The sequence below is a fragment of the Vulpes vulpes genome, chromosome X, assembly GCF_048418805.1.
Source record: "Vulpes vulpes isolate BD-2025 chromosome X, VulVul3, whole genome shotgun sequence".
In the NCBI taxonomy this organism is placed as follows: domain Eukaryota; kingdom Metazoa; phylum Chordata; class Mammalia; order Carnivora; family Canidae; genus Vulpes; species Vulpes vulpes.
Window position 1 is genome coordinate 79,424,525 of NC_132796.1, and position 144,179 is coordinate 79,568,703.

The 144,179-nt window shown below is 40.3% G+C and overlaps 1 protein-coding gene across 1 annotated transcript; it reads right to left on the reverse strand.

The window, feature by feature from the left end:
* Positions 1–18,261: 18,261 nt before the first annotated feature.
* On the reverse strand, positions 18,262–120,099 carry GUCY2F (guanylate cyclase 2F, retinal). Its single transcript, XM_026014924.2, has 18 exons — positions 119,370–120,099; positions 109,751–110,052; positions 95,634–95,988; positions 94,170–94,254; positions 90,221–90,317; positions 84,829–84,960; positions 79,057–79,146; positions 59,792–59,968; positions 57,406–57,562; positions 52,011–52,160; positions 48,272–48,420; positions 45,836–45,999; positions 44,867–45,059; positions 34,759–34,933; positions 28,256–28,354; positions 25,237–25,331; positions 18,439–18,527; positions 18,262–18,349 (listed from the first exon to the last, which is right to left on the reverse strand). Exons 1-18 carry the CDS (start codon positions 120,097–120,099, stop codon positions 18,262–18,264), a joined length of 3,327 nt encoding a protein of 1,108 aa, XP_025870709.1.
* Between the last annotated feature and the right edge of the window lie 24,080 nt (positions 120,100–144,179).

Genomic DNA, 144,179 nt, shown 5'->3' on the forward strand with positions numbered 1-144,179 from the left:
TATATTTTGGATATTAACCCCTTTTGGATATATCATTTGTAAATATCTTCACCCATTTAGGAGATTGCCTTCCTCTTCTATTTTTTTAATAGTTTGAGAAGAATAGGTATTAGCTCTTTCTTAAATGTTTCATAGAATTTACCCACAAACCCTTCTAGTCCTGGACTTTTTGTTTGTTGGGAGTTTTTATGACCAATTCAATTTTGTTATTAGTAACCAGTCTGTTCAGATTTTCCACTTCTTGATTAGGTTTTAGAAGATTCTGTTTCTATAAGTTTATCCATTTCTTCTAGATTGTCCAATTTTTTGGCATGTAATTTATCATTGTAATTTCATAATCCTTTGTATTTTTGTAGTGTCGGTTGTTATTTCGCCTCTTTTTTATGATTGTATTTATTTGGATCCTAACTAAGAACTTTTAACTAAGTTAACTTGACTAAGGTTTTTTGTTTTGAGAAGAAGGACTAGAGCAGAGTAAGCAGGAGCATGACAACTCACCCACAAAAAAAGTCATATTTACCAAAGATGTTGGCCTTTTACCTACACCAAGACATCTTACCTCTCAGGCTGGCCTTGATGTTTGTCTTCAGCCACAACCCATGTATGCTAAAAATGTTCAGCCTATGTTCTAGGCTGCTTAAGTAAAAACGTGCTGAAGTATAGGGGTCCCACATATGTCTCACCAAGCATCTTATTAATGGACAGCCCACCAGTTATCCAGCACATGCATTGCCACCAAACAACAGGGGTCTCAAAGAGCCATGCCATGCCAGCCAAGGCTATGATGGATGAAAGATGGAAGATGAATAAGAATCTTTTTTTTTTTTTTTTTTTTTTTTTTTAGTTTTCCTAACTGTCCTGTGGTCCGCAGCACCTGGCATTACCAGAATTAAAAATTGAATTTCTTTTGTTCAACTGCCTGCATTTATGGTACATAGAAAATTTTCTAGAGCTATACATACCAAACTGCATACAACATTAACTCATGGGGTAGAGATTGGGGTATTAAAAGGAATATTTGACAATATGCATGTCTTTTGGAATTTATTTTTTTAAAAAATTAATTTTTATTGGTGTTCAATTTACCAACATACAGAATAACACCCAGTGCTCATCCCGTCAAGTGTCCCACTCAGTGCCCATCACCCATTCACCCCCATCCCCCCGCCCTCCTCCACTTCCACCACCCCTAGTTCATTTCCCAGAGTTAGGAGTCTTTATGTTCTGTCTCCCTTTCTGATATTTCCCACACATTTCTTCTCCCTTCCCTTATATTCCCTTTCACTATTATTTATATACCCCAAATGAATGAGAACATACACTGTTTGTCCTTCTCCGATTGACTTACTTTACTCAGCATAATACCCTCCAGTTCCATCCACGTTGAAGCAAATGGTGGGCATTTGTCATTTCTAATGGCTGAGTAATATTCCATTGTATACATAAACCACATCTTCTTTATCCATTCATCTTTCGATGGACACTGAGGCTCCTTCCACAGTTTGGCTATTGTGGACATTGCTGCTATAAACATTGGGCTGCAAGTGTCCCGGCGTTTCATTGCATCTGCATCTTTGGGGTAAATCCCCAACAGTGCAATTGCTGGGTCGTAGGGCAGGTCTATTTTTAACTCTTTGAGGAACCTCCACACAGTTTTCCAGAGTGGTTGCACCAGTTCACATTCCCACCAACAGTGTAAGAGGGTTCCCTTTTTTCCACATCCTCTCCAACATTTGTGGTTTCCTGCCTTGTTAATTTTCCCCATTCTCACTGGTGTGAGGTGGTATCTCATTGTGGTTTTGATTTGTATTTCCCTGATGGCAAGTGATGCAGAGCATTTTCTCATGTGCATGTTGGCCATGTCCATGTCTTCCTCTGTGAGATTTCTGTTCGTGTCTTTTGCCCATTTCATGATTGGATTGTTTGTTTCTTTGGTGTTGAGTTGAATAAGTTCTTTATAGAATCAGAAAAGACCCCGAATAGCCAGGGGAATTTTTAAAAAGAAAACCATAGCTGGGGGCATCACAATGCCAGATTTCAGGTTGTACTACAAAGCTGTGGTCATCAAGACAGTGTGGTACTGGCACAAAAACAGACACATAGATCAATGGAACAGAATCCAGAATCCAGAAGTGGACCCTCAACTTTATGGTCAACTAATATTCGATAAAGGAGGAAAGACTATCCTCTAGAAGAAAGACAGTCTCTTCAATAAATGGTGCTGGAAAAATTGGACATCCACATGCGGAAGAATGAAACTAGATCACTCTCTTGCACCATACACAAAGATAAACTCAAAATGGATGAAAGATCTAAATGTGAGACAAGATTCCATCAAAATCCTAGAGGATAACACAGGCCACACCCTTTTTGAACTCGGCCACAGTAACTTCTTGCAAGATACATCCACGAAGGCAAAAGAAACAAAAGCAAAAATGAACTATTGGGACATCATCAAGATAAGAAGCTTTTGCACAGCAAAGGATACAGTCAATAAAACTAAAAGACAACCTACAGAATGGGAGGAGATATTTGCAAATGACATATCAGATAAGGGCTAGTTTCCAAGATCTATAAAGAACTTATTAAACTCAACACCAAAGAAACAAACAATCCAATCATGAAATGGGCAAAAGACATGAACAGAAATATCATTGTATTTTTTATTTGTATTCCCTGATGATCAGTGATGTTGAGCATCTTTTCATGTGTCTGTTGGCCATCTGTACATCTTCTTTGGAAAAATATCTATTGATACCTTCTGCCCATTTGGCATTGGACTATTTGTTTGAGTGTTCAGTTGTATAAATTCTTTGTATGTTTTGGATACTAGTCCTTTATTAGATACGGCATTTGCAAATATCTTCTCTAATTCTGTAGGTTGCTGTTTAGTTTTGTTGTTTCCCTTGCTGTGCAGAAGCTTTTTGTTTTGATGAAGTTCCGGTAGTTTATTTTTGCTTTTGTTTCCCTTGCCTCAAGAGACATATCTAGTAAGAATTTGCTATGGCTGATGTCTCTAGATTTTGACGGTTTCAGGTCTCATATTAGGTCTTTATTCCATTTTGTTATTTTGCTTTTGGTTTAAGAAAGTGGCCCAGTTTCATTCTTTCACATGAACAACACACTTTGTTTCAGATTACAGTTCAGTGAGACTATTTGGCTTCAGTTCGTAAAGTGTGACTTAGCAAATGGATGTGGCTAGTCCTAGCATTTGGTTTTTTTGGTTCCATTCAAATTCCAGTATTCAATATCCATCAGAGACCCCTTCTGTAAGCATAAGTAGAGCTTTTTGAAGCATTGATGGTGTTGGTGATTTGAAAGTGGGGTTTTTTATGTTTTTTTAAGATTTTATTTTTAAGTAATCTCTACATCCAACATGGGGCTCAAACTCACAACCCCAAGATCAAGAGTTGCATGCTCCACTAACTGAGCCAACCAGGAGCCCCTGTATAAAATGTTTTTATTTTTCTAATGGTTCAGTAGTTTTTCTTATGTCAAATGTTTTGAAACAATACCTTTAAGAAGCTGGAACTTCAGTTAACAGCAATGTGGCTTAATGGTTTGTGTTTGTTTATTTCATTTCACATTTTGAGGAAACTTATTTTCACTTATGTGAACAGACAAAACCCAGGGAGCACACGCTCTGACTCTAGTTGCTGAATATGCTTGACCCCCTCCACCCTTCTGTGTTCTCCAGTACCTGCTTCATCCATCAAATTTCTATTGAACAAAGCCTCAAAACTAGGAAATTGTTCCCTCAAGTGGGAGAAAAAAATTCTCAGAATTCAGAATTCCAAATAGTCCAGTGCCTTGCAAAGTCTGTAGTGAAAATGTTATTTTGGTCTCATTGAATAATTTCACATCTTATGAGTATAGTAGAATGTGAATAGGCTTTGGAATCAAGATGAACTGGTTTTGATTCTGCTTGCCACTTACCATGTTTGTGGCCTTGGGTAATATCCTTAACTTCTCTGAGCCTCAGATTGTTTATTGGTAAACAGTGGTTAATAATGGTACCTGCCTCCAGGACTGTTGTAATGAACAGAAGAGATCATGTATGTATAGTCTCTAGCACATAGTAGGTACACAGTCATAGTGCTAATGACAATAATGAGATTTTCTGCTAAAAGGAATAGATTAGCAATTTCTGGATTTGAAAATGTTATGCTGTTAACTGGCACTTTAGAAAACTAATGATGCCTGGAATTAATAGCCACAGTTGATGTTTACTCCACGAATGATCAGCTAAAAAAGAAGTAAGTCTTGAAAATTCCACAGTGATTTGATTTCTCATAAATAGACAGCCGAGATCATTTCAGCACCCCTACCACAAACAAAAAGATACTGTGCAGATCATTTATCTGGTTTGGCTGCTTCTGTGGATCCGATTAAAAGGGTATCTGCCAGATACATTTGTCAACCTTACCTTGATTCTTTGGCTCAGAAATGGATTAGAAGAGAAGCAGAAAAGAAACTCCAACTATTACCTATCTGGCACTACCTCTTTGACACTGTAATAAAAAAATGACTGGTGAAACTTCCAAGCACATGCCAGGATTGCCAGGTTGTTTGAATACCCAGCTGATGACACAGGATATAGATTAACCAATGAGCTACTTTAATGAGGAAGACTTTGGACAGACTCTACAAGACAGCATATTCCAAATTGTTCTATTGTAGTCAGGTAGGTGGATGGTGTATTAGACCTCTGGATAATAGTCTGTTTCACTGGTTAACATTCAGTATATTAAAGTGTCTCTTGGAAGCTAAGCTTATCTCTATGTCACTGACCAGAGAAAGGGACAGGAAGGACAGGTCAGAATTGCAGTTCACTGAACTGAATGCCACCACTGCCTCTAACTGACTTTGAATAAATTCAATTCTCTTTTCCCAAAATGGAGAATACCACTCTAGTGAGTGTCATAAATAGGCAAACTGGCATTCATTGGCATAGGTACAAGATAGAATTTTGAAATCAGTTAACTTAATATCACCAAAGCATTATTTTAAGCAGTTAGCCTGAAAACCTGTTACCTATGATATGGCAGCTCTTAGCAGATTCTCAATCTACTTTTAACTTTTCATAGAAGATTTGGCTCAGAAGATTTAGAAATGAACCAGTTGATATGTGATCCTAAACTGATCCATTGATTGGTAATTTCAAATCTTTCTCCCATGGGGGAGAAGAAAGCTGAATAAATATATTATTCACATAAGCATGATTTACTTGCTTATAAAGTTTAAAGACTAAGTCCATTTAGAAAGCATAAGTCAGGAAATTCTTAAGAGTGTAGACTAAATAATCAAAAGTTGAGGGCTTTCCTTTCTACTGATGTGATATAACTAACCAACTGAGCTCGTCCAAAAAAATAGTTTGTGTAACTTTTTCAGTCAGTGCCAAAGAGGAAGAGGGAAAATGCAAGATCATGGAGCAGGCTATAAAGTACATTGCCACATGAAGACCTAATTAATTGCTAATGATTCATTGGCTTTATAATGGAAAGGGGTCAAAATATACTGAACTGAAGCACAGAAGTTATTATGGATACTCGGTGCCTTTTTAGTAGCAGATACTCTGCCAATAGCCAATATTTGAATTTAATATTAACTATGCACCTGAAACAGAAAAGAAGTTCTTGGCCCATCTCTGCCACTAACCAGCTGTGCAAACTTGGAGAGAGTCATTTCTTCTCTGGGAGTAGTTTCCCAACCTGTGAAATAAGAAAGTTAAACTAAATATTTGAGGTCTCTTCCAGCTTTCAAATTCTATAAATCTATTTATTGGGAACAGAAAAAGGAATAAGAAGGTGCAAAAACTGTATATTTGGTGTCCTGTAAGGTGGAATATTTAGGTAGATGATAAAGAATGTAGATCATAGGGCAGCCTGAGTGGCTCAGTGGTTTAGTGCCACCTTCAGCCCAGGGTGTGATCCTGGAGACCGGGGATGGAGTCCCATGTCGGGCTCCTTGTGGGGAACCTGCTTCTCCCTCTACCTGTGTCTCTGCCTCTCTCTCTCTCTCCCTGTGTCTTTCATGAATAAATAAATAAAATCTTTTTAAAAAAGAATGTATATCATAGTCATCAACTATTAAGATTGACCTGCATTTTAATTAATTAATGCAAGGACCTTTGCTTAGTTCTTGAGACATTATGTCAACATTGCTATGAATCACTGAGTTATTCTGATAGTTATGTTTATGCCAACTACTACTCGCCATATCTATCATCAGAGTGCAAATCCCATCTGGCATCAAAATTCCATGACTTACATGAGATAGTAAGGTTAGAATGAATACTGAAGTGATTTACTTTGTTAATTTGGGAGTAATCTTGAAGAGATCTAGAAACTTAGATATACTAAACTTAGACTTCACCTTTTCTATAAACATAGAAGCTGGTATGTCTTTACTTCTACAACTAGTGTTAAGGCCATAAATGAGAATATAAAGATGTTTCCTTCATGCCTTTAAAGTGCTTTCAATTTACTTTTCTATCTCTTAGCCAAGATTTTTGTCAATAGAAAAGGATGGTATGATTGGTCTGAAATGCTTACGTTTGGCTTTAGAATTTGGGATTGGGAGGTATGCCTAATGCTTAGAAACTTCATACCACAAGCCAAATATTGAAGCTGCATTGCAAACGGCAGGTATAGAAAGCACTGGGAAGTTTAGCCAGCCCTTCTTTGCTCTCTCTGCATGTTGAAGATGACATCTTTCAGAATGATGTATAAAACTAGTTCAAGAGGGGCTTCAGCCCTTCTACCAGGCTTGCTGCCTTTTCTGACCATATCCACCAGCAGATTTTGCTATACCTAACTACTGTTTCCAAATATTTTTGTTTCTAACTCTGTGGGAAATCCTATTCTATAAATTGGAGTAGAAAAGAAGAGAAATTGGGTTAATAACGAAAGGGAGTGAAATTCAATGATTCTGGAAATCCATCTGTCCATAATGAAGAATTGACTAAAGCTCCATATCATGATGTGATGGGATGAAACTTACTAATGTTTATATGTTAACCAACTTTCTCTTTTTCCCAGTGTATCCAAGAGAGGTTGGTTTTTGTTTTCTCAGATTTTTACCACTCTAACCTCTTCCTCCTCTGTTTAGCAAATTGATTTCAAGAAGAGAGACAGCAGGAATGCATGAGAGTCAGGGAGAAAGGATTTAGGCTGAATTATAAGTCAATATACATAATAAAGTGCTTGGAGCAAAGGCAATATTGAGAAAAGAGAATTGTTCTGCCTGGAGGTCCAGGAAAAGTTGGAGGGGGTGATGAGTTGAAGAGAGAGACACTAGAAACCTGTGGAATATGATGGGGAAAAAAGCAGGAGAGAAAGGAGGATTTCAATGAGATTTCCTAAATCCCCTTCATGGTTTTTTATTACTACGGGATATAATTTATTTTGAAATTACTTTTGGTGGCTAAACTATGTCTTTGACCAAGACACTACTCTAACACTGGTCAACAAGGGTCCTCACACCATAAAAGTTTCATTAATTTCATAAAATCATCTTTCTCTGAAGTTGAATGCCTTGCCCCTGTAGATATGCAATGACACTTCATAGAAGATCTGACAAATTGGTTTTTCCCAGTAGCTAACCATCAAAACCCTCCCTGAGGCTTAGGCCCTGGTGAGATGCAGTCTGGTATCAATAGCACTATCCCTCATCCCTGACATTTGGCTAGAAATTGTAACTTTCTCCAGTGCTTTGACATCAATTACCTCTTCTTCCATCTTCACAGCATCCCTAAAGAGGTAGGTAGGACAGGAATGCATACTTCTACTGTCCTTGGCTGGCAAGTAACTGGCAGACTACAAATCCTTAGGCTCCTAATCTCTATTTTTTGGTATATGTTCCTCAGTGAATTCAACTATAAATTGTCTGCAATCCAAAGGATAACTTGATATAGGAGATACTTGAGAGCAGATAAGGATCATGATAACTGTCTATTCTTCTGGGTTTTCTGTGCCAGGTCTCTATATTAAGCCAGAAAGCAATTTACCTTAACCACAATATCTTCGCTTTCTAAAGGAAAAAGACTCCTGGTTTAAGATGTGAAATTTTACAGCCTTTTTTTTGAAGGGGATGCAAAGACATTTCCATTTGAAGATTATATCTCTATCTTTTGCAAGACCACATTGTCCATTATAATAAATACTACCCATTATATAAAGAATTACACGATAAATTCCTCCCAGAATTCAGTGTCAGGGAAAAAAATCTGTCTAGGCAGATGAACTCATAGCCATTTTTCTTTTTCACTCGACAGAGAACTATGTGACTCAATTTGGTTGTTTTCCTCCCTTTTTACCTCAACTGCCAAGAAACTCAAGAATAAAATTTAGTGTTCAAATACAGTGATTTATCATGGTGCTATCTGAAGATTCTAATTCTGCTTCTTATAACTTCTTGTCTGCTTTTAATTTGAACTGATCTGTGTTCATGTGTTCTGAACATTTGGAAACTGCTTAAATCCTTTTAAGGAGGCATGTTAGGAAATCATGAAACCAAAGACTCAAGTGGGAAGGAATATCAAAAGATCATTTATCCCAATTGTCTATACAATGGTAGAAGTATTGTCTACTTTCCCTCACAACATGACCATTCAGCCTCTGTCTGAATACCTCCCAATTACAGAGAACCCACTATCTCTAAGACCCAAACACTCATTTTTGGACATTTCTGATTACTAGAAATTTCTTCCTTATGTTGACCTTATGCCTCCAGCTTCTATCACTTGATTCTGATTCTATTTCTTGAGGCTCCAAGAAACAAAATGAACCCCAGCTCTCCGTGGTATCCTTTCACATATATCAAGAGAACTATTTATGGCCCCTCTTAGTCCTTTAGTCTCTACTTCTCTTGGCTAAATATTAATTCTGAAAATTGATTTCCCTCAATACTTCAAGGGGAAACCATAGTAAACAATAATTGGATTCTTTTCAATGTGTGAATCATCAAAAACACAAGAAATAACAAGTGTTGGGGAAGATGTAAGGAAAAGGAACCCTCATGCACTGCTGGTGAGGATGCAAATTGATACAGTCACTGTGGAAAATAGTAGGACATTCCTCAAAATAATTAAAAAATAGAATTCAATGCATGAATGGGGAACATTTTTGCTATCAAAGATTAGTAACTGTTAAGAAAAAAATAGCTAACTAGGGTGCTTGGGTGGCTCCGTCAGTTAAAGTGTCTGCCTTCAGCTCAGGTCATGATCTCACGGTCCTGGGATAGAGCCCAGAGTCCAGCTCCCTGCTGAGCAGGGAGTCTGCTTCTCCCTCTCCCTCTGCTCCTCCTTTCTGCTCATGCTCATGCTCTGTCTCTCTCTCTCTCTCTCAAATAAATAAATAAAATCTTTAAAAAAAGAAAAAGAAAAAATAGCTAACCAACAATGGTATAATAAATACATGACTTAATTTATCCCTTTGGAATTTAATGAGGGGAATATAAAAACAGTACTGCTTTTCAGATTAGAAGCAAAGTATTTAACCTCAATTTAATAAACATGACAAATACAAAATATACTTTTTAAACAATAATTAAATTATATAAATATATCATCATACATATCTAGAAATAGAGATAAAAAGGGTGATGGAGGATAGACAGATGTATGGAAAGAAAAACATTAAAGTAAAAAAGGAAAAGAGATGAAAATGCACAGAGAAAAGTACACAGAGAGGCACAGAAACATTTATTCAACACATATTTATTGAGTGCCTTTTATATGTGTCAGGTACTGTGTAGAGTACAAACATGACTCAAAAATGATTCCTGCCCTCAGGTAGCTGTAACATTTATTATTTTCTCTATATCAAAATATAAGAGATAAGTACACAAACAGCTATACAAAACATGTAAATATTATATAAACATTAAAGAAGTGTAGATAAAATTATTATAGAAATTCAGAAATAGGGACATATCACTAGAGAGAACAAGGACACCTGCATGGAGGAAGGAATATTTGACTAGACTTTCAAGGATGGGTTGAATTTGGGCCTGTAGTGTAGGAGGCAAGGAGAGATTTTCAGTAGAGGAAAAGCACAAATAAAGGCATGCTAATCAGAAAAGGTCAGGGGAAAGAGCAAGAAATTGGTTTGTGCTAGAGCATAAACTATAAGAAGAAGGACAGAGAACATTAGGTTGGAACTTAACTAAGGAATTTATAAAAATGTACAAACATTAAAATTTTTGGAACAAAGACCTGAAATTTAATACCAGAAAAGTACACTGAAATAGAGACAGAAATACACACAGAGGGAAAAAATTACTTCTCTGGAGTAACATAATCACCTTATAGCACTCTTTTGGAATACTCTCACTATAAACTATTAAAGCAATGTTGTATTTTCAAATTATAGGCATAAATGAGGATATTCCATGTTAATGTTTGTCCTGTGAGGTCAGTAACTAAGTAAATCCAAATGCGACCAATGGGGCAGGTTATACAGACTCACAACCATCCCAACAAATTTATTCTGACTCTTGGTTGCTCCTGGATCAAGGAATACCCCAAAGAACAAGCATGTCTTGCTTCTTATCCACACTGCCACTTGTAAAGAACCTAGCTCCATCAGCTAGCCCCCTAGAGGGCTCCCAGCAATTGCTTTTCCTTTAATCTCTCATTCCAGGAAGGCATGATGAGGAGAGCTTCACCTGGGACTCTTCTACATGATGGGCTTAATCACACCTGAAGCAGTTGAAGTCCGTGAGCACAGGAGCAAAGACCCTCTCTGGCTAGTCTATACTCACTGGGTACATAAGTAGGCCCACAACTCAGATTTTATGGCTCTGGAGGATAAAGGTAGTATCAACAATAGTATCTGAATTAGTTCTTAACTTGCTTTGAAGTTTGTGGGCTTAGTTCTCTATGTCCCTCACTTTGTACTGGAGCTATTATTTGGTTGATGGGCATAGTGAGAATATTCCTAAGATGTTCTCTGAAATCTGGCCTCTTCTCAGGTATTTTCAAGACTAATTCTATAAATGGAACTAAGACCATATGCTATAAACTACAAATGAATCCATAGGACTGGGAAGAACTGAAGGTTTGTTTTCCATACATTAGGGCCAAATTAGGAATATTCATATCTATGCATAAAATCCTGTCTCCATGGTAGAGGTGATTGAGAAATCTGCAATCAATCAATCTCTCTCTCTCTCTCTCCTATTAATGTCAATACAGTTACCTAGCTCAAAACACTCTAAAGTATTCCTGCCAAGCCTGTGCCCATATACATGGCAAGAGATCTTATGCCAGGTTCTCTAAGAGTAAGTATTCCTAAGGGTCAAGGGTTGTACTTGATAACTCAAATCTCTTTTTAATCTTGGTAAGAGCAGTTCCTCTTCTACTAACTAGAGGGTGACCATAAGAAGATGACTTCTCTTCTCTGGAGCCCAATATCCTTTTTTCACATTTCAACAGGGTTGATGATCTCCAAGATCTTTCCAACTCTATGATTCTATTTGCTTATTTATTTGCATGGAATTATATCACCCTTAAAAATTTCTTTTTTTATTAAAAGATTTTATTTATCTATGAGAGACACACAGAGAGACAGGCAGACACAGATGCAGAGGAAGAGGCAGCCTCCATGCAGGGAGCCCGATGTGGGACTCAGTCCCAGGACCGTGGGATCACACCCTGAACCAAAGGCAGACACTCAACCTCTGAGCCACCCAGGTGTCCCACCTTTCAAAAATTCTTTTTATTTATTTATTTATTTATTTATTTATTTATTTATTTATTGAAAATTTCTTAATGGCATCTGGAGCCACTCTAATTTTCTGTGAGCCAAAGTGAGAATATAGATTAATGGTCACCTCTATTCTCAGTGTCTCTTTGAAAAAGATCCACTGTTGCTTGCCTGCAGCAAATCCAAACTGGAAAAGAGGTGAGATAGTTGGGTTTTTACAAATACCTCCAGAGAAACCCAAGCAACACACAAACAACAGATATATCATGTATTTTTTTAAAGATAACTTTCATCTGCAGTTTGTGTCTGTGGTCTACCTATCAATTATCTTGACCTAAAAAGATGTCATGGATCAGAAAAGGGGTAAGAGAGAATTCTATTACAAAGTTTCCACTATTTTAATGGGCTAGAAGCAACCAACCAGATGGGAAATGTGCTTGATTAGGTCAACCAGCTTTAACTGGAGGACGGGTTAAAATAAAGTGGTCAATCCATTGTGACCTTTTGTCTAATTAATGCTTACTTGATTCAACTAAGTTTTTAAGTTACACCCAATTGTTTGATATCACATAGATGTGACCACCCAGTGCACAGAGTATTATGATTTGGCTGTTTGCCACCTCCCACTCCTTGCAAATTGATTCCACTTGGATTAAGGACAGGAATGTGATGAGATGAGTAGCTTGGTAATAAATTTGTTTATACTAAGCCTAAAACAAGGTAGACAGAATGGGAGTCCTTGGAACAACACTTTTTGGTAGAGTAGCTTTATGTAGTAAACTGAATTAGAGCTCTCTGATGAGGTATAGCCATCTGCTATCTCCTCCTGCTTAGCTATGCCAAGAGAAATAAGAAATGAGTGGATCACTGAAAGCTGCCCACATTCTAAGCTGATTCAGCCTCTACCACCAAAAATTGAGTAACATAGCCAGCAATAAAATAAAAGTAAAATGGGTTAATTTAAGAATCAGCTGACTTAAGGTATTATTTGGCTGAGTGGCTGTTATAATAACATGCAATTATGTATGAAGTGGGCCCAAATAAGGATAAAATAAAGAACATTAAAAAATAAAGAACATAAAGGGAATGTGAGCAATTTAAATTTCCTATAAACCTTTCTGTGTTTTCTAAATTTTTGACAATCAACCTGCATTGCCATTGAGATCAGTAAGAAAACAAATCTAAAGGGACTTAAATAATGCTCCATGGGTTGACCATTTTGTTAAGTTACATTGTATAGTAAAACCTCAAATAAGCAGAACCTAACTTGTAATCCATCAGCATTTGGCTTTCTTTTTCTAATAATCTATTTTGAGAAGAGACAAATCACAGGAAAGCAAGCATATTCAAGAGAGGAGATGAAAATAGATTTGAATCTGTTTGAAAGCATTGTTCAAATTGTTTTCTAAATATTTTGTTTTGTACAGGTAATATAAGCTAGAAAAGAGCTGTGACAAAATATCATTTTGGTCCTTCATAACCACCAACTGAAGCCACTGTGCTAGTAGCAACAGGTGAAGAGAAAAATAATCAGTTGTATATGAGAAGTAGGCTTTATTCCACTAGGTAAGTCAAATGGTTCATGGGAGTAGAGTGTTTTTCTTCTCTGCAGATAATGAAAATGCTAAGGCAAATTAAAGAGAGCTTAGTTTTGGTCAAAGCAGAAGGCCTTAATGAAAAAGAATCCAAGAAAGGATAGAGTGGTCTTAGATAGGAGTTTATGACAGAATCAAGCAAAGGAAGACATGATCATGCACAAGACAGGATTAGTAGGCTATAAAAAGTGAGTTTGGTTGATATGCTGGACTTGAGAAATACCAAAGAGGGAAATAGGAGATAGGATCAGACACAGAGCTAATGGATCACCTCAGTGGGTCTTGTTACTCAATATTTTGCAGGTCTAGCCCAGAGCTATAGTTCCTAGGCTAAAGAACTGGATTAGGTTTGAGAGAATTCTGATCCATGCAGCCTATAGCTGCAGCCCCATTCATTCCCTACCCTTGCCCTCAATGATCCTTGCAATTCATACTAGAGGGCAGTGCTACCTCCTCTAGGAGAAGTAGTCTTTGGTTTTGAGTTGATATCTTTCTTAGAAACTTCCCTTAGGCCTTGCCTCTGTAGAATTCTTTTTTTCTTTTCCTTCCTAGAATTCTTAAAAGCTCAGCTTTTGACTGAGACTAGCTACAAGTAGAGGATGATATTTCATGTCTACTCCTCTGCCATGCCTAGAAAAAGGAATTAGAAACTCTGATCAAGGAAGCTGAAAGGTAACTTCAGCCTTTTCTGAATCCTCTCAAACAGCTCTAGCATAGTAAAGAGACTATCTGAGGCTGAGAGAGGTTAAGTTTCTGTGAAGAGTCCAGGGATGCTTTGAGTGAAAGTAGTGGGGAAACTGCTGGGAAGAGCTTTTGACTTTAAGCTTAGATTCAGAGTCAGTTGATAATGGAAAAATTAAATATGAGTGAGAAAGGTATCAAGTTATACTCTAGGCATTTCTTTTTTAAAAAAAGGCTTGTTCTAAAAGAATTAACTGCTTTACTGGCTGATATGTTTGGGTTCAGCTGTTTTAATAAAGAGATTATTTTTTATAATAAAAAGGAGGAAAGCTTGCTTAACTATTTTAAACATGCCTATGACTTAAGTCTTATTGCTTTGGTCCATGTGACAGTGGCAAGCCACTGCCAATAACCCCTTGAAAGTAGAATCTGGAAAACTAAGAGCACAAAGTAAAAACAAATGTTCAAAGGGATTTATTTTAGGGAGCAGGGTAGGGGCTTAAAAGGCAGGGTCGGCAGGAGAAGGGAGAAAAAGAATAAAACTTAAAGGAAATTGCTCAGTTCAACCCACTACTTCTGTATCTTTTACCCTGACAATATCTCTTACATCTCTTCCATCATGTTCAGAATATAACCCTGAGGCCCAGTGAGCTCCTCACCTATCTAGCAAAAACTATTCAATTATGTTGCTTCGATTCTCTTTACTTACACAGGAAAAGAGACCATGACAGTTGTGGAAAGATTTTGAATAAAAAGCAATAAGAAAACAAAGGAACTTCTTCTTAGCCCTCAATTATCCAAACAACACAATTAAGCAGACTCTTCTCCTTCCCTCTACTTCCTATGCATTCCAGTCAACTGAGGTCACAGAGGACTGAGATTCAGATGTATGTTTGCTGGAAGTTTTTTTTTTTTTCCTGGCACTAATCTCATAGTATCTGAGTTATAAATTATGCTCATTAAATACTTTCTAGAGATTCAAACAAAATGAAAAAGAAAACAAAGTGCCTCCTACTTTTTTCTGTGAAAATAGAGACCTTCTTATCTTAGTCCAAATTGGGCCTGCTATTTTGCAATGACTAATCTTGGAGGTGGTTCTCTACTCCTCCTTAAGTTTCATATCCATTGCAGTTTACATTCAAATGGCCTTTTTGGTGATAGCTGTGTAATGAACAAAACTTATTAAAGTTACTTTCCGAGGGCCCCCTTTCACTGGAATTAGGCTTGAATAACCCCATAGACTGGTCATCCTCAGAGGGTTGTATAGTAATTCATTAATTTCTTGCCCAGGCAGAACAATTTGTTGAACTGGAGTGAGCTTTTCCATTGCCTCACCAAGAGAAGATTCCAATCTCACAACTTTTCACTCCTGGGTAGGAGAAAGAGAACACAGTAAGTATACCTTCTCCATCCTAGGCCTTTCACAGGATTTCAATATGAATGATTCCAAGCCACACAACGCCACTCTACGCAAAGAGCTTGCAAATTGCTAAACTTTCCTGGATTGCTGAACAAATAAACATGATACGTGTCAGGTCTACATAGCTAGATGTTGCTATTTATAAGGGTTTTTACAAATTTAACAAAAAAGAGGGCATGTTAATATATAACTAATCCTCAACTTACTAATGAGATGTGTCCTAAACATTTATAAGTCAATGATTTGGAAGTTGGAATGCGTTGCTCCATAGAAACTGTGTTATATATGTGGTGGTCAGGTTTCTAGGCCAGTCTGCAAAGGCTGATTTAACCCACATGGAGCAGTTATATTAGAGCTCTGGCAGAGGTCCTAGGTCCTGAGAGCAGATGGAAAAGCATGCTTTCTTCCCATTCTTTGTGTCCAAAGAAAACCAGAGCAAAGACTTAAAAATTGGGAAATCTAAACTGACTTTTCCACTCCTATACTTGTTTTCACCCTTCTCCCATCTCCCAGGGATCCACTGCTCTTATGTTGTCCAAAGACATCTACTATGACCTTCTAGTCTTCATAGCTGCCAAACTTCCTCATTGCTCCTGGTCCTAACCAAAATGAAACTTCCAAGTGCTCCTGAACATCTAGCTCAGTTCACCTTCACTCTGGTATGAGTGATTAATCATCTCAACCTCCAAAAGGTACATCTATGATTAAAAGTTTCATCAATACCAAATGAAGCCCAATTGGTGAAATTCTAGGGAAAATAACTAGATGACATGATAACCTTTAGGAAGGTTTGGAATGTAGTAGATATTTGGGGACGTGAAAAAGGAGCTACTAGGTAGACAGCATGGCCCTGCCTGAGAGGCAGCCATAGCAGTCAGTTCACCAAAGCTGTGCCCCTTTCACAGCATCTTTCTTTCCTCCACGTCTGACCACAGAGGGCTCCCTAAAGGTTTCAGATTTTCCCCTAACAACTCCCATGACAACAACGGGTGAAAGGCATTCATTGATATTGTGAGTCTTCGGTGAATTGGGTCTATCTCACTAGGAGTCAGCCGAAAATTCATAGAAAGTTGGTAACATTGTAGAATAGGTGGTGTTATTGGATGACATCAACTAGGACATTTAATGAGAGAAGCAAGATGTCTGAGAGCTCTTAGATCTGGATCAAGCCTTCTGATATTTGTCAAGGGTGCTTTTCTTGAGGATTTTTGTGATTTGCACAGTCTGCCAAGGCCACTGTGGTCAATTAACATGTTAATTAAAGCATAAGTGCTAATGAGGCCAAGATCAAAGGTCAAATCCACAATCGGGCCAGTTGGCGTCAATCCATCCCATATATTCACAGCCCATAGAAGCCTGCCGTCTATCAAGGGGGTCCAGATGAGTGAGTATAAATGGCCTAAGGCACATCCATTTGCAGTGCTGGGAAAACACTACAAAGCACACAGCCAGTGATGGTGAGTCAACTGCAGTGTCTTCTACAAACTCCAACACATTTTTAGGAACAGATAGATTCTTGCACAGTGCCTAAAATGCCTATGCCACCCCATCAAAGGGAAAACCCTTCAAGAGCTTCCAAGATCTTTCTTGCTGTGAGAGAAAGATAGAAAGATAGAGAAAGAGATTGTGTGCCTATGTGTGTCTGTGTGTTTCCTTCCCCAGGGGAAAGAATGATACTGGAAATTAGATGAATGTGTGTCCCAGCTGCTTAATCTGCTTGTACTGACCAATAGGAAGAAACAGAGCTAGATCCCAGGTGGCAGGACGGCAGAGGGTATTATAGGGGGCTGCAGGGCAGCCGCATGCTCAGTACTGAAGCTTTTCTGAAGCATAAATATTATGATTTACAGAGGGTACCTGTGATAATTGGAGAAATGAAGACACACTGGGTTTCTTTAGGAGAGAATCAGTCATAGAGAGCTGACAAAGTCAACAGAGGCTAATAGGAAAACAAAATATATGTGGATGTATTTAGCAGTTGCTGCTAGAATTGTGATTATTCTGAAAATATGCTAAGAACATATGCTAAGAAACAAGGGAGCAGGAGTTTATAGAGTGTATGAAGATGCCCTTATGTTTAATTCAGAATCTTGTTATTTCCAAGGATATGTGGACAGAGCAATGGGTCTTAGGGTCAAAGTCTCCATAAAAGAGAAAATAAGAAGGTAAAATAGAGAAGAGATACTGACAGGAGCCCCAGAAAGCAATGGATTCCTCAGAGATAAATATATGGGGATAATTCTTGATAATTAGGCTGTTGTTGCTGCTTCATAATCATACCATTCTTGTAGGAGAAGGAGCAATGGGGGAAATTGTCCTGAATTCAAGCCAGGCAGTCAAGGAGTAACCAATCTTATTTTGGTTGGCAATGCCAACCTCAGAAGGGACCAAGCAGTGCCTCCAGTGGAAATGACATAACATCCCCTAAAAGATGGTCTTGCCAATGGATCCTGGGAAAAGGGGATCATCATAATATTGCTGTATTGCTTAGATATATGTGAATCTCCAAAGACGTGAGGTGGCTCATCATGTGGTCCAGGTACTTGACAATGAAACAGACAGGTGCACCTGTCTGATAACTGAATGACAAGGCCAGCCTTGTTAACATTCAAATGTGTTATCCGTGCAGGAAGCAAGGACCTCTCAGGCCGGGCAGCTGACCTCCCTCAAATTCAGCTTGCTCTGCAACAGGCCTCTCCACAAGGTTTTTGCTCAACTCAGTGGAGCTTGGAAATTCACCAACTCCATCACACTCTGCCAACAGAGTGTAGGCTTAGACGGGCACCCATCCCAAAGGGAGCCCCAGCTTTGAAAATTTGGCAAACTCCTATGCGCTGTTTTCCTGCTGGCCATTACCTTATGGCTTGTTTCTCACCAGCTGCCTTTCTGCTTTTCTTTTCTGGAAGGCTGCAATCTCTACTGGTTGTAAGCCATGGCCCACTTGCCTATGGGGCAGAAGAGACACAAAAATAGTGAAGACAGTGGAGCAGAGTGGGACATAGGAAGACTCTAATTAAATGTGAACCCTACTTACCCATCTTTGCCCATTGGTGGGGGCACAGGAAGGGGTTTTGTGAATCCTTTTTTTCCAACCAGCCAGAAAGTCTCTTCTGTGCCTTTGCCCTTATTATAGAAAATACAGAAAATTTTAAACATGCTATAACCAATTTTCCCAATTTTCCTTATTTTCTCATCAATGGGGTATAAGCATTCAGTTGGGCTCAGAAATTGGCTCTGTTTCACCCTCATCACCATTCCCTGGAGTCTTCCTTCTTACACAGCTTCCTTACTATATATACCCGAGCCTCAGGCAAGTTCCATAAGCTGACACAGCAAGCAGATGAAAAGTTAACACCATTTGGTGGCACCAGGGTGGCTTAGTTGGCTCAGCTTCCAACTCTTTATTTCCGCACAGGTCATGATCTCAGGGTTGTGAGATCGAGCCCTGCATCGGGCTCCATGCTGGGCATGGAGTCTGCTTAAGATTCTCCCTCTCTCCTTCTCCTTCTGCCCCTTCCCCTCTCTAAAAAAAAGAAAGAAAAAGAAAAATGAACACCATTTGAAGCTGTCATCCAGATGCTTTGTCTACCCACTGTCACATAGCTCCATCGTTGGGAATGTGTGGTTGTTTGGCTTCATAGAAACCAAATATCTGGATGGTGAATTCAAGATTTTGTTTGTCATTTTTGCCCTGATCTTTTAGCCTTAGGTGTTCCATTGTCTTTTGTATCTAGAGTACAAATATTCAGAGTCTATCTCCCCCAAACACTCGCCAAAGGCTCTCACGAAATTCAAAAATTGGAATAGATATGGAAAGCAGGCTGTTCAACTTTAAAGGCCAGGGCACCCTGGCTGCTTAGAGCAGTCCACATTTCTTTAAAAAAAAAACATTTTATTTATTTATTCATGAGACACACACACACACACACACAGAGAGAGAGAGACAGAGAGACAGAGAGAGACAGAGAGAGAGAAACACAGGCAGAGGGAGAAGCAGGCTCCATGCAGGGAGCCCAATGCGGGACTCAGTCAGGGGAATCCAGGATCATGCCCTGATCGAAGGCAGGCACCAAACCACTGAGCTACCCAGGTGTCCCAAGCAGTCTACATTTCTGCAGTGTTCTTTTTTTCCTTCCAAGGGATTTTCACAGGTAGAGAGAGACCCCAGGGAAGCCTCCATCTACAGCCCAGTTTCTTGGTTGTCGAGAACCATGGATTCTGAGAAGAAAAAAGGAGTGTAAACTCCAGCTGGTCACCCCAGAGCCTAAGTGATGACCTCAGAGCTGGTCACCCCAGAGCCTAAGTGATGACCTCAGAAGAGCCAAGTTTTCTGCCTCTGCTTCACCCTCCCCTCTTTCCAACAAGCACTCTTCTCAATGTGTTTCACTCTCCTCCTTTCAATTGTCTTTCAACTGTTCTTTCATTTCTTCCAACTCATAAGGGAAAAAAATGTGTTTACTAAGACTGAGAAAAGTAATGGGATGTGTTTCCAACTCATTAACCTGAAATATGGTCTCACTCTTGGCTGATCTCATTTGGAACAGTTCTAAATTGTTTAACTTAGCAATTCACTTAGATTTGACCCCCTTTAAATATCAAATTCATTTTTCTCTATTATACATCACATATATTCATCCCTTAACAATAATGTAATAATAATAATAATAATAATAATAATAAGCACATTTAATGGAAGACTCTAAAAGCATTTTGCAGATATTTGGCTCAAGGCTCTGAATAAGCCCACTATAGGCAAGTAGGAAGAGAATACCACAACAGCCCAATCTTCACTAGCTGACAACCAACTCACCCTAAACCTCAAATAATTGGACTGTTTGGAGCCACTCTGTTTTCAGAAGTGAACAACTTTAAAATACACTCATAACACCTATTATACTTATTCTACCCTCACTATACCAGGTGTAGAAATACAGAAATGGCTCTGTGCTTTAGAAGCTCACAGTGTTGTTAAATAAAAACACTATCAGGCCATGTTTTGGGCTCTAAATACAAGCCCAAATCTTCTGCCCTCCTAAGCTCTTTTCCTCACAGTACCTAGTGCAGTGTCTCATACAGAACAGTTGTTTAGTACATAGACTATTCCATTAACTGGAAAACTCAATCCTTGAGTACTTGGAATACTCAAGGTGTCATTGGACCTCACTTTGCTAAAACATACTCTTAAAGCTCAAACTTGAGGATCCCAACTCCCAAGCATATTTGGCTATTTGTCTTGAGATCTAGAGACTATAGGCACAGCATGCCAATCCCCAAAGGAGCTTTGTAGATTCCAGGATTGTCCAGATATTTGGGTGAGTCCTGGGACACACACTGGGATGCCAAAACCAATGATTGCAAAAGAAAATGGGAGTGTTATGGACCCAGGCAAGCTTCCAAATCAAAGAGTATGCAGGGGAGCCCCAGGGGCTCTCTGAGGTTATGGAGCCCATCCAGGAGAATTCTTAGAATCCTAGCTCTCTGTTTACCCACCCTATTTCCAAAATTCTGCTAAAGAGAGAAAAGGGGGAAAACAAGTATTCAACCACTAAAACCTAAAGCAAGCCCTTTGACTTAGTATCAATCCCTAGGCAGTCCTGGACACCCCCCCGCCAAATAATAGCATCTTACTTTGGCCTAACACTTTTAAGACACTTTGGCATATCCTGTATTTTTTTAATTCTCACAAAACCTCTAGAAGGTGGGCTTATTATTAACTTCATTCTGAAAAGAGGGACACTGAGTTTCATGGAAATTAAATGATTTGTCAATAAGCACACATAGCTGGAACTTGAACCCAATTTTACTAGAGTCCAAGTTTTACTTATTTTCTTTTTACTATGAGTTAGCTATTTTTATTGAGATATAACTGACATACAACATTATATTAGTTTCAGGTGTACAATATAATGATTTGATATATATTGCATGTATACTGTAAAATGTTCATCACAGTAAGTCTATTTAACAACTTAGACTCCAAATTTTAAATGCTCTTCTTTCTATACCATGCAACTTTTCCAACACCCTGGAGTCAACGGACAGGTCTAGAGGCCAAAAAGCAACTGTTGAGAATTTTAAAGATTGTGATTAATGAGCTTCCTGATAATCACAGGTCAGAAGAGGCTTCTATGTGAAGAAATGGAAGCATAGAGAGGATAAAATTACTTGTCCAGTGTCACACATTGAGTCATTGATGGGACAAGAATTAGAGACCAGACATTTTGACCTTCATGACTCTGCCAACACAACCTCATTACTTCCTTTTTTTAAGAGATGGGAGTTGGGGAAGGACAGAAGGAGAATGAGAGAGAGAAAAAATCTTAAGTGGCTCCATGCCTAGCACAGACCCTGACACGGGGCTCAGTCTCACAACCCCAAGTTCATAACCTGAGCTGAAATCAAGAGTCGGATGCTTAAGTGACTGAGCCACTCAGGTGGCCCCAACCTCCTCAGCTCAATTGCTGGTATATGTGTGCATGTGCACATGTGTGTGTGCCACATGCTTATACATGTGCAAACTTATATATATGAGTGTTAGGTGTTGAGAATAGGGGTGGAAGAGGTTGGGGAAAAAGAGAAATCACAAATCAAACAGGATTTTGAGCTACAAAATCCTACAGCTTAGGGGCCTGACAATCAAATCCTATTTGGCCCCAGAATTCAGAGACAAGGTCACAAGTGTCCACCTCTGGCAATGACATAAACTGGCTTAGAACAGCCATTCAGGAAAGTCTTCTCAGAATGTAAATGTACCTAAGAGGCCCTAGTAAATACAGCTGATAAACCTAGATATATACAAAGGCTCAGCAAGAAGCTTCAGACGTCAGAAAAACAATAACTGAAATAGGACTCGTGTAAGAGAAGAGGTAATAAGACGACTTATCACTAGGCAATTAGGAAAGAAATATTTTAAAAAGTAGAATTGGCCAGTTACACACTGATGATTTGTTGCCAGTACAGAGGGGATTGGAGCAGGCAGTAGGACAACTTCTCAGAGGCTGAGCTTATCACCTCTAAATGAGTCCTCCCGCAATCTACCTCAGCTTTCTCAGTTTGATGTCTTTCTTTGTAACCCCCACCCACCTAATTATTCAACTGCACTATGTTCTCTTCTCTCACCCAATCCAATCTACACCTTTGATTCCACTAGGGGAAACAACTAAGTGTTACCACTCCAGTGAAGGAGATAGAGTAGGAAAAGAGTGTTGTTATTGGATCCAATCCTTGAGTCCAAGAGAAGAAGCTCTGATAGAGGAATTTCAAGCATCAGTCAGCTGGAAGGGAAGATGATTTCAACTATCGTCTTTGCCATCACAAAGGCTATCAAATGTGGCCCTTCTGACCTATGTACTAAAGTGATTCTTGCTCTCTAGCAACACAAAGTGAACAAGGGATGGAAATGTTGAATTAGAATTTCTGAAGTGTGCTGGTGAGATGGTCTTATTGGGATATATTGTATGTCTCCAAAGGGCAAGGAGTCTTCTGTCCCCCGGTCCCTAGTATGTAATGTCCAATACCTGCCTCTGGTTGGGGGCAGAGGTACAGAGGCAGAAAGGACCTCCTATTTTCTCCTTTCTTTGGGACTTCCTATTCTCTTCTTTCTTCACATTGCTCCTTCCTTTCCCCTGCCCCCCCCCATTCTCTCTCAGTATCTCCCTCTCAATCAGGAAGCCTCTACCACCTCACTAAGCAAAGTCTGACATGGCCTCTCCCTGCCTCTTCCTCCAGCTTGTTATAGCGTGTTCCCAAATTCCTTGGGGTAAGGAAAACTGTGAAGCTGCAAAGGGCCCTTTTGAAGTAGTCCTGCTTTTGTACTCCAAACACCCAAAGGTATGATTTGTTTTGTTTTGTTTTTGAGATTTTATTTGGGCTCGATGGGCTCTCAATCCCATGACCCTGAGATCAGGACCAGAGCCAAAACCAAGAGCTGGGCACTTAACCAACTGTCCACCCAGATGCCCCATACCACAATAAATTAACTGTTTTGATTCTTTCCCTTTTGCCTTCCTACAATCTTATCACTAAACCAAAGGGTGATTTTTCCTATTGTTTCTCATCACACTAGAATATAATCTAAAGTCCTTCCAATCGGAGGACAATCATCATATGGTTTCACTCATGGGCAGAATATAAGAAATAGTGAAAGGGATTATAAGGGAAAGGAGAGGAACTGAGTGGGAAAAATTAGGGAGACAAACCATGAGAGACTCCTAACACTGGGAAACAAGCAAAGGGTTTCGGAAGGGGAGGTGGGCACGGGAGGGGGGAGGGGGCAATGGGTAACTGGGTGATGGGCACTGAGGAGGGCACTTGATGGGATAAGCGCTGGGTGTTATACTACGTGTTGGCAAATCGAACTTAAATAAAAACAAATGTAAAAAAAATGAAGAAGTTGTCTATTCCAAAGATATGATTGTTCCCGACTGGAATTTGGGGGGCAATAAAAACCATGGGGGTGTGGGCATATTTCTCCTTTTCAGTTGCAAAATTGTCACCTCTTCAGCTCTTCAGCTTTTAAATGATGGAATCTGTGCCCAGCAATACTGAGAGGAAAGTGCCTCAGGAAATAAAGCCACCTTTATCCTCCTCTGCTAAGAAATGTCAATATAGAGAGGGATCACAAAAGCCTTGAGTGATGTGATTCACTGTTCAAATAATATTGCCCATCATCTCACTGAATTCTCTGCAGAGGTGGGAAAAGAACCTCTGTCCCCTCATAAATGACTCATCCCATCTGCTAGAAGATATTAGGATCCATTGTAAGTGAAAAACTAGAACTAGCAAGGAAAGGAAGTGATCAACTAGAATCAAACCTTCCAAACTTTAACTTCTGAAATTCTTTTACATGTAAATTGCCACCATTTGAGGAAGGCTTGCCAATGACAGGAGCAAAGTGTGCATCACTCAGTACCTGGGTTTTGCTTTGCCCAAGTATAATCGCTGAGAAAATGACTCTCATGCACCATGGTACCATAGAAAGAGCACTGAGTGAGGAGTCAGACCTCCTGGGTTTTGGCCTGATTCTGCCATCAATTGACTGTGTGACCCTGATCAAGTTACTTCACCTCTCTGGGCCTTGGTTCTTTGTCTAAAAATGAAAAAGTTAGATGATCAGATGTCTAGAGTCTCTTACAAATGGAGAAGCCAGGGGGCTCAGGGGTTACCAGAAGAAGATGAAAAGTATCCAGTGGAGATGGCAAAAAAGAAAGAAAGAAAAGGGAAAATTATTCTAATCCTGAATCCCAGATCAAGCGATAGACATAACAGAGAAAAGGTGCTACAAAATGTTTGTCTTTCACAGGAACTGACTTTATTCCTCCTGGTCCTTGGGAAAAGACATAAAGCCACTCTGTAAATGGGGGGGGGGGGTGTCAATGGTATGGATGAAAAATTAGAAAGGTGACCACTGAGCAGGCAAATAGAAAACCCAAATTCACTAATACTTTGGCTTATTGAATCATGTCTTGAATTGCCAAAGATGAAATAAAATGGAAGTTAGAAGATGTAAATAATAGTGCAACTCACTGAAAAGCCAAATTCTGGGCAATCCTTTAAGGAAGAAAGATGCAGCTCATAGTCTGAAAAATTCAGAAGGAGTTCTAACAATCCTCACTGTAGCCATATTTTAAAGAGAAGAAAACTGAGGCAAAAAGGAACACTCTCTTGGGACCATAAATTGGCTTGGAAATTCTGCCCAAATTATAGCTCTAAGTCTCAGACATCCAGGTAAACCCTTTCGGCAGATGTGTCCAAGTGGTTTGATTAAAACACACACAAACACACACACACAAACACACACACACACACACACACACACAAAAGGACATTATACCCTGAGCTCTGTCCTTCCTCGAAGCTCCACTTCATAGCCCTCACTCAGAGCTTGAAGAATTGTCACCGTGCTATGACTGACATGAATGCGGTAGGCTGTAAAAGAAAGACAGGTGTGATTTTGGATTCTTCCAGGTAAAATCAGTGAGAAAATATTAATGTAATAAATACCCCCCCTCCTAAATGAAGGAGACCCTAAGGAAAGTCCCAGAGAGAGAGAGAGAGCTTCAGGTAGGCTTTCACAGGAGGAGGAAAAGAGAGTGGTGGCCTTCTTCTCCAGGCCCAAATAAGGTGTTAGCTATAGCACCTATCAGCCTCCTACACACTATCTCAGATGAAAGGCCATGCAATAGAAAGGTGTTAATTTAACTCCAGGGTTGTGTTTGAGAAACCAGCTACCACTACTGTGCTCTCAGCTGAAATGTGACCTCCTCAGGGAAGTTAGGCTCTAGCAGCTTCATCCACAGGCTACTGCTAAAGCAGAGCTCCCGAGGTCTATATATCCTACTTAAGAGACAAAAGGGTGTCTTTTAACATGCACATTCGTACAACTATCTTCCAATACTGCTGCACTTAAAATAACATCAATAAAAAATGTCTCAAGATCTCTGTCAACATTCTATGGCAATTATAGATTTATAAATTTCCTTTGGGTGGATGCATCTAGCTGTGTACACACACGAATGTATCTTTTCCAACTAATGAGCCCAACTTGGGATAAGAGTGTTAACATTGAGGACTATGACTAAAAATTTTATGTAGCAACTAAGTGGAATTCTTTGGTGAAGAACAATCATTTATTATTAACTCAGATAGTATCCTTGACTTTCTTGAAAAGTATTATCCTATGAAGTAAGATCTTGTTCAAGTTGAGTCTTAAATACAAGTCCAAGAGTTATTCCCATACATACTTGAGAAAATAATTCTTTCAGAGGCTGAGAACAATCTAAGCAGGAAGGCATGGCTGGAAAGAATTTCAAGAAATTTCTATGTGTTCTCATAATAACTTGCAGATAATAACATAACATAATAACATAACTTTCCTTCGAGCTCAGTACTGTTATTTGTGTCTTACTCACTAATTCATGGTCACCCAAAACCTCTGCTCAGAAAGGGTTCCTAAAAGCCACATGCTCATCTAGGTGCCCCTAGCCAGCTCCCTGTGCACCATTCCACTAGCATCTGGTGGTCAGTCATAATCCTACTAGCGAGGAATACACAGGTCAAAAGAGAGAGACAGCTCATTCCAACTAGCACTCAGGAGTGTGGCAAGGAGAATCACTCCAGAACTGGGTCACCAGCTACTTCTATTCCAGAGTCAGTGAATTCAACTGGGCATAAAGTAGATATTGATGAAATTAATTTTTAATAGACCTATGACATATCCTGGTCTCATATTCAACATGAGGCTACCTCTACAAATCTTCAGTCAGGTGTGGAGCTTAATGCCCTATTTTGGTCCCAGTCATTAATTTCCAGAAAAGCACACTAACCAGCTCTTTTAGTGCTGAGACCACATATGTCTGCTTCTTTGTTTCCCTCACAATGCCTTCCTTGCATAGTCAGTATTTAACAAACAACTGCTGTGCATGATTCACTCTTTTCTTCTTCCTAGCTGATCACTGGACAAGGTGCTACCTAAATCTGAAAATTCAGTTTCTGCTCTCAGCTCTCTTTCCAATATGAAGTGAGTGGAGTTTCCCTGGTGCAGACCAGAATATGACTTCAGTCTTCTACAAGCTTACATCAGTCCAGTGTGCTGTGCCAAATCTGCATTGTGATTCCATGATCAATTTCTCTTCATCTTGGGTTGCACTTTAAGAGCAGTCATATGCATGCAGTGGTTCCTGGATGACTACTTCCATGGCTTCTGCCATGTCTGTGGAGTTCGAAGACTTTCCCAGATGTGAGAAAATTTATTCTGACAACAGCTTCTAAGTTCCGTGCTGCCTCCTTAATCATGGCCGCACATGCTAGATTGACTAAGACTGGACCCATTGTGCAAGCCCATTTCTGCACATGAGTGATGAGGAGTGGGGTCAGACAGAGCACCACCCACTGTGATATAGGCCACCATATCATCAGGGACTAGTCTGCATATACTGCTGGAGTTTGGGAAGAGTTTATCTTGTCTAGCAGCTGCCAAAGCCAGGGCTTCTACAAGCTTAAGTGATTTTAAATAGAATACCCATGAAACCTGTGTATAGAACCTATTATTGTTTTCTGTGCTTTTCCTATATTAGTATAAACAAATTTTTGCTCAACCATGATAAAGGTAAAGGTATGTTGTGATTATGACATTGCCTTAGTACCAGCAGTAAATAACCAATAAAGAGGTGCCAGTAACAGACAGATGGCGTAAATGTTTACAGTTTTATTCTCAAAGAAGGGGGAAAGAAATGCTATTTTGACACCATGCCTGTTTTGATAGAAACTAAAGGTTTTATATACAGGCAAATTGGAATTAATTATTTCAAAATTCCAAGCTCCTTAGACTGAGGGATTATTGCTAGCTAAATTCAATGGGGCTATTTGATAAAACCAGAACTCTTGGGATCCTAACTAGTTCAGAAAGAGGACTAGAGCAGCAAACAGCATTTGGGTGGGAGGCAGCTGATTCTGTGTGTGTCTCCACAAACTATTTGAAAAACTAAAAATGCCAGTCCCCTACTTTCTCTTTTCTAAACATGTCTTCCCCGAACCCACTAGGCTAGCCATTTTTTTTTTCTTTACCCAAAGGACATCTTTAGTTGTTTCAATCAAATTGACTCAGTGTCACTTAGCTACAGCTTCATTTCTGTAACAAGAAAGGTACATGTTTAATCCAACATCACCCCCTACTGGCTTGCCATTAGAAACCAGGAAAAAATGTGTGTAAAATCTAAATCTTCTCAAATTATCTTACTTTTTCAAAAAAACATTAAAACATCAGGTATTCTGCTCTCCTTCCCTCTCTTGAAGAATAACCACTTTTTCAACGGTAGGAGATTACCATCCCATCCCATCACTTAGGGACTCACGTAACCCTGTTGATTCCATCCGAGAAGCTGTGTTCACAGTGTCTCCAAATAGGCAGTATCTGGGCATGGTAAGGCCCACCACTCCAGCAACAACTGGCCCTGTAGAGTAGCAGTCAGTTGGCATTATAGTCAACAGGTATACAGACAGATGCTTAGATCTGTCAATGGGGACAAATAAGCATAAAAGCCAAACCAGAAAGGCCTCAGCAGAGACTCAGGATCCAAGCATGTTTGTTGCAATTAAAAAAAAAAACTGAGCCTTTGTTATGTCTTAGGGTTGGAAAGAGGGATCTCATGGGGCTATTCATTTCCCAAGAGAATTATTGCTAAGACAATTGGAAAATCTGAAAAGAAGTAGAATTGATTTTCAATCATTTGTGTTAGGGACATGGACAAGCAATATGCATAGATAATTGAAGAATTTTTTAAAATATTTTATTTATTTATTCATGACAGAAACACACAGACAGAGAGAGAGGCAGAGGCACAGGCAGAGGGAGAAGCAGGATCCATGCAAGGAGCCCAACGTGGGACTCGATCCCACGTCTCCAGGATCACACCCCTGGCCAAAGGCAGCGCTAAACCGCCACCCGGGCTGCCCTTAAGAACATTTTCTATTTGCCATTAGAATGTATTTTGTTCTTACATTTCAATATGGCCATGTTAGGTGTTCAGACAGTGAACATTACTTGAAAAAAATTTCAGAAACCATTTTGAAAACCTAATTCAGGAGTATCTAGAAAGTTCTCCACCCTTACATTTCTGGACTCTGCTTTGTTTCTATTTAAAATGGTTCAACATTATCTTTTTGCTATTTCCTGAGTTTAAAATAGTAATTAAGTGTTTTTTGCTTCAAAAAGTTATTTCTTAAAAAAAAAGTTATTTCTTTAATTTATAAGGATAAAAATAAATAAGAACTACAAAACTCGGGCAGCCCGGGTGGCTCAGCAGTTTAGCGCCGCCTTCAGCCCAGGGCCTAATCCTGCAGACCCGGGATACAGTCCCACAGCAGGCTCCCTGCATGAAGCCCGCTTCTCCCTCTCCCTCTGCCTGTGTCCCTGAGTCTGTTTCTCTCTCCCTCTCTCTCTATGTGTCTCTCATGAATAAATGAATTAAATCTTAAAAAAAGAACTACAAAAATTACGTTTTTCATACTAATTCATTTCTTACCCATTCATATGCATTCATTGAGCACTGAGCTAAGGCACCATGAGGAATAAAAAAGAAATGTAACACATGGTCTCAGTTCTTTACGAGTTTATAGTCAAAGAGAAGAGACTACTAAACAAGAAGCAACTAAGCAACAACCCAAGACAATGTATAGTTGAAGTAACATAAATGGTAAAAGCAAAAGTGCTGTAATAATTTAGAAAATGGGATGGGTTTGCTTATTAGGACATGATTCAGTCAAGAAGAATGAAGAAGGCGGATTTTATTTGAATCTTGATGGGTGGGTAAGATTTGAGTAGGAGAAAAGGGACATGAATCATAGATTTGTGGTTTAGATTGAGCATGGAATTTTGGGAAGCTCTTAGAGAAAGCAGTCAGCCTAGTTCAGGGGCTAGGGAGAAACTGGAGTCAAGATTGAATATTGGGCTGAACAAGATTGAGGACCTTGAACCACAAGAGAATTTTGAGCAGGGAATTATGTGACAATGATTTTTTCCTTTTTTCTTCTCAGATCAGTGTATAGAATGCATTGAAAGGGGAGAAAGTAAAATCAGGGAAACCTGTTAGGTGGCTGTTGCTATAATGCAAGCATAAGGTTGTGAGTACTGGGAAGGAGATGAAGGGGAGGTGAAAGAGAGACATTGTGAAAGGAGAATCAACAGATTTATTGGCTAAAAACCATGAAGAAATTGGCGTGGGCTTATGGTTTGTGGAAAAAAGTGACTTGAACTTTTAGACATGTTGAATTCGAAATAATGGTGAACCATCTAAGAAGACATATACTGAAGAGCATTGGAGATGTGGAACTGAAGAACAAATGAGAGATGAGCACTTTTCTTTAAAAGAAAAATACTGAACACTTGCTGTGTGCCAAGCATTCAGGATGCAAACATGAGTAAGAAAAGTTTCCTGTCCACAACAGGGATGTCCACTCTCACCACTGCTATTCAACATAGTACTAGAAGTCCTAGCCTCAGCAATCATGCAACAAAAAGAAATAAAAGGCATTCAAATTGGCAAAGGAGTCAAACTCTCCCTCTTCACAGATGACATGATACTGTACATAGAAAACTCAAAAGATTCCACCCCAAGATTGCTAGAACTCATACAGCAATTCGGCAGTGTGGCAGGATACAAAATCAATGCCCAGAAATCAGTGGCATTTCTATACACTCACAATGAGACTGAAGAAAGAGAAATTAAGGAGTCAATCCCATTTACAACTGTGCCCAAAAGCATAAGATACCTAGGAATAAACCTAACCAAAGAGGTAAAAGATCTATACCCTAAAAACTATAGAACACTTCTGAAAGAAATTGAGGAAGACACAAAGAGATGGAAAAATATTCCATGCTCATAGATTGGAAGAATTAATATTGTAAAATGTCAATGTTACCCAGGGCAATTTACACATTTAATGCAATCCCTATCAAAATACCATGGACTTTCTTCAGAGAGTTGGAACAAATCATCTTAAGATTTGTGTGGAATCAGAAAAGATCCCGAAAAGCCAGGGGAATATTAAAAAAGAAAACCATAGCTGGGGGCATCACAATGCCAGATTTCAGGTTGTACTACAAAGCTGTGGTCATCAAGACAGTGTGGTACTGGCACAAAAACAGACACATAGATCAATGGAACAGAATAGAGAATCCAGAAGTGGACCCTCAACTTTATGGTCAACTAATATTCGACAAAGCAGGAAAGACTACCCACTGGCAAAAAGACAGTCTCTTCAATAAATGGTGCTGGGATAATTGGACATCCACATGCAGAAGAATGAAACTCGACCATTCTCTTACACCATACACAAGATAAACTCAAAATGGATGAAAGATCTAAATGTGAGACAGAATCCATCAAAATCCTAGAAGAGAACACAGGCAACACCCTTTTTGAACTTGGCCATGGCAACTTCTTGCAAGACACATCCATGAAGGCAAGAGAAACAGAAGCAAAAATGAACTATTGGGACTTCATAAAGATAAAAAAGCTTCTGCACAGCAAAAGAAACAGTCTACAAAACTAAAAGACAACCTACAGAATGGGAGAAGATGTTTGCAAATGACCTACCAGATAAAGGGCTAGTATCCAAGATCTATAAAGAACTTAGTAAACTCAACACCCAAGAAACAAACAATCCAATCATGAAATGGGCAACAGACATGAACAGAAATTTCACCAAAGAAGACATAGACATGGCCAACAAGCACATGAGAAAATGCTCCGCATCAATGGCCATCAGGGAAATACAAATCTAAACCACAATGAAATACCACCTCACACCAGTGAGAATGGGGATAATTAAGAAGACAGGAAACAACAAATGTTGGAGAGGATGTGGAAAAAGGGGAACCCTCTTGCACTGTTGGTGGGAATGTGAACTGGTGCAGCCACTCTGGAAAACTGTATGGAGGTTCCTCAAAGAGTTAAAAATAGACCTGCCCTACGACCCAGCAATTGCACTGCTGGGGATTTACCCCAAAGATGCAGATCCAATGTAACGCCGGGACACCTGCACCCCGATGTTTCTAGCAGCAATGTCCACAATAGCCAAACTGTGGAAGGAGCCTTGGTGTCCATCGAAAGATGAATGGATAAAGAACATGTGATCTATGTATACAATGGAATATTACTCAGCCATTAGAAATGACAAATACCCACCATTTGCTTCAATGTGGATGGACCTGGAGGGTATTATGCTGAGTGAAATAAGTCAATCGGACAAGGACAAACAGTGTATGTTCTCATTCATTTGGGGAATATAAATAATAGTGAAAGGGAATAGAAGGGAAGGGAGAAGAAATGGGTAGGAAATATCAGAAAGGGAGACAGAACATGAAGACTCCTAACTCTGGGAAATGAACTAGGGGTGGTGGAAGGGGAGGAGGGCGGGGGGTGGGGGTGAATGGGTGATGGGCACTGAGGGGGGCACTTGACGGGATGAGCACTGGGTGTAATTCTGTATGTTGGCAAATTGAACACCAATAAAAAATAAATTTATTATTAAAAAAAAGACACAGATGCAATAAAACGCTGTAACACCTGCACCCCAATGTTTATAGCAGCAATGTCCACAATAGCCAAACTGTGGAAGAAGCCTCGGTGTCCATCGAAAGATGAATGGATAAAGAAGATGTGGTCTATGTATACAATGGAATATTACTCAGCCATTAGAAATGACAAATATCCACCATTTACTTCAACGTGGATGGAACTGGAGGGTATTATGCTGAGTGAAATAAGTCAATTGAAAAAGGACAAACATTATATGGCTCCTTTTCATTTGGGGAATATAAAAATTAGTGAAAGGGAATAAAGGGAAAGGAGAGAAAATGAGTGAAAATATCAGTGAGGGTGACAAAACATGAAAGACACCTAACTCTGGGAAACGAACAAGGGGTAGTGGAAAGGGAGGTGGGCGGGGGTTTGGGGTGACTGGGTGATGGGACTGAGGGGGGCACTTGGCGGGATGAGCATTGGGTGTTATGCTATATGTTGGCAAATTGAACTCCAATACAAATTAAAAAAAAAAAAAGATAAGGTTCCTGTCATCAAGAAGCTTATAGTCTAAGGGTGTCTGGCTGGCTTGTTTGGTAAAGCAAGTGACTCCTGATCTTGGGGTTGTGAGTTCAAGTCCCATGTTAGATGTAGAGATTACTTTTAAATTTTTTATTTGTTTTTTTTTTAAAGATTTTATTTATTCATTCGTGAAAGACACAGAGAGAGCAAGACAGTGACACAGGTAGAGGGAGAAGGAGGCTCCCCACAGGAAACCCAATGTGGGACTCGATCCCAGGACCATGAAATCATGCCCTGAGCCTAAGGCAGATGCTCAGCCACTGAGCCACCCAGGCAACCCACTTAAGAAATTTTTTAAAAGGGGCATTCAGCTGTCTCAGTCAGTAGAGCATGCGACTCTTGATCTCAGGGTCATGAGTTCAAGGCTTACATGGGCCTACTTAAAATTTTTTTTAACTTTTAAAAAATATTTTTTTAGTTATTTTAGAGAGTGAGTGTGTGCAAGCAAGTGAGGGGGTAGGGGGAGAGAGAGAAGGAGAGAGAATCTCAAGCAAACTCCCTGCTGAGTGTGAATTCCACAACCCTGAAATCATGACTTGAGCCAAAACCAAGAGTTGGATGCTCAAGTGATTAAGCCACTTGGGCACCATCCCCCCCAAAGAATTAAGAAACCTAAAGTCTAATGAAGGAGAGACATATAAACAGATTATGCTGTTGACTATAAGAAGGATCAATAGAAAGAAGCAAGAGTAGAAGCAAAGAGATGTTATTGCAGTGATCCAGGCAAAAGATGCTGGTGGCCTAGACTTGAATCATGAGAGGCAAATACAGACAAGACAGATTCAAGAAATATTTAGAAGATAAGATGCTTAAGATTTGGTAAATGGTTGAATGGTGAAATTCAGGGTGAGAGAAGAGTCAAGGAGGATGACTCCCAAGACTAACTGGAATAACTAGGTGAATGGTAGTGCCACCAACTGAAATGGAGAATACAGTAAGAGGAGTAAGCTTATGTGGGAAGAAAATAATTCTGTTTCAGATTTGAGTCTGAGGTCCACATAGAACATTCAGATAGAAATTTCAGCAGCAAGTCTGATACACAAGATTGAAGCTTAAGGGAGAAGACATGTGCAGGAGTGGGGCTGGAAGTCATCAGCATACAAGTGGTAGTTAAACCATAGACATGGCAGAGAAGAGTATGTAAGGGGAGAAAAAAAGTGAATGAATGATAGACCTTTGGGGGATTATCAATATTTAAGGGGCAGACAGAAACAGAAGAGATGATCAGACAATGGTAGAAAATGAAAGCCAGGATGAAGTGGGTTGAGAAACAGAAATCAAGACATGCAGAGAGCAAGGAGACCACAACTCAGAGCTTTGCAGACAATAGGAGAGCAGCCACAGTTAGAGAGCAGAAGTTGCTAAGAGAGCCGGTGAGTATAATGGAGAAAAAGCATTCAGAGAGTGATGAGCATGTCATAAAAGCCAGTTGAGGGAAGTTGTAAGCATAAAGTATTGAAGGGTGCACTACCCTTTTTCTAGTCTTCCCTTGAGGCACATAGGAAATGTCTCAAACAAGAAAGGTTGATTGAAAGGGTTTGGTACCTAGAACAAGGACTGCTGCCCACTGGGTTAGTACAGGTGCTGGGAAGAGAGTAAACCTTGGGTAGGCATAAAGAATTTAGGCAGCACTAGACGCCTAGATAATCCAGCTGCCAGTAATCAGAGAAGAACTACCCTCCCCCACCTTTTCTAATTTTTCCTTGAAGTACATGTGCATGTCTTTTCTTACATTAGCTGGCTTTCGTTACCTGAATGCAGGCCTATTCTAATCCGGACTGGCACCTCTGGCATGTGTCGCATCTTGAAGGTACCCACGGAGCTCAGGATATCTAGGGACATGTTTGCAATCTCAGCTGCATGCCGACTTCCATTCCTGTTTGGGAGCCCTGAGGCCACCATGTAAGCATCTCCAATGGTCTCTACCTGAGAATCAGGGGAAATAGAATTAGTAGGCAAATAATGTGTGTGTGTGTGTGTGTGTGTGTGTGTCTGTTTTACAGAGTTTAAGGGGTATGATGGAGGCTTATTTCTTTTGAAATAAAGAAGATGGAGAGACTGTCAGAGGTTCAAGGTCTAACTACACTTTAGAATCATGTAAGGAGCTTTATGTCAAAAATACATATGTACATGTATTTAATACATATATACATATGTATTACATATGTCTATTACATATACATATGTATGTGATTACATATGTATATTACATACATATAATATATATTATATAATACATATAATATATATATTAATGTTTAAGTCCCACACCCACAGATTCTAAATGAAGCTACTTTAACAGGTTCCTGGAGAGCCCTAGAGAACTAGCAAGCCCAAAGTAATTCCTGAGGGAAGGAAAGGGAAGACTTCTGGGACTACCCATATATGTCCATGGAAGAGCACCCCAGGAGAAAGTGCATATGGTGCTCCTCTAGCAAGTATTTCTCTAGAAGACTTTAAGTAAATGAGCTAGGTCAGCCTTAAGGCAAGTATAGAGAAAGGGAAAGAAAGAGGGGTCTTTCTGCTTTGCCTTGCTAATATAATGGAGTTAGTTTTGTAGTCCCTTTGGTATGAGAACTGAATCTTTTTCCACCAGCTACCGCCTCGTCTCCTAGTGCCACATCTCTAAGGGGCAGCAATACCTGCCCTCAACTCCTTTGAGCTAGACACCTGTAAAGAAAGGGAAATCTGTATTCCTCATATTCCCAAAAGAAGTGTGCTTACTCTTTTAGGTAACTACTAAGTTGAAGCTTTTTGAGTAAATCCAAAAGACAAGTAAGCTGGAAGGACTTCCATGAAATGTGCCAGTCAGACTCAGCTAGTACCAAGGTTGGATCCACTTAAAATCCATGTTCTTCTAGAAAACTGCACTAACAGTGCAATAGTTCAGACCACGAAATTCTAATATCATACTGCCTTGGTTAGAATCCCAGCTGCACTGTTTACAAACTGTGTGGCTTTGCCAAGTCACTTATCTTCTCGGGGCTTTAGTATCCTTTTTTTTTAATAGGGATAATCACAGTATCTACCTTACAGTTTCCTAAGGATTAAATAACTTAATATATGCCAAAGCACCTAAAGCCTGCATGGTGGATAAGTACAAGCTATCATCATCACCACCAAACTGATATGTCTTGACACAAGCTCTGGGATGATGGCTATGACTCCACTCCAGAGAAAGTTTAGTGATCAGCAATAGGCCTCTCATCATAACTTTCTATTTAGCCAGTAACAATGTTGCTTTCAATCCATGGGACTTTGCACCTCACCATACTTCCATACAGGGCCTCCCTTACCTGGTGCAATTGGAGAAAGGGATCCCTGCCCTCAAATATGCATGCCTGCCTGCACCGAGGAAGGCAACAGGTACAAGGGAAATTTTATATGGGAGGGAGAGAGTCACAGACTGGCTATTATTAAAGAATAGTCATTGACATTTGCCCAAAATGAGTCAGTCACACAGGAGTCCCCACAGATATGGATGAGGAGATTAGAAGGTAGGGAGCATGGGCAGTGCCTAGCCTTGGTATGGAACTGCTATAGGGGACTCTGAGTGGCATGAGCCAGCAGAAGGACACAGAAAGGGCAGAGGAGGTATAGAAAGGGGTCTGGGGGGGAGGGGCAAGATGGCGGAGGAGTAGGGTCTCCAGGTCACTTGTCCTCAACAAATTACCTAGAAAACCATCCAATCATCCTGAAAATCTACGAATTCGGCCTGAGATTTAAAGAGAGACCAGCTGGAACGCTCCAGTGAGAAGAGTTCGCGCTTCTATCAAGGTAGGAAGACGGGGAAGAAGAAATAAAGGAACAAAAGGCCTCCAAGGGGGAGGGGCCCCGAGGAGCCGGGCTGAGGCCGGGGCGAGTGTCCCCAGGACAGGAGAGCCCCGTCCCGGAGGAGCAGGAGCTGCACCGACCTTCCCGGGGGAAAGGCCTCCGGGGAATTGGAGCAGGATCCCCAGAAAGGCGGGGATGCCCTCGGGCTCCCTGGGACAGTAACAGAGGAACTGCGCCCCGGGAGATGCGCCGAGCTCCCTAAGGGCTGCAGCGCTCGGCGGGCCCCGGAGCAGCTCGGAGGGGCTCGGGCGGCGGCTCCGCGGAGGGGGCTGCGCGGCTCCGGGAGCAGCTCGGAGGGGCTCGGGCGGCGGCTCCGCGGAGGGGGCTGCGGGGCGGGAGCGCGAATCCAACAGCGCAGGCCCCGGAGCACAGGGCGCCGGGACACAGCCCAGGATCCGGCCTCCCCCGGGACAGGCAGAGGCCGGGAGGGCCCAGGACAGCAAGGACGCTCCTGCCCCGAGCTGAGCAGATCAGCGGCCCCGCCCGGGAGCCCCCAGGCCCTGCAGCCGGAGAGACCCGGAGCTACTGCGGGAGCTGACCCCAGGGTCCCAGAGCTGCCCCCGCCACTGTGGCTTCCTCCGGGGGCCTCACGGGGTGAACAACCCCCACTGAGCCCTGCACCAGGCAGGGGCAGAGCAGCTCCCCCAAGTGCTAACACCTGAGAGTCAGCACAGCAGGCCCCTCCCCCAGAAGACCAGCGAGACGGACCAGTTCCAGGGGAAGTCAAGGGACTTAAAGTACACAGAATCAGAAGATACTCCCCGTGGTTTTTGCTTTTGGTTTTTTTTGTTTTTGTTTTTGGTTTTTTTTTTTTTATTTGTTTGTTTTGTTTTGTGCTTTTTTTTTCTTTCTTTCTTCTTGATTTCTGATTGCTTACCCCGCCCCACCCCCCCCTTTTTTTTCTTTTATCTCCTTTCTTTCTTTTTCTTTCTTTTTCTTCTCTTTCCCCCCCCTTTTTTTTTCCTCTTTCTCTTTTTTCTTTTTCTCTTTTCTTTCCTTCTCTCTCTTTTTCTCCTTTTCCCAATACAACTTGTTTTTGGCCACTCTGCACTGAGCAAAATGACTAGAAGGAAAACCTCACCTCAAAAAAAAGAATCAGAAACAGCCCACTCTCCCACAGAGTTACAAAATATGGATTACAATTCAATGTCAGAAAGCCAATTCAGAAGCACTATTTTACAGCTACTGGTGGCTCTAGAAAAAACCATAAAGGACTCAAGAGACTTCATGACTGCAGAATTTAGATCCAATCAGGCAGAAATTAAAAATCAATTAATGAGATGCAATCCAAGCTAGAAGTCCTAACGACGAGGGTTAACGAGGTGGAAGAACGAGTGAGTGACATAGAAGACAAGTTGATGGCAAAGAGGGAAACTGAGGAAAAAAGAGACAAGCAATTAAAAGACCATGAGGATAGATTAAGGGAAATAAATGACAGCCTGAGGAAGAAAAACCTACGTTTAATTGGGGTTCCTGAGGGCGCCGAAAGGGACAGAGGGCCAGAATATGTATTTGAACAAATCATAGCTGAAAACTTTCCGAATCTGGGAAGGGAAACAGGCATTCAGATCCAGGAAATAGAGAGATCCCCCCCTAAAATCAACAAAAACCGTTCAACACCTCGACATTTAATAGTGAAGCTTGCAAATTCCAAAGATAAGGAGAAAATCCTTAAAGCAGCAAGAGAAAAAAAGTCCCTGACTTTTATGGGGAGGAATATTAGGGTAACAGCAGACCTCTCCACAGAGACCTGGCAGGCCAGAAAGGGCTGGCAGGATATATTCAGGGTCCTAAATGAAAAGAACATGCAACCAAGAATACTTTATCCAGCAAGGCTTTCATTCAAAATGGAAGGAGAGATAAAGAGCTTCCAAGACAGACAGCAACTGAAAGAATATGTAACCTCCAAACCAGCTCTGCAAGAAATTTTAAGGGGGACTCTTAAAATTCCCCTTTAAGAAGAAGTTCAGTGGAACAATCCACAAAAACAAGGACTGAATAGATATGATGACACTAAACTCATATCTATCAGTAGTAACTCTGAACGTGAACGGGCTTAATGACCCCATCAAAAGGCGCAGGGTTTCAGACTGGATAAAAAAGCAGGACCCATCTATTTGCTGTCTACAAGAGACTCATTTTAGACAGAAGGACACCTACAACCTGAAAATAAGAGGTTGGAGAGCCATTTACCATTCAAATGGTCCTCAAAAGAAAGCAGGGGTTGCCATCCTTATATCAGATAAATTAAAATTTACCCCAAAGACTATAGTGAGAGATGAAGAGGGACACTATCTCATACTCAAAGGATCTATCCAACAAGAGGACTTAACAATCCTCAATATATATGCCCCGAATGTGGGAGCTGCCAAATATTTAAACCAATTAATAACCAAACTGAAGAAATACCTTGATAATAATACACTTATACTTGGTGACTTCAATCTAGCTCTTTCTACCCTGGATAGGTCTTCTAAGCACAACATCTCCAAAGAAACGAAAGCTTTAAATGATACACTGGACCAGATGGATTTCACAGATATCTACAGAACTTTACATCCAAGCTCAACTGAATACACATTCTTCTCAAGTGCACATGGAACTTTCTCCAGAATAGACCACATACTGGGTCACAAATCGGGTCTGAACCGATACCAAAAGATCGGGATAGTCCCCTGTATATTCTCAGACCATAATGCCTTGAAATTAGAACTTAATCACGACAAGAAGTATGGAAGGACCACAAACACGTGGAGGTTAAGGACCATCCTGCTAAAAGATGAAAAGGTCAACCAGGAAATTAAGGAAGAATTAAAAAGATTCATGGAAACTAATGAGAATGAAGATACAACCGTTCAAAATCTTTGGGATGCAGCAAAAGCAGTCCTGAGGGGGAAATACATCGCAATACAAGCATCCATTCAAAAACTGGAAAGATCTCAAATTCAAAAGCTCACCTTACACATAAAGGAACTAGAGAAAAAGCAACAAATAGACCCCACCCCCAGCAGAAGAAGACAGTTAATTAAAATTCGAGCAGAACTCAATGATATCGAGACCAAAAGAACTGTGGAACAGATCAACAGAACCAGGAGTTGGTTCTTTGAAAGAATTAATAAGATAGATAAACCATTAGCCAACCATATTAAAAAGAAGAGAGAGAAGACTCAAATTAATAAAATCATGAATGAGAAAGGAGAGATCACTACCAACACCAAGGAAATACAAACGATTTTAAAAACATATTATGAACAGCTGTACGCCAATAAATTAGGAAATCTAGAAGAAATGGACGCATTCCTGGAAAGCCACAAACTACCAAAACTGGAGCAGGAAGAAATAGAAAACCTGAACAGGCCAATAACCAGGGAGGAAATTGAAGCAGTCATCAAAAACCTCCCAAGACACAAGAGTCCAGGGCCAGATGGCTTCCCAGGGGAATTCTATCAAACGTTTAAAGAAGAAATCATACCTATTCTACTAAAGCTGTTTGGAAAGATAGAAAGAGATGGAGTACTTCCAAATTCGTTCTACGAGGCCAGCATCACCTTAATTCCGAAACCAGACAAAGACCCCACCAAAAAGGAGAATTACAGACCAATATCCCTGATGAACATGGATGCAAAAATTCTCAACAAGATACTAGCCAATAGGATCCAACAACACATTAAGAAAATTATTCACCATGACCAAGTAGGATTTATCCCTGGGACACAAGGCTGGTTCAACACTCGTAAAACCATCAATGTGATTCATCATATCAGCAAGAGAAAAACCAAGAACCATATGATCCTCTCATTAGATGCAGAGAAAGCATTTGACAAAATACAGCATCCATTCCTGATCAAAACCCTTCAGAGTGTTGGGATAGAGGGAACTTTCCTCGACATCTTAAAAGCCATCTACGAAAAGCCCACAGCAAATATCATTCTCAATGGGGAAGTACTGGGAGCCTTTCCCCTAAGATCAGGAACAAGACAGGGATGTCCACTCTCACCACTGCTGTTCAACATAGTTCTGGAAGTCCTCGCCTCAGCAATCAGACAACAAAAAGACATTAAAGGCATTCAAATTGGCAAAGAAGAAGTCAAACTCTCCCTCTTCGCCGATGACATGATACTCTACATAGAAAACCCAAAAGCCTCCACCCCAAGATTACTAGAACTCATACAGCAATTTGGTAGCGTGGCAGGATACAAAATCAATGCCCAGAAATCAATGGCATTTCTATACACTAACAATGAGACTGAAGAAAGAGAAATTAAGGACTCAATCCCATTTACAATGGCACCCAAAAGCATAAGATACCTAGGAATAAACCTAACCAAAGAGGTAAAAGATCTATACCCTAAAAACTATAGAACACTTCTGAAAGAAATTGAGGAAGACACAAAGAGATGGAAAAATATTCCATGCTCATGGATTGGCAGAATTAATATTGTAAAAATGTCAATGTTACCCAGGGCAATTTACACGTTTAATGCAATCCCTATCAAAATACCATGGACTTTCTTCAGAGAGTTAGAACAAATTATTTTAAGATTTGTGTGGAATCAGAAAAGACCCCGTATAGCCAGGGGAATTTTAAAAAAGAAAACCATAGCTGGGGGCATCACAATGCCAGATTTCAGGTTGTACTACAAAGCTGTGGTCATCAAGACAGTGTGGTACTGGCACAAAAACAGACACATAGATCAATGGAACAGAATAGAGAACCCAGAAATGGACCCTGAAATGTATGGTCATCTAATATTCGATAAAGGAGGAAAGACTATCCATTGGAAGAAAGACAGTCTCTTCAATAAATGGTGCTGGGAAAATTGGACATCCACATGCAGAAGAATGAAACTGGACCACTCTCTTTCACCATACACAAAGATAAACTCAAAATGGATGAGAGATCTAAATGTGAGACAAGAGTCCATCAAAATCCTAGAGGAGAACACAGGCAACACCGTTTTTGAACTTGGCCACAGTAATTTCTTGCAAGATACATCCACAAAGGCAAAAGAAACAAAAGCAAAAATGAACTATTGGGACTTCATCAAGATAAGAAGCTTTTGCACAGCAAAGGATACAGTCAACAAAACTAAAAGACAACCTACAGAATGGGAGAAGATATTTGCAAATGACGTATCAGATAAAGGGCTAGTTTCCAAAATCTATAAAGAACTTATTAAACTCAACACCAAAGAAACAAACAATCCAATCATGAAATGGGCGAAAGACATGAAGAGAAATCTCACAGAGGAAGACATGGACATGGCCAACAAGCACATGAGAAAATGCTCTGCATCACTTGCCATCAGGGAAATACAAATCAAAACCACAATGAGATACCACCTCACACCAGTGAGAATGGGGAAAATTAACAAGGCAGGAAACAACAAATGTTGGAGAGGATGCGGAGAAAAGGGAACCCTCTTACACTGTTGGTGGGAATGTGAACTGGTGCAGCCACTCTGGAAAACTGTGTGGAGGTTCCTCAAAGAGTTAAAAATAGACCTGCCCTACGACCCAGCAATTGCACTGTTGGGGATTTACCCCAAAGATTCAGATGCAATGAAACGTCGGGACACCTGCACCCCGATGTTTCTATCAGCAATGGCCACAATAGCCAAACTGTGGAAGGAGCCTCGGTGTCCATCAAAAGATGAATGGATAAAGAAGATGTGGTTTATGTATACAATGGAATATTACTCAGCAATTAGAAACGACAAATACCCACCATTTGCTTCAACGTGGATGGAACTGGAGGGTATTATGCTGAGTGAAATAAGTCAGTCGGAGAAGGACAAACAGTGTATGTTCTCATTCATTTGGGGAATATGAATAATAGTGAAAGGGAATATAAAGGAAGGGAGAAGAAATGTTGGGAAATATCAGGAAGGGAGACAGAACATAAAGACTCCTAACTCGGGGAAACGAACTAGGGGTGGTGGAGCGGGAGGAGGGCGGGTGTTGGAGGGGAATGGGTGACGGGCACTGAGGTGGACACTTGACGGGATGAGCACTGGGTGTTTTTCTGTATGTTGGTAAATTGAACACCAATAAAAATTAATTAAAAAAAATAATAAAATAAAAAAAAAAAAAAAAGCCCCCCCAAAAAAAAAAAAAAAAGAAAGGGGTCTGGTGGGTATTGGGTGGTGGCAGGAGAATGGAAATTGAAAACAAATCACCAGCTTCATAATTCTGCAGTAACCTTCTCACTTCCATTTCAGATTATCAAGTGCCAGGGGAGGTGATTCCAATTTTACAGGTAAAGAAAATGAAAACACAAATGGGTTTGGTGACTCACTGCTGGTTCAATTTTATTTCCTTTGCACTGTTGTTTTTAATAAACAGGACTGAAAAAATAGATTTCATTTTTGTATTTGTATAGCTGTGCTCTATCCTGGAAACAGTCCACTGACTCCCTACTGCAGCCATGAAGTACCAAAATATCTTATGGCCTCATCCCTAAGACTTCCAACAATTGTCTGAACAGTATCAGCTGCACTGATTAAACCAGTGGCTGTGTTATTGCCCACACTGAATCATCTTTGATTTTAGTTTCAACTGAATCAGCTTTCAGTGATTTGTTTTTCTCTTCAGGCTGCTTGAGTTCAACAAGTTAAGACAGGTAGTCTGATTCCATGGATTTTTCCTCCATGTGGTTTTCATGTGTGCTTCTTCATTAGTTTGCAGCTCCTGGTGATTGACAGGTATGATGTCTATTTCCGAGCCCTATTTAGGTGGCTTGGCCTATCCCTGAGGCTTTCTACCTGACCTGAAAGGGCCCTGTCTAATCTGAGATAAACACACTGCCCTGTGTGTGATTTGAGAGTTAGAACATTTCAGACTACTGTGAAGGATCCAGTGAATAGAGGTACTCATTCCCCACTTCTACCTTGGTTCCTGGGATAAAGGAGCTGTCTAAAGTTTGGGATGCCTGGGGCATATCTCTCCATTAATAAGACAAGTATCCATGTTGCAGATAACATGGAAATGGCCTTGCACATTATCTTATCTTGCTATAAGATTTTTAATCATTTTCTGCCTAGAGATAAGACACATAAAAAATCAAGGGTAAGGAAGCATGGCACTCAAATGAGTGAATGTGGTCATCTGTTCTCTGCTCATCTTCTGCAACCTTGATAAGAAGAGTGGAAATTGACAGCTGGAGGGATGGGAGGAAGGTGGGAGCAGGGGGTTGAACCTCATAGTTAATGACTTCTTTAGACCTCAGTCCACTAGGTGAGGTCTTGGTTACCCTGTAGCAATCCCAAAGAGCCTCAGGTCTAATAGTTCTTTGATGTATGTAATGCCAGAGTTCCCTCCTGTATAAAAATGGTACTTAAGGGACCAAAGCAAATTTTAACAGCATCTATTAGACCTACACAAGTTTTACCAAGATGAACTCTGTAGCACTCACCAACTGCAGGTAATGCACCAATGCTTCTTCTGTCTCCCCTTCAATACCTAGCATGATGTGGTTACTGTGGCTACTTAGCCACTGAAGTGCAATAACCCTTTTGGTTCCAACCTCTTCTTAGTCTCAGTTCTAGAAAACAGCTCAAGAGAAATCTGACTAGCAATCTCTTCCTGAGTTCATCCTCTTATTTTGTAAAGTGTGAAATTTTATGCATTCTGTCTGGCCTTCACTTCTAATAATATACCAATGGAAGTGGTATATTATTTAAATTTTACTTCATTAATCAGAAAGGGAGAAAAACTATGAGAGATGCTTTACTATAGGAAACAAACTGAGGGTTGCTGGAGGGGAGGTGGGCCGGGGGGACAGGGTAATTGGATGTTGACCATTAAGGAAGGCACGTGATGTGATGAGCACTGGATGTTATACACAACTGATGAATATTGAACTCTACATCTGAAACTAAAATAAATAAATAAATAAATAAATAAATAATAAATCTCCTTTCATAACAACATTCAGTAAAATTCCATTTTAATTTTGGAATATATACAGAAGAGCCTTATGTAAAAATTCCTCTCTAGAATATATTTCTCTGCTGAGTAACTTACCTTGTAGACATCATGACTGCCAATGATGGCATCAAAGAGTGTGTACAGGTCATTGAGAAGATCCACCACCTCAATGGGCTCACTCATGGCTGAGATGGTGGTAAAGCCCACAATGTCACTGAAGTACAAGGTGACCAAGTCAAAGCCCTCAGGTTCAACTGTGCAGCCCTTTTTGAGGGATTCAGCAACTGATCTGAAAAACAGACACAGCTATTCCTCAGAGGACACAAGGCTTCCTGCATGCCACACACACATCTGCTAGAACACAATTTCTCCAAAATCACTGCCAAGTAAATGATGAGGAAGAATGTCATCTGGATGAAAAAATTAATTATTTCATTTAGTCTATAAATATATTTTGAGTGCTTATGATGTGCCAGGCATTGTGCCAGATACAGGGATACAGCATTGAAGAGACAGCCATGGTCTGTGTTTTTGTTGAGATTTTTCAGCTAACCTTTTTCCTCAGTTGTCCCTTCACTCAAGGAATGTTCCCAGGTTATTGCTTTGCATGAGATCAGTTTCCTCAATTATCTCCTAGAAGATCATGTTACAACATAATCAGGTGCCTTGGAAATTTTGGAAATAGTATCAACAGGTAAGGCTTTGAACTAAGGAAGGAAAAACATAGAAAAACAACTCTTCTACTCTCCTCTAGGAGCTCAAAGAAATGCTTCCTTTTAATTGGTCAGCTTCCAAGCAAAGTCATGAAGTGACACATAGAAAAACTGCAGCACCAAAAACTTAAATGACCAGTATGCTCCACAGGTAGTGGGAAATTAGGAAGGTGTGCTCTACTCCCTTGGTTTCCAATTCATCTTTGATTTGAAGGTGTGACTCAAACCTACTGGGAGTAGAGAGGGTTCAGGACAGGGGGAGGGAGCAGTTAGTTGATGGGCAATTTTTTTTTCTATTTTTAATAGAACACACTGTTACAAGGATTCACACTCCTCAGGTGTTCACACATACGGTGGTAGCATCTGTGTTAGAAGCTTTTCCGTTTTCTGTTTTTCAATTTCCAGCTCTTCAGTCCGTTCCTGGATCAAATCTTCCAAGTTGCTAGAATATTGCTCCAACATCCGAAGCATGGAATCAATGATATTGGTCTTCTTCCCTTTATTGAAAGTTTTAAACTGGAAGTAAAACAGAAAAAGGAGTGAAGGAGTTTTCACTCTTCAAACTCAGAGATGATAGAGTAGGACCCATTATCACAAATCCCTTCCTCTAAAATGCCATTGCACAAGAAGTAAACCTAGGTATAAATAGGAAAATTCACCACTCAAACTCATTGTTACCCTGACCCATTCACAGGCTCATTTTCCCTGAGTACTTTATTCCGCCACCCTTCTGGCTCTTTGAAGTCTGAGCAAAGGTCTTCTGGGAAGAATTCTCCAGCTCTCAGATGCTGTCACATGAGTAGTAACCACTTCAAAGTCAATAGGATCTCATCTTGAGCCCAGGCCATTTGTGAGTGGGATAAGGGGAAAGAAGTCAGGGAGTACTATTTTACCATTTTGGATAATCAACCTACTAAATCATCCTTACTTCTAATACCACTGTGTTACCAGTTCTTGGACAGTGGATGGTTCCCTGACCTCTTAAATATGACCCAAGAACCACATGATAAGATCTACCCCTATTTCTTACCATCTTACCATGGAGGCCAGGAATAATGATGTGCCCTAGCATCTACCCTTCATGTCAGTTAGGGTCATGTAAAAATTCAACTAACTGTCTTGCCCCATTATATGCCCTGATCCTTTAGATGTGGCTGCATGCCATGGATTTTTAATGTGCCCTCCAGAAACCCTGTCCATCTACAGAGGCAGGGAGCTTGGCATAGCACTGGAATCACTTGGGGGTAGCTCCTCCTTGCTGATGTGTTCAGCATGCACAAGGCCATGTTTACAACAATGAAAAGACTGGTGGTAGTTTTTCTGAGCAGACATCTAGGAATTTGTCTCAGTGAACCCTCTTACGCAGCTGGGCCACACATGCTCCCCTTAGTACTCAATGCCCCAAAGCTGATACTAGGGAGTTTCCTTCTGAGCCTGGTCCACATCTACAGGTCTACAAAGGTCCTACAGGTAATCTCAGTAGCCTGCTCAGATGTTGAAGGCTCCCCTATTGCCTAACCCAGGGAGCCTCCTTCTCCTTCTCTTCCTATTTAAGTTTTATTAGCTGCAGGAGTTGGCAGGCTATCCTGGTCTTTCAGATGGTCTCAACTTCCATTGAAGCATTTCAGTGATGGCAGCCCCACCAATAACTTGTTTGAAGGCCGTATGATATGTACTCCTTCTATCACCAGCTTCCCTGCTGCCTTCTGAAATATCATCTCTAGCATCAACACAAGGGCAAATGCTTTTTATCTTGCCTCATGTTAAGTTTTCAGAAATGTGACCTTCATGGTCCTTTGCCTTTTCCATACTATTGAACACCTGCCTGAGTGTCCTCAAGAAACCCAGCCAGACTAATGGAGGCATTGTTAGCTGGGGACATGGATGACTTCATATGCAGGGCCCCTCGGGCTTTCAATCCAACTCTTTCTTTCTTCTGCCTCAGATACCTGCCACTCACAAAGCATCTCAGTGCTGTACTCCAGCCAGGCTCAAAACTCTCTCCACCAGAGCTCACACAGCACTCACAGAAAGCACCCTCAGTTTCGGTATCTCGTAGTTTCAACACACCCATAAGCTGCATGTTCCAATATAGGAACTGTACCCTAGTTCCCCTCAGCAGTGCTCTCTCTGTCCTTTCCTCCTTTCCTCATTTCTCCTATTTATTCTCCAACTCTAGGGAAAGAATCAGCCTCTATAGAAATTCAGTCTCATAAGTAGAGAGGTTACCATTTTTCTTCCACTCTGTTGCCTCAAGTAGTTCCCTAGGAATCTTAAAAATCTGCTTTTGTACTCCCATTTGCACTTTCTTCCATCATGAGCATTCTTTCAAACACTACCTTTCTTGACCCCTCAAAACCACCTAGCATCACTTTGATGGTATACTCATCAGAACTTTCTGGGATCTTCAAAGCAAATGTGGCTCTATGAGGACCTACATCTATTCTATGATACCCATCTTTTAACAGTCTCAATGCCATTACCTTGCAAATACCCAATAGTTCAATTCTATTTCTGAAAGGTTGGCTAGGTCAGACTGTGGATGGTCCAGAACATATACAGAAGAACATTAAAACCAACCATTGCACTCTTGGAGAATGTACCAGGGATATTCCACTATCAAAGGCCTCTAAGCAACCACCCCAATGCTTCTTCCCCAAGAGGAGTGATATTTTTTTCTCTTGAAAGGGTTTCCTTTCACAATATGATGAGAACCCAAGGAGTTAGTTTTGGGTAAGCTGGCTTTAGGATGACTTCTGGGCAGTGCTAAGATTCACAGAGTCCTTACCTGATTAAATATTTCATCAAAAGTTGGTCGCTGTTCTGCAGGTTCAGCCCAGCACTGCTTCATCAGCTGGAGACATTCTGGAGGGGCATATTCAGGAGGAACCACTGGTCTGTACACAGGCGGAGGCTTCTTAAGTCTGTCTATGATTTCTGTACAGAAGTAAGAAGGGAAAGTTTCATAAAACCCCAGAAAGAACACCAAGATTTGGAAAAGATCATTGAGGTTTAGCAAAGAAAGAGGTTAATTACGAAAAGATTCACAGAAAAGCCATCTCCTTTGCTTTCTCCTTAGATGGCTTGCATATAAATTGTATCTGAGCAAAGGAAATATTAGTCAAGTGAGGAGGGGGCAAAAAATTGATCAACTGGGCTATTGGTATCATTTAGGCTCAGCTTTAACCTGCTTTTAGGTTTTAGGTTTTAGTTGTGGCCTATCTGATGTCAGTTCTAACACTACACCTCCAATGATCTGGCTTCCTTCGCTTACACCCAAATCATTTAAAGTTTCCAATGCCAGGCAGTCCGCTGGGTGGCTCAGCAATTTAGCGCTGCCTTCAGCCCAGGGCATGATCCTGGAGTCCCAGGATAAAGTCCCAGGTAGGGCTCCCTGCATGGGGCCTGCTATTTCCTCTGCCTGTATCTCTGCCTCTGTGTGTGTGTGTGTGTCTCTCATGAATGGATAAATAAAATCTTTTAAAAAAAATAAATAAAGTTTCCAATCCCCACAGTAGACCCACTTAGCCTTCCCTGAAGGCCCAGGCCCAGGCCCAGCCAGATCCATGCTGTGAGCCCTGCCTGGCCCCTAGGAAAGAGGATTAAGAACTCCAATAAATAGTTCAAGACCTCATCTAGATCCCCCTGGCTGCTTGTCCTTGAACTCCACTTTCAGTGAAACATTTACTATGTATCAGACTATGGGCTAATGACTTTGAATGCATTCTTTCATTAGATTCTCACTACAAACAGATGAGGTAGGAACTCTTATTTTTATTTTACAGGAAGTGAAAATGAGGGACAGAGAGAAAGTAAATTGCTCAAAGTCATATGGCTAACAAGTGACAGAATTTGAATTTGACCCCAGGCAGTCTCAATCTACTATGTTGTCCTGTTTCTAAATGCCTCAAACTTCAACTGGGAGTTCCAAAACTCCCTATTCAGACCCAAAAGCCGCTAGTGACTGAGAGGTCAAGATTAGGCAGACTGAACAAGAGTGAAAACTCCCTGGAAGTAGGAGAAAACAGTTAGCCTTCAATGTCCTCAGCAACCCACAGCAGACCTCAAACTGTTCTCTCTGCTTCCAGTCTAGCCTTCTGCAAAACATTCTTAAAACACAAATTTAGCCATGTCACTTTCTTGCTTAAATCCCATTCACGACTTCTCATAACATATAGGGTAAAATCCAAGCACTATCTCTTCATCTCATTTCTTATCCCTAACCCCCTCCCCACAGCCTCAACTCCAACAGGCACCAAACCTTGCTTGCCCCACTGGTGTGTCCTGCCCACCTCTGCATTGGCTGTAACACTCCAACTGTGCTGCTTTATACCATAGTGAGTGTTCCCTTGCCTCCATGAAAGGGAAGGTTTCTGCCTCTGACTTCTCAGTCCCTTGTGACATTACGCTCCTGCTCCTTTAACCCAGGTTGGCCTATATCGGTAATGGCTTCTCCATTGCAGCGCCCAACTCTCAGTGTAATAGATTGCATGCAAACCAGTCCCTTGGAGTGTGACTGCCTTCATTCACTCTCCAGTAAAGGGAGTCCTTAGCCTTTTACCAGAACACCATTGAGTTGAATGGGTTACCTCTCTGCTTAAGCCCAGTATAATTCATGCCCTTGAGGAGGTTATAGTCCAATTGAAGAGGTAAACAATGACCAACAATATATGTGCTGCCGAAGCAAGCACAACAATGACCAACAATATAAGCATTCTAGCAGACATTATACACAGATAAGCACAGAGGGGGCACCTGGCCCACATTGAAGAGGTCAGAGAAGGCTTTCCAGAGGAGGTGACAAAAATTGGATGGGGCAAAGTGGAGAGAAGGTAGGGGCATTCCAGGGACTGTGAGAAGCTCTCTTGAAAGCACACAGGTAGCTGGAGTACTGTAGGGAATAACAGAAGATAAGCTTAGAGAGGTGGCTAGGGGCCAGATTTCAAAAAGCCTTGTATGTCATGTGAGGAATCTGGGCTTCATTTGACAAGTGATGGGGAACAGTTAGGGAGTTTTGAGTAGAGGAATGATATTGGACTCTGAGTGGGGCAAAGAATAGCTAAGTATTTTGGTTTTTTTTGTTTTGTTTTGTCTACATTTTATATGTTTTTCCTTTGAAACAAATTTAGACTCCAGAAAAGTTATCAAACTAGTATAATAATTGCCTGTATACCCTTCACTCAGCTTCCTCTAATGTTAATATAACCATAGTATGAAGGAAATTAATATTGGTACATTACTATTACTACTGTTCTAGTCTTTATTTGAATTTCATCAATTTCATCCTTAATATCCCTTTTTTGTCCCACAATCCAACTCAAGATCCCATATTGTATTTAGTTATTGTGTCTCAGTCAGCTTCAGTCTGTGATGGTTCCTCATTCTGCCTGTCTTTTATGACTTTGATACTTTTGTGTTTTTTGTTTTTTGTTTTTGGTTTTCAGAACTTACATTTTATTCACAGAATATGAATTAATTCACAGTATTTGAGTGTACAACATTAGTTCTTAGGAGTTATTTAACTTTTTTTTGGTACTGAGGCATAAGAGAAATGTTTTGGTGGGTCCCCCCAGAAAGGAGATACTATAAGATTCATGAACAATATCCTCAAAAACATCCTTTCAAAAACAATGGTAAATGTGACACACATGCTTCTGATTTACCTCTCAGTGTAGGCAGAGGGCATAACAACAAAACTACTTTTATAATCAGTAAAACAAACAAGTTGTTTAAAAATGTACGACTTTGATACTTTTGATGAGTACTGGCCAATTATTTTGTAGAATGTCTCTCATTTGGGGTGTGTCTGATGTTTTCTCCTGGGTTGCTTGTTATGCATTTTTTTGCAAAAATTCCACAAGGTGATATTGTGCCCTTGTCAGTGCAGTGCGTCAGGGGGTACATGATGTCAACGTGCCTTGATCATTTGGTAAAGGTGGTATCTGCAGGATCATTCTCCACTAGTAAACTTAATATTTTTCCATTTGTAATTACTAAGTATGCAGTGGGTTCATACTCTCAGGATATGCAAATATCCTGTTTCCCCTCAAACTTTTGCCCAGTGATTTTATCATTCCTTTATGTATTGTGCCTGACAGGCAGCAGCCATTTTGGTGAAAGATGAGGATAAAAGCCTAAGGCATGTCACAGGGAAAGTATGGAAGACCTTGCCATCCAGGAGCATCATGAAGGGTACTGAGATACCTGACAGAAACTGTCCCAAAGTAGAGGAGGCTGCTAAAAAAAAAAAAAAAAAAAAAGCCAACATAGGTCCTGTAGGAGGTCCTTGGCTTATGTCACAATTTGGAAAGGGCCAGCTTCTTGGGTTGGGGAACTTCTTCCAAATTCCTAAATCTGTTTGGCTTTAAGTCCCACCTGTGCATAACACAGGCTATTTGCAGACTAGTAGGCAGTTAGCACAAACACATAACTGCATTCACTCTTCTGGCAAATTACAACAGCCTGGGTTAGGCTGATGATCTGGGTCATGGTGGGCCCCTGGTGGCCTTTACTCACTTCCCACTTACCTTTGGCGGGCAGATCCATCATGCAGAATGGGGTGCCCCGGACCATCACTTCTTGCATGATGATGGCAAAGCTATAGACATCTCCTGCAAAATAACCTAACCTGTTGCCCTTTGGGGCTCTCAACAGTTCAGGGGCCGTCCATAGCAACTCTGAAAAGAAAGCATTGTGTAGTGAATGCAGAGAGGATTAACTGACAGCATTTGCAATGCCCTGAAAGGTTCCAAGGGTGCTGTTTCATTGACTGCTTTACATTTTTATTAGACAGACTGGCATGTGCGTGCCCCCCAGGGTCCAAAGCTATGAATCTAAGAAATTGCACACAGAAAAAGCATACCAACTCTCCCCACTCCAGGACCATGCAGGCAGATATAGTGGAGGTGTGGGGCAAGGCAGAGAAGCTCAAAGTAGAAAAACTATCTGGCACTTGCTTTCTTGCTCTCTTGAGCCTGCAAGTAGCAATTGGCAGGCTTCCAGGGAAAGGCAAGTGCACAGCCACTCTGGTTGCCATGGATTTGCTATTTGCTAAGATCTATATGTGTCTGGTAATTTGATTGTGCCAGGGCTCAGGGATTCACAAGTTGCTTTCTCCAGGTATTCTCTAAGAGGATTAGAGGATCTCCAGGCCTCCTCTATTTCTCACAGAGCAAAAAGATGCAACAATTCCTTCAAGTTAGTTCTACAAATATTTATTGAGGGTCTATTATGTACCAGGCACTAGGTTCAGGAGAATGACGCCAGAGACCTTGCCTCTGCCCTTGTAGAGTTCACAGAGCAGTGGGCAACACAGACATGTGAATCCCTAACTGCAATACACGTCAGGGCCACTTAAGAAATATATAAAGAAATACACAATGGGGCAACTGGGTGGCTCAGTCAGTTAAGCATCCGACTCTTGGTTTTGGCACAGGTCAAGATCCCAGGGTCGTGAGATGGAGCCCCACTGTCAGACTGTGTGTTCTGCGTGGAATCTGCTTGAGATTCTCTCTCTCCCTCTGCCCCTCCCTCCGATCATATGCTTCACTCTCATAAATAAATAAATAAATAAATAAATAAATAAATAAATAAAACGTTAGTGATGTAAATGGAATAGTCAAAAGTTGGAGGGAGCACTTTACACAGAATCGTATGAAATTGCCATTTCCGTGAGTCAAAAATGATTGAATATTGACAATTCCATCATGCTCAAACAGAGAGAGAGAGAAAACTGAGCTGATCAAATTAATCCAGGAAGGCTTCCTGGAAAAGTTAGATCTTAAAGGAGCTTGTTAAAAAGGTCAAGGATGTAGTTTCCTAGAGCTGATAGGGTAAGGGCTTTACAGGGAGAAAGAACAGTACGTGCAAAAGAACAAGAAGTAGAAAGGAGCAAATTGAAGATGGGGGTTGGGGTAAGCAGATTAGCTTGGCTGAAGAGAAGGGCTCTGTTAAGGAATAATGAGAAATGAGAAATGGGGTTGATGAAGTGGGGGAGGGAAGGTTGCTAGAAGAATGAGGGCAGAAGGTGAGAGGCCCTGAGAGCCAAATGAAGGCATTTGGAGTGAATACAAAAGGCAGTAGGGGTGTGGGAGCTGGAGAGGGATTTGATGAAAGCTGTGTTCCAAAGATTAATCTGGCAACCTGCACAGGCTGGATTGAAGGAAAGAGGCTGGAGTCAGGGAGACTGGCTAGGAAGTTATTACAGTAAGAGCTGGAGGGGAAGTGAAAGGGGCCTAAGTGGGGATGGGGGCAGCAGCTGGACAGGGAACCAGAGACACAGGAAGGCTATGATGGAGAAGGTAGTGACAGCACTGGGGATGGACTCAATGTGCTCCTTGGAGGGAAAAGGTTGGAGTAAACCAGGGTTGAACTCCAGAAAGGAAGGCTGGAGAAGAGTGTCTGCTGCAGGTGGGGGTGTGTGTGAAAGTGCTGGCTAACTCTTCACCTTGTTAACTTTGGGGTATTGGGAAGGGAGCCCAGGGAACAAGCTCCTGCAAAGCAGGAAGGAGGATGGAGAGGTCAGTAATTATTTTGGTGTGTTAGTGAAACCCAGGAAAGAAATACTCACCCTGGAAATTCCTATTTTGAGCCAATTCTGATCAAAATAGTGGAATGGGGAACTCTAGCCTCACCTCCAATCATGTACTCATCTTCTCTCTTTGTCCTCCAGATGTCCCCAGCCTTTGTCATACCCACACACCCCCACTTTCCTGCCCCCATGAAAGTCTCTGACATACTTACTATAGTGGTTTTTGCCTTTATGTCTTCTTGCCTAGGAGGACTTATATTTGCAAATAAGACCCAAAGAGATTGAATGTTACTTTGGTAAAAGGAATGCATTTCTGACTGGGATTTCAGGAATACATTTCTGATACAGTCTGGAAGGGAGGGCAGAGAGGTTATCTCAGAGCAAGAAAAATGCAGCTGTTTCTTCTGCTATCCTCTCTCCTACTCATTTAAAAGCAGAAGAAGGGAAAAGAGGACAAAATTCTCCAGTAAAAAGCTGGATGATTAAATACAATCATTACCAAATAGTATTTTCAAAGAGCACTTACATGTATGTTGTTAATGGCTAAAATGAGGCTTTATCTGCACTATACTTATATAATTGAAAGTGGACAGTAATGAATACGCTTACAACCCACCCCCATTTCCCCATCCCCACTCCAGAGCCAAGTAAGAGTCACTACCTACCATTAGACTTGAACTCTCAGGAAAACTAGAAAAATTACTTTGGCTTGTTTTGCATCTGCTGATGCCAGTACTAACTCTGAGCCTTGCTGTGGTGATAAAACTCAACTGTGGAGAGCCAGTATGGTGAAGTGCAAAAGAACAAAGAGCTGAAAGTCAGGAGACAGAAGTTGAGCCCACAGATTTGCAAGAGCCTTCCGGTTAAAAGATTCTATTAGCCCTGTCATCTAAGGAGGAAGCAGCAAGTATCTTTATTTAATTTTATTTCATCCGTTCATCAATTCAACAGACATTTATTCTGCCAGGTATAGAGTGAAAGGGAAGCAAACCTGTTTCTTGCCTTCGCAGAGCTTATAGGTTAAGTTGGGAGAGAAGACAGCTAATTAAATACGTAATACCAGGGGCGCCTGGGTGGCTCAGTCAGTTAAGTGTCTGCCTTTGGTTCAGGTCATGATCCAGGGTCCTGCGATGGAGCCCTGCATCTGGCTCCCTGCTTAGCCTGCTTCTCCCTCTGCCTCTGCCTACTGTGTTTCTCTCTCTCTCTCTTTCTCTCTCTCTAAGAAATAAAATCTTTAAAAAAAAAACAGATAATACAGCAAAATATGGTATTACAACAAAGTTCAAAGCCCTAAGAATCATAAAGAGGGAAACTTAGCTGAGCATGGGGGGCCATGACAAGTCTCTTGAATCAGTGGTATTTAAGGTGAGTCCCAAAGAGTCCCAATCTAGCCAGACTCAGAGGAGTGTATAACAGAGGGGGAAGAGAAGAGTATCCCAAGGAATGGGCAAAGCATGTGTGAAGGTCCAGGAGTAAGAGAGAGCCTGGGGTAAATAAACAACTGGAAGGAGTTCAGCCCTGCTAGAGCCCAGAGATAGAGGGGGAGTGATTAAGTACAAGAGGTCCACCAGACCTAACCCACACAGGGCTCATAAGCCTTGTAAAGGAATTTGAACTTTATCCTAGGAGCAATGGGAAGCCATTCAGTGAATTTTGGCACAGATCTAACATGATCAGATTTGCAGTTGAGAAAACTCCTTCTGGCTGCAGTGTGTGAAGAATGCATTGAGCATCCAGACTGCCATTGCAATTTGGAGAGTGAAATGAAACAATAAGAAGGAGAGACAGAGCAAGAGACAGATATGGTACACACACACACACATACACACACACACACACACACACACACACACACACACCTATCCTTTCCCCACTCCAAGACCAGAGTTTCTTAAGTTTGCAAGTTGCCAACCTGTGAATTAAATGGAACTCTGGGAAGCTGGGCATTGCGTTTATCTTTTATAGATGAGTCTTCTTGACAGGAAGCTAAGTACTTGACGATATGCATCTGCTGTCCCCAACATTCTACATCCAGGCAACTACTCCAAGCTTTCAAACTGGAAGTAGCCACACAATAACCATAAGATTAAGTTGGCAACAAGAATAGGACCACAGAAAGAGAGAGAGGGAGAGGGAGAAAGAGAGAATATAGCACGGTTTTTATTGTGATTACCAGGAGCTTCAAGTCCTCCAAAGCATGGATGGGCAGAAAAAGGAAATTGTTATTATAAATTGTAATTTAGCTGTGTGTAGGAGTCAATACTCAAAAGACCTGAAGTGAATTCCTGGAACTACTAAGTAGCTGTAGGACTTGGGCAAATCTTGAGCCTCACTTATCTCATCTGTAAAACAAGAGTTGGACTAGATGTCTTCCTAACATTCAATATTCTGCAAGTTTTATAAAGCACAAAGATGCTGCCCCTAATGGCTGGGCTGTCTTGTCTGCATCTATGCATATTCTTTATGTGTCTTTCGGTCTTTGTTTCCCTTACATAGTAAAGTCAGCAGTTTTAAAATTTACACTGCCAAAGATTCTTTCAAGAATATATGTTGTAATTTTGATCTGTCCCTCTGTCTTTCTTGGGTTGTCTGTTTCTCTGTGTTTCTGTGTCACTCTCTCTTCCTCAGCCTTGCAATGCGATGCAATGGTTAAAATTCTTAATGCCCAAATGTCCTCTATGTATTTAACTCCATCCTTTCTCTCCTTAGTCTCTTTTCCTTCCTGTCTTCCATCAGCTCTTCCCTCACTCATCCACTTCCAATTCCCCATCTCAGATTTCTCCCATTTCTTTGATCTGTCATGACCCCTACAGGCATTGTTTGGTGCTGCTACCAGGGCACTAAATAGAAGACAAAAACACCAAATGCGCATTACAGGCATGCCTACTTATTTACTAGAAGACCATAGTTGTGTCTGAAGCCATCCCACGCAACCCACAGAGTATTTACTTGCAGGGAGCCCCCTCCTTGCTTCTTTCTCTCTGACAGAGACAGTGAGGGTAGGCTCTAGTGACATCCCATTCCAGAATGTGCTATGTGGGGGTCCAGCTGCCAAATTACCTTCCATTCAATCTGACAAGTATTTATTGAGCACCTACTGTGTGCCTATTGCTCAGCAAGTTCCTCCAGAGACTCCTGGGGTCTCCAAACAATACAGCCTAATCCTGCCACAGCAGGAACTCAACATTATTGCACTGGCTTTGTTCTGAAGGTTAGGCTGTGCTGAGATTACAGCCTGCAGACTTCATTCAACTCCTTTGGCTTGGAAATAAGGCTGAATTTTCAACAAAAGTGGATAGTTGAATCAGCCTGAGGCTTTAATTCAGTGCATATTCTCATTTGAATTTTGGAGTTACCTTGTGTGCATCAGAAGGGTACAATACCTTGCTTACCTTCCGCAGAAGGTTCCTCTTGGGAGAGTCTTAGCGTTTCCAAGATGTCATTAACACCGTAATCTGTCACTTTCAGTACAAAACGCCCATCTACCACACAGTTCCGAGATTTCAGCCTCCCATGAGCAAACTCTCTGTGGTGTAAGTACTTCATGCCCTGCAGATGATACAAACAGGATTTCCTTAGTAACTTATTTAACTATTTTGTGCTTTTAGAGCCAGTTTCTGAGCTTGTTAATGGCATGAGCTATTATGGTCCAGAATTCAGCCCCTTTTCCCTTATATGCAGGCAAAGCAAAACTTTGACAACAAGAATTATTTCCAGGTCCCTTCCAGCTCTAAAATTGTATGCTTTTGATGAAGAATCCTATCTTGTGTGTATAGAGAATTGTATGTTATTGGGAGATTTATTAACATTTCAAACATAGGATGGATCTATACATATAAAATTTCTGAGAATTGGAAGATTCTGATTTTTCTCCCCCAAAAAAGTCTCGCCTGACTTTCATCCACTGTTGGCAGAATGGAAATTGGTATATACTTTCTTGTGGGCAGTTTGGCAATAGGTATCAAAATTGAAAGCATGCACCCTGTGACCTAGGGAGTTTGCTTCTTCTCTAAAGAGATGCTTGTACATCTGCACAAGGAGACATACACAAGAATACTTAAGGCAGCTCCACTTCATAATATTATATAATTAAAAATACAATGAGTACCTGTCAAGAAGGGACTGTCCAAATTGTGGTGCATCCAAACTACAGAATATTCTGCAATAATTAAAAATAATAAAATAAATCTGTATGTACTGACAGGAAATCATCTCTAAGCCATAAAGTAAGTGAAAAATAGAAAGGGGCAAAACTATGTGACAGTGTGTATTTTTAAAAACAAATAAAATCTATAATGTATGTAAATATACATGAGATGAATTGTAAGGTTAATCACCAAACTGTCAGCAGTGGTTAGCTCTGGGCAAGGATATGAAGGAGGGTTGAGTAAATATTATTATTTTTCCCACATATATTTATATCACTTGATTTAATACATTATTTTTGTAATTAAAAGTAGACAATAAAAAAGAAGAAAGCTGAATACTGCTGATCTCTGCAGCTTGCCTGGCAATTCTATATGACATTCAAATGTAATCTACCAGGACTTTATCAGATGGGTTTACTCATTCACATATAAATACAATTCATGTTCTAGTGCAATCATCTCAGAACTGTTTATGTTGAGCCCTTTTAAGTATCTGGCACTGTTTTGTGGCTTGACACCCCTTTGTATCTGTATGCTTTACATCTTGTCCCTCAGAAAGTCTGCAGTCCCCAGTACTTCCAAGCTGAGTCTGCAGTGGGTGAAATTTCCTCCGGGAGTTATCTAATTCTTGGGTTTCATTCATCATGGGCCTGAGAGGACTGTCATGTAGAAGTTTCTCCCGTAACTCATGGGACCTTGCTTATAGGATGAGTGGAAAGAGTACTAGAATTGAAATCAGGAGGTTTGAATTCTATTATCAGCTTTGCCACTTAATAGTTGGCTGATAACTATTTATTGAGCACTTCCTATGTATGGCAGACACTATATAACAGAGTGTACCTCGTTTAGCTTCTCTGAGCCTCTGTAAAAGGAGGATAATCATACTTATTTTATGGAGAATTGGAATGAGATAATGTCTATAAAGCTACCTTGAAAAGGGTTAGGCCACAGTATAAAGGTCAAGACTGGTCAATATGCAGGAGGCTCAACAAGTCATTGATTAACCAGTTCAGCCCCATAAAAATACACATAGACACAATTTGCATACTATTCCAAGGAGTTCATAGACTCCACTAAAGCCCATCCATAGACCCATTCATGAACCCCCTTAACTCTCATTAGTCTTGCCTCAGAGAATAGAAGTGCTGCCTGACAGACCCTATGGTCTTTTGGCTTTCTGGTCATGCGGAGTTCCATATCTACACCTATGTTGTGCAAAGACCTATCCCCTAGTTCTAGACTGAACCATCTGTTAGAAGGTGAAAACCAGGAGATAAGGCTAAGCAGCACTAAAGGATCTGTGAATGAATACTTTTCCCCATCCAGAAAGTAGAGAAATGGGATGGAAGGAAGGGCTGCTTAAGGCAAAGAGTGCTCAGTGACAATAGGAAGTAAGGACAAATTTGGCCCTCAAAATGGGGGAGAGGGGTAGGACAAGTAAATCCCTTCTATATCAGTACCTTATAACAGATATGGACAAAGGGACCATGAAAAGGGATGGGGGCAGACCCTAGGAAGGAAAGTGGAAGAGTGACATCATCACAATGATCCAAGGAAAATAAAATATCCCAAAATGTTTAAATTCGAATCTATACTGAAAATCCAAGATTTCCTCAGTCTTTCCATTAACCTTGATGAGATCCAGCAGGAGTGACGATTTAAACATCCAGTCAAGTTTCACATCCTGATTTGTCAATATGTCTTCTAAGCTCCTTCTGGAACAGAATTCTGTCACAATGGCAAACATCCCTGAATCATAGAAGAAGCCCAATAAAGGGTTAATATTCTCATGACGCAGGTCCTTGATCTAGAAACAGAGGGAGAGAGGAAAGTCACAACTGTCTTTTTACAATGGGGGACCAGAGTTTAGGGCACAAGCCTTCTCTTCAAACTTCCTATGACTGTTTGCTGTGAAAAGCTGAATGTTGGGCCCCATGATCTCCAACCCCTCACTATTCCTGTGATTGTTATGTTATATGGAAAAAGGGAGATTATTCAGGTAGGCCTAATCTGCTTGTATGAGCTCTTCAAATCAGAAGAGGAGGGAAGAGAGGAAGTCAGAGATATTCAAAGTAGGAGGACTCAATTTTTGGCTTTGAAGATGAAGGAAGGAGGCTATAAGCCAGGGACTGTGGGCAGCCTCTAGAAGCTGAGAACAGTTCTCAGCTGACAGCCATCAAGGAAATGGGGACTTCAGTCCTACAACTGTACAGAACCAAATTCTGCACACAACCTAACTGAGCCTAGAAGTGATTTTCCTCCAGAGACTCCAAATTAAAGCTGAGAATGACTGACACCTTGACTTGATCCTCATGTGATACTAAGTAGAGTACCCAACTGATCCCACTTAGACTTTTGATCTACAGAATAGTGAGATAATAAATGGGCTCTGTTTTAAGCCATTATGTTTGTGCTATTTTGGTATGACGATAAAGGTTCTACTCACCAATTCCACTATGTGTGTTGGGGGAAGAGGGTCCCCACACAACCAACCAATTCTCCAACACCAGCCAGGTGTCCTACAATTCAGCTCAATTCTGACACTATCTACCTGGAGATAGCATCAGATCCCAAAGGTTAAGGGTTCAATCCTACAAGATTCCCCCCAGCCCATACACACTTCAGACACCAGTAACAAGTCCAGGTTACCTGGGCTTCTACAAATAAGCTATAGATTAGAGATTCTAACAACCCTCACCTTCAGTTCAATTAATTTGCTAGAGTGGCTCACAGAACCCATAGAAACATTTTACTTACTAGATTACTAGTTTATTATAAAAGGATATAACTTAGAAACAGCCAGATGGAAGAGATGCATAGGACAAGGTATAGCAGAAAGATGTGGAGCTTCCATGCCCTCCCTAAATGCATGCCACTCTTCCCAAATCTCCACATGTTCACCAACCCAGAAACTCTCCAAACTCTGTCCTTTGAAGTTTTTATGAAGGCTTCATTACATAGACATGATTGACTGGCCATCCATGATTGATTCAACCTTCAGCCCCTCTCCCCTCCCAGATAGTAGGGAGGAGGGGGTACTGAAAGCTCAAACCTTTTAATCAACTGGTTGGTTCTCAGGCAACCAGCACCCATCCTTAGGTGTGGTCTGAAAGTCTCATTAACATAACAAAAGACACTTTACCATTCTTCTCACTTAGGAAATTCCAAGGGTTTTAGGAGCTCTGTGCTAGAAATATGAAGACCAAAGACATATTTTTTACTATAAATCACAATATCATAGGCACTGATAGAACATCGATGCAGGGCAGCCCCGGTGGCTTAGCGGTTTAGCGCCGCCATCACCCTGGGGTGTGATCCTGAAGACCAGGGATCAAGTCCCACGTCCAGCTCCCTGCATGGAGCCTGCTTCTCCCTCTGCCTGTGTCTCTGCCTCTCTCTCTGTGTGTCTCTCATGAATAAATAAATAAAATCTTTAAAAGTAAAAAAAAGAAAATCGATGCAATGGTCAAAGAGGGAGATTTTGCTTTTTTAAAAAAATTTATTTATTTATTCATGAGAGACACAGAGAGGGAGAGAGGCAGCGACACAGGAAGAGGGAGAAGTAGGCTCCATGCAGGGTCTCCAGGATGACGCCCTGGGCTGAAGGCGGCGCCAAACCACTGAGCCACGGGGGCTGCCCAAAGAGGGAGATTTTAAAGAGAGATCTCTCCTGGCATATTGTAAGTGAATGCTAGGGCTGTGGCCTTCTTCCTGATTTTTGGGGGACTCTGGAATGGAGCTCAGTGAGCCAGGAGGACTAAAGAAGTTTAGTACAATGAAAAGTGGAATAGACTGTCTATTTGTGAATATTCAGGTAATAAAATAAATAGCCTACATAAACATCAGGCCAAACTCTACAAAATTTGTTTAGAAGAGGGATCCCTGGGTGGCGCAGCGGTTTGGCGCCTGCCTTTGGCCCAGGGCGCGTTCCTGGAGACCCGGGATCGAATCCCACATCGGGCTCCCGGTGCATGGAGCCTGCTTCTCCCTCTGCCTGTGTCTCTGCCTCTCTCTCTCTCTCTGTCTCTCTCTCACTATCATAAATAAATAATAATAAAAATTAAACAAAAAAAAAACAAAAAAACCCACAAAATTTATTTAGAAGAAACATCTAGAATTCTGACTATATTTTCCTTTTGCATCATTAATGTTTTCACTAATGCAAGAAGCATTTAGTGTGTGCCCACAATGTCCAAGGCACTGGGCTTCATGCTAGAAATGCAGAATTAAGCAAAATGAAATAACTGTCCTGGAAGAACTCACATTCAAAAGGGGGTGATAGACAAATAAGCTGACAGATGTATTTTACTGTAAAATGTATTCTTGTGGAAGGGAGAATGGCATGCTGGGGGAGCTCAGTTATTTATAGCCTGAAGGATCAGAGAAGGCTTCCTGGAAGAGGTAATGTCTTGACTGTCATGAAGGACAAGTAAGAGTTGAGCAGGTGAAAGTGACAGGGTGGGAATGGCTGAAAGTAAGAGCATGTTATGTTGAGGAAATTGTAACAGGTTTAGGGTGGCCAGAACAGAGTGCAAGGGAAAGGAGATAAGACACAAGATAGACAGGAACCACATCCCATGGGTCTTTGAAAACCTTGCTATGGTATTTGAAATTTATATCATGGGCACTCAATAATTGCTATCTATTACTCTTACTATTTAATAGGGGATGAGAGGGAAAAAGTTTTCATAATCACTTCCAGATTTCTACCTGGATTCCTGGGTAGATAGCAGTGCCATACATCAATATAGGGAATTCAGGGATCAGGAATAGTTTAGTAATGGATATGTAGGTGTCCCACTCATATCACCTTTACTATGCATTCCCCAGACACTGTGAATGTTGGCTAAGAACTCACAGCTATTCCATTCTCAGGAAAATTGTCCTAGAGCCCAAATCAAATGGAAGTCAACTTACCTTAAAGGTTAATTCCCACCCACAGACCTTAGCCAATGACTGACTGCCTAGGGTTGGTACAAAAGTCCAACTCCCTAGCCTCAAGGTGGGACACATGGTATAACTTGCACTCCAGCATTTCTCCCATGAGATCATACTGAAGCTAGAAGCTAGTCTCCAGCAGAGATCACATACTTGCTGAGCTATCCTGCTTCTCTCACTCCCTTTCTCTTGGAGCATTCTCCCAATGAGTAATTTGAACAAGAAACTCCATGTCAGGCTCAGCTTTTAGAGAATCTGACCTAAGGCAGATGGGAAAACAAAATTTTGGTGGTGGGGAAGTCTGATTAATTCAGTTTGGGACATCTTAAAAATGAGGTGCCTGTGGGACATCAAGGAGGAACTATTCCACAGTTGGATATTCAGGGTTTGGAGATCAGGAAAGAAGTCTGATCTGGATAAATAAACTTGGGAACTATAAGCATGCAAAGCATGGTACATGAAATTAATGGGAGTGGATAAGATAGCCCAAGGAAAACATACAGAATAAAAAGAGAAGAGAGAAATATCAACATTTTTAAAATGGAAAAGGAAGAACATCCTGTATAGACTTAGAAATGAGGCCAGGGAAGTGGAGAAAAGACTATTTAGAGCAATTTTATAAACACCATAGGAAGAGTTTCAGGAAATTGAGGTAAATGCCAGAAAGAATTTCAGGAAAATGTTATAAATGTCAGAGAAATCAGATGAAGATGAAGATGGAAAAGCATCTGATGAATTTGACCAGTAGTAAATCATTAATTATTCTGAAACATCATATAAATATGTTTACACAGATATACAAATATATATATACACACACACACACACACACACACACACATATAAAATATGTAGAATAGAGTAGATATATACATTTAAGCTGAGAGTTACCAGCCAACATTCACAGCAGCTGGGGTGGATATATAATAGAATAATTTGTGATTTAATCCTTTCCCTTATTTCCCACATAAAATATGTGCACTTCATGTAACAAATAATAGAAAGGATTAAATCGCAAATTATTCTATTTTGAGCATTGAGAGTATGGTGGGACATTTATTGAAATGGAGTACACTGGCTTGGTATATAAGCCTACTTCTCCAACAGGGTGATCCAAGCCAAAGTTAAATTATCCCTAAGGTGAATGGTAGCTATTGACCATTAAAGTTGCCTTTTAAGCATAAAAGCCTAGCACTCCTTACAAGTTACTTAGTCCAATGCAACTTAAACCAGCTAAGGCAGACAAGGAAATTCAGCCCATACGTAGCAAAGTGGGCACTCACTATTAAGGTTTTATTGTGCCATCGCTTATGGACCAAGGAGCCCAAACTATTGAGTTCTAAACCTCTTGGAAGACAGAATACAAAGTGGATGTATCTGCTAGCTATTCAACACAAACCTATTTCTTTTTCTTATTGGGAAAACAATTAGTCCATATTTTACAACCTCCCTTGGAGCTAAGTGTAGCCATATGACTGAATTTTAAGCAGTGAAATATAAGAGGAAGTAATATGTGCCAATTCTAGGTTAAGGATTTTAAGAAGTAACTATATGCCTTTCCTGTTATTTTTCACTTGTATAGATGAATGCAGATGATGACAGGGTCCTAGGAGATGGCATAGCCATAAAATGGTTATATCCTGGGTCCCTGAATCCCTGTATTGGAAGGAAGTCACCAGCCAACAAAGAACACCTACCTTGCACTGTTATTTGGATGAGAATTAAACTTCTGCTGTGTTTGAGACATTAAAATATTTGGGGGTCTATTTGTTATAGCATCTAGATTTACACTAGTAGCCCTAGAATGGAAAAAGTTCAGGCCTAGGTTTTCCCTGGATCTTTACAGTCATATGTCCTCAGCTACAACCAATAGAGAAGAGCACATATAGGAACCAGGTAGGTACCTACATGCAGTCATGTCCTGCTGACATTTTGGACAACCCCAGGAAGCAGAGAATGTTTGGAACACCTTTTGTAGCAAGATGGTCATCTGAACATTTCCTGGGTAGGCATGTACTTTGCCCCTTCAATAATATACCCTGAAGTGGTTATCATCAAATGTTCAAGAGTTAAATTGTCCTATCTCCCAAGATGTTTGTTAGTACTGCATCTGATGTGAAACCTTTTAGCATACAGTCACCAGAGAAACCTGCTCCTAAGTCAAACATTAGCTTAAATGATCTTAAAGATGTCTTTAACTGTTTGACAATGTTTCTGGGACATTGTAACATCAGAAAAATGCCTACTTGCACCACAGCTGTGATACCATCCTACTGGTGGGTATGGACCCTTATGAAAATTTAATTCTCTACATTAGTGCCTGCCATTACCATGTCAACCATTGCTACGTATTTTGGCAATAAGATTTTCTATCTCCATGGACTAAATGGCTGCTATGTCTTCTTCCTCTGTTTCATTTTATTTTTTTTGTTGTTGTAGAGAGCTATTGTTCAAGACCTCCTTGTATCAATCTATTCACTCTTTACCACCCAGAGGTCAATGGTCATATAGAACATATTAACCAGGTACTAGCAGATTTCTGATGCTATGTTTCCTGTAAGTAACACTTCATTAATTTAATAAATGTGTATTGAGCACCTTACTCTATGTTAGACACTGAGGTGAGGGCTGGAAACAAATGGTGAACAAAATATTACATGGTCCCTGACTTCTTAATTAAATAATTACATGAAGAAATGTAAATTTGCAACTCTGACAAGTCCTCTAAAGGAGAGATATACAATGTAAGTATGTATAATTGGGGCTGTGACCAATCAGGGAGGTTGAGGGAGAGTTCCTGGGAAGTGACAGTTGAGCTGGGAGCTAAAAGATATGAGGAGTTAACCAGGCAAAGAAGGGAGAGAAAAGTATTCCAGAGATTGGAATAGCATGTGAAAAGGTTCTGTGCTAGGTGCATATCACAATACAAGGACTAAAAAAGAGCCAGTGTGGCTGATGGAGAGAGGGTAAGAGAAATACTGTAGTATGAGATAAGGCTGACGAGGCAGAGCAGAGCCAGACCATGGAGGATCTAATGGACTATTTTAGGTAGGTTTTTCTTGATATTAACGGCAATTAGAGGTACATCTATACCATGTAAGATACAATAAGTCATGGCAGACTACCATTCCTGATACCACAACATTAAAAAGCCAAACTGCAAAAATATAATATTTTTAAATACAACAAGGATATGCATACACAAAATAAAGGAACTAAAACTAAGAAGGGCAGGAACCCTTCTGAGATAAGCAGATTTTTGCCAGCCATTTTCTTCCCCGGGGACATTTGCTAATCCTTGTCACAAGCTGAAGATCAGGTTTAGTCTAGGAAAAGGGCTTTGCTGGGAAAAAGAGAAAATTAGCAAAGTTCCAGCAATTGTGAAGTACTGGTATAACAATTAATAAACTTTAGGAGACCTAAATGTGAGATGGTTCTCCCCTACCCCAGTATATATTCTGAGTTTGAACGCTACAGGGAAGACTAGGAAGCTTCCGTAAGGTGAGATGACATCTCCTTTAGTATCCCAATATTTAGGACACAAAGTCTCACTGTAAGAGTAAGGCCTGCCACAAATAGATGGCTGAACTTATCCTCAAAATATTTGCCTAATTTGGAAGCATCATAGAGTAAGGGTAGAGGCCAAAAGGTAAAGCTCAAAGGCTCTGAAGCATCATCTGGACATAGTCAATCTTTCAAAGTGGAGAGCTCTGCAGGCTTTTAGAGGAATATGCTCGGGAAACATAACAGAATTAAAGATGCACTAAGTCTAATTAAAACTACAACATAGCTTCCATTCAGCTCAGTCTCTGATTAGATTAATGTGTTTACTCTTTCACTCTACCCACCTAACTGATGAAAAGAGAAAACTCTCAATGGTAGAACATATTATCTGGAGCCTCTACAATGTCTTTATATAAAATGTCTACTACATAATAAAAAAAATCACTAAACAGTTGAAGAGGCAAAAACAAAGGAGATGACAAAGGAACATGTCTTTAAATAATGCATAGACCAAAACCCCCATAAAATATGGATCAATATTTTTTAAACCATGAAAACATGAAGGCAGTGGAGAGTGACCAAATGCACAAATGCAGGTGAAGGTAAACCTGAAAAAACACAGTACAATAGGTAAAATTCATATTTGGGCTGTTTTGTTTTGTTTTGTTTTGTTTTGTTTTGTTTTGTTTTGAGAGTGTATTCTCCAAACTGCATATGACTTGAAGGCAGAAACTGCATCCTGGCAGGTTCGAGGCATCAGAAGGCAAAGTCTGGAGCCAACATAATAGTTAGAAAGTTAGGGAAGAATTCCTGGAAGGTAATGTGCTATAGGGCAAGTTCAATCACCAAATATACATATAAAATTTGCTCAAAACTATATTTATCATGGTGAGCATCTCATAAAATATATAATTATGAATTACTGTGTTGTATACCTGAAATTAATATAACATTGTATGTCAATTATACTTCAATTAAATTTTTTTTCAATCTGCCCAAATCCTTGGCTGAATGTTGATCTTTGCATGCATGAGAAAGATCCCAGGTACCTCACAAAAAGGCAACAAGTAAACCTGTAATATCAGACCAGAGATTTTAGTTACTACATACTACATGGGAGAAGAAGTTGAAAATTGAGTCTAGTCAAGATAACTGTCTGCAAAAACAAAATATCATTCTTCAGAGCAATCTAACGGAATCCAGAATTTCTAAAATGTACCATTCATAATGTTAGCAATCAACAAAAAGCCTTAGATATGCAAAGAATCAGGAAAATGTGACCTATACACAAAAAATAAAGACAGTCAATAGAAATCAACCCTGAGATGATACAGATGTTGCAACCAACAGAAAAGAACATTATTTTATTTTTAAAAAATATTTTTTTATTTACTCATGAGAGATACAGAGAGAAAGGCAGAGACATAGGCAGAGGGAGAAGCAGGCTCCCCACGGGAAGCCTGATGCAGGACTCACTCCCAGGACCCTGGGATCATGACGTGAGTCAAAGGCAGATGCTCAACCACTGAGCCACCCAGGTGCCCCCAGAAAAGAAGCAGATATCCCAAATATATTTGAGGACTTAAAAGACAATATATGCAAAATGAATATACAGATAGGGAACATCAGCAGAGACACAAATTCTATAGCTATAAAATATAAAATTCACTAGATTGGCTTAGGAGATGACAGAAAAGTCAATGAACTTGAGGAGAGATCAATAAAAAATACATTAATCTGAACAACAGAGAGAAAAAAAATTGGGGATAAAAAATAAGTAGAGTCTCCAGGATCTGTAGGACAATATCAAGTGTAGCACATACATAACTTCAGTTACAAAAGGATACAAGAGAGAATGGAAAATAAAAAATTAATAAATGGTGGCCCCAAACTTCTTGAATTTGTTGAAAGATGTCAATTTAAATATTGAAGAAACACAAGCAACGTAGTAACATCACACTCAAACTCCTGCCATTTGAAAATCAGCTTAGGGCAGCCCCGGTGGCTCAGCGGTTTAGCGCCACCTTTGGCCGGGGGCATGATCCTAGAGACCTGGGATGGAGTCCCACGTCAGGCTCCCTGCGTGGAGCCTGCTTCTCCCTCTGCCTGTCTCTCTCTTTCTCTGTGTGTGTGTGTGTGTGTGTGTGTGTGTGTGTGTGTGTGTGTCTCATGAATAAACAAACAAAATCTTTAAAAAAATAAACTTAAAGATCCAAGAGTCTTAGTGACCTTCAGATTAACTACAAAGAAACCTACACCTAGACACATTACAGTCAAACTCCTGAAATCTAAATATAAACTTTTGAAGGCAGTCAAAGAATATATTTTTTAAAAACTCATTGTTTAAAAAAAAAATCACAGAAAATCAGAAATAGGGACATGTGTAAAAAAACCTTCAGATAACATCAAACCCAATAGTAAAGCATTAAATTGTTTTCCTCTCAAGCCGAGAGAAAGGCAAGGACGTCTTTCTTCACCAGTTCTACTCAAAAAAATTGTGAAAGCATCAAAATACTGATGGGAAAAATTAAAGAAAACTTAAGTGAAGATCTATACCATATTAATGGACTGGAAGACTTATTATTAAGATGTCCATTGTCACTAGTTGGTTTATAAATTCATACCATTTCTATCAAAAGTTGTCAAAGCCATTGCTTAAGTAAAAGAAGCTGATTCTAGAATTTACTGAAAATTAAAATGAATGATGCTACCCAAAATGATGTTGAAGAAAAAGAACAAGTTGGAGGAGTTTACACCACTTGACTTTAGGACTTACTCTAGAGCTATGATAATTAAGCAGTGTGATGTTGGCAGTAGAGTACATTACTGTGTTAGTTAAACAGAGTAGAGAGTCCAAAAAATTACCCCCCCCATATATATATATAGTCAGTTAATTTTTACCAAATTGGAAAGTTAACTCGATAGAGAAAGGAAAGCTTTTTTAAGCAATTGCTACAGGAACCTGGCTATCTCTATGGAAAAACAATGAACCTTGATCACTATCTTGGTCCATACACAAAAACTAATTCAAAATGGGTCATAGTCCTAAATCTAGAATCTTGGAATAGACAAGGATTTCTGCACCACAAAATAAAACAACAGATTGAACTTCCTCAAAATAAAAAATTTTGCTCATCGAGAGACACCACTAAGAAAACAAACAAGACACAGACTGAGGAAAAATATTACAAAACACATATCTGACCAAAGGTTTATATCCAGGATACATGAAGAATGTCTACAATTCAAAAATTAAAAGACAAAAAAAAAAACAATTTTTTCTTACGTGGCAAATATTTGAATGGGCAATTCACAACAGAAGATACACAGAAAAATTATAAACGTATGAAAAAGTGCCCAACAACTTTAGCCATCAAGAAAATGCAAATTAAATCCACAATAAGATACCACTTCACAGATACCAGAAAAGCAAATATCAAAAAGACAGATGCTGCTTAGAATTTAGAACAAATGGAACATCCATACATTTCTGTTAGTATAAAATGTTGTAACCAATTAGACGGAAGAACTGTTTGGATGTTTCATATAAAGTCACCTGTATCTGCTCTTTGATTCATTTAATCTATCTTTTTTTTACAGATTTTATTTTCTTAACTGATCCCTACACCTAATATGGAGCTTGAGCTCATAAACCACAGATCAAGAGTTGTATGTTCTACCAACTGATCCAGCCAGGCACCTTTCAGTTAGTCCATTCTTATGTATTTACCAGAGAAAATGAAAATATATGTTCACAAAAATACCCAAAAATATTTGTAGTTGCCAATTAAAAGATGCTCAACATCACTAATCATCAGAGAAGTGCAAATCAAACCCACAGTGAAATATCATGTCAAACCCATTAGAGTGGCTACTATAAAAATTTTTTTAAAAAACCAAACCCAGGGCAGCCCTGGTGGCTCAGCGGTTTAGTGCCGCCCAGGGCCTGATCCTGGAGACCCGGGATTGAGTCCCACGTCGGCCTCCCTGCATGGAGCCTGCTTCTCCCTCTGCCTGTGTTTCTGCCTCTCTCTGTGTGTCTCTCATGAATAAATAAATAAAATCGTTAAAAAAAACCCAAACCCTAAAATAATAAGCGCTAGCAAAAATATGGAGAAATTAGAAGCCTTGTGTACTGTTGATAGGATTGTGATGAAATGGGACGACCACTATGGAAAATTTTATGAGATTCCTCAAAAAATAAAAAACAGAGCTACCATATGATTCACTAATTCCACTTCAAGGTATAAACCCAAAGAATTGAAAACAGTCTCAGGTATTTGCACACCCATATTCATAGCAGCACTATTCACAATGGCCAAGAAGGTGAAGCAACCAAAACGTCCATCAGGAATTGAGCGAGGGGCACCTGGGTGGCTCAGTGGTTGAGCGTCTGCCTTTGTCTCAGGTTGTGATCCCAGGGTCCAGGGATCAAGTCCTGCATCCGGCTCCCTGCGGGGAAACTGTTTCTCCCTCTGCCTACATCTGTCTCTAGAAAGTAGAATGGTGTTAGCAGGAACTGGTGGGAGGTGGAAAAGAGAGTTGTAGCTTAATGGGTAGAGTTTCAGATTTGCAAGATAAAAAATGTCTGGAGATCTGTTTACAACAATGTGAATATACTTCATATAACTGAACTGTGTATTTAAAAATAGGTAAGGAGTGCACTTGTGATGAGCACTGAGTATTATATGTAACTGATGAATCACTAAATTCTACACCTAAAATTAAAGTTGACTTTTTGTAAAAAACAAAAAAAGTTGATTTTTTATAAAAAAAGAGGTAACATGCTAATTTTGTGTTTTTTTTCACCATTAAAAAAGATTATACTTTCCTTATTCATTACACCAAAAACCTAGAGACTAGCCAAATGTTCAGCAGCAGGAGAAACAAATTATGATATATTTATAAAATGAAATACTACTTAGCAATTAAAAAAATGAAATATTATTATATTCAAAAACATGAATTAATCTTAAAAAGTACGATGTTGAGAAAGAAAAGCCAGGCACATAAGAATACATATTGTAGTATTCTATTTATATGAAATCTAAGAACAAAAAACAATACCATTTTATGATGACAGAAATCAGAACAGTGGTTTCCTCTGGGCTAGGGACAATGACTGAGAAGGGAAACAGGGAGCTTTCTAGGGTGATGAACATATTCTATATTTTGTTTTGGGGAGTGGTTACACAGATGTATACAATTGTCAAAATTCACTGACTAGTACATCTAATTAAATCTGAATAAAAAAATCTATTTTAAAAACACAATGATACTACATGAAATAAACCAGTCACAAAAAGACAAAGGCTGTGTGATTCCACTCTCATATGCAATAGCTAAAGTAGTCAAATTCACAGAAACAAAACAGAATGGTGGTCACAAGGAGCTGGAAGGGGCTGGGTAGGATAGTTGTTTAATGATATAGAATTTAAGTTTTGCAATCAAAGAGTTGTGACAATCTGTTGCAGAATAATGTAAATATTCTTGACAGCACTGAATTATATACTCAGGAACGCTAAATTTTGTTATGTCTTTATCATCATTAAAAATAAAAATTTAAGGGATGCCTGGGTGATTCAGTTGGTGAAGTGTCTGACTTTTGATTTCAGTTCAGGTCATGATCTGAGGGTCAGGAGATCCAGTCCTGCATTGGCCTTCTGCACTGGATGTGGAGCCTGCTTGGAATTCTCTCTCTCCCTCTGCCTCTCAACTCCCACCCCCACTGGTGCACTCTGCTCTCTCTCATTCTCTCCCAAAAAATTTTAAACAAAAATGAAAAATTAAAAAAAAAAAAAAACAATGAGGGGGTGCCTGGCTGGTTCCATTGGTAGAGCATGCAACTCTTGATTTCAGGGTCATGAGTTCAAGCCCCACCTTAAGGATAGAGTTTACTTATTTTACTTAATTAAAAAAAATTTTAAACCAATGAGATACCCCTGTAAACCCATTAGAATGGCTAAAACTATAAAGACAATCAAATATTGTTGATGATGTAAAGCAAAGGCAGCTCTCATAACTTGCATGTAGGAAATTAAAATGGGAAAAGATTTGATAGTGTCTTGTAAACTTAAGTGTACACTATACATCAACATAGAAATTCAACTCCTAGGTGTTTAACCAAGAGAAATTAAAATATGTGTCCGGGGGATCCCTGGGTGGTGCAGCGGTTTAGCGCCTGCCTTTGGCCCAGGGCGCAATCCTGAAGACCCCGGATCGAATCCCACGTCGGGCTCCCGGTGCATGGAGCCTGCTTCTCCCTCTGCCTATGTCTCTGCCTCTCTCTCTCTGTCTCTCTCTGACTATCATAAATAAATAAAAAATTAAAAAACTAAAATAAAATAAATAAAATATGTGTCCGTAAAAAAGACTTGTAAAAAAAAGAGAGAGACTTGTAAAAAGCATATTCCTAGCAGCTTTATTCACAATAGACAAAACTGGAAATCAGCTCAAATGCCCATCAACAGGAAAAGACATAATTAAATTGTGCTGTATTCATATGATTGAATAATACTCGTCAATGAAAAGAACAAGCTATTTATACACACACAATAACATGGATTAGTATCAGTTGGGAGGCTATATGATACCACTTCTATGAGGTTATAGAAGAAGCAAAATTAATGTAAGGCAAGAAAAACCCTGGAATAGTGGTTCCCTCTTTTGGGGGGTGGGCACAAATTTACTGAAGAACACAAATGACCTTCTCCTGCTGATGAATATTTGGCTAGTCTCTAGGTTTTTCTGGAGAGAAAGAAATGTTTCTTATCCAGGATCAGCAATCTTCTGTAAAGCTACATATAATAAATATTTTATTCTTTGCAGATCATATATTGTTTCTATTGCATAATCTTTATTTTCCTTTTTTTTGTTGTTTTTTACAACAACTTAAAAATGTAAAAAACATTTTTAGCTCCCAGGCTATGAAAAACAGACCATGGCCAGATTTGGTCCAGGGGCCATAGATTGATGATCCCTATTTCATATCATGATAATGGTCTAGACTATCTGGGTGTATCCCTTTATCAAAATTACATATCTATAATATGGGCACTTCAGTGTATATAATTGTACATAAAAAATAGAGAACTGCAAAACAATAACAACAGCAATAATAACCAAGTTAGAGATGAAATAATAATGTTAGAATGTTGATAATTTTTTTGAAGCGGGGTGATGGGCAAATGGAGTTTGGTTATATTATTCTGTTTCTTTTCTATGTGTTTGCTACTTTCCATAATAAGAAGTTTTTGAAAAGGAAAGAAAGACTTCCAGGATGTAGCTGAAGCAGTACTTAAGGGAATTTTTTAGCTTTAAGTGACTATAAAAGAAAATAAAGGGTAGCCCGGGTGGCTCAGCAGTTTAGCGCCGCCTTTAGCCCAGGGTGTGGTCCTGGAGACCCGAGATCGAGTCCCGCGTCAGGCTCCCTGCATGGAATGGAGCCTGCGTCTCCCTCTGCTTGTGTCTGTGCCTCTCTCTCTGTGTGTGTCTCTCATGAATAAATAAACAAAATCTAAAAAAATAAGGGAAAAGAAAATAAGGAAGGCTTCCAGTTGAAAAATTAGAAAAAGAGCAACGAATTAAAAACACAGAAAGTAGGGTGCCTGCGTGGCTCAATCAGTTAAGCATCTGCCTTCAGCTCAGGTCAAGATCCCAGGGTCCTGGGATTGAGCCCCTTTTCTGGCACCCAGCTTATCAGAGCATCTGCATGTTCCTCTCCCTCTGAGCTGGTGCTCTCACTCTCTGTCTCTCTCAAATGAATAAAAAATCTTTAAAAGAAAACACAGAAAGGAGAATGAAGGAAATAATAAGAATATAAATCAATGAAATAGAAAGCAGACATACACTTGAGGAAAATCAACAAAGCCAGAAGTTGATCCTTGGAAAAGATTTTAAAAATCGGTAGTCCTCTAGCAAAATTGATCAAAAAAGAGAAAACACAAATTATCAATATCAAGAATGCAAAGGGGGCATCACTATAAATCCTAAAGCTACTTAGAATATTGCATGAGCATATTAGATACTTCTTTGTGCCAGTAACTTTCACAGAATATATGAAATGGCCAATTTTCTTTTAAGCTATAACTTACCAAAAGTGGTACAAAAGGAAATAGAATGTTTGAATAGTCTACTATCTATTCCAGAAATTGAACCTGTAATTTAAAATCTCCACACAAAGAAAAAAGCAATATGAATCTATTTAAAGAGAGTTAAGTAGAAAACTGACAAGATCAGATTCTATTTTGAAAAGACCACTTTGCAAAGTGGAGAAGAGATGTGAGAATGATAAAAGTATATGTGGATAGAGTAGTTAAAAGATAATTACCAGTGGTTGCCAGGGATTAGGGAGAGGGAGGTATGAATAAGCGGAGCAGGGGATTTTTAGGGCATTGAAACTATTCTGCATGTTGCTATTATGGCAGATACATGTCATTATACATTTGTCAAAACCCATAGAACAGACAACACCAATGGTGAGCCCTAATGTAAACTGTGAACTTTGGGTGATAATGATATATCAATGTATGTCCAGCAGTTATGACAAATGTACCACTCTGGTTTGGGGTGGTGATAGTGGGGGAGTCCATGCATGTAGCTTGGGCAGTAGGCATATGGGAACTCTGTACCTCCAGTTCAATTTTGTTGTGAACCTAAAATAGTTTTTAAAAAAATTACTTCTCTTGAAAAAATAAAAGACAATTGCAATAGCTCTGGTGGAAGTTGATAATGGCTTGGAGAAGGATGGTAATAGTCAAAATAGAAGAAAAGAAGAACATTGGAGGTTGAAGGAGAAGGGAGAATCTTTGAAGTATGAGTTGAAGAGAGTAAACTAACCAATAAAGTATAATGGACTTAATGAACAGTGATAAGGGACATTTTAAGATGAGAAACATGAATTTATAGTGAAAACAATATACCTTGTTGCATGACTTTCTGCTACAATACTTGGCTATTTGAGAGCAGGCACAAAGTGAAGAGTTAGGATCATCCAGATTTTGGATTTTGTACATATGTTTGACCATAAAGGCAGAAATAAGAATGTGTTCAAACGATAGATTATGGAATCTAAGATGGACACAAGAGAAGACAAAAGAAGGATTTATGGTTTGGAAGAAAGTAGAGGTCAGTAGACAGGAAGACCTGATGTAAAGTACACACAAGGTAAAAGAAAAGGAGGATACACTTCAAAGACTATGATGCCTGAATCTATGATTTTGGAGGTAAAGCACTTTCGGTAGCAATTATAGATTATGACAAAGCCCAAGGTACAATGATAGCAGTGGATGGCCAAGTGGAATGGAAGAAGAAATGATTAGAGATCATATGGCAAGGAACTAAACAGCTAAGGTATTAGATGGCACTGGGAATATGCCAATTGGTTACAACAGATGGTAGGGAAGAACATGACCTTGGAGATACAGCCTGATTTTCCTACACACACTTTTGCAGAAATTGAGGCCCTAAAAGGATGTTGAAAGTCATCAATCCTTTGGCCTTCTAACTCCAGCCATTTGCCTTTCAAGAATATCCATCTCACTGTGCAGGGCTCTTTTCTACAGGTGGCTTACCAAGATCTGCTTTCCATTCTGGCTCCTGGTATCCAGTCTCAACATACTAAGATCATGAAGGCATGTAAGTGGTCAAGGCAGTGTTAGAGGCACAGTGATCGCATAGTCAGTTCCACCTTCTGCTTCATAAAAGTATTGAAATGAATTTGGGCCTTTCACGTGGTAAATGCTGGAAAACTCTGGCCTTCCCCCTAGAGTTGAGTTGCTATCTGCACCTGACATGGCCATATGAGTCAGTAAAGGGACACATAAAAAGATGTCATGAGAATAATGGGAGCCAGTTTTCTCACTATTAAAGAACGGAGTTACAATATGGAAAGGAGAAAGGACAAAATGAACTCTGTGGCACTCAATTATAGTTGGAAGTATTAATATGAATTCATGATTTTAGATAGATGACAGATAGATAAATGATAGATTTGAATAAAATAAAAGTCCATACATGCACACAGGTATAAATATATAAACAAATAAATAAATGGTGGAGAAGGTAAGGCTCTTACAACACAATACCAACCAATAAACAAAGAACACTGGAGTTAGAAAATCAATGGATGCTAAAATTAATGAGCAAAAGTTTGATGAGAAACAAGGTATTTACACAGACTTAAAGTATCTGTTTACAGATTATGTATTAATTACAGTGGGGGGAAAATAACTTTATTATTAAAAAAATAAAAAAAATAATAATTACAGTGGGGGAAAGACAGTAACTCAATACTGGAGAAATTTAGTAGATTTTGAAACCATCTAAACTAAGTAATCAAAATTAACATCAGCAATAATGGGACAATTGATATTGTGTGCCTCCTGATAAAAAGCACTGAGAAGAACACCATATCACTTCTGTAGTATTCTAGCTAAAGATGCATAACTTAAATCTAACCATGAGGAACATGGGATAAACCCAAATTGAGGGACCATCTACCAAGTAACTGACCTGAATTCTTAAAAAAAAAAAATCCAGGTGAAGAAAAAACAAAGAAAGGCTAAGAAACTGTTCCAGATTAAAGGCAATAAGGAGCCATGACAACTAACCATAATGTGTGAGCCTAGATTGAAAACTGGCCTGGGGAATATTAGCTATCATGTGTTTTGACCATTGATAAAATATGGACAATAGAGGTACCTGGGTGGCCCAGTTGGTTAGCATCTGCCTTTGGTTTGGGTGCTGATCCCAGCGTCCCAGGATTGAGCCCTATATTGAGCTCCTTGCTCAGCAGGGAGCCTGCTTCTCCCTCTTCCTCTGCCCCTCCCCGTGCTCATGGACACTCTCTCTGTCTCAAATAAATAATCTTTTTAAAAATATGGACAATAGTTATATTATTGTATCAATGTTCAATTTTCTAATTTTGATCATTATACCATAGTTATATAAAAGAATGCCTTTTTGAGGAAATACACACTGATGTATTTTAGAGGTAAAAGTGGAGGATGTCTACATCTTACTCTCAAATGGTTCAGAAAAAATAATATACATAAGCTTATAAATAGAGAATGAAAAGAAATTAGGCAAAATGTGAACAATTGTTTAATCTAGGTAGGGTATACAAGAATTCCTTGAATTTTTCTTGCAGCTTTTCTGTTAGTTTGAGATCACATCACAATCAAAAATTCCCCCAAAATCACAGACACATTTTACCTTGGGTCAATACCTATCATCTTACTTCCATGCTTGCAGTCAATCAGCTCTCCCAAGTTTGGCCCTGCTTGGCTCCAGACTTTGAAGTTAGCTTCTGTTTAGCATCCTGGATCATCAAACCAGTGTGGAATTGCCTATTCTAGCTCTGACACTGCCCCCTCTTCTGGATTCATCTCTAATTATTTTACCATCAGGGACACATCCTGTCCACCATGAGCCACATCTCTTCCATTTCCCCATTTCCTTTGTTTTCTCACTTGTACAGTGCTCGGGATGTAGCAGGTGTCTGATTCATACTTATTGGATTGACTTGAACTTGCCTGCTTCAGAGATGTGAAGAAATCTATTATTACTTTCTAAAACTCCCACTCATGAGTCTAAAGGAACTGGAGACAGGCTCTGTGAATCTTTTATGGACTCAAAGCTCAAGGAGGAGCCAAAATTTTAAGTGGTTTGGGAGGAATCATTGTCATCCCTGCCTTATCTACACACTGCTTCCTTAAATGAACCATCCAAGGACTCTAAACATACTGGTAAGACTGGGAAAATCACCATTTTTCTTATGCAAGTGGTAATTACAAGATGACTTTTCCAGGCCTGACAACTGGAGAATTTGAAAGATTATGGGATATATACTTAATAATAAGCATAATAGCTACCATTTTACAAAGAAGCTATATGTCAGGAAATGTGCAGGATGCTTGGTGTGTATTATCTCTTTTTTTAAGATTTTATTTATTCATTTATTCATGAAAGGCACAGAGAGAGAGAGGCAGAGACACAGGCAGAGGGAGAAGCAGGCTCCATGCAGGAAGCCTGATGTGGGACTCGATCCCGAGACTCCAGGACCACGCCCTGGGCCAAAGGCAGGCACTAAACCACTGAGCCATCCAGGGATTCCCCTGTATTATCTCTTTTAATCCTCATACTAACCCTGGGGAATAGACATTAATGTACTTCCTTTACAAATAAGGAAAATAAGGCTCAGGGAGTTTAGGTGACTTGTCCAAGTTAAAATACCTCTTAAGTGGGGAGAGCTGGAAATTGAATTCTTCATGTCTCTTTGACTTCAGAACCCATACTTTTGCCATAGCATCACATGATTCACATCAGGCCAGTGGCAACCCTGCAGTTTCCCTGCACTGATTTGTTAAGGGGTCTTCCTAACAGCTGATGTTAGTTACTTTGGAGAAAGGATTGGTTTTAGTGGGAACGTACATAAACAAGCATTTCTCATACCATTTCAAACATATCACTTGCACTCGATTTGATGGACTTAATGTCTCCAAAACCTCCAGAGGGGAACTTTTTCAGCCACACCCAATCACCCTAGAAAGAAAAGGCAGAGAGGAGTGATGAGACTTAGTTGCCAACAGCTTTAGAGCAATGTCCCTTCCATATGAAGGGTATAATCACACCATCAACTCAAACAGGCTTTGTTCCTCCTCCATTAGCCTCCACCATATGGACATTCTGTATTTGAGCTAAAAATGAGGTCATGCCGGGGTGCCTGGGTGGCTCAGTCAGCTAAGTGTCAGACTCTTGATTTTGCCTCAGGTCATGATCTCAGGGTAGTGAGATCCAGCCCAGCCTCTGGTTCCATGATCAGTGGGGAGTCTGCTTGAGATTCTCTCTCTCCTTTTCCCTCTGCTCCCACCCCCACTCAGTCTCGCTCTCTCACTCTCTATCTCTTTCCAAACAAACAAACAAACAAATAAATAAAATCTGAAAAATGTGGTCATGCAGAGAGGTGAAAAATTAAAATTCCAATTGACTAAGGCCAGGAAAACCATTGCAAGTATGCAGACCCCAGAAAAGGAATGATACAACTCTCCTAAATGACTCCCTTCACTAACTGCAAAAAGTGCTAGGTCATTTCACTTACTCATAGCTAAGTGGTGTAGCATTCGGTTCCCTGTGGTTAATGGTGAGGGTTGGTGGTTACAATTCTTACTGCCTTGAGGCATCCAACTTGGGAGATGTAAGGCAGGAGACATCATAGAGCAAATGTTCTCTGCATTTACCTTTCTCAATTTTTCTCCTGTGGGACAGGCCATTTGGGGGGCCTCTTATGCTTCAATCATAAGCCAACTGGCTTCAATGTAGATTAAACATTTCTTACTTGGATGCACAAATGTACTACCATAGTAATATGAGTAATCTAGACTCTTTCAGGAGTCTATTTCTGACTTTTTAAGTACAAAGCAGCTATTTCTAAGGCTGCTGTCAAGTCAAACACAACAATTATTTTATTGTTTTCACTTTAGCACCAGCACCTGATAGATAATTTTCTTCTCCGTGCATAGCCTCAAGGATTCATCAGTCATCAAGCCCTATTTAGTTTCTGTCTGACCCAAATTTTTTTAAAAAGCAATACAAATATAGCTTCCTTTTTCTCCATGATAATAATAATGCCTCGCATTTGCACAGTGCTCTTAACTCTTCAAAGTGCTTTCACATCTATTACCTATAGCCTGGATGTTCCATTTCAGGCTGTACCAATTTGTCATCAAGTAGAGAAAATAAAGCAGAGAGCTCTGTGCAGTCAAATTCCAAGAATAAGACTCTCTTATTAAGGATTATATCCAGCTGTGGCACTGCATCTGAAGACCTGCCAGATGCAAAGGCTAATAACGGCAGCTGCGGGCATCTGAGTTACATGTCCGCACTTTGGGTTAGAGGGCATCTTCAAGCCAAGGAACTCAAAACCCTTTAACTAGGGAATGGCTCTCAGCGGCCTTCAGCAGCTGAACAGTACTGTGCCAGCCAGGCTCAGCGCCTACAGAGTCCAGCAAGGTAGTTCAGGATCAGTGCCTGCCTGCAGCAGAATGGTCAAGCATGAAAGGCAGCCTGCCTGGTCTCTTGCTCAGAAATTAAATTCTCTGCACCCCAGACCAGCTGTATCATGGTCACCTGGAAACTGGTTGGAACTAAGGCCAAATCTCAGGCTCCACCCTACACTTACTTAATCACAGAAGTCAAGAGGGTCAGACATGAGCTCGGAGTTTTAGCCTTCAGAGGACTTTGCCCTTTAGAGGGATCAAAGCCAAGGTTTGATCAAGCTGCAAGAAAAAAAATTCTAACTGGGAATTCACAAAATCAACAAATGTATAGGATATACCGGTGGTCAATGAAGCCGTTCCAGCACCTTTGCAACCATATTACCCAGTCCCTGGTCATTACTAGCTGTTATGGCAACTTTGTGCTAATTAGAAAGGATGCTCAAGGAAAAATAAAGAAACAAACATGTGAGAACTTTACAGCCTGTGGCAGCCCTGCGATGTTGGGCAGCAGCCCTGGCCCGATACATTCGTGCATGTGCCATGCTCTCATTTACTCATACATTCTCCAGATACCAAGGAACACATTCCTCTAGCAGCATGGATATTCTACATACCACCAAGCCCTGACTGCCAGGTGGAGCCTCTTTGTCAGGTTTGGAGTCAGGCTATAAACGTGGAAGAGAGATGTTGAAATTGGATCTCCAAGAATATTAGGCAGGAGGAAGGAGTAACCTCAAAAAACTCCTGGGGACTAGTCAAGGTAGCATATAATCAGGTGCACATATGTTTACTAGTGACTATGTGTGAGTATAGTCGAGTACACTTGTATAAATGTACATGAGAAATAGCCCCCCTCCCCCACCTCATTCCCAAACTAGACTGGGAGGTCAGAACCTCTTTGCCTACTCTTGGACCACTCTCATATAAATTAGTATATGTCTGTAATGTGAATAGTACCCTCTTAAATATAGTGCCCTTGCGCAGTGTACAACATGAACATCAGTACTGGCAGCCCTGACTCTGCCTCTAGCCAGTACCTGATACATTTTTTCCTGGAGTCAGCCTTATTACAGACAGGCGTTAGCCTTTTCTCTGACTTATTAACTTTTAGAAGTAGTTAAGCAGAGCTTTTTTCCAGCCAAATCACCAAATTTGAGAGCTGGAAAGGATCTTGGGTATCCCTGTTCTAATCCCTTCATATTTTGATAAAGAAAATGAAGTCTGAAGAGATTAAGCAACTTGTCCAAGGTCAGAAGGCTAGGTAGTAACAGAACCAAGGTCCTCCACTTTATTGCTCTTTTCTCTCATGGGCTTTCTTTGGTTTGGGGGATTTGTGTGTATTTGTTTTAAGATTTAAATAATTCTCACAAACTCTATAAGCAAATTTTTATTGAGTCTGTGTGTGTCCTATTTCCTGAATAATGAGGAAAAGGAAGGAAACAGGCAGGTTTTATCTTTACCACATATGCATTATTTGTTTTGTTTTTTCCTTTAAAAGTGAGAATAAAATACTTCATTCATCATTCACTTTTTAATTAAGAGGAAGAAACATCAAACCTATCCACTAAGTTTTTAGAGGTAATTTAAAGTCTATCAGTTTTGCACTAAGGCCATAGAGGATTAACTAAGAGTCAAGAGATCTAGGTCCTGGACCTGATTGTGCCTCAAATTCAGGGGTGGCCTTAGGGCAGCCACTTCGGTGGCCTGAGCCCCAGTTTTCTTATGGACAGAGCTGGACGATTATGTGATGAGAGACATGGTTGGTGGAAAGGAGAGGGGGATGGAAACAGCTCTGTGGGATATAGAAGAAGGTGAGGAAAAAATAAGAAAAAGCGCCTTGGGAAAGGAAGATGAATACAGAGGAAGTATAGTGGGAAGACAGAAAGGAGACAAGGAGGAAAACACAGGGAGAGGTTGAGAGGCAGAAAGAGTCAGAGATGAAGAGGGAGGGATAAGTTCAGTGGGTTCTCGCTGAGCGTATCAGGATTGTGTTACTGCCCACCTCACCTCTCTCCCCTAGACTGTGGCTATTAGAGTATATTGTGACATGTTCCCACTGGATCTGCTATTCCCAATTCTCTCTCCCCAGTGTTCTGCTCTGGGGATGTATGAAATAAGGGCCAATTTTCTGGTGCGGCTCCTAAGGTGCCTCATCTCTGTGCAGAATCAAAGTGGGAATTTGTATCACTGTCGCACAATGTAATGGCACATCCTAGGGAAGCCTGTCTTTTGCTATCAGCCATCTGCTACCCCAGGCACACTAGGTAGAACTTGTAGATCTTCCAATAACAATACTTAGGAAAATCTGATTTATTTTAAACAGATGCTAGTTAATGAATCTTCTTTAAAACACTCCCAATAGAGAACCATTTCAGAAGGCACACTGAACTTCTTTGTGTGATCTGTTGCTTATGCTCTTTCCCAGAGTCCTCTTCAGCCCTAGCCAGGCAGTTTTCCAGCTTCGGCTGTCTTTCTTTGCACCCTGCCATCAGCCTAATCTTGACTTCATGGTGTGGTATTATTCTCACTAACACCCTCCTTGTGTGCACATAAAGGCTCCCTTTGGCCTATACAGTTCAGAAATACTCATGATCTGACTGACTAACAGTCATTATGGGAACTAACTCATCCCTTTGCCTCCTTCCAAGATGAGGAAATATCTGATGGATTCTTAAAGGCCAGTTACATATAGATGTTTATTTTTGCCCTTCTCAATTCTACACTATAACCTCCCATCTCCACCAAATAAAACATAACACAATTCAACACATAAATTCTTACATAGAATCAGAGAATCATAGCATATCTGAGCCAGAAGAGACCTTCAAGATCTCTTAGTCCAGCAATCTCCAGCCCTGGCTGCACACACAGGGAAACTTGAAAAGAATTCCAATGCCTGAGCCCACCCCATACCAACTGAATCAGATTTACTAGGGATGGAGGCTAGGCACAGGTATGTTTTTCGGTTTCCCATGGAGATTCTAATGAGTAGCCAAGATTAAGAATTTACAGAATTTACCCTACTTTTACAGATGAAAAACCAAGAGATCACCTTAAGTTACTGAGATTCATTTCAGAATCTTAGAGGTGTCAGTACATTCATAAAGCTATCAGCCCACTGCATTTGACATTCAAAAGCCATGTGATTGTCTTGGTTTTGGTCTTTGAGAAAGTAGAGCTATCAATTCCCCAAAGCCGCAAGTTTACATGTGAAGCAAATCTCCTCTTTGATTAAATTAGCTTCAAGGCAAGATCCAGAGGGTTTCCTGCTACAAATTTAAGTCAGAGCACTCAGGTACACTGAGAAAATATATATCATGCCAATCTTGGTGTTTTAGGCCTCTCTGTCAATTATTTGGCCAATGGAGGAGAGCACTCATTTGGAAAATTCAATACTTTGGAATCTAAAAACTCATTCTGTTCTGTTTTGGACTTTCTTTGTGGTTACTATTGAAGTTGAGAGTGTTTGCTGCTTTTGGGAGTATCTTCAAACAAAACAAGAAAACCACACTGGGAAGTCATCATTTAGGAGGGACTAGTTTCCCTTTTACCCCCTGCTTAACTCTTTCCTGCTGAGAAGAAACAGTTCATCCCTCCAACTGTTGCAAGATTTGTTCTGATTGCCAAATTCCAGTATCTTAGAACAAGGGGTCAGGGTTGGCCTCTTAAAGCTTGAAAGACAGAAACTTAAGTGAAAAAAAATTTTCATTCTATTTTACACAGTATAAGATCACCTGTTACAGGCTAAGGAAAAAAAAAGAAAAGAAATGAATAATTTAAAAAGACTTCAGTAAGATCAGAGGATAACAGGTTTAGGAAGAACAACTAGAATTTGAAGGGAAGGGTTTGCCCAAAATGCCACTCTACAAAAACATGTTTCTAGACATTCCATCACAAACACATGACTCAGGAATCATTTCTTCTATTATTATACCCATTATCTTCTAGAATGTGTGACATGGTTAAGTGTTTGGCTCCATCGACTTTTCTTTCACGTACACAGTACACAGATGGAGTTGAAAGACCAATGAAATTATAAGTAGATGAATTGAGGAAAATCTTTGTCGAAAAGGTCAGCTAAACAAGTCCATGGGTGGATAATGAACAAAAAGAACTGGAAAGACTTACCAAAAGCTTCAATATTTTTACCCAAAGACTAACTCCTAAATCACTGTCTCATTTTAAAACCTGAGAAGGCAGCAGATTAGATAGCTGTTGGATATCCTACCTCATAAATTGCTATGTTGGAGTTTTCATAGGTAGCTGGAGTTAGACTCCCTGAGGAAAAAGAGAGCCTTGGGGACCTCCCACTTTGGACTTCTGAGGTGATTTGGAAGCTTACACTGGCACGACTTCCTCTCTGTGAAAGGATTGGGGAAAAAAAGGTTATAAACAAAATTCTCATGATTTAGGACAAGGCATTGAACTATGGTAAAGATACTGTTCTTATCTGGCTTTTTTTTTCCTCAGAGAGTAACTATAGGAATTGAACTTTGTAAACATGAAATTAATTTTGCCTATCCCCCAGAACAATTTTTTTAGGCTAGGATTTCTATCATGCTTCACCTCCATATACCACAAAAGAAAAGTAAATATTCGCAGGTACCTCCATCCCGTAAAAAGGATTAGAATCAGTGATTTGGAGGGCACCTGAGTGGCTTAGTAGGTGAAGGGTCTGCTTTCACCTCAGGTCATGATTCTGGGTTCCTCGGATTGATCCCCACATTGGGCTCCCTGCCCAGCGGGGAGTCTGCTCCTCCCTCTCCCTATGAAGCCCCCCTCCTTCACCCCTGCTCATGCTCACTCACTCTTTCTCTCTCTTTCAAATGAAAAACTAAGAAATCTTTTTTAAAAAATCAAAGATTTGGGGGTAGGCAAGAAAGAGCACCAGTCATAATTTAATCTGGGACCTTCGTTCTATAGACAAAAATAAGAACATAAGCATCTAACATTTTGAAAAAAATCAATAGCAGAACTAGCACATAATCCTGCCCTTCTGGCTCTCAGACCTGGCTCCTTTTGTTACACCATCTTGAAAGGCAGCCTTCTTTGTACAGGCAAGATTAATGGCAGAAAGTATCCCAGAAGGCAATAAGATAGTAGAGAGTGAGTAGATCGTCTGCTCATGATTTATGAGTCTGATGCTTAAATAGGCCAAGTTCTTTATTCCTTGATTTGTTAACTTGTACACACAAATCTGGTAAAAGAGGACCAGGAAGTACATCACTGAATGACAAGAGGAAGAGTTATCTGCAATCTGTAGTAACCTTTAAAATTGAATATCTTTTTTTTAAGATTTTATTTTTTATTTATTTGAGAGAGAGAGAGTGAGCAAGAGAGAGTGCACAAGCAGTGGGAGAAGCAGGCTCTCCACTGATCAGGAAGCCCAACACAGCACTCAATCCCAGGACCCTGGGATCATGACCCAAGCTGAAGGCAGTCGCTTAACCTGACTGAGCCACCCAGGTGCCCCTAAAATCAAACATCTTTATCTTCAACTAAACCAGCAAGCCTATTTCATGTGAAGAAATCATAAATCAACAGGTTCCTCATATTCTCTTCCATGTCCCCAAATGTGCCTTTCTTGGAATTATAGCCATTCAGAGCTAGCAATTACATTTTGTATAATCTAGGCTAGCCCCCACCCCCTTCAACTCTAACACCCCCATTTTACAACAAGGAAACAGAGACCTCATGATGGATATAGGAACTGGACGAAGAATGTGGACATCATAATTCCTGGTCTTGTGATTTTTTCTAACACATCAGGCTCAGTTTCACTCTTGCCTGCCAGTAAAAATGAATCTTAAGTACCTTCACATACTCTGCTCTTAATGATCTTTGATAAGCTGAAGATCACTAGTTGCTTTAGCCCTGAGTTAAGTTCAGTCCACCAAGACCAGCCTATCATGAAGTTCCAAGGCAATAGTAAACTATACCTAACTTCTAATGTGTTGAAATCTCAACAGCTCATGATTCAGACAAGATGTAAAACTTGACTCTTCACATAACCCCTGCATAAACCCGAACTCTCCTCAACAAAGCTAGGACAGGGAGGAATCTACTTCTCTTTCATTCTTTATTTTCATATCTCAGCAGGCGCACCTAAATCTGTATATTGAGACATAGGCCTCTCCATGAAGGGGCACAGGAAAAAGCAAGAGAATCTGCCAAAATCCACAAACATTTGGGCTTCAGCTTTACTTTCTTCTAAAAACTTCCTCTCTTGACCTGACTTCTACTGACCTGCCAATTTTTCTAGACTGAATTAATTTTATATTCACCAAGAGTTTACACTTTCAGACATTCCATTTGGATGGAATTCTTGGCTTGGCTTCTTGACTGATTAGATACAGCCAGCTGCAAGTTTGTGACTACACAGCAATTAAGGAAAACGTACGCTTCCCCTACCTTTTCCCATCAGAAACTCTGATACCAGCCAAATGCCAAAAGGGATATGGAGGCCAAGAGCTATGTTCTAGAATAATGCCATCCTTTCCCACCTGGGCCAAAATAGTAAAAAAATAAAAGAGACATTCTCTATAAAGCTATCAATCCCTGTTGCTTTTCATTTTTCTTACTCATACAGTAAAAGGTGCTGATTATTGGGGTATTTTTTTACTCTCATTATATCAAAATTTATGCACAAGTTAAAGAAAGGATATATCATCACGAACAGGTTTTTTTTTAATTTAGGCACTTTGTTCATCTGAAAGTAGCACTGTCTGTTATTTATAGTGATTTTGTGAGATGCAGTACAAAACCCCAACACGTTTTGTGTTTCAGTAGGAAAGAGAGAAGGCACAGGTGGAGCTTTTACAGACTTAACTGGACTAGTGCAAGGCCTATACAAAGAGGTGGCTAATTCAGCCCAATATCGATCTGTCCTTGTTTGTTTTGACACTTGAGAACCAAAACATGTAGGCAATTGAGATGAACTGTCATTTTAACATGGACACCACCACAGGAGTAGGAATTTTAAAAACAGATTTATTGCTCTTAACCAAAACTTTAGTAAACATTGCCACATTTGAACAGCAACTTCTAATTATCTGTTTTTACTACTTACTACCCATTTCTGGATAAAATGTCATGGGATTAAACACTTGCTTTCCCAGTATTGGGTTATATATTGGGATTGCTTCAGAGCTTGCACTTCTGTATCTACCCCTTCTGATTAAGGTGGGAAAGCTCATACAAGGCATATAGGGTATGGCAAATCCAGACAAATTCTACCACTGAGTCCAGGGTCCTCTGGTGGCTTTAAAAATAGAGAATAACATCAATACATTTTTATGGTATGAGAGTGGAATGTAGCTTTCAGCCACAGTGATAATTTTGGCATTCAGCAATACATTTCCAGGAACATGATATGAACCTTACAAAAAAATTTTTTTATGATTTAAACAAATAAGAGTTAGGGTTGGAATTGAGAATTAAATTGAATAGGTGAATATTTCATCTGTTTCCAACTGCCCAGAGTCTTGCCATGTAAACCCATTGTCACCCAGCCAACTAGTTCAAGTATACTTTTCATTTAGTGATCAGTTTGGTCACAGAGATCATTAATTCTCAGATCTGGTACACTGGTTTAGCAAAAGCAACCAGCACACAGGGGATAATACGATGTGTCTGAATTCTCTCCTTATATCTCACAATCACTATACCCGAATTTGCAAAAACTAATGTCTTTATTTTGGCCACATAGACTAGGCACAGAGAGGCGTACTCTCTCATTACTAGTTACAGTTGACACAACTCTTCCCCATACTGTCTTTTTTCCCAGCTTTTGTTTATGCTGTTTTCTCTGCTTACAGGGGTCCAGAAGATAAATATAAATTAGTAACATAGGCTGAGTATAAGACAGTAGAGAATGATGGGGACTGTGTCAAACTGCAGAGAGCTTGCCTTCCAAAAAGGGCAACTACTACTGAATACAGACTGATTGCCATGACGATACCCAAAGCTTATGGATGTTCCAACCTTTAAAAAATATCCATAAATCCAGATTTTTATGTATAATCTCCCAATTTCAAAATTCTGGCTACTATTTTTTATAACTCTAAGGATCAAACAAAAGTGGTTACTAGTTTATGACCTGTGATCCAGACAAGTCCTATCCATCCTTGTTTAAGACCCAGCTTTGGTGCCAGGTGTCTTAAAAAAACCTTCTTCCTGAACAAGGGGTAGTGGAAAAGGAGGTGGGCGGGAGGATGGGGTAACTGGGTGATGGGCACTGAGGGGGGCACTTGATGGGATGAGCACTGGATGTTATGCTATATGTTGGCAAATAGAACTCCAATTAAAAAAATATACAAAAAACAAAACAAAACCCTTCTTCCACTGATACATCTCCTCTGAAGTTTACCGTACATCTAGTGTCTTTGGTGCAATATGGCAGCTCTCAGCTCTCTTGTGTGGTGTGATTTGGCTCTCTGATTTAATTGTAATCTCTTTGAAGGCAGGAAAGACACGTCATCTCTCACAAAGCCTAGCCCAGGGCCAGAACGTAGTAATGGGCATACAGTGAAGAGCACCAGTTGCAACACTATCACAATCTGAACAGAACCTCCAGGGACATTCAACTGTCTTTCACTTGTTGATTCACTCACCAAACTTTTAGGAGCACCTATTATACTATCAGCACTAGGTCAGGTGCTATGGGCTGACATAATGTACCTCTGCCCTTGAGGAACTAGCAATCAAATGCTGTACTCATATATACTAAAGAACAGCTACATGAAGTCAAAGCTACACTATTGCTCAAAGTGCACTGCATCACTTCCACAAAACTGTTCTAAGCACTATATACTAGAAATGTAACCTCAGCCACATACACACTTTGAGCTTTCTAGTAGTCATGTTAAATAAAGTAAAAACCAGGTGAGAGTAATTTTAATGATACATTTTATTTAACCCACTATATCCAAAGTATTATCATTTTGACATGTAATTAATATATTTTTTTAATTTCATGAGATATCTTATATGTTATATATACATATATATGAGATATCTTATATCTTATATATACACCCCTAAATCCAGTGTGTATTTTACTCTTACAGCACATCTCAATTCTGACTCATCACATGTTGTTTTTTTAAGATTTATTTAGGGGTGCCTGGATAGCTCAGTCCCTTAAGCATCTGCCTTCAGCTCATGTCATAATCCTGGTATCCTGGGATCAAGCTCTGTATGGGGCTCCCTGCTCAGCAGGGAGTCTGCTTCTCCTTCCATTCCTCCCCCCTACTTATACAATATGTGTGTGTGTGAAGTAATTTTTTAAAATAAAGATTTATTTCTGTGTGTGTGTGTGTGTGTGTGTGTGAGAGAGAGAGAGAGAGAGAGAGAGAGAGAGAGTGAGCATGAGTGGGGGGAGGGGAAGAAAGAGAGAAAGAGAATCCTCAAGCAGACTCCCCACTGAATGCAGAGCCCAACACAGGGCTCCATCTCACCATGCTGAGATTATGACCTGAGCTGACATCAAGAGTCGGATGCTTAACTGACCGAGCCACCCAGGTGCCTCCAGACTCGCCACATGTTAAGTGCTCAGTAGTCAATTTTGGCCAGTGGATACCATATCAGAGAGTGCAGCAAGAAAAGAGGATGCTTCTTACCTTACTGCCAAGGTGGGGGTTGATAAAGGTCACATCCTCCAAAGTCAGTAGAAGTCTGTTGAGTCCCTTAATCAACTGGATCTTATTTATACGACGCCTGAAACAAATGTAAAATCAGAGGGTCACTTGGGGCTGGGTATTTTACCAACCCAGGATAAATTTGCCATCACAATAGAAGTTTTTAAATATACAAGATAATGGAGAGAGTGACCACAGATAGATCTTTACCTTAGTACCCACAGCAAAGAGAAACAGCAACCCTGGGTCTCATGACTTGCAGAGTTACAAAGACCAAAAGAAAAAAATGAAGATGCCATTGAAGAGGCATGCAAAGGGAAGGGTGAAGATGCTGCATGGGGACAGTAAGTCAGACCCAGACCCATAAAGTAGTGATCCCACATCAAGAGCACATTCAGAACAGCATCTCATAATACTTGCAAAAAACTCAACATCCTTTCTCTTATGCCACAGTATATCTTCTAATAATACCCAGGCCAAGAATCATTAATCTCCATTTTAGAGACACAAAAACACATTAAAGAAACAAAACAAAATTAAACATATTGTGAGATGCCCTAGCCTGAGGCAGAGCTGGGACTCAAATCCTTGGTCCCTGGCTGTGGGCCCAGATTTCTGCCCATAAGACCAGTTGTCTTGCAAAGTTGCATCTCTGCGTTGCCAAAGCAACAGGTTGAAAAGTGGAAAAATTCAATCAGTTGGTTGCTTTGTCTACATGATTCCAAACAAGTGGGCTGACTGTGTTTTTCTTTTTTCTCTTTTACTGAATAGGTCTCTTGTCTCAGCATTACACAGATATGGTGTAAACCTGATTCTCTTCAAACATGCCCATTAATTTGCAGCGAATGTAATAATTTCCTACAAATCAATTACTAGACACATAGAAGTTTATAGTGTCTCCCCACACAGCCAGGTAGGTCATCTCAGTTGAGCTGACCAGGCAACTTGAGGACCTGAAGGATACCTTGGATTTAGTCTGTGTAGTTGTTTTGTTCTGTTTTGTCTTGGGGGCTCTGACAGCTACAGTTTGGCTTAGCTTTTTCCATAACCCCTTAATGGTCATCCTGTGGAATGTATTAAAGCCAGTGCCAGAGTAGGGAAAACAACCACTGAATCAAAATGCTTTGTCAAGTTGCTCTAAGGAAGCCTGCGATGTCACTGTAGCTTTAAGCACCAGCAACACAGTGCGTTTGTCTCAGTGATTCCACTGGTTTGTAAACAAACAATTAATGTGTTTCTAATTGTCTGCCAACAAATATGTCCCTTATCACTGTGGGAGCTGCTGCCCTGCAGAGAAAATTAAAAGAGCCCTGTAGTGAATTCTTGGGTAGAGTGCATGAATCTTTTGGCAAAGTAAAGTATCACTCCCCAACTTCTCTGTCTCATATGTGTAGTGAATTGTCTTAAAGCAGGCACACCTGTGAAAATAACCATGCTACAGAACACACTCTAGTAGAATGAGAACTGGATTCCCAATCCAGAGACCTGGGGTGTAGCGCGGATTCTGTCATTAATTAGCCAGATGACCTTAGATAAATAATTTAACTTCTTTGTGCCCTTGTGTCCTCATCTGTCAAGCAGGATAATGGTTCCTGTGTTACCCGCTTTATAGAGTTGTTTTGAAAATCAAATGAGATAATATATGTGAAAGTGGTCTGAAAAGCATGAAGCACCATGAAAGTATAAGAGTTCATTATTATCATTATCATCATTAGTCTTACAAAACCCTGGAGAGCTTTATAGAAAGGCAAGGCAATCTGGTTCAGAGTAGGGAGAAAGGAGGAGTTCAAAGAATCCTTTGTTTTGGGGTGGTTGGGCTCTTTGCACATCTTTCTTTCTGAAAAAAAAATTTAAACAATCAAAACACAGAGAAAAGGAAGGAACAGAGAGTCACTCTCCTACAAGTAATCACCATCTATTACAGAAACTCATCAGACGCTCATTTCTTCTGATTGCAGTCATGGTGGGCAGAGAGGGAGGCAGGCAGCAAAGAGAGGACATCTTTTGTGCTTTGTTAGCTGAAGAACCAAGGACCAAGTGACTCTGGGAAATGATGTGCCTCTCTCCCATCTCTGAGTTTTCAGTGACCACTTGAAGTACGAATTGTCTCAGACTCAATTTTCCTCTCCATTCATTTCCCTCTCCAGTCTTTTGGCCCTTCAGCCCACAAACTCCAAACACCGGCCCCCTCATGATTTTTCAAACTTTTCCCCCTTGCCTTCCCAAGAATTGCAGATTGAGTTCACTCTAAGCTGAAGGAACCAGTCTGTTCCCTGGGAAAGACCAGTGACACTAGGCATGGGGGTGAGGTGGGAGGTTGACAAGTCACCTAAAGCATCTGAGTGACTCCATTTTTGACCTTGCCATGGGATGTTTTGGCAGTAGGTAGCCAGAGCCGATTACTCTTCAAATCTCCCTAGAGAGGGGAGCTTTCCGACTGGATGGCATTTATTTGCACTAAGCATCTCATGATATTAATTCAATACTTCGGTCTTTGGCAGCAGCTAAACTCAATACATTAAATTTCTATTCTGAGCAGGAATATGTCACAGTCACATAAATTAAAAGAAAAACTTCCTTTGAATGAACACCTTTGTCAAGTGTGTTCTAGCAATTCACAAGCTACACACCACTCTGAATGGCTTTATCAAGTTTGGAATGAGGAGATTGAATAATAATAGTGGGTTTTTGCAGTGATGCCAATATACCAAATACTAAGAGTACCACCTGTTAGAGTTTCAAGCCAGGATTTCACAGACTTGTTAGAACACCAGAGCTGGAAGGGCTCTTAAAGATCACTTAATCCAATCCCTTCATTTTACAAATGAGAAACTTCTGGCCAAGAGAGGTTTTGTGTCTTGTCCAAATTTACACAGATGCCTAATACACTCTAGACACTTTTTTTCTCAGAACTTGCCAAAATAGCTCCACTCTATTTCCCACCAAGTTCATGTCATATTGTTGTCAGGATCACTCTTACAAAGAGATAACAAAGGTGTGGTTAGCAGGATGGAAAGAGTAAAGTGGGAGGGAAGAGCTGATTTCACTTTTCATTTTTACTTTCCCCCAAATTGTCTTAATATGGGAAGGGTTCCACCGTTAAAATGCAAAGATTATGAAAAAGGAACATCATATTAAGCCATCTTCAGCCATTTGTCCTTGACCCTGAATTTTTTCATCAGAGTAGTTGGTCACCTGTCATGGGATCTCAGGGAGAAAGACAAAGACTTGATGTTAATGATGATATTGATGATTAGCCAGGATAGCTTTTGTCCAAGGAAGAACAGTGAGAGTCTGGAATATGATACCCTAGGCAAAAGGTCTGAGTGTCAAAGTGAGGATTTGAGGCTCCCAACAATCATCAGGAGAATCCCATGTGCCTGGAAAGTAGGTGAGACTTTATCACTTGTTGACCGCCTACTATGAGTTAGGTATTACACTAGGTGTTTTACCTACTTTATTTAATCCCTTCTACAATCCTGTGAGCTGGTGCCATATTCCCAACTCTTGGATTCTGGCCAAAGTCTGACCAATTCTTGGAATTGGTGAACATATCCCAATTCTAGTTCTACTGGTCCAAACCATTTGGGGAAAAAAAGTGGGTAGAGGAGGCTCTGCCAGTGGAAAAGGAAGTACAGATGGGGAGTACACAGGCCCTAAAGGACTAGTTCTCTTATTTCATGATAGTGGGGAGAGCCAGATCTACTCACAGACAACAACACTGACAACACAGCTGAGGAAGTTATTCTTGGCATCAGGAAAACACTTCACTCTAAATGGAGCCAGTAGGGAGGGTAAATCGCTATGGAAAACAGAAAATCAGTGGGTCATGTAATGAGGAGATTGTATTGAAACATGACTTCCTGGAAATAAATATTAACAAGGCTATTATGCGCTTGTACTTTTGTATACAAAAAGAACAAAAATGTACCTTATAAAGTAAGCAAATCCATTAACAGACAGCAGGGCTATCAGCAAAGCAAGGCAGACCATCACAGCAAAGGCAGGGTCGATGCCTGTAGAGAGCAAGAGGAAGAATGGCATTATCAGAGAGGCTGTAAATAAAGGGCACCACGGAGCGGCTCCTCATGCTTTCTGGTGAGTGTAAAATCAAGCCACATCTACCTAACTTAATTCCATTTTTCTACAGCACAGTATGTCTTGTTAACTTTATGGACACAGAAAGCAATTTTGCCATTCTGAAGCAAAACCACTCACCACTCTGACAATAACAAATCACACGAATTAAGGCTGACCCGGGTGTTTCTTTGGAGGAAAAAGTCCATGAATGAAAAACTTTGAGAACCTTAATTTAAGTTGGATAGCAATAGAGTTCTTGAGAATAAATATGTTATCTCACCGTGAAGGGTAAGTATTCTGCCACCTTCATAAAATAAAAGACCTTTTAATTTCACTGGAGCCCGTAGACCTCGTAAATAATAGATGGAAAACACAGCACTTGTCCTTCAAGGGTGAGTTTGATTTTGATAATTAGGGTTTCATTGAGATGTAAATTGGCCTCTAGAAAACCTAAACATTTGGAAGGATTACTAAGATTTCAGAAGGAAATATATGAGGACCCTAATATAAAGGCAGCCTGGGTATGTCACGGTCAAGCAAACTAGAAATTGAAGTCCATTTCAAATAGATGTATTTGGTTAGAAGGACGTGGTATATGCTCGCATTGGAATAATATGGATCCTTCCAAAGTTCCCCTGCCCTCTGGCTCTCAAGAGATTTGATGGAGTTTTCACTCTTCCTCAAGCTAGAGGAGTTCCATCAATCAATCAAACTGCAAGTACTTATTGGATGCAGACTGTGTTGGTTGTGGGGAGTGGGGGGCATAAGAATTATTAGCTATGGTCCCTGCCCCCAAGGAGCAGTATGTTTGGGAGGGGGAGACACAATCAATACACAAGAAACAATTGAAAAGCAATTTTGTGCTAAGCTGTAAGGTACAGATTTTTAGTTCAACGGGAATTCAGAGAAGAGAGGATAGAGAAATGGTATTTCTGTGGGTGGACCTGACTGGCAGGATTTGGATATATCAAGGGAAGGTGATCTTTCTAGCAGGGAAAATGATCACAGGTCATAGTTGACAACAGACCAAGGAGAAGACTCATGTCTTCCTCTTTCTCTTCCTCTTCATAGGGAGATCCTTTTGAAAATGAGTGGGGGTAACTTTTAAGTTGTGATTATCCAAAGCTGCAAAGTACCTCTCATTGTCCTCGTTATTTTAAATTAACTACCTGGAATGCCAAGATGTTTATCTCCCCTGAACACAAATGACTCATTCTATGAGTGTTCAAATGTTAAAATCTGCCGTCTCTTGAAGAGGTTCCCTGGTAACCCACGCTGTGCCCAATTGACCACCAGTGATTTTTCCATTTCTTACCTCCTCGACAGATCTTCCCTTCAGCAAACCAGCATTTTGCATCTGCTCGAGGGGGCCTGTCACCAGGGAAGTGAATGGGGGTCCCTCTGAACTGTAGCAGCTCCGTTTCCATGTCCACGGTATAAGTACTATAGAGTTCCCATTCTTTCCAGTTGGTGTCCAGGATTACATATTCTGTAATTCCATTTCCATCTGAATCTGTCCTTATCAACTGGTTGAATCCATAGAACTGCATGTTTCTGGAATGCTGAACCAGGCTGGCAGCACTAGCCGGTCCATTTTCTTTCAGAGCATTATTCATGGCTTGTGCGATAAAGTAAATTGAATTGTAGATGGTTCCAAACAATGGTGAAACCTATTTTTAAAAATTACAATTAACTTGAGCCCCAGTTGCCCTAGAGCAATCTCAGAGTGTATTCTAAGCCTGTGTTCGTTATTATAGGCTGCACGTCTGAGTGGAGGAGAGCTATGAAGACCCAGAGGAAAAAAACAATTGTTTCTGAGGACTTGCTTGGTTTCTCCTCTGAATTTTTCTGTTTTTCTCCCCCAGGCCTTCACATCTTTAAATGTATCGAATATGACAATTTTATGAGCTAACCAAGTAATACACAATATATTTTTATGCTCCTAAACTAAGAAAATGATTTAGAGTTATAAAGGGCGCTAAAAAAACAAGTATAGAATAGACAAGAGTCACTCAAAGGAAATTTGCCAGGTTAATTACTGGTGCATTATGCATGGTAAAATCATTTTGCTGGCACTACTAGAATGGTAGGTGTGTGTGTTAAGACTGTAAATAATGTGTCTCCACAGCCCATGTCTGTGTCCTGTCTTAGTCTAAAATAGCTCTTCTCCTAGACACATGCTCCCCAGAGAAAGTGAACACTAGAATACAGTTTGAAACACATATTTCCCCCCCCCACACACACACCCAAATACAGAGCCAAATATTGTAATGTATGGAGAATGTGGGTTTTAATTAAGAAACCCTATACCCTGTTGGTATCCAAAGCAACAAAGCTTTGGTGAGAAGCCACTGTAAAGTAGTAAGGCTTCTATGGTGGACAGCATGACTCTGCCTGCTATATAAATACAGTAAAAGCAACAGCATGGGAGTACTGAGCCTAATGCACTGCTTCTTAACCGAATAAATTTGGTTTGGGAACAAACTTGTATCTCTTCCAAAAAGGTAGGGAGGAAGAGAGAATGATCCCTCCCTTCTCCCCACCACCCCCACCCCCATGGACCATGGCTTCATGGTTTTCCATAACATTTCACTTCTGGGATGGAGTTCAAGAAAACTATAGTCATACCATTTTACTGAGCTTCAAAGAAAGTTGATACTTGCTACTTTGGTTTCATGAGGTCTAAAAAGCAATCTTCCTGTAATAGCCTTCATCTGAATAAAAGAGTTTAAAATAGAGTGAATCAAAAAAAATAAAAAAAGAAAAATAAATAAAAATAAAATAGAGTGAATCATTTTCATGTTGGAAATACAAGTCAAGATGCAGAGAGGTGTAGTAGCAGTTAGCAAGACACTGCCAGGCCTGGTTAACGTAGAGCAGAGGGTTTTCAACTACCCAAGGAGTGTCAAAAATACAAATGCCCAGGGCACCTGGATGGCTCAGTCAGTTAAGCGTCTGCCTTCAGCTCAGGAGGGTGAGCTTCTAGAGTCCTGGGATCCAGCCTGTGCATCATCTGGCTCCCTGCTCCATGAGGAGCCTGTTTCTCTCTCTCCATCTGCTTCCCCTCCCCCCATTCCTATTTTCTCTTTGCTCACTCTCTCTCTCTCAAATAATTAAATAATATCTTTAAAAAAATACAAATGCCAAACCCAACCCAGACCAACAAAATGAGATACTTTAGGTTTGGGACCCAGTAATCAGTATTATTAAAAGCTCCCCAGGTAATTCTAATATACATACAGGGTTTAAACCAACAGTACAGAAGATGACACACTGGCTTGTGGTCTCTTCCTAATGCCAGAATATTAGGCAAGTCACTTAGTCCCTCTCTCTGGGCTTCAGTTTCTTCCTCTCTAAAATGTTTAGAAACACGAAGGTCTAAACCTTGGAGATCATCTGGTCTACTTCTCTTTCTTTTTAACAGGAAAGGGAGATGCAGAGTAGTTAAGTGATTTGTCATGGTCACTCCCTTGGGCATACAATCAGGACTAGAACCCAGGTTTTTTGTTTCTTAGTTTAGCTTTTTTAAATTTTTTAAATTTTTTAAGCTTTTTTTTATTGAAGTAGGTGTTACCTGCGGTCTTCTTTAGGTGTAAACCCCTGTGAAATCTCCCAACACTTGGTCTAGTTCAGGAACCAAATTTAGCTTGCAGACATTTCAGTTCGGACTGTATATGAGTTTTTTTTTCATATCTCTGATCTTTTAACATGAGAGCATTAAACAGCTCAATCCTTAGCCCTCTTTTCTATTAACACTCACTCCATTGGGGACCTCTTCTGGTCTCATGGTTTTAAGTACCACATCTATGCCATCAATCTCAGATGTATACCTCCAGCACAGACCTGTTTCCTAAATTCTAGACTCATAAGTCAACTACCTACTCTGATATCTCTACATGGATGTTAAATTTCAATGTACCCCAAATCGAGCTCCTGGTTTTCTCCTCAAATCTTCCTGCTTCATCTGTAATGATTCTTCCCCCATTTTTGTTTAGAGTTGCTCCATGCTTCCAATTGTTCAGGCCAAAAACCTTGCCCCGGATAACAGAGTTAGCTAAGAGCAGGGCAGAAAGCAACACGTCAGTCCCCTGAGCATTTGTTCAGTGATCTCTCTCCACCACCCTGCCTTAACATGCACCATAGAAACAGGCATGGCGAACAGATGGCATGTGCTGCCACCTAGGCATCCACACTTAGTTGCCCAGCACACACTGAGGTTCTCTTAAGGGACTTTCATTAACTCTCCCTTTTGACATTCTCAGATGCTCCATTTAATTGTCTTCAGGATTTCTGCAAGAGCTTGCCTGTTTTCTGGGGCTTTCATAGGTTATGACAATAAGTTAAGGCTGGAAGGTGGAGTATAAAATCAATACTAGTAAAACAAATTAGTTAAAAAAAAACAAAACACAGGGCAGCAAGCCCCTGAAAGCAGAGAAAATGCTAGTATGCTGTTTTGAAAGGCACAGAGCCTTCTGGGAAAGAGACTACATCTACCTACAGCCAAAAGTTAAAATTGAAGCTATTAAAAATGACACCCTCACCTCAGAGTTGACCCGTCTCACAGGATTTTCAGCTGGCCAGGCTATGCTGCCCTTTATGTTCTTGGATTGACTCCTGTTAGTGCTGACAGCAACTTTCCAAGACTACTGAAACCTGAAGCCTGTTTTTCAGGATTCTCTATCCTCCACCACACATCACGCGCACACACACACGCACACACCACATGTGCGCATGTGCACAAATGGGCGTGCATGTTCACACGCACATAGCCACAAAAATATAGTAGAATGACCTAAAGCTAAAGGAAGGAGCATAGCTATAGGATAACATTGGGTTGCAAAAGAACTGTCACAATGAATGGCCCGCTCTCGCTGTGAGGGCTTGGATTTGTGCTCCAGCTTGTCTGTGTTGCTGTTTCACCCACTGTGCTCTTTGGCAGTAGAAATTGCTGCTGCCCATAAGTCAAAGACACACTCTGTTAGCATTGGTCACAAGAGGTCTCCAGCTGCAGATACTGCAAATAATGAGAGAATGAAGAGGTAGAAGGTGGAGCAAGGGAAGAAAGCCCTCTCCACCACCTTTGTCCCAGCTTCTGGCTATAGCTCCAAAGAAGCAAAAAGGGACTGGCAGGAATTTCCCTCAGGCGCTGACCTTGTTGACATCACAGCCCAGATTGGTGAACCGACTCACAAATCTATTAGTTTTGCCTGCTGTATAGACCTGAACCTGATTGAATGAATTATGAATAAATGAATGACAATTGATTGTTTGTTATTCAGAGACTTTAGCTAGCTCTACCCTAGGCTTCGTGGAGCTTGGTATCCAAGAAAACAAGGTCTGGGCCAGGAGCAGCGATTTTCAAATTTGTTCAATTTAATGGTTCATGCTGTTGTTAAGTTGACTATCATCAGTTCAGATTTACTGTGCTTGAAAGACACAAAAACTGACTTCCACAGCGTTTTGCCCTTAGAAACATACATGGAAACATACTCGGGTTGGAAAGCAGCATTTGAAGGACAAGATGGTAACATCTCTTTTAAACAAAAAGGCAGGCACGTGCAGGGATAGAGAAACCAAATGGTAATCAAATTCCTGTTGTTAAAGGTACTACTTCCAATTATACATGATCTCAAACCTTGGACTTAGCCAAGAGGCGGCCATTATCCAACCTGTTTGATATGATACTCATAAACACAATACCTTTATTTTTATGGAAGGATTCCTTTATTTCTTAATAGAATGATGTACAAAGACATTTGTAGCCACTGTAAGCTGCAGTCAACCTTTCCTGACAAGTGTCTGCTGGACCCTATCCTGGAATGCTTCAGTACTAACCACATCCCCTGCAGCCTACTATCCCCCTGCCAGGCGCCCATATTTAAGGTAACAGAAAGCAATGACTACAGGAGCTTCAGGTCTTCCCTGAGCTTGCTGAGAAATCCAGAGGATTTCCTTTGCTTAGGCAAGTAAGGCTACATTTGGAAAAATTATTCCAAATGTGTGTTCCAGCAATATGCATTTGTAGCCAATAGAATTTCAGTGAAAATAAGCATGGGGAAGACAACAAAAGTAAGGGATGCAGGCACTAAAGCTTTATTTCAGAATCTATTTCAGATGTCAAAATTTAAAGTCACAAAGTGATAATCCTTGCCCAATCATCCTGAGACTAAATCAGGAAATTTTCCCTGGCTTCCCACTCCCCAATCTCCCCATTCTGATTTATTGTTCTCTTTTCATGGGCCCTCATAATGCCCTAGCACCTCCTATGTTAGAGGAAAACAATCTAAAAGCCCATTCAAATAAAAGTGTTAGTCACTTAGGAATATTACTTTGAATAAAGCATTGGACATGGGACACGGTGTAATTTTTTAAAAGGCTAATGTGTGGGGACACCTGGGTGGCTTAGGGGTTGAGCGCCTGCCTTCTGCCCAGGGCTTAATCCCGGAGTTCTGGGATCGAGTTCCGATAGGGCTCCCTGCATGGAGCTTGCTTCTCTCTCTCCGCTTGTGTCTCTGCCTCTCTCTCTGTGCCTCTTATGAGTAAACAAATAACGTCTTTAAAAAAAATAAAGCCTAATGCGTGGTTAAATGGTCAGGTTCTGGTAGCAAATTAGTGTTGGAATCTGCCACTTGCCAGCTGTATTACCTTGGAAAACTTATCTCGAGCCTCAGTTTCATCATCCATAGAGTAGAGATAATAATGCCTGATTTGTAGGCTTGATCTGAGGATATGATGAGACCATTTATGTTAATTACCTGGTACAGAGTAAGCACTGGATACCTGAGAGCTGCTATTGTTCGTACTTCAGAAGAGAAACACAGAAGTCTAGTAATACCATCCTTGGAAGCAGAGTGGTCAAGTACCTTGTCCCAGTCTTGAATTTGTGAGCAATAGGTAAAAATCCCAATTTTTAAAATATATTTTTTATTGAAGTTCGATTTTCCAACATATAGTATAACACCCAGTGCTTATCCCATCAAGTGCCCTCCTCAGTGCCCGTCACCCAGTTACCCCATCCCCCAGCCTGCCTCCTCTTTGTTAGTTTCCCAGACTTAGGAGTCTCTCATGTTTTATCACCCTCTCTAATTTTTCCCACTCATTTTCTCTCCTTTCCCTTGTAACTCCTTTCACTATTTCTTATATTCCCTGAATGAGTGAAGCCATATGATGATTGTCCTCCGATTGACTTATTTCACTCAGTTGTATTTTATTTTATTTTAAGATTTTTTATTTGTAAGTAATCTCTACACTCAAGGTTGGGCCTGAACTCACAACTCCAAGATCAAGAGTTGCACACTCCACTGACTGAGCCAGCCCTTAAAAGTCCCAATTTTAGACTCAGTGTTCTTAGCACCCTGAAATGGTAAAACTTTTGCCTTAATTGAGGGAAAGACTTTATTTCTATTTTGTTCTCCATGATATAACCTGCAGAGTGCATAGCCCATAGTAATAATAAAAAGAACATTAATACGACTAATCATAAACATGTATTAATGGGTTATTAAGTGCCAGGCAAGCTCTTTATGAATACTAACTTATCTAATCCCACAATAATTCTATGAGATAGGTCTTATTATTATTCCCAACTTAAAATAATGAAATGAAGATACAGAGAGCTTAAGTAAATGTACAGCACTCTGCCTTCAAAGCCCATGCTCTTAACTACCGTGATATATTTGAGCCTAATAAATACTGCTAAATTAATTAACTGACTGTGCTAGACTCACCAATAACTTTTTCTGTAACCTCTTTTTTCCTTCATGGCTTCCTGATTGAGGATAGTGAGATCCAAATTTTTTTCTTCACTCTCCTCCTCCTCTCAAATATCACTCCCAAACAAGGAGAACAAGGAACAGAAACACCAACCCTCCATATTTGTTAGTAATAGAGGATGTCTGTAACTCTGACTCACAGAATAAGATGGAAGGTGGTAACTGATTTAGCAGAATGGGGGGGAGCGACTAAACCCAAGTACCTGAAGAGAGGAATGTTGGTGAGCAACAAGTAGATTTCCCCCTTGAGAATTCCAGAAAGGCTCAGGAATTAAAGGCACCAAGTACTATAGAAGAAGCAGGAGTAAGGCAGAACTTTAAAGAAGGAACAGCTCTTTGAATGTCTCTGTAAGGAGTAGTTAGACATCCGCCATCCCCACCTCTATTGAGAAGAGTCAGATCCCTGCTGGGAACAGGTTAAATCAATTCAGAGCTGGGACACCTAATTCAAAGAAGGTAAAAAAGTTAGGCATGCCACAAAAAAGAGTGATGAAGTTAAAGTCTTTACACTTAACAATGAGAGTCCCAGTCTCCTTCCCCCAACAAGATTTTTGGAATAGTGACAGCCAGGATTATGATTCCCAAGGAGATGGGAGCTTTCTTCCTTGAAGAAAGTGTAGCCCAAGAAGCAAGATCTACAGATGTTGACCAAAAAACTCCAGCTGGCCAGCCAATTTCCCTATGCTGAAACTCATTGTTCAACAAACACACAATGTACATACACCTTCAAATCTGTCTCGTAGACCTTCACTCTTAAATACGGGCAACCAGGATAACGAGAGAAAGCTTCTAAAATGAAGTAGAAAGACCAAAACAAAGTAGCATGAAAATTAGAAACGGAGAAAAACACAGACAGCAGAAAAATACTTCAAAGAAAGTACAATTAAAAAAAAAAAGAAAGTACAATAAATATTTTCTGAGAAATAAGAGAAAAAACTATATTTACAAAACAAAAGCAGGATACCATTAAAACAAAATTGTCAAACCAGGAGGGCACCTGGGGGGCTCAGTAGTTGAGCATCTGCCTTTGGCTCAGGTGGTGATCCTGGGGTCTTGGGATCAAGTCCTGCATCAGGCTTTCTGTGGGGAGCCTGCTTCTCCCTCTGCCTACGTCTCTGCCTCTCTCTCTGTGTCTCTCATGAATAAATAAATAAATCCCTTAAAAAAAAAAAAGAATTGTCAAACCACAAAAACCAACTCTTGAAAATTAATAATGTGATAGAAAAAAAATTAAAAATCGGTAAATGAGAATGCAAAATTGAGAAACTCTTTTAGGAAGAGTAACTTATAACAAAGACATGAATGATACAAGATAAATAATTAGACAAAATCAACCTAGGGGCACCTGGGTGGCTCAGCGGTTGAGCATCTGCCTTTGGCTCAGGGTGTGATCCTGGGGTCTCCAGATCAAGTCCCACACTGGGCTCCCTGCAGGAAGCCTGTTTCTCCCTCTGCCTATGTCTCTGTCTCTCTCTGTTTCTCATGAATAAGTTAAAAAAATCAACCCAGATAATCCTATAAACAAGTAATAGTATTTCTAGAGAGATCAAAGACAGTACTGATGAGGAAATTATCAAATAAATAATATTCAAACATTTCCCAGATGGAATGAGATTGAAAGGCCCCATAATAGATCCTGCATAATATATGGCAAGGACCAAACATCATCATGAAATTTCCTAACATCAGGAATAACAAGATAGTCTTAAAAGCTTCTGGAGGAGGGGATCCCTGGGTGGCTCAGTAGTTTAGCACCATTCCAGGACATGATCCTGGAGTCTCAGGATCGAGTCCCACATCAGGCTCCCTGCAGGCAGCCTGCTTCTCCCTCTGCCTGTGTCTCTGCCTCTCTCTTTCTGTGTGTGTGTGTGTGTGTGTGTGTGTGTCTCACGAGTAAATAAATAAAATCTTTTTAAAAATTATTAAAAAATAAATTTTAAAAAGCTTCTGGGGGAGATGGGGAGGGGCAGAGTGTAAAGAGGTTGCATCAAAGATTCAGGAATAGCAATGGCATTGGAGTTGTCAATGACAACAATGGAAATAAGAGGACAGAATGCCATGTCTTCAAAGTGCTAAGGGAAAATGATTTTATTTTATTTTATTGATTGATTTTAAGTAATCTCTATACCCAATGTGGGGCTCAAACTCACAACACTGAGATCCAGAGTTGCATGCTCCTCTGACTGAGACAGCCAGGTGCCCAAGAGAAAATGATTTTTTAACCTAGATTTATATGCTCAAACAATCAATCATGAAGATAGAATAATGACTTTCAGACATACAAAATTTCAAAACTTTACCTTCCATGTATCTTTCTCACTAAAGAATGTGCTCCACCAAAACAAGAGTAGACAAAAAAAAAGTCACAAGATTCATGGAATAATGGATTCAGCACAGAGAAAAAAGAGAAAGAGACCTTCCAGGATATTAGGGAGATCTTATCATAACAGTTTTGCAGAAGCTTTAGAGAACAATAAATTTATATTGGAACAGGTGGGTGGAAAGCCTCAGAAAAAACAAATGAAATTGATAAGGGGTTTTTAGCATATATAAAATTGTTCTGTGAAAATTCTATAGCTCTATCAATGTGGAAAGACTTCGAAATTCAAATTAAGGTAAACAAATTTAAAAACAAAGCAATTATTAATCCCAGTAAAAATCAAATGTTACATGTAGAATGATTTGTTACCACAGTATACTATGTGGATCAGCAATCAATGATATTTAGATAGGTATAATATTAAAAATAAAATATGAATTTAACTAAAAATTGTGACATACCTATAAGGAAGCTTTGAAGGAATATAAGGAAGGATATAAGAGCTAAAGATCCTCAACTATAATTAGAAAGTCAAAAAATAATATCTAAATTGATTAATCAAAGGGCACCTGGGTGGCTCAGTCCATTAAGCGTCTGACTCTTGGTTCTGGCTCAGGTCATGATCTCAGGGTCGTGAAACTGATCCTCAAGTTGGGCTCCACACTGGGCATGGAGTCTGCTAAAGATTCTCTCTCCATGGGGTGCCTGTGTGGTGCAGTTGGTTAAGCATCCGACTCTCGGCTCAAGCCCTGATCTCAGGGTCCTGAGATCAAACTAAGCATCAGGCACCATGCTCAGCACAGAGTCTCCTTAAGACCTTCTCTCCCTCTCCTTCTGGCCCCCCTCTCGCCTTCTCTTTCTCTCTCTCTCTCTCAAATAATCCTTAAAAAAAACAAAAAACAAAAAAAGATTTTCTCTCCTTCTCACTCTGCCCCTCCCCATTTTCTCTCTCTCTCAATAAAAAAATAAATAAAATTAATTAATCAAGAGATACCAGAGAGAGAGAGAGAGAGACAGACAGACAAGTAGCAGTACAGTATTTAGAAACCCAGAGGTAAATGCCAGAATAAAGAGCTAAAAGGTCAAGAAAGTGGTTGCTTCTGATGAAAGGTAGGAGGGAAGCCTAGGGACTGTTTTGTTGTTGATGCAAACTTTTTAGCACTTCTTAACTTTTAAAACTACGTGCTTGTATCACTTTGACAGTCTGGTTTTACTTTTTAAAGAAGTAAAGGCATAAATTAAAAGAGATTGCAAGCCACTGCTATCGGCAATATAGCCTATCTGTAGAAATTTCAACTCCACTGGAAGTTATTGAGCAAGAGAGAAATACAGCCATGTTTTTCATTCATTTGTTTATTCATTTACTAACTGTCTCACTCACAAAAATTTACACCCAATAAGATCAGGAACAAGCGATGCACTAGTAAATATTTAACTCTATGAGAAGGAAAATAGCTCTTCCTTGTATCATTTACCAATTTCTGTGGTGTAAACACTCCCAATGCCTGATTTCTAGCTACCAATATGATGCCACTAAACACAGAATTGGGAAAAGATGCACACAATCAGCTTTTGTAAACTGGCTCCAACACACCACTGACAAGAAACATGTCTTGTTTACTGTTTTATCTGGAGTTCAATATAATGTATGGCACATGGCAGGTGCTCAGTAAATAATTGTTGATCTGTTGACTGAATAGGGGAAAAACAACAGGAGCCCAGGGACAAGCAAACAATGCACTACATAATTGGATCTAAGAGAATACCATTTGGAATTCTGAAAGCAAAATAATCTTGATAGCTGAAACTATTGAGAGATTTTCTGCCAGTAATCAAAATTTCAAGAATAGGGAGCTGAAAGGAGATTTTAACTAAGATGATAAGTATATGGTCATTCTGGCCCAATGGAAGAAAAAGTGGGAAGAGAGGGAGCTGTGAGCCAGACATTCTGCTAGTTACTTTACATATGTGACTTTGTTCAGTCTTTGCAATAATCCTAGAAGATGTTGATCACTAACCCATTTTACAGATGAGAAAACTGAGACTCATAAAGGACACATAGCTAGTAAGTGGGAACCTGGGATTTAAACCCAAGTGTGTCTAACTCCTTATCATATGCTCATTCTGCTATAACAGCTGCCTTCAAAATTGTAGCAAAATAATTTAGGATTGGTGGGAATGTGAACTGGTGCAGCCACTCTGGAAAACTGTGTGGAGGTTCCTCAAAGAGTTAAAAATAGACCTGCCCTACGACCCAGCAATTGCACTGTTGGGGATTTACCCCAAAGATTCAGATGCAATGAAACGTCGGGACACCTGCACCCCGATGTTTCTATCAGCAATGGCCACAATAGCCAAACTGTGGAAGGAGCCTCGGTGTCCATCGAAAGATGAATGGATAAAGAAGATGTGGTTTATGTATATACAATGGAATATTACTCAGCAATTAGAAACGACAAATACCCACCATTTGCTTCAACGTGGATGGAACTGGAGGGTATTATGCTGAGTGAAATAAGTCAATCGGAGAAGGACAGTGTATGTTCTCATTCATTTGGGGAATATGAATAATAGTGAAAGGGAATATAAAGGAAGGGAAAAGAAATGTTGGGAAATATCAGGAAGGGAGACAGAACATAAAGACTCCTAACTCGGGGAAACGAACTAGGGGTGGTGGAAGGGGAGGAGGGCGGGTGTTGGAGGGGAATGGGTGATGGGCAGTGAGGGGGACACTTGACGGGATGAGCACTGGGTGTTTTTCTGTATGTTGGTAAATTGAACACCAATAAAAATTAATTAAAAAAATAATAATTTAGGAAAAAGGAGGTTTTGTTTATCAGAAATGTGAGGATAATTGTCTCATCGTTCTCTCAATCTTTGGTTATGAAGGTATACCTTAGGCAACTGCGAAGTGGGGGTGGAAATGCATCCAAACAAGCTGTTTTATAAGATCTAGATTCTTTGTTTTAGGTCTATTTTCTTGTCTAAAGCAGAGTACAGGCTGCCTAGCAACCAAGATAATGGTGTCTTTTTTTTTTCTTGCCTTAATTACCTTATGTTTTCCACAAGCACAAAGAGATTGGATCAAATATTAAGAGTAGAAGGTCTGAGTTTTTTGTATCAATATATCTGTTCATATATATGTATGTACAACACACACACACACACCCCTTTTTCCTTCCCTCAGTTTCGTGATTAAAGTAAAAAGACTCAGTGTGTATGTATGTGGTGCCATAACATTGGCTAAAAAGTACAAAAATTCACCATCTCTATGCTTGCCTATAAATACACCAAGCAACTGCTTTGAGCAACCATTCTTAGAAATTTAAGGGATTTTTCCAATTCTTGACCAAACTGATCATTTGTTTTTAAACATGTGTGTGTCTCCTAAAGGAAAGATTTATTATAAATATCTCAGTAGCAATAAAATTCAAAGTCAGCACTGTGAATATCTCTACTAATCACTATTTTATCAGAACAAGAATCAGCAAAATCTTTGTTATCAATATTTAAACTAAAGTTTTATATGAATCATTTGTTCAGAGGGAGAAGTCTATAGGATAAAGACATTAAAGGGTGGATATAAAGGAGAATATCGTAGAAAATGTGAGTGTTAGATACAATCAGATGCCTGCCTGACAGCCTTCTTCCCTGCTAACATAATCTCAATTCTGTTCATATTTTTCCAGCAGCCATAGGGTCAATCGTGATGGTCTTGTTCCTCTTTCTAAATTACTGATTTAGGTATACATAGGAGACATGAATGTGATCAGGAAAGTGTGGAGAGAAGTCTGCTTGAGGAGCTTTTGGAAAAGATTTCCTCACTCTTTAAAAGCACAAGAAAAGGACATTCCCTATTTTTATCTGGAGACAGTTCCACCTATAATATGTGATGGAACTGTGGCAGCTATCGTGGGACTGTGGCAGCCATCATAGGACCATAAGACCAACCAAATCATGATAATAAGATAGCATGCAATGGCTTGTAAAGTGGAAAGATGAGTTGAACCTGGTTCATTGATAACATCATTGAGCTGATAAATTAACTGACCCTCGAGCTCCCATACCTTCAAATTTTGAAAAAAAAATTATTTGGGCCATTGTGTGTTGAACTCGCAGCCAGAAGCATCATAACTGATACAGTAGCTAGCAAATGCTAGAACTTTTACTCCTACTTGCATGTTAAAATAAATACTTCTAAAAATCACTGCCTTCTTCTATATCTGGCCTCCAACTTATAAAAATCCCCTCTGTATTTTTTCAAATTTAACTGTTATCTTTGGCCTCCCCGCCTTCCTCCCATATCCCTTGTCTTCTTTGTATGTTTCCTCTTTTTGTCTTTGCTCTCCATTCCTTTCTCTGCTTTCTTCCCCTCCCCACTCCTTTATCTTCCTCCAGTCCTTAAGTGTCTGTGATTTGAATCTGAAATATGTTTATACATATATTCCACTTAAACACATGTAAATAGCATATCTTGCATATTGGGATGGAGGAATTCTTCCCCATTCCAAATGATTCCTTTCATACAGAGATAGCTCTACTAGCAAAAAACAAAAACAAAACAAAACAAAAAACAAACAAAAAAAAAACAAAAAAACACCCTGACCTCTCTTCACCCCCTTACTGATTCCTTCCCACAAAGAAGGAGTGACTTAACCTGACAGGTTAATTTGGAAGGAAAACTAAGCCTGTGTAGCCCAGCCCCTCCTAACTTCTCTTTCTTGGGAGCCAGCTACCTACAGGAAACACATACTCCCCTATGCTCCTCCAGGCTGTATATTTTACAGAAGGCATGCCCTCATGGTGCCAGAATATGGTCATCCTGCAACGCTGTTGACTAGGTGGAGAAGTCTGGGTGATCCTCAGTTTCAGCATTGGGAAGCTCAAATGCCAACAAACAGAAGCCGCATTCTCTAATACTGCTATCATCAATAATAAAGTTAATATAGTCTCATAACACCAGCTTTCTTTTATTTTGAAGAGATTTAGAACTATTCAAACTAGGTGAACTTGGGTCAGCAATAAGACTTCTTTTCTCTAGCCCCTTTGAACAGCACTACTATATATAAAAGCTTTGTTTCTCTGTTCTTAAATATATTTTATTTATCCTTCATGGCTACATGCTGTCATTGTAGGTGGCTTGACAGTAAAAAAAAATTCTTCAACAATGTGTCTTTGTTTTATAAATGTTTCCTGCAAACAAAAGGTGTTTTTAATTTGTGTGTGGCTGTCTGCTCTTGATTGGGTTGCCTATGGAATAGAGGCTCTTCATAGGAACAATATTGACCTTCCTGATTTTTGAGGGTCTCCATTTATGGTAACTTGTAAATCTTCACTTACTTGATCTAACTCCAGCTTCTCAGGAATTTCATGTCTATCTGCTGCCTCAGTATAAGCTTGATAGAAGGTCTTTTCTTGTGACTCCACTGTAATGGTCAACACAGCATCATAGGCTTCACGGAGCTTTGGGTTGTTCCTCAGGACCTGGTAGGGGGTATGCTTATAAGGTAAACTGTAGAGCAGGGCATCATAAGGAACAAAGACATAGGTTCCATCAGTCATTTTCAGATCATGAGCCCATTCCAAGAGATGCGTCTGAGTCTCTCCCCCAATCAAGGCCGAATGCATACACATGATGATTACTGAAACCAACAAAGCAGGGAGGTTATGGTAGTATATGTTAGTAAAATAGAATTCCAAAAACCACAGATTGGGAGAAATAAATAAATGTGTCATAACCAATTGGTAAATTATTTTTATCTTATTCCTCTGAGATGATCAAGATATTGAAGCCCCGAGCTAAGGTTGAGGGATGTTCAGGGACTCTGGATTAGGCATAAGGACAAAACAGACATGTCTACAACCTGCCGAGCCTAATACTAGACAGCAGCAAGAAAAAATTTAGCAAATGGGAGGTAGCATAATGAAGAGGCTTTGGGATTGGAAGATTCAGGTTTATATATTAGCATCACTAGTTATTGTTAGCTGTATACCCTTAGGTAAATCACTTTACCTCTCTCTGCCTCGTTTATAAAATGGAGATCATAAATATATACTTTGTGGGGTGGTAGTGATGATTGAAGGAGCAATTCGTATAATGGGGTTAGCACACAGCACTCAAAAAATAGTAGCTATTCTTATACCTAAGAATAAAAAGGCTAGAGGGAGAAGATGGGAGACATTCTCACCATTGCTATTTATTGTCCAGCTCAGCAAACATACATCCCAATAAATTTTGCACAACTGTGCCCACCCTTACCATGGCCATTATAGACAATGAATGATACTAGCTCACATTCACCTCTAAATACTAATGATACTGTGGGTGATATGATCAACTTCTAAAAATCTAACTTCTCTATAATTGGAATTACTTTGCATTCTATTTAATTCTTCCTAGACTTATGAAACTATGTTGTTTGGCAAGGATATGCTAGAATAGAGTGGATTAGAGGAGGCCACGGTTGAAGAATGACAGCAAGATCATGAGACTGAAAGTCTTCTATCCAATTTCCCCCTTGGCATGCTAAATGAGTTTAGTTTAAACCCACTTGTGCTTCAGTGCCCACATCTTTCAAATGTAGATTCCAAAGCATTTCACAGGTACATTGAATAGTTTAATTAGATAATGCCTGGCAAGTATTCTGAGCTCCTTGAAGAAAGGCAAAGGTCTTATTGCTATTGGTAAATATTAATTATATGTGCTTACAGGGAACCTTTAATCTCAGGAACTGAGTACGCTTAACTACGTTCAGTGACTGGTCTTTGGCATTTACATATTTCTTCATTTTCAAAAACCTTTTGACACTGGATAAATACTCCCAGAAACTATCCCCTTTGACCTAGAGCTGACACCTTTCAGTTTTTTAAGGAGTAACTAGCAAGTTATCAAGATGATTTAAATTAAACACACACAAATACAGCATAATATGAGTTTTCAAATAACCATTAGTGCCTTCAATATAATCGACCCAAAAGGTTTTGCCTGTATTCTGATCCTTAAATCTTCCTTTAGATACTGTAGGATATCTTTGGAGCTAGTTTATGAGCCACAGGAGGAATTCAGTCTCCTTTGTGCATAATTACACATTATATAATGGGGAAATGGAGTGCCAGAGAGGTTTGACAAGGCAAGAGCTGGATTCAGAAGGAAAAATAAGAACCAAAGACATCGAACTCCCTAAATTTGGTTACACTATTAAACGTGAATTGGTTTGGGCAAATTAGTCCAGTAACAGATCCATTGAGGGAGAGAAATGAGTTATGTGTGGTGTTTCCGTTAGTTGGTCAGTTTGTCCACCAGGATCCTTAGCAAATAAGTCCATATTGGTATCTTTCTTTGACAAAAACAGAGATTAGTTGACTTGACCAAGATTACCCAACAGAGATAAAATTGTATTTACTATCTTTCAAAGAATATTAAAATTATTTCATTAGATGGAATATGTTAAATGGAATTAAGTGCTTTATGTTGGTTGAAATACCGCAAATACTTTAACATACATTATGTGTAGTGGGAGCCATGGTGTACCACCCAGATGTACATTTGACGACGGAAGCAGTCATTCTCCTAGTTGCTGGTGTGTGTGGGGGGGAGGGGGGGCTGCAGCTGGTGTTAGGAGAGGATAGCTAACACCTCTCTAAGAATTGCCCTCAGCTGGAGAGAGCCACCACTCATAAGGTCACACTTCCTCAGAAGTGTGCTGGAGCTGGCTGGTGCTAGTTCACAAGAGCCTGGAGTTAAATTTTCAGGGATTTATGTGCGGTAGTCAGTGTCAGACTTATAGCTTGAAATTGGGTATGGTGGGAGTGATTATGGAAATCACTCCATGAAAATCAGCAAACGTTACAAATCAGGGGTATGTTCCCCTGACAAGCCGGCTATTAAACAATTATTATCACATTGTACCCCTTTCCTGGCATCAGCTTGTACCCAATGACGAGTCAAGTACTGTGTCTTATTTATCTCTGGATCCTGGTACATATTATGAACCCAATGAACATTGTTTAAATGAATGTCTGGTTGTACACTTGGGTATCTTTTGTGGGTTCCTTGAGATGTGAAGCATGGGCATATTTGGATTATTAGTATGAAGGAAAAAGTTGAAGCAATATTTACTGAGCAGGTAAATTCTACCATATTTTCCTTAATGCTTAGTGTCATTAACTATGCTCAAGACCTTGCCCTCAACCTTAATCTTGCCTTGTAATTTTTCTCTCCTTGGCCCATACTAAGGATATTTTAGACAAAGAGTCAGAATGTTCACACTGAAAAGACTCTGTGAGACCTACTAGTTCCTTTCATTCCTCTATTATTTGATAGATGAGCAAATGTAAGCCTTGAGAGGGTCTGATCACAGGCTCCCTCATTTTTTGCATGGCAAGACCTCACCATTGAACATGACTAAAGTAGGAAGCAGATATGCTGAATTCAAATAACAGTATCTTAATTTAATAGATTGAATGCTTTGTGAACAGAGATTTGTGGATGCATCTGTTCTACATGATGATTTTACTAAATAGCTTTATTATCTCAAAATTACATTCATTAAAATGGGATTTTTACCTGTAAGTTGTTGTCAGGAAAGGATTAGTGGACAAGGCCTGGGTCATTGGGTGATCATTGAAGAATACTAATTTGTAAGTTTCCATCCTGATTGTTAATAGTCAGCCACTCTCTAGCCAAAACAAGGATCAGGAGATACATCCTCCTGAGATCCCATCTCACCACAATATGATACTAGCATTTTTTCTGAGCTTCCTGAAGCCCACTCAAGATATCCAGCAGCTATGTCTTCATACTGTGGTACCCACTAGGGCAGGCTGTCCAGGAGCTTCTCTTTCACCTTCAACACCAGCAGCTAAAAACATCATGAACCTCCACAAGAAGTCTATTACTAAGTTGCTCAACTCTTTCCCTTCTTATATTGAAATAGTCTGTCTGATAGTTCCTTGAGATAGAGGAATTGTGTCTCTTAGAAGGCAAAGTTTATTTTTTTCTTTCTTGCAGATTACTGTCTATAGAATCCTTAGTGGAGGAAACTGAGCCCAGTCTCACATCTAAGTCCTTAGGAGTCACATTCATACTAAGAGCCCACAGTATTGCTCCCAGTCCATAAAAACAAAACCCCCCTCACCCCACATTCTACTGTTCTTTATCTTCATTTTAACCCTTTTGTGCCATCTCCTATCACTGAAATTTATTTTAACATATTATGTTTTAACAAATGTTGAGAGAGGGGGGAAGGTACATGGGCCAGAGGGAGGGGGTGGCATGCTCTGTGATTTATCCCAAGTCTCACATTCCCCCAGGATTCAGCCATCTGGCCATACTGTGAAAGAAGTACATCCAGACCCTCTTCCTGTCAGCTTTCTTCTAGGCAGTCTATAAAATGAATGCATAGGAAGAGGGTGGGAGACTCTGGAATCTGCATGTTTCCCAGCTCTGCCCTACAGTGTGTGATTCGGTACAGGAGGCCTTCAAAGCACAATGTAAGAACACTGCACCGAGGTGATGTGTGACTGTTTTTATCAGCTGAGGATATCCTCTGTCCCCCAACACACATTTTTGGCTTTAAGTCCAGAGACCACCACTGCCTTACCTGCCACCTGTGTTGAACCGGTGCAAGTAGCTCAGTACGATGTCAGACACACGTTTCATTTAATGGCCATTCCACCTACATCAGATTGTGTTTTCTCATACCCAATAAGACTGGTACTACGAGTGCATTTATTGCCTTCACATTGCTGCCCATCTTGAGATAAGTTTTTAATATTTCGCCACACCTTGCAACATATATTTTCTTTGACTTTTTAAAACTGCTATACAGAGAAAGCCTCTTAAATGCTGGAAGTCTAGATGCTGGAAGCCTCTTTAGAGATTTCTTCTTGTGCAGGGTCTTCAATAATTTTATCATTACCCATTGAACCCATTCATGAAAGTGGGTTATCTTTGACCATTTACATCGACTTATACTTATCTCTACCAAATTCTATACCAAATTCCCTATCGACACAAAGGCTCTTAGCCATAGTAGTATGTCATTGTTGTTACTACTGTAGGAAAAGAAGGCCATCACCAGCTACCTCCAGGTGCTTAAAAGAATTTCATCAGTGGGCCCAACAATTAAGAAAAAAATGGAAGAGCTGAATTATACACCTACATGGCACACACGATCTTAAGTGAGTATGCTTTAAGGACATATCTCAGGTAGGCAGGAGGCAGTAGAGTATAAGTCTTTCACTTGACCCAGTGGTTCTCAAAGAATGATGCCTAGACCAGCAGCATCAGCACCACTGTGAACTGGTTAAAAATGCAAATTCTGGGACTCTTCCCCAGCCTTCCTCCCTGAAGGAGAAACTCTGCAGAAGGAACCCCACAACCTGTGTTTTAACAAGCCCCAAAGTTTGAGAGGCATTGTTTAGACCAACCGGAGCATATAGCCTGACTTTCCCATTCACTAGCTGTGTGACATTAGGCAAGCTCTTTAACCTCTTTTGGTTTCTATAGTCTCATCCATAAAGTGTGTTATTTTTTTAAAGATTTTATTTATTTATTCATAGAGATGCAGAGAGAGAGAGAGAGGCAGAGACACAGGCAGAGGGAGAAACAGGCTCCATGCAGGGAGCCTGATGTGGGACTGGATCCAGGGTCTCCAGGATCACGCCCTGGGCTGCAGGCGGCACTAAACTGCTGCGCCACCGGGGCTGCCCGATAAAGTGTGTTAGATAATAATACAGGGATATTGCAAGAATGGAATGAGATGGTCTATACAAAGCCCTTGCAAAATGACTAGGACACAATACACTCTCAGCAAATATTAGCTATTACTACCAATGTTGCTGGGTTTGTTTGTTTGTTTGTTTGTTTGTTTGTTTTGGTCTTTTTTATGTATAATAATCTCCAATAGATGGGAAGAGGCTAGCCAGATCCCCAGCAATAACATCGTAATAAGCTTTTTAATTTCGAACAAACGAAGACCATTCTGTGTCCTATTTACTAAATATCATATTGTAATGAAGCATTCCCAATTTGAAAGGATTTAAAGGCGTCCCCATGGCTCAACAGCCTGGTAAACCCAAATGGAAAAGTTTTCACAAATCAGCCAAGCATTGATAGGCAAAAAGGTGAGGAGAGGAGTGGAGGGCTTGAAATAGCCATTTGAAAAGTTCCCCAAAGAGCTTTTTAGTGAGGCCTCCTTCTAGCCTTTGTGAGATTAAGCAAAAAACAAAAACAAAAACAAAACTCTTCTGGGTCATTGCAACCCCACAGGTGCTCCGCCTGGTGAGTGAGTGCTCTTTTATGCCAGGGGATCCAAATCTCCATCAGGGCTAATGGTCTACGTAAAGAATGAACCGGATTTTGGCCCTCATGCCCACTCAGCTTGATCCCCTTGGGCCAGCCACAACCTCTATAAGCACAACTGTAAATTGAGGACCTTTGTCTTCGATTACTATCTATATTATTTGACTTTGTCAGAAACAAAGATTATTGGTAATTGCTTCTGAAGCTTCAAGGAAAATGAACAAGAAAGGCTGAAACCCCCCCTTCTTTGGGACTTCATTTACTCCATTGTCTGTCATTAATAAAGGCCTACACCTACGTCCTTGTTATGTGAGACTCACAGGTGTTGTACAACTTGAAAGGAAATACCTATCTTTTGGGTAATCCTGGATTAAATGAGATTATCTATATGCAAATACTTTGTAAACTGTAGAGAGCTGTTCACATGTAAAGTGGTATTATGGTTGCTCTCATTGTCTCTATGGCAGCATCTAGTAACACCCCTGCTGTTTCCCCTCCAAAGAGCCCACAGCTATTATTATTGTTATTATTATTATCATCTTTACTACTACATGTTATCACCGCCTCAGTATCCTGTAAGAACAATTTAGACGTGATTCTGAGAGAGACGTTTCTTCGGACTCCAGTGAGGTGCCAGTGATGCTTCTTCATTGGAAATCTAAATTTACAGAAAGGACAAGCGACCCACCAACCAGAAGTAGATAAACCTCCTCTCCCTTTCATCCTAACATCTACTCCTCACTACCACCACCACCTGGGGCTGGGACCACTGTTATTGTGAGCAGGCTGGACAAAACCAATCTTTCAACTATTTTTTTTTTATTACTGCCAGATATTGCTGACCAATCTTTCAACTTTTTTTTTTTTTATTACTGCCAGATATTTCTGGGCCTTTCTGAAGGAAGGAATCCATTTCCACCATATTTTGTACATTACCAAGAGTCCTTCTCTGAAGGTTCGGCCAGGGACCCACAGTGTAAGAAGTAGCCTCACAGCCAGCGGAATAGGGAAGAGGCTGGGCTGGGCTGAGCTCACACAAAAAGCTTAGTGCCTTTTAATCAAGAGAGATAACAGCCAGGAATACTTGAGCAGTCTCCATCCACCCAGAGAAGAGGGGCTAGAAAATCAGAGATTTGATCTGGTATGTGCTGTGCTTGGTGTGTTGTTAACCTTCCTTACCGCCCTATTGCCTCAGTTCCTACTCACTGGCCTCTGGCTCTGTTTCTCACCAGATCTCCCACTTGCTTGATGGGATAAAAAATGTGCCCCTTACCCCCAGGCCACTCAGTTCGAGTCCTGATAGTCTGTTTATGTTCATGCTCTGAATCCTGCCTCTCATGCTTGCACTGGCTGAGACACTGCTCTCACTAGCTTACTTTGACTCAACCCCATTCCACAACTCCCACTGTCACACCCTACCCACTGCTTCAGTGAGCCCTCAGGTGCCAACAGCTGGCTGTACCAGATCCAAGTCCCACACATCTTTGGCTACGCCACACTGGCAGAGGTCATACTGAGGCCACATCCCAACTGATGGCTCAGTTTCCCTGCTCCCCAGCCCCAGCCCCATTCTGTCTCCTGACAATGAGGTCCCAGCATGCCTCATCTGAGTCTGCCTATGTTTTGTCGGAAACCAGAGGCAAAATCCTGCAGTGCAGAGCCTTGTCCTCGTTCCCTTTTATCGCCCTGAGTCCCTACTTCATTTCCTACCCAGAGTCTGCCTCTCCTCAATAACCACAGACCTTCCTCTCTAGGCTTTTCCTTCTCCAATCTTAAAACTCCCATTCCTTTAATGTGCCGGTGCATAGTGTTCTTTTTTTTTTTTTTTCGGTGCATAGTGTTCTAAAGAAGACAATCTGATTAAACCAAGTTATATTAAGACAGAAATGACTGGCAACCTAAAGTCAGGACCATTGATTTGCATTTTCATTAACTTAAAGCAGGGGTTCCTAACCCTGGCTACATTTTTATAGGCACCTGGAAAGCTATTTGAAAGATCTCTGCTGGGGCCTCACTGCAGACCACCAGAGTCTCCACAGGTGGCATCCTGGCACCGGTCATTTTGAAAAAGTGTCCAAGTACTTCTAGTATGCCATCAGAGTGAGAACCATCGACCCAAAGGAATGAATCTTGAATAGTGGGTCAATGATATGTACATCTGATACCTCTCTGACTCGGACGACTTGTGTGTGGCAAGCACTCAGTCCTAACTTCACTCAGTCTGATGTCCAAAGTGCTTCAGAGCCTGGATTTATTTAACATTTCATGGTAGAGGCCAAGCTGTCATTTCAAAGAGTATACTATTTAGAATGGGTGGGATGGGAAACACTAACTGAACTGTAAGCTCGCAGGAGACATGGGGCTTCATGAAGATTTGTGACATATTATAAAATTACGATATTAAATCTGTTAGCCTGTTTCTGGCATGACTCCTCCCTGGAAATGGTTTTATATCTTTAAAAATAATTATGTGCTCTGCTTTGAAAGTATCAAGCTCTATTATGAAGTAATCAGAGCCCCACTGATTGCTTAACATTATAGGATCTTGTAGACTGGAGCTGGAAGCAGACTACTGTAGTTCTGGGAATGAAACCTTCTTGTCCTCATCTTCCCATAAGGATCATAATGAAGGTCCAATACTGGTGACCTTTGAAACTTAAAATGGGTTTCTGTTTACAGGCCAGGCTAAACGGGACCATTCTCTAACAAACCCATTGTTATGTTAAGGAAATGACTGGGACCAGGACTAATCCTAGCAGTAATCAATTTGAGGAGTAGTTTCTGAGCTGGCCAGTCTCAAGTGGTGCAAAGGGGAAATGAACAGTGTTCCACAAATCTCTGCCACTTTCGAGAAAAAAAAAAAAAACGTAAAGTGGAGATTTAAAACACTGGAATAGAAAATATCAAAACTGTGCCACGAGGACTTGCTGTAAGAGTGAGTAAGAGACATCTGATTCAAGAGGACCAGGACGGGCTCCTCTTCCCCCAAACCTACCCAGCTAGCTCTGGTGGTGGAAGCTTTGCGGGGTCAGTCCTTTGCTTCACGCTCTGTCCATTGCCTCTGCAAGAATCACCTTTGAGCATCAACCTTCTCATGGGAAGGGAGAGGTAAAAATCTGGGCATTCTCCACATTTTACTATGCTTTTATCGATCAGCTAGGGCCCTCTGAATCAGCTAGCTGTGTGTTGCAAAGAGATAAGCCCTATTTTGGGGGCGGGGGTAAGAGGGCAGAAGGGATGTATATTTTGGAGTCCAGAGAAGACAGGTTCCAAGTGAAATGTGATGAAGCAGGTGACAAGAACGGACCAAAAGGGAGCCAGAAGAGAACCCCGCTTTGGCTGATCTGAAACTACTGGGGTCCTACAGGCGAGAAGGGTGCGTGGCTACAGTTGCTCTTGATGCTGCGTGTAGGCACTGAAATCCAAGGGCATCTTAACTGCCAAGTTCTTTGTACTTGTATTTCGTTCATAAAATAGGCTCTCTTGAAGCCAGATGGTCTTCGAGCCTGAGTGGGAGTGAAAGAGGGCAGACGCATGAAAACCTGGGGAGGGGGGTGCTCTCCTAGGGTGGAAGGGTAGGAAACCTTTTGGAGATCGTTATTTTTTTTTCCTCCCGAAACCACATTTAAACCTCAGCGGGGAGAAAGCACTCACTGCGAATTCTGTCAGCCTGGCGAATCTGTTGCAGAGCTTTCCGCATGCTCTGGCTGTCTTGTCCCGTGGTCAGGACGACCCCTACAGGCAGGCCACGGCTCTGAAGGGCACTTGCAACTTGGTTGGCGGTGTGCACCCAAATGTCTTCATCTGAGGAAATGACTCCAGCATGTGCCCACTGGAAATATTTCATGACAGTTACCAGCACACGGATGGGAGAAGGGAGCGTCCGAGAAAAGGTCGGGTAGCTGTTTTTATTGTCTAATTCGTAATTCACACAAGCCCAAGAGAAAATCCCTTTGTTCCAGCTGTTTCCCAGGAGCGAGGCTGCCTCACAGTAGCCAGGATTGGCAGGGCCAATAAATCCTGAGGCCATCTGGTGGTGAGAAATGAAACTGGCAAGGGCTCTGGCAGTCTGGCAGTCTTCATTGAGAATCACATATTCGAAAGAGTAACCCGGGTCAAATGATGGGTCCCTGTTGACCCGCTCAATGGCTAACCGAGCAGCGACCTCAGGCAGAGCCTTTGAGAACAAAGGATCACAAGCCCAAGGGCCCACAACCCCTATCTTGTAAGGGGGCGCCCACACCTGCTGAGGGATGGACGTGAGGGCCAGGAGGTACAGGAACTGCAGGAACTTGCAGGCTGCAAGGCCACGGGGTCTTCGCTGTCTTCTGGGAGCCGCAAGCCAGAGCATAAGGTGAGAAAAAGGCCAGGATCCCAAAAACATAGCCCTCCTGCTTCTAGTAAGCTAGCGAAGAAATGTTGGAAGGTTAGTCTGCTTTACTGAGATGGACAGTGGTGTTTCCAAATGCCTGCCAGAGGGAAAAATTCATTACTTGCATTATTCTTGAAGCTTCTGGAAAGACTGCTTATCAAAGAATGGCAAAAGAATGGCAATACCCAAACTGAAAATCTTTTTCCCCTACCCTGACCCAGACTCCTCTTCTTCACATACTGCCTGGGTGGACTCCTCATCTCAATAGATGGCACCTCCATCCACTGTTCGCCCACTTGCTCCAGCCAGAAACCTGGTAGTCAGCTGAGATTCTTCCTTCATCTCTAGCCCTACATTCGATCTATCACTGAGTCATGTTGATTCAACTTCAGCAATAGCTACCCTCCTCACAGCATTGTAAGGATTACATGGATAAACATACAGCAAGTGCTTACAACAGGGTCTTGCATTGTATTAGTGATATTATTATCATTATGATATTTTAAAATTTGTTCATTTTTCTGTACCACAATGCTTCTTGGAGAGAGACACAGATATAAACAAATAATGGCAATGCAGAGTAAAAAAATAGTATGATTAAAGTAGCTCAGCAGAGGAAGATAGAGAGGATCACCCAAACACTGATTTCATGGGAGGTGAGGAGGGACAAGAAGGGACTGTCTCTCTAACTTGAATATTGAAAGAAAGATAGCTAGGTAAATGGGGTTATGAGGGACTTGGTGCTAAGTGCCTTCTAGGCGGAAGGAACAGTATACAGTAACACCCAGGGTTTTTTTTATAAATGTTTTTATTTAAAAAAAATTATTTATTGATTGATTGATTTGAGAGAGAAATAGAGAGAGCATGAACAGGGGGAAGGGCAAAGGGAGAGGGACAAGCAGACACTTCACTGAGTGCAGAGCCCGACTGGGGGCTCGATCCCAGGACACTAAGATCATGACCTGAGCCAAAGTCAGACACCCCTGAAAATTGTTTTTAAAGAAGAGGATAGGGCAGCCCGGATGGCTGAGAGGTTTAGCACTGCCTTTGGCCCAGGGCGTGATCCTGGAGACCTGGGATCGAGTCCCACGTTGGGCTCCCTGCATGGAGCCTGCTTCTCCCTCTGCCTGTGTCTCTGCCTCTCTCTCTCTCTCTCTCTCTCTCTCTCTCTCTCTCTCTCTGTCTCTGATGAATAAATAAATAAAATCTTTTTAAAAAGAACTTCATTAAAGAAGAGGATATGTTAGAGTCTCAGAATTCCAAGGCATTTGTTCTGCTCAGATCTATGATGTCAGCTAAGGCAAGGGCCAGGTCACCAAGAGTCCTATATGCCATTCATAGGTTTTTCAGTTTAATCCAGTAGAAAATAGTTTTAAGCAGAGAAATGGCATAATCAGATTTCCATTTTTTTAAAGAAATGCTTTATTTTGATTTATTTTTTAAGATTTTACTTATTTATTTGAAAGAGTGAGAGAGCACAAGCAGAGGGAGCTGCAGGAGATGGAGAAGCAGGCTCCCCACAGAGCAGGGAGCCCAACGTGGGACACGATCCCAGGACCCTGAGATTACGACCTGAGCTGAAGGCAGATACTTTACCGACTGAGCCACCCAGGCACCCCAGATTTCCATTTTTATTTTTTTATTAAGATTTTATTTATTTATTCGTGAGAGACCACAGAGAGAGGCAGAGACACAGGCAGAGGGAGAAGCAGGCTCCATGCAGGGAGCCCGACATGGGACTTGATCCCAGGTCTCCAGAATCATGCCCCCTGCTGAAGGCAGGGCTAAACCACTGAGCCACCCGGGTTGCCCAGATTTCCACTTTTAAAAGATTGCTCAAGGAGCAGTGTGGCCAACAGATTGGAAGGGGTAAGACTGGAGGCAGAGAAACCAGGTTAGAAGCTGTTGTAGTAATTCCATATGAGAAATGATGTCTGAACAAGGGAGCAGTTGTGAAGATGAAGAATGGAGATGAAGTCCACCCAGATTAGAAAATATCAATGAGATTAAGAAAGTAGAACCAACAACAATTTGGCAACTGACAAGATGGAGAAGGGAAGGAGAAAAAGGACTCCAGGATGATTTTGAGCTTTTCAGACCTAGACAACTGGGTTAGAAAATGATACAGGTCTCCAAGATAGGGAACACTGCAGGAGGAGTGGGGAGATATAATGCATTCCATTAGACATGATGAACTGGTCATGCCTGTAGAATATTCAAGTGCTATGTCCAGTGAGCAATTTGACACACTGGATCTCATCATAGAAAGCTGAGCTAGAGATAAAAATTTGAGTATAATCAATTGATAGAGGATAATTGAAGACATGTAGAAGATTGACAAAGAGTTGTGAAGTAGAGAAAGAAGAGAGGACAAAATTCTGAGAATCCACATCACTTAAAGGTCAGGCAGAGAGAAAGGAGGTAATAATGAAAACTTACATGACAAGTCCAGGGAAGTAGCAAAATCCAAGAGATGGGGTGGTATCTTACAATCCAAGGAAGATGAAGCTTGGAGGATGAATAGTGTTTATCACATCTCCCACTCTACTGAGAAGTCAACTAAACATTGGATTTGGACTCAGAGTAAGGCTGCCAGTTAAGGGACCACAGTGAGTCAAAAACAAGGATTAATGAAGTGGAGTCAGTAAATGTAGAGAACTCTTTCAAGGTGATGCATGCATAAGCCTTTCTCTATTTTGCCCTTGCCTTTATACCCCCATCTCCTACTGTTTTCACCTGATGCTACAGTACATTTCTTGGAGTTCTATAGACATATATCACATAGCCTGTGAAGCATAGGATTTGGAAAATGCCATTCCTTCTGCCTGGAATTCCCTCCTCCCTCCTCTCACACTCTACTTCTGGGTTCTTATGAACTTTACCTTCAAAAACCAACTGAAGTGTTTCCTCCTCTATGCAGCCTGAGATAACACCCTCATATTGAGTTCATTGTTTTTTCCATCTTTGCCTCATACTTATACCCATTAGGGAAGGTGTCAATATGATTTATAAACTGCCCCTATTTCTGGTGTATATTATGATATGGATACTGTTCGATATCTCTATATGTACAGGACCTCATACTTTCAACCACAAAGGATGAGCAATAATGAGGGCAACTCCCTATGGGGAACAGAGCCCACTGGATTGGGAGCTCCTAGAGGTCTTCTTCATAGTCCCAATGCCTAGCCAAGTTACCAAGATAGTAGCTATCAGATAAATGTTGGTGAAATGAATGAATAACAGAGTAAGGTTGATCCAAAGTCAGAAATAACCTCTCCAGACCTAAGAAGAAGAATTAATAGCTTGAGGGAGATGTTAATAAAGAAAATCCTTAGTGAATTTTTAATTTCTAATCAAAGATCAAAATAATGGAATGGCTCTCTTCAGGGCTGATAATCAGTGCAGGTGGGTACCAGTCAAACTCAAACTGGTTGTTTATTACGGGCAACAAACCTGCCTCTGCCAGGCCTGTTGGTTGTTATCTTGAGTCTCATTCCTAATATCATGAGAAAGTGACTCCTCAAGAGACCAGCTGGGGGCACGCCTGCAGGATCCTAAAGACCTACCACAATAGTATACCCCAACATTTGTAAACAAGTGAAAGTGGGTTAAAATGAGGGTCAAGAAAGACTTAGGAAGGAAATGTCTCACAAAACAGCATGAGCCAGAGGCTGAAGGGTGTATCTGATGAAGAAGGGGAAATTTTCAACTTTGCTTCGCGGGTAGTGGAAAGGTGGTTCTGGGCTGATTATATCCATAAGGGCATCAAATCTATTCCTAGACCTGCAAAATAATGTAGCCCAATTTTCATTCACCCAAATAAGTTTATTCTGTGTGCTATGTTGAAGGCATGAGGGTGAGCTTCACAGTGGATGAGGTATGAGATGTAGACTTAGCCTTCAAAGAGCTCCCAGCCCAGCACTACAACCTGAGCTCTATTCAAGAGCTAACATGCTTCTCTTCCCACTCTCCCTCAGCCAGTCTTTTATCTGCCACAGCAAAAGTTGGAAGCCAGGGCATTTTCTGGGTGGCATGGGAGAGGTTCCTATTTCTGGTCTGTATTGTGACAAGGTTATTGGACTAGATGATATTTCTGTCCTTAGAGAGCCTCGTTCTTTCAACCACCAGGAATGGACAGCAGAGAGGGTAACTCTAAATGGGGAAAAAAGTCCTCTTTATGTATGACAGAGTGAAGAAGCCAACCGACTGCCTCTTCTCCCCCAAACACACCCAGTTTTGTGAGTTCCCTCCCAGAAGTAGTACATTTAAGCCAGAAATTAGCATTTGGGTAACAAGGGCTAAGATAGTGAGCTCTTGCTATGTATCAAATACTGGGCTAAACTCATTTATTATCTTATTGTGAAAACTCAATTAAAAAAAATTCACCATGTCCTTTGAAGCAGGCACTATTATCACCTACATTTACAGATAATGAAATAGGCTCAGAAAGGGTAAATAACTTGCCTGAGGGCCCACTGTGATAGAATGGGGATTTGCACCCCAGTTGATTAAGTACTAAAATAGACAGACTGTTGCCATCCCCTAATCTATGAAGTCACTGAGATCACCATTATTTTTTTAAAGATTTTATTTATTTATGCATGAGAGACATAGAGAGGGAGAGGCAGAGACACAGGCAGAGGGAGAAGCAGGCTCCACTCCATGCAGGGAGCCGGACATGGGACTCGATCCCGGGCCTCCAGGATCCTACCCTGGGCTGAAGTCGGCGCTAAACCGCTGAGCCACCAGGGCTGCCCAGAGATCACCATTATTATACCTTCTTTGCTACCCATGTCACTTTGGAATAATTCATTTGTGGCTTTAAAAATTCCTTTAGTGTGGTACCTGGATGACCTAGTCAGTTAAGCATCTGCCTTTGGCTCAGGTCATGATCCCAGGGTCCTAGGATCGAGCCCCATGTCAGACTCCCTGCTTGGCAGAGAGCCTGCTTCTCCCTCTGTCTGCCATTCCCTCTGCTTGTGCTCTCTCTGACAAATAAATAAACAAAACCTTTTAAAAAAATTCCCTTAGTCCCCCAAAAAGAATAAATTACATAATGAGGGGGAGGGGCAGAGTAAAGTGGGAGGAGCAAACACATTCATAATCCAACCAGAAGGAATTTGCCTCTACTATTCAAGGCCAGTCTTGGGACAGCTCTCTGAATCAGGGTTCAGTGTTGCACAACCAGGGGTTAGGGACACCAGTCACAATGGATTCTATAGAAAGCTTAATCCTAGTTCTCTAAAATGGAAGTTTTGGAATTACAACTTTGGAGTGTTCGTTCTGATTCTCAATTTCCTCACCAGCAAACTGAAGGCAACTTTAATTTAATGTAAAGGATTAAATAAGATAGAATGCTGAGCACACAATTTTCTTTCAATAAATAGTAGTTCTTTGCTGTTTAAAAAAAGGACTGCAAGGAAGCCTGAGTGCCTCAGTCAGTTAAGGGTCTGCCTTTGACCCAGTTCATGATCTTAGGGTCATGGGATCAAGCCCCACATTAGGCTCCCTGCTCAGTGGGGAGTCTTCTTCTGCCTTTCCCTCTGCTCCTCCCCCATTCATGAATTTCTCTCGAGCTCAAATAAATAAATAAATAAATAAATCTAAAACAACAACAACAACAAAAAGGACTGTGTTGGGAATCAGAAGGCCTGAGTCCTGAACCCAGTTCTGACACTGACTTGCCATGTGACATTAAAGTCACTATTCCTCCTCTCTAAATCTCTTTCTTTTTTTTTTTCTCAGCTAGACTAGAGGACCTGCAAGTCCCTTTGTTCTCTGATATACATGGATCCTGGGATTCTGTACTTCTAGGCAGTGACTTTATTAATCCTCTGCACTTGTTAAACTACTTTCTGAATTCATTCAATATTCTCTAGCCTTTGCTGTTTTAATTAGTTTTTTACTAGTGTTCCCACAAGTGGTTTGTACTTACTCTTATCTGGCAGATCCAGTTTCTGATTATTTTATAATTTTGGTCTAGAATCCTCTATCAAATACCTACAATGTGAAGTATGACCCCGCATTCTCCCCCCCCTCCACCACACAGACAGACCAAATATTGGAGTTATGCTACATGGAAAATTCTGGGTTTCTAAAACCATTATCTTTTTTTAAAAAAGATTTTTATTTATTTATTCATGAGAGAGAGAGAGAGAGTTGGAGACATAGGCAGAGGGAGAAGAAGGCTCCATGAAGGCAGCTTGATGTGGGACTCCATCCCGGGATTCCAGGATCACACCTTGAGCCGAAGGCAGGTACTAAACTGCTGAGCCACCCAGGGATCCCCTAAAACCATTATCTTATCTTCATTGTTAACACGTATACATTAAGATCCTAGTTTGTGCTAGGCCTGAAACCACAAAAGTGGGGAAATATATGGCCTGAAATTCATCAAGAAATGCAATTAGGTACATCAGAAGTAAGAGGGCAATAATATCCACCAACATGGCTCACATGGAGGGTAAAATTTGTAAGTTCCTTGCTTCCTTTTCTTGTCATTTTACGTCCAGTGCCCTGCACAGCACCTGACACATAATAGGTATTGAACAAATTCTTGCCAAATAAATAGTGAAGAAGAGAAATGGAGCACAAATGAAATGTTTTATATTATTATGGTCTTGAATAGGCTCTATATTAGGCCTTGGTCAGGAACCACCTTTGGCAAAATCATCTAGTAGGTAAAATTGTCTTCAAACTTCTAGTCTCGTTCTCTCCACCATCTCTATTTAATGGAAAAAAAAAAACAACTCTAGAAAAATAATTTATTTACATAATTCCACTGATATGTAAAATAATAATAATATTTGAAAACTTTTCATATTCCTCCCCAACAAATGGTGTTTCATTTTTTAAAAGGAGTCAAGAAAAAAAAAAAAGGAGTCAAGAAAAATTTAGCCAAAGGAATTAAACTCTAATATTATAATTTCAACTTCAAGCATCAGTTGCAGGTAGGCAAAGGGAAGAGACCATTTTTTGAGTAGAAAAATGAAGGGACTTTTGGTGTTCCTCAGATCAAAGTCTATTCTAGATGTAAGGCTAGCATTTTTATGTTATAATTCAGGTCATTCCTCCTAACCACAACGCCTACACATCTCAAGTTCTAGCAATCTATTTTTTTAAAGATTTTATTTTATTTATTTATTTATTCATGAGAGACACAGAGAGAGAGAGAGAGGCAGAGAGAGAAGCAGGCTCCATGCAGGGAGCCTGATGCGGGACTTGATCCCGGGACTTGACTCCAGGATCACACCCTGGGCTGAAGGCGGCGCTAAACCGCTGAGCCACTGGAGCTGCCCCACATCTTAAGTTCTAAAAACTTTGCTATTCAACACCACATTAAAAGGATCATACATATGATCAAGGGAGATTTGTCCTTAGGATGCAAGGATGGTTCAAAATATATAAATCAATAAATGTGACACACAGTATTAACAGAATGAAGGCTAAAAATCACATGATCATCTCAATAAACACAGAAAAAGCATTTGACAAAATTCAACACCCTTTCATGAATAAAAACTCCCAACTAAACTAGGTATAGAAAGAATGTACCTCAATATAAGAAAGGCCATATATGACAAGCCCACAGCTAGCAGACTCAATGGTGAAAAACTGAAAGCTTTTCCTCAAGATCAGGAAGAAGACAGTGACACCCACTCTTACCACTCCTATCCAATATAGTACTGGAACTCCTAGCCAGAGTGATAGGCAAGAAAAAGAAGTAAAACACATCCGAATTGGAAAAACAGAAGTAAATTATGTGGGTTCCTAGATTGCATGACCATATATGGAAAATCCTAAAGACTACACACACACACACAGTAACTGATTGGTGAACCTTATAAAGTTGCAGGGGGAAAATCAGCATACAAAAATCAGTCTCATTTTTATACACTAACAATGAATATCCAAAATGAAATTAAGAAAATCCCATTTACAACAGCATCAAAAATAAAATACCTAGGAACAAATTTAACCAAGGAGGTGAAAGACTTGTACACTGAAAGTCACAAAATGTCAGTGAAAGAAAATAAGAAGACATAAATAAATGGAAAGACATTTCAGCTCATGGATTTGAAGACTTAATATTATCAAAATGTCCACACTGTCCAAAGCAGTCTATAGATTTGATATTATCTCCATCAAAATCCCAATGGTATTTTTTTACTGAAATAGGAAAAAATTCCTAAAATTCATATGGAACCACAGAGTATCCCGAACAGACAAAGCAGTCCTGACAAAGAAGCATAAGCTGGAGGTATCATACTTCCTGGTATCAAAATATATTACAAAGCTATGGTAATCAAAAACACTATGGTACTGGCATTAGAACAGACATATAATAATATCAGAAAGAGAGACAGAACATGGAAGACTCCTAACTCTGGGAAATGACCTAGAGGTGGTGGAAGGGGAGGAGAGTAGGGGGTGGGGGTGACGGGCACTGAGGGGGGCACTTGACGGGATGAGCACTGGGTGTTATTCTGTATGTTGGCAAATTGAACACCAATAAAAAATAAATGTATTAAAAAAAGAACAGACATATAGACCAATGGAACAGAATAAAGAACATAGAAGTAAACATACACGCCTATAGTCAACTGATCTTTATCTTACACTATATGCAAAAATTAATTCAAAAAGGATCAAAAATCTAAATGTGTAAGAGTTATGATTAAAAACTCTTAGAAGGCAGAAAAGGAAAATCTTCTTGGCGTTAGTCTTGGCAATAATTTCTTGAATATGACACCAAAAATGCAACGCACAAGGCAAAATAGACAAATGGGGCCACATCAAACTAAAAAGCTCTGTGAGGCAAAGGAAACAATCAACAGAGTGAAAAGGCAACCTATAGAATGGGAGAAAGTATTTGCAAACCCTATATGAGATAAGGGGTTAATATTTAAAATATATATAGAACTTCCACAACTCAATAGCAATAAGACAACCCAATTAAAAGATGGGCAAAGGACTTGAATCGATGTTTCTCTAAAGAAGACATACAAATGACCAGTAGGAAGGGGCGCCTGGGTGGCTCAGTCGGTCAAGCATCTAACTTTTTGGCTAGGTCATGATCTCAGGGTCCAGGGATCAAGCCCTGAATTGGGCTCTGTGCTCAGCAGAGAGTCTGCTTGAGGATTCTCTGTCTCCCTCTCCCTCTGCCCCTCAGCCTACTCATGTGCTCTCTCTCTCTCTCAAATAAATAAACCTAGGTGCCTGAATGGCTCCGTCGGTGAAGTGGATGCCTTCGGCTCAGGACCCTGGGATTGAGCCCGGTGTAGGGCTTCCCTGCTCAGCGGGGAGCCTGGTTCTCTTTCCCTGTTCATGCTTTTGTGTATGCGCGCTTGCTGTCTCTCAAATGAATAAATGAAAAACCTTTAAAAAATAAATCTTTTTTAAAAAGATTTTATTTATTTATTCATAAGAGACACACACAGAGAAGAGAGGCAGAAACACAGGCAGAGGGAGAGGCAGGCTCCATGCAGGGAACCTGATGCGGGACCCAATCCCAGGACCCCAGGATCACGCCCTGGGCTGGAAGGCGGGCACTAGACCGCTGAGCCACCCAGGGATCCCCTAAAATGAATCTTTTAAAAAGGTTGGCCAGTAGGTACAAGAAAAGGTACTCAACATCACTCATCATCAGAGAAATGTAACTCAAAACCACAATGAGATACCACCTCACACCTGTCAGGATGGATATTATAAAAAAAAAAAAAAAAGAAATCAGGTGTTGGCAGGGATGTGGAAAAATGAGAAATTTTTGCACGCTGTTGCTGATGGGTATATGAAATGGTACAGTGACTGAAAAATAGTTTGGACATCTCTCAAGGTATTAAAAGTAGAATTATCATCTTATCTAGTCATCCAACTTCTGGGTATATATCCAAAAGAATTGAAATCAGGATCTCAAAGAAATATGTGCATGTTTATGTTTTTTAAATTTTTAATTCCAGTTAGTTAACATACAGTGTAATATTAGTTTCAAGTGAACAGTATAGTGATTCAACACTTCTGTACAACATCCTGTTCTCATGACTACAGGTGCACTCTTTGATCCCCATCACCTATTCATCCCCCTCCACTTTGGTAACCATCAGTCTGTTCTCTATAATTAAGATTCTGTTTCTTGATTTCTCTCTCTCTCTCTCTCTCTCTCTCTCTCTCTCTCTCTCTCTCTCTCCATTTCGCTCTCATTTTTTCCCCTTTGCTTGTTTGTGTGCACGTTTGTGTTTATTGAAGCACTATTCACAAGAGCCAAGATGGGGAACCAACTAAATGTTCATTGATGGATGAATGGATAAAGAAAATTCAGTATATATGTCAAATAGAATATTAAGCCTTGTCTCTCTCTCTATCAATAATTAATTAATTAGGGATCCCTGGGTGGCGCAGCGGTTTGGCGCCTGCCTTTGGCCGGGGGCGCGATCCTGGAGACCCGGGATCGAGTCCAACGTCGGGCTTCCGGTGCATGGAACCTGCTTCTCCCTCTGCCTGTGTCTCTGCCTCTCTCTCTCTCTCTCTCTCTCTCTCTCTCTCTCTCTGTGACTATCATAAATAAATAAAAAAATTTAAAAATTTTTTTTTAAAAATAATTAATTAATTAAAAATAAGCACTTGGGTGGCTCAGTTGGTTAAGCATCTGACTCTTGATTTCAGCTCAAGTTGTGATCTCAGGGTCATGAGATCAAGCCCTGCATCGGACTCTGCATTGGGTGTGCAGCCTGCTAAAGATTCTCTCCCTCTCTTTCCCTCTGCCCGTCCCCTCCACTCTCTCTCTCTTAAATAAATAAACAGAATATTATTAAGCCTTAAAAAGAAGTAAATCCTGCCATATGCAACAGCATGCATGAACTTGGAAGACATTATGCTAAGACATTATGCTAAGCCAGTCACAGAAGGACAATACTACAGCATTCCACTTAAGTGAGATAACTAAAATAGCCAAACTCATAGAAGCAGAGAGGAGAATAGTGGCTGCTGAGGGCTATGAAGAGAAGGAAAGGGGAGCTGTTCAATGGGCATGGGTTTCAGTCAAGCAGGATGAATAGATTCTAGAGATCTGCAGTACAATATAGTTCATATAGTTAACAACACTGTCTTGTGCACTTAAAAATTTGTTGACAGTGTCATGTTGAGTGTTCTTAACAAAACAAAAAATTACATAAAATTTTAGCTTTTTAAAAATAGCATTTTCCAAATTTAAACATTTATAACATCGGTTTTTCTTCAAACCTCATGTTAGAAAGTAGCTCTTGCTATTTTTTCTTGATTGCTTTTTCTCTTCATTAAACAACCCCCATAGGGAACCCTGGGTGGCGCAGCGGTTTGGTGCCTGCCTTTGGCCCAGGGCGTGATCCTGGAGTCCCAGGATCGGTCCCGCATCAGACTACCTGCATGGAGCCTGCTTCTCCCTCTGCCTGTCTCTCTCTCTCTCTCTCTCTCTCTCTCTCTCTCTCTCCTGTGTGTGTGTGTGTGTGTGTGTGTGTCTGTCATGAGTAAATAAATAAAATCATTTTTAAAAAGTAGGAAACAGAGAAGGAAGGGAGGGAGGGAAATGCTCTACGCCTTCACCTGCTGATTTGGACTTAAAGACAAAATTATAAAGCCCTATGTAAAAGACACTGTCTTAAAACAAGCTGGCTGAAGCCTCCTCGGGTTAATGGGAAATGTGGATGTAAGTAAAAGCTCGAAGGTACGAAATTTTGGAAATAGGATACTACTGACCCACAGATCTTCTGGGGCCGTTGCCTAGGTAACTCAGATTCAAACACTTGCATGGAATCAGGCTTTCGTAGAAAGTAGCTAGAGCCTAGGGATGCGTTATTTCATTTCAGGTGGCTTTCACAATCTGTTGGGAAGGCTGATTTCACAAGGAAAGGGACTATTCTTTAAATATGTACAAAGAAAGACTATGACAAATAGCTCTGAGGGAAATGGTTCCTTATCCTAGCTTGTCAAGCTGAGGACTTCTATGGATGATTGATCTTTGCCGTTGCAGCCTGAATCAAGTTAACAGTTTCTGTAAGACAACATCAGGAAGAAATAAAAAAGAATCATGAGTGAATCTGAGTGAAAGCTGGGGTGAGAACCTTTGAGCCCAATCTTGATTTAAAGTGTTGAAAGTTCCTCCCCCCTCCCTTTCTTTTTTTTAAAGATTTATTTATTTATTCATGAAAGACACACAGAGAGAGGCAGAGACATAGGCAGAGGGAAAAGCAGGCTCCATGCAGGGAGTCCGATGTGGGATTGGATCCCAAATCCCTGAGCCGAAGGCAAACGCTCAACTGCTGAGCCACCCAAGCATCCCCTGCCCCCTGCCTTCTTTCCTTCTTTTTCTTTCTTTCCTATTTTTTACTGCATACTGCAGTAAAACTGATAGATCTCAGTCAAAAGTCTCAGCTCCCATGTGGGCTGTGTCTCTTCCCCATTACAATCTTTCTAATAAACAAGAGCTGTCAACTACTCACCATGTAATTCACTGCTCAAATGTCTTCAATTTGCCTTCTGCACATGCAAATCTCTGGCACGGCTACCCAGTGTGTTCATCTCAGTGCATCCTCTGTACGTTCATAATCCTGCCAAGGACTCCAGTCTGCTGATAAATTCCATTAATAGGGTAAATAATTGAGAGGGATAGTAAACCTTTTTGTAAATCACTCTTTGGCATCCCCAGACCAAGACCAGGATTAGGATTTAGACAGACACTTCTAATCCTTTATATTGATCCTACCTGTAGCATAGTTAGTGCTGACCTAAATGCATTGACCCAGAGATTAACAAACAATTAGAGTCCTCTGGATAAACGCATCCTCTGCCAACTACTGCCTTCTGCCTTTCAAAATCAGACTGACATACCCTCGGATTTGCCTCTGTTTTATTCCTTTTATCTTTCTGTTGAATAGCCACACATAGATCCTTCTCCGGGACAGCTTTAAATGCCAGGACATGTCAGCTGTGACTTTGGTCCAGGGTATGAAAGATGATCCAGGCTGGCTCCCTGCAAGAATTCAAAGTAGGTATAGGTTGTCTCTCCTTCTAGACCCCTTAAATGCCTTCACTGCGTTTCCTTCCAACTTACCCCAGACCTCGGCAAAACTCCCATGCTCTAGATCTATCCTTTTTCCCTGAGTGGCTTCTGTAATGGATACCATTCATTCACGGCCCTGTTCTAGATTCCTAAGAATTTAGCGCTGAGGTGTTGGTGGCTGAAAATTATTTGTTTTACATTAGGGCTACTATGTGGCAGACATTTAAAAAAAATAACAGCTTTATTGAGACATAATTCACATACCACAATTCATTCATCTAAAGGATACCATTCAGTGTTTTTAAATATAGTCACAAGGTTGTACACCCATCACCTCTGTCCAAATCCAGAACATTTTCGTTATGCCCCTGCAAAGAAATCCTGTACCCATTGTGTGCATTTTCCATAAATGTAAACATGGTATGTGGCAATTTGTTACTGGCTTCTTTCATTTGGCATAATGCTTTCAAGGGTTACGTGCGTTGTAGCATGTGTCAGTACCTCGTTCCTTCTTTATGGCTGAATAATGTTCCATTGTATTGGCTATACCACTTCTGCTCATCTGTTTATCCATGGATGAATATTTGAGTGGTTTCCACTTTTTGGCTATTATGAATAATGCTTCCATGGACATTATGTATGCATTTCTGTGTGGACATATGTTTTTATTTCTCTTAGGTATATGCCTAAAATTGGAGTTGCTGGATTATGGGATAACTCTATGTTGAACTTTTTGAGGAACTACTAAACTGTTTTCCAAAGAGGCTGTACCATTTTACACTCCCACTAGCAATAATATATGAGGGGTTTTGTTTCTCCATGTCTCTGTCAACACTCGTCATTATCTGTCTCTTTATAGTATGGTAGGCAGTTTCACATATACATCATCTCATTTTATATTCACAACAACCATGAAGATAAGATACTGTTCTCCCCATTTTGTAAATGAGGTTACCAAGACTTAGATATATAAGGCAATGTTATTTACTGAGTGCTGATGATGTGACAATCATTCTTAGAAGCTCTGTCTCCTTTAATCTTCACAATGATCCATGAGGTAGATGCTATTTGAATTCCAGATGTGCAGATACATCTCTTGTGCTCACTCTCCAAGACTGCTCCTGCTTTGGTAAGGGCTCCAGGCAAACAAGGTGACAAAGTAAACAATCCCTAATTACAGAATTTTGGGGTGACCTGATCAAAATGTTTACACAGGTAAGGGCCTTCTAGGCTTCTCTACTGGTGCCATGGTGTCATGTACAGCCCCCAGAAGATACTTCACAGAGTTCTGATGGCATCCCAGATGCTCAAGAAACCATCATCCAAGGAATGCTCCCAAATCCTGAATAGACATAAAATTCCAAAATTATAAGTAGAAGTAGCTGGGAATTAGCACATAAATAAAATTTCTAAAATGATTTTTTAAAAATTTTAAACAGATTTTATTTATTTATTCATGAGAGACACACAGAGAGGCAGAGACATAGGCAGAGGGATAAGCAGGCTCCCTGTGGTGAAGCTGATGTGGAACTCAATCCCAGGATCCTGGGATCACAACCTGAGTAGAAGGCCGACACTCAACCACTGAGCCACCCAGGTGTCCCCTAAAGTGATTTTTTTTTAATTAAGAGTTCCATAAGCCCTTGAGTCCCTCTGTAAATATTTTTTAAAGTTTTGTTTATTTATTTTAGAGAAGGAGGAGAGGCAGAGGGAGAGGATGCTCAGGCAGATTCCCTGCTGAGCATGGAGCTCCACATGGGGCTTGATCCCTGACCCTGAGATCATGACCTGAGCCGAAACCAAGAGTAGGACATCTAATTGACTGAGCCCCTCAGTCAGTTACCCAGGTGCCCCTCTCTGTAGATATTAATAGCTAACAGTTATTGAGGGTTCACTATGTGCTAGACAATGCTCTATGGTCTTTACATATACTAAATAACTGAACCATTACAACAGTCCTATACGGTTGATATTATTATCATCTATATTTTATAGATGAGGAAACTGAAGCAGAGTTCAAGTAACTTACCCAAGGACAAACAGCTAGTAGGTGGTAGAACCAGATTGTGAAGAAAATAAGTGGTTGAGATTTATTTTTTTTAAAGAGATTTTATTTATTTTTCCATGAGAGACACAGAGAGTGAGAGAGAGGCAGAGACATAGGCAGAGAGACAAGCAGGCCCCAAGCGGGGAGCCCAATGCGGGACTCGATCCTGAGACCCCAGGATCATACCCTGGGCCAAGGGCAGGCACTAAGCCACTGAGCCACCCAGGAATCCCAGTGGTTGAGATTTAGAGTCAAAGTTCTTCACCACTGCCTCTTAAACAAAATTACAGTGTGGACCCATTGAATTTATCCATAGACTCAAAAATGCCCATTAGATCTCCAGACTTCTGTGGCAATATAATTAATGATCATTTTAGAACTATTTGGGTTCCTTGTGAGTAAAGAAATACTCAAAAACTCCATATCCATGAGTATAATCAGGGATCATGCCTACAGACTTTTTAGAACCACTGAGTCAGAATCTTCAGCTAAGGGACGCCTGGGTGGCTCAGTGGTTAAGCGTCTGCATTTGGCTCAGGCACGATCCTGGAATCGGGGATAGAGTCCCTCATCAGACTCCCTGCATGGAACCTGCTTCTACCTTTGCCTATGTCTCTGCCTCTCTCTCTCTCTCTCTCTCTCTCTCTCTCTCTGTCTCTCATGAATAAATAAATACAATCTTAAAAACAAAAGCCTTAGCTAAACTGTCTGGTTAAATATTGCCTTGTTGACCTATTGCACAGGAAAGTTAGCGGGATCCTACTGGATTTCATTGAAACATATCAGTCCCTGTTCTACATTCTCAGTATCAGAACTTAATAATTTACAGAATTCAGTTATCTTTGAATGATTTTTACTTCCTAAGAAGCCATGGAATGACAGCATCCAAAATGACCCTCTCTCCCCACAAGACTGATTGCAAGGGCAGACACATCTCTCGTGCTACCCTCTTAACATTAGTTCCCAAGACAAAAATACAGTCCCTTCACATTTAATGATTTTTTTTGTACTGCTAGACACTGCAGGGAACCCCCAATTATATATATCATGGGAAAGGGGCAAAGGCTTTCCTTGGCATTAGCCTGGGTTCTATGTATTCCTTTTGAGACAGAGACACAGAATGAATAGCTTTGCAGGGTCTGGGCACAGACTATAAAAATAAGTCCAGAATGATGTGTCCCTAGTTAATCATCCAGAACAAGGCTTGGACAAGTCACTCCTTGCAGTCAGGAAGTCACGTGAGAACCTGGGGAGCAAGGGAGGTGGGGGAAGATGAATGAGAGTAGGAGAGGAAAACTAAAAGAAAGGATGTTAGACAAATGTCCACGTTTTGCCACAAGGGCTGCCATGTCACGTAGAACCCCACCGAGGGTAAGGAGGGAAACAAAAGCTGTGTGAGCTCTACGTGCGGATCACTGTGTCCCAGCATGAAAAGCACTCTCTCATTTCAATCGTCACGGAGACTTTATGATGCATGTAATATTATTTTCTCCATATTAGGTAAATGAGGCTGAGGCAGAACAGGTAACCTGCCCAGGCCAGCCTCAAAGCCGGATCTGCCTGATTCCAGTGCAGGCTCTGAATTGCAATTCTCAACCTCTCTTTAAATGTCTTATATAAACCCTATCCCACTGAAAGTTCTTTGGTTAATTCTGCTTATGGTACTCAACAAGATAGATATATCTATATATCTATATCTATATATATTCTTCAAAGAAGGATAGTTTGGGGTAGGAGGCAATATCATAATTATCAATTATCTCCTCTCAACTGGCACAACCAGTCCTCTCAGTATATCTTTTCATTTATTTCTTATAACAACTCTAAGAGGTGGGGTTCTTTTTGTTTGTTTGTTTTGTTTTTTAGAAATATTATTTTATTTTTTTCCAATGCAGTCCTTAAACTTGTGACCCTGAGATCAAGAGTCGAACGCTCTACCGTCTGAGCCAGCCAAGCGCCTGAAGGTGAGGACAATTCTTTTTTTTTTTAAGATTTTATTTATTCATTCATGAGAGACAGACACAGAGAGAGAGAGAGGCAGAGACACAGGCAGAGGGAGAAGCAGGCTCCACGCAGGGAGCCGGATGTGGGACTTGATCCCGGGGCTCCAGGACCATGCCCTGGGCCGAAGGCCGGCGCTAAACCTCTGAGCCACCCAGGGATCCCCCGGTGAGGACAATTCTTATTCTCAGTTTGGAGGTGGAGAAAAAGTCCAAAGAGGTTATGTGATTCCGCCAAGTTCACGCAGCTAGTAAGTGGTGGAGTCAGGGATCAAATTTGGGCATCATGGTTCCAGGGCTCAGAGCTAAATAACTTTGTTATACTGCTACCGAATGCAAAGAGGCTATTTAAGGGTATTTAGTCTATCTATCGGTGTATTGATCTATTGATTTATTTATGGTAGTTTTGAGGGGAGAGGTGGAATCTTTTTTTTTTTAACGTGTGAATAAAATCATCTTTTAATGGATGTATCTTTTTTTTTAATTAATTTTTATTGGTGTTCAATTTACCAACATACAGAAAAACACCCAGTGCTCATCCCGTCAAGTGTCCACCTCAGTGCCCGTCACCCATTCCCCTCCAACACCCGCCCTCCTCCCCCCTTCCACCACCCCTAGTTCGTTTCCCCGAGTTAGGAGTCTTTATGTTCTGTCTCCCTTCCTGATATTTCCCAACATTTCTTTTCGAGAGGTGGAATCTTGACCCAACTTTCTGCCAAGTTCAGCCCCAGAGAATTTGACCAGAAAAGAGCTCAGTGCTGCCCTCTAGTAGCCAGCTCCCAAACTGAAATTAAAGCAATTTTACGGGTACTTTTGTAATGATCTCTTGTGGCCACGCGATGTCACTATCATACAAGAATTCTCAAACTCCAAGTTTTAAAAATGTTACATGGTTGTTGCAAAAAATATTTTAGAGAATGCAGAACAGTAGAAGTCAGAAAAATGTTTTACTTTCAATGAATACTGTATTGTTTCTAAAATTATAATAGAACCATGTAAACAATTTTATAACATGTCAGTTCTTATTACGGGCTCAGAACTTGGAGTCAAAGCCACCTGCCTTCAAACTCCAGCTCTACCTTTCCCAGCTGTTGTGGGGATTAAAGAAGATGGTGCAGGGGCGCCTGACTGTCTCAATGGGTAGAGCATGAGACTTGATCTTAGGGTTGTGAATTTGACCCCAACTTGGATGCAGAGATTACTTAAAGAAAAACAAAGAAGGGGATCCCTCGGTGGCTCAGCAGTTTGGCACCTGCCTTTGGCCAACGGTGTGGTCCTGGAGTCCTGGGATCCACTCCCACATCAGGCTCTCTGCATGGAGCCTGCTTCTCCCTCTGCCTGTGTCTCTGCCTCTCTTTCTGTGTATCTCTCATGAATAAATAAAATCTTAAAAAAAAGAAAAGAAAAACAAGGAAGATGGTGCATATTAAGTGCCTGGCACATTAGCAGGCGCTCAAAATATATGCAGAATATTTTAAGACCATGCTGAACCCTAAGTGTTCCTGCTTTTGAAGGCACCACTTCACATCTTACCATATACTTTAACATCTACTCATATCCTATATTAAATATATCTTTTGCTAAAAATTTGAAGTAAAACTTAAATTTCATTTTTATAGTATAGAGGTTCCTCCAAAAGTGAAAAATAGAACTCCCCTATGATCCAGCAATTACACTACCAAGTATTTACCCAATGGATACAAAAATACCGATTTGAAGGGATACATGCACCCCAATGTTTATAGCAGCGACATCAACAATAGCCAAATTATGGAAGGAGTCCAAATGTCCATCGACAGATGAATGGATAAAGAAGAGGTGGAGATTTTTACTCAGCCATAAAAAGAATAAATTCTTGCCATTTGCAACAACATGGATGGAGCTTAAGTATATTATGCTAAGTGAAATAAGTCATTCAGAGAAAGACAAATACCATATGATTTCACTCATATGTGGAATTTAAGAAACAAAACAAATGAACATGGAGGAAAAAAGGAGACAAACCATAAAACAAACTCTTAACTATAGAGAACAAACTGATGGTTAAAAGAGAGGAGGTGGTCAGGGGGTTGGGCTAAATGGTCAGGGGGATGGGTATTAAGGAGGACACTTTTTGGGGCACCTGGGTGGGTCAGTTGGTTAAGCAGTTGCTTTCAGCTGGGGATCCTGGGATTGAGCCCTAAGTCGGGAATCACTGCTCAGCGGGGAATCTGCTTCTCATTCTCCCTCTGCCTCTGCCCCCTACTCATGCTCTATCTCTCTCTCAAATAAATAAATAAAATCTTTTTTTTTTAAAAAGGGTACTTGTGATGAGCACTGGTTGTTATACATAAGTGATGATTTGCTAAATTCTACACCTGAAACTAATATTATACTGTATGCTAATTAAAATTAAAACTTGAAACTTAAATAAATAAATAAATAAATTTTGTTTTTTAAATTTACTATTAGTTATGAATTCTTGGCACGGATTATATATGCTCAGGAATTCCTACAAACAGATACAATCTAACCAACAATTTTTCCAAAATATTGAAGCTTTTTTCTGAACACAAAATGTAATAATATATAAAACTGTTGTGTCACATTTTTCAGCCTTTACTTAAACATTTACTGACATTATTTTTCAGTTATCTTTCTGTTTCCAAGCCAGTAATTTTTGTCAAATTTCAAGTACCTTTGTAGGTCCTTGAAAAGTTTATAGAACTTAGGCATTGTACTTATATTGATCAACTGATTAAAATAAAAGCCTCTGGTAACATTATGATCTTTTCGCTAATGCGTTATTCTATGGCTGCAAAATATTTAATTTTGTGTATATTCGAAAATTTACTTAACCATTCCCCTATTATTATATTTGGGTTGTTTCCAATTTTTCCCTATCATAAATGATGCTACAATAAGTATCTTTGAGTATAAGCCTCTTTTCAGTATATTAGGAATATTACCTTAGGATAGTTTCCCCAAAATGGAATTACTGGGTCACAATGTATGACTATCAGTAATGATTCTTGACATATATGGTCTATTTCTTTTCGAAAGTATTTGAACTGCTTTCTGCTCTCTTCAACAGTAAATAAAAGTGTCTATTTTATTGCTCTGTACAGCTTCAGGTTGTCTCTAATTACATATTAACTAATTTTAAAAGGCCCCCAAAAGATAACTAATTTTATTACTGATTTAGAATTACTTGTGCATTGTTTAAAAATCATTCTCCCAGGATGCCTGGGTGGCTCAGTGGTTGGGCGGCTGCCTTTGGCTCAGGCTGTGATCCAGTGGTCCCGGGATGGAGTCCCACATCAGGCTCCCTGCGGGGAGTCTCTCTCTGTGTCTTTCATGAATAAATGGGTAAAGTCTTTAAAAAAAAATCTTTTCCCATAATTTTGTAAGCCATATGCATTTCCTGTTTTTTGAGTTGCCTTTGTCTCTTCCCTCACTTCTAAGGTCCAGAGGTAGGCAGTGGATAGCTGAAATTAGTGTCATATCCAGGCTTATGTGAAGTAGTTAGTAATACTATATAATAATCATAGACTGTGCTAATACTATGGATTGGTTTACTCCACTTCCATTTCCACTTCTTAATCTCATGCAGCTCGGGTTTTGCATGCAAATTACAGATCAAGAAGTAGATGCACTTATGTGATTTCTGGCAGGTGGAAGTGAGCTCACAAGCCGGAAAGAGCAGTCCTGTTTGTATATATGAGGTTTTCCTGCAGTGTTTCTTCTCCAGCTTCTTGGGTATCAAAAACAAACAAACAAACAAACAAACAAACAACAACAACAAAAAGACACCTGGCAGGCTTAGTCCATTAAATGTCTGTCTTTGGGTCAGGTCATGATCCCGTATCAAACGCCAGCCAGCCAGCCAGCCGGTCTGGCTCCCCGCTCAGCAGGGGAGTCTGCTTCTTCCTCTCCCTCCCCAAGCTCAAGCTCTCTCTCTCTCACTTACTTTCTCTCTCAGATAAATAAAATCTTAAAAAAAAAAAAAAAACCAAGGGGTTACCCCTAACAAAGGCAGCAACAGCAGTTTCTTGATCCAGTTTCTAATCATGGGATCATAGCGATGGATGCTTTTTGTCTAGCTCCCTGAATATTCACAGACAGCTTGGAGAGGTGAATTCAATGGCAGCTTCTTGACTCTTGGCAGAGCTCTAGGGATGACATCAGAGGTAGTAGCTCCCTTGAAGTTTCAGTTCTGTATTTTTCTGGATCTATTATTTTAAATCCAGCCTATACTCCACTCTTTTAGACCTTCTAGCAACTTTGTAAGGGTTCAGTTCTGTTTCAAATCTATTCCCATAAATTGTTTTAAATTTTTTTTGGAATGTAATCTGGTTCTGTTTATTACAGTTTCAAAATATGTATACCCTTTGATCCAACATTCTCACTTAGAAACTTCTACTGCATAGAAATAAAAGTACCACGACTCACTGTCACAAAGACATTTACTGTAGTGTCATTTTTATTGGCAAAAAACCCGGGGACAACATGAATGTTCGTCAATAGAACAATGGCTAAATTCATTATAGGACATCCATAGTATGGAATATGATAGATTGCATTGAAGAATAGGCTGCATATGTACCACGCTGACAGCATGCCATAATGTATGATGTATTCAATGAAACAGGTTGTATAATTTCATTTTGTAAATCAAGAGGTTGAAAGGCATTGCTTACTTCTTAAACTTCTTAAAGTGGCTTCTGTTTCCTGCACTGAACTCTGACTGGTACACACACAGTGCTACACTGTCGTCATCATCATTAAACATATATCTCAAACATCTGGTTTCCTATCCACTTATGGACCACTTAAATTAGATAAATATACAAGAAAACTCTTGGAGGCCCAATACTCACTAAAATATTGTACGTATTCAATGGAATATTAACCATAAAAAGAATGACATCTTGCCATTCACAACAGCATGGATGGATCTAGAGGCTACTATGCTAAGTGAAACAAATCAGACAGAAAAAAAACAAATACCATGCTTTCACTTGTAAGTGGAATCTAAAAAAGCAAACAAATGAACAAACAAAAAAACAAACCAAATCAGGAATAGACTCATGAATGCAGAGAACAAACTGGTGGCTACCAGAGTGGAGAGAGGTGGGAGGGTGAGCAAAATAGGTCAAGGGGATTAACTTCACAGTTTTAAATTAAATAAGTAACAGGTATGAAAAGTACAGCATAGGGAATATAGTCAATAATGTAATAATTGTATGGTGATGGTAACTACACTTATTGTGGTGAGTATTCATAATGTATAGAATTGTCTATGTTGTACAGCTGAAAGTAATATAATACTGTATGTCACCTATACTTCAGTAAAATATACCATAGTGCACAAGAAAATTTTGCTTCAAGATGGGATAACTTGGGTGCCACTGGCTGGCTCAGTCTGTAGAGCATGTGACTCGATCTTGGGGCTGTAAGTTCAAGCCCCACATCGGGTGTAGGGATTATTGTTTTAAAAAAAAGATGGGCATCCCGGGTAGCTTAGCAATTCAGCACCGCCTTCGGCCCAGGGCGTGATCCTGGAGACCCTGGATCGAGTCCCACGTCGGATTCCCTGCATGGAGCCTGCTTCTCCCTCTGCCTCTCTCTCTCTCTCATGAATAAATAAAATCTTTTTAAAAAATGCAGTAACTTGTAGAAGACCAATGCTGTTCTGAGAACAACTAGAAAAATCAAGTAAAATATGAAAAAGAATTTTCTTTTTTGAAGGCATCAGAGAGCTAGGACTTCAGAGGGGAAGACATGAAATTCACTGAGTAAACACAACTTCTTTCGTGTTGCTGTTTTCCTTTAGAATACCTGCCAGTTTTTGGACCAGACACTAAGTAGCAAATGGCTCTCAAAAGGCAAAGAAGCCACCAGAATGTCACATAATATCACAAGACTAGGGGGACAAGAAGTGAGTTTAAGGTCTGTGAGGCCAGATAGAATTTGGGTGGCCAAGATCTCGAGAGGGGAGAAATACAGAAAAGTGAATCTGACACTCAGCACAGGTTGTGCCCTCCAGGAAATTGCCCATTCGATTGCACAGGGTAACAAATGAGAAGCCAAGGAGAGTGCTAAAAGTAGAGTGGAATGTTCAAAAAGTTCTCAGAGCTGAAGAGACAAAAATTGAGTTCAGAACTTCTCAAGGAGTAAGATCCTTAGGAAACATCCGTCACTGGCTCTCATCTGGGACCCCTTAGAGAGCTATAACCTAGGAAGGGAATGAACTGGAAATAGGCTATGTGCAGCAAATGCTGTAAACCAGTCTCAAGTCACTGCAGTGACTGATTGGATGAAAGTAACTTATCCTTCTGATGCCTTGGAGAATATACGGTGAACCCTCTCTGGAGGGACATAAGGTCATCTAGGACATACACACCTTTCCAGTCACAAAGTCTGGTAGAAAAGAATAACTGATGGACCAATAAACTAGCTCAAGAAAAAAAAAAACCCAACCGATAGAAACAGATTTGTAGAAGGGACATCTAAGTGGCTCAGTCAGTTAAGCATCTGCCTTCAGCTCAGGTCATGATCTCAGGGTCCTGGAATCCAGTCCCACATCAGCTCCCTATTTCTCCCTCTGCCCCTCTCCCTACTTGTGTTCGTTCTCTCTCTCTCCCTCTCTCTTTTTCTCTCTCTGTTTCTCAAATAAATAAAATATTTTAGAAAAAGAAACTGACTCGTAGTGATCCAATTATTGCAGTTATATGACACAGATGACACATATTCAAGAAAATAAAGGACATGATAACTTTCACCAGAAAGCTAGAATCTATAGAAAAGAATCAAATAAAAATTCTAGAATTGAAAAATACAGTAACAAATTAAAAATTCAATAGATGTAAAAAAAATAATGCAATAGATGAGCCACATAAACCATAAAGTTTACAGCTCCTTTGCTGGACATGTCAAGTGCCAGCTGTTATTCCCTTTGGAAGACTCCCCTCCCACATTGTGTGCAGCATTTGGGGACTGCCAATCAATATACCCTGCATTCCTCTGA

Excerpts from the sequence above, each read along its gene's own strand:
- GUCY2F (XM_026014924.2), bottom strand. The coding sequence starts at position 120,099 with ATGTTTTTGGGATCCTGGCCTTTTTCTCACCTTATGCTCTGGCTTGCG. Across the intron at positions 52,161-57,405 it reads AGAGGAACCTTCTGCGGAAG|AGTTGCTATGGACGGCCCCT; the intron begins GTAAGCAAGGTA and ends CTTTCTTTTCAG. Across the intron at positions 46,000-48,271 it reads TTGATGAAATATTTAATCAG|TTTAAAACTTTCAATAAAGG; the intron begins GTAAGGACTCTG and ends TTTTACTTCCAG.